A 144,179-nucleotide genomic window follows, 5' to 3' on the forward strand; every position below is an offset into this window, starting at 1 on the left:
TTTAGCCACTTAAACATTCTCTGGTCTTACTAGGACATGCATGCTCTTCGTAGCTTCCTTTATTTGTAGATGCTGTCCCTTCTGCTTGAACTGTCCTCCCTCCTCTCCTTGTCTGCCTGGGAAATATGAAATCATCTTTCAAGAACTGGCTCAAATGATATTTCCAACCTAATTCTCATTCCTCCCAAGCCTTGGTCTTCTGCAGTCCCCAACAGTTTTCACATTTCTCTAAATCTCACAATGCATTTTCATAATTTCTTCACGTCTTTGTTTCCCTCAGTCTACCGTGTGCTCTGGAAATGCAGGAGCCAACTCTGATTTAGCGTGTCTTCCCAGTGCATAGTAGAAAGTGGCCAGTTAAAAGTGTGTGCCGAGGGACTTCCCAGGTGGCGCAGTGGTTAAGAATCTGCCTGCCAATGCAGGGGACACGGCTTCAAGCCCTGGTGGGGGAAGATCCCACATGCTGCGGAGCAACTAAGCCCGCGTGCCACAACTACTGAGCCTGCGCTCTAGAACCCGTGAGGCACAACTACTGAAACCTGTGTGCCTAGAGCCCATTCTCCGCAACAAGAGAAACCACTGCACTGAGAAGCTCGTGCACCGCAACGAAGACCCAACGCAGCTGTAAATTAATTAATTAACTAATTAATTTAAAAAAGGGTGTGCTGAACTTAGCCGAATGGTAATAAGAATGTTGAGAGAGAATTAGACATTGAAGAGAAGCACAGGGGTAAGAGGATGATGGACTTAGGATATTATAAACAGGCAATTTGGAGGAAGCAGTGAAGAATGATGAATGAAAATGGAACTTGAATATACAAGGAAAGTCAGAAGAAGAAAAACATCTGCAGATAGAATGCAAAGAGAGGAGAGATACAGATGATACAGACAGCTGTTCAGGGCTGTTGCTGTAGTTAAAAAAAATATCCTACAGGTTATTAGCGCTAAACTTCCTAAGTACTATTATTGTTTATACAAACTGTGGTACTCTCAGGGTTAATTTAATTTCAGATTTCAATTTACTCTTTAAAAGTTTTCTCTGTGAAGACAACATGTACAAAATAATGTTAAATGATTTAAGTGATCATTTCTATTTTGAAAATATTTTACATTCTGGAATTTCCCTTTTGAGAATCTCAATGGTCCAGACTTCTATATCGGAATGTTGAGCATCACTCTGAGTATCTCATATTTTTCCTGATGTAAAAGCCAGAGGTGGAGCCCAATGGGTAGTGGTATCGGGCTGCCAAAAAGACTCTGAAATTTTCACAAATGAAAAACTCGACATGCTTTTATCATACAAGTAAGTTCAGCAGAACTTGATTTGATTTATAGTGTTAATTCCCCTTGCTAGACTATATCGAGCAAGTAGAAAATATTTGAAACTTTTTTGGATTTTAATATAGAAGATATGTTGGAGAGATACCAGACCTATTAGACTGTCCGAGATTTCTGAATTCATATGAAAAAGGATTTCTCATAGTTCTAATAAAAAGAACTTCCCCTATGAGTGCAGTGTTCTTTGTTGCTGTCTTGCAGTGACATGATATTCTTTGTGCCACGATACGACGTTCCGTGAATCCTTTTTTTTTTTTTTGATACACTGTCAATGGTCTCTGTTACTATTTTCTTAATACAGTATGATTGTATTTTTCTGTTCTCTTCCTATCCACGTCTTCTGTTTAGCTGGGCTATTTTGCCATGAGTTTTTCCTTTTAGAAGGAGACAACTAGGATTCTAATGCCTGTAATATAGTCAGATTTTGCTAGAAAAGAGTCAGCAACCCTTCTTCAAAACAGTTATTCTGGTTATTCTTCCAGGATATATAGGTGATTACATCAAACAAGGAGATACACACAGACACACACACACACACACAGACACACACACGCACATATTTTTATCAACACAACATAAAAAGCTTACTTCTGGGATTACTTTATACTTAAATCATATTTTTATACTTAGCTTATGTGACTGTGATAGAAATTTGTATTTGTAGCTGAATTGGAAGCAATCAGGAGATACAGAAGGCAAACTGAAAAATGATATAAACTGTTTCTAGACTAACTGAATACTATTGATATGTTGCACATATAAACTTAGATATTGTATGATTTTTATTTTTCCTTGATGAAGTTCAATATAGGTTATTAATATTTGCTCTGTCAGATTTTTTTTAATACATATATACCAGTTTCTCCCATTACCTTGTAGGAGTTTCTAGACCATAAACTATCTCTGCGAATTGATCCCACACTCCCTCAAATAAGACACTTCATAAGCCCGGTCCTTTAAAAATACAACATTTCATATATTTCTCAGACTACATGTCAAATCAGTATCATGCAAACATAATACTTTTACTACTTTCTTAGAGCATGGTGTTGAGAGAAAAAAATTTAATATATCTGTGCTCCATCTACATTAATGCAGTGGTGCAATATTGAAACTGCTCTTATCTGCCACATTTCTCAAATGAAAGCAGCAGCTAAATTTTATGGTAGTTAAACCGTGAACCTTGCACACAATCTTGCCTGTGTGGATGTGGCCCTTTGGTATTATTAAGGCGGTAGTCTTTATTTTGTATCTTAGATGTTAAAATTTGCTGTGGATATAAGAAACCTATCATGTGGTCATGTCTACACTGTAAAATCTTTCCAAAGTATGCAGCAAATTTTTGATAGAATTCATAGGCCTTTCAAGAAATTAGAGCAAAATTTTGCCTGGCCTTTCCGAAGCTGGCTATAGAGGAGACTGCGGTCTACCTAGGTTCCCAAAGACCATAGACATAGACTTATCAATAGTTCTTGAATGGATTGGGAATCATCTACCAATTGTTTGCATCTCCTGCTGTCTACCTTATAATCTTATATCTCACACACAAGGAAAGTGTAAATTCCACCATTTGAACCAACAATGCCTACCATTAAGTGTTTTGAGATAAATATGGTCTCTATTAGAGTTTAGTTAAATCTTCCGGAGAAATTTACCATTAAGCTGAAAAGGGGGCTGCAGATAAACCACTTCCCATGCAAATGTGTTTAAATGGCTTAGAAAGGGATTATGTTTTAAATATTCTTATACCTTTATGTAAATTGAGTATGCTAGCATCCTTGCTGTGACGCTGATAAACTCCTCTATCATCCACAGTCAACAATATCTTTTCTTTAGCTGTCCTGATTAAATGAGAGACATTCACTATTCGCAAATCCCCCCTGGAGTAATGTGAGCTCATGTGTGCCTAGCCACAATACCAGTAATGACATGATTCTGAGGGGATTTGAAACTCTACCTCAACAAATTTATTTCTGTTTTTCAACCTATATTCAAAGCAATACTTTGGCATTGTAATGCGATTCTTGACAGGGCTAAGGTAAATTCATCATGCTAAACTGAAATGTTTCTGGCAGATGTCTACTCTGTAACAATCAACTTGTGTGTGCTGTAATATATGACAACCACAGTGCTACTTCTAGTTGTAAAACTTACAAGTATAATTCTTTATTAATGCAAACGTGGCATGTAATTATGCAGTGTATTAGCCCACCATATTTTTCATTTAGAAAAACTTTTTGAAGACGATCTGCCATCTTCCAAATGACGGGAAATTTTGAGTGAATATAGAAAGAATACAACTTTTTTGTCACAAATATATGCAGGCATTTGATACTTTTCAAAATCAGATACTTGTTGAAAATTAAGAAAGCATAAAAGTAACATGTTTTCTCTCATTAAATATGAATTTTACTCCCCATGGAAATAGTCATAGGCAGATACTCTTCTTTAAAGAAGAAATGATTAAAATGCCAATAGTATGCACTGAAATATTTTAAAAATAGATACGTTTTGAGCTAGCCTCTGACTAATTACTAGTACCACCTATATACTTCAGTACAGTTTATCATATTTAAGGTCAAAGAACCTAAACAACAAAACATTTTGTTTAAAGGAAAATGTAATCTAAATAAATGGCAACCATTTGACTTCATAATATATGAAAAGCCTTAGCATACGACTCCTTTTATTCTATGATGTGATCTCTGAAAACAAAAACACCCAAGGAGTCAAAATAAACATTTTAAGAATCTAGCCAATTTAAGCTTTGGTTTGGATTTCCATTGCCTTGTCTTCCATACTTCCAATAATTAATAAATATTTTCATGAACAGATAAAAGCCCTCAGTTCATATTTTATGATCTAGTTGACAGATGCAAGTCAAACTTCCACCTGGGCAGCTGTATTGTGATTCCCTTCAAGTACCAGCCTCCACCACCAGGGACAAGTGACTTCCTTTTGCCCTGGTGACTCTCCTTCTCCCTTATGATCCTCAGGACACACCTATATTTTAAAGACCTCCTTGAAAATCCATTAGTATTTGCAACGTGAATTTAAGTATTTACATTTTAATGTAATTATTTTGTAAAAAAACAGAATTTAATTCTATGATCCTTTTGCAAATTTTTTGCGAAGAATAAAATAGTTAAAGCAGGTTTGGGTCACTTTATTAGGTAGAACTAAGGAAACAATGTATTAGGTAACGTATGACCTCAGACATGATGGGAACTGGACTTACTCACTAAGCCGATTAAAGAATGATTCATTTAACCAGTCAGTAATCAGTAACTGGTTAGGGATCTTTCGATTTAGTTAAAAATGACCCATCCATTGTGTGCGTAGCCCAGTGAAAATTTCCCCTCTCTTTCAGTTATTATGCTCGTAATTTTCATCCAGTGTGTTGTAGTAATACAAATCCAATTCTGCACATTGTTATTCATGATATACATATATGCTCATTTATTTACTCATTTGTTCACATATTAATTCAGTAAATATATAAATGAACACCTCTTATATGCCAGACACTCTGGAGATCCTTTGTCCATGTCCCTTTGCTTCTGTTTTTCTCTCACTTCTCCCTGTTAACCCCTGGCTTACATCCATTAGCATACATCCCTAGCATACTAGGGAAGTGGAAAATTTTACTCTAACATTTTTCTCACTGGTTCACCCACCTGAACACTATGTATACTACCATTCCCATCATATAAACCCTAAATGGAATTCTGACAAAGTTTCCTAATATTGGTGAAACCGTTTACAAGTACTTTCAGATCCATTAACTCACTAGTGAAGACATGACACTGGTGGCCTGAAACATGTATATACTTTAAAATTTCTATGAATTTGACTTTAACATTCATACAGTTTTGTATGCAAACACAGGGCACATTTAACTCGTTATTTCACCTGGAATAGTCTTTCAATTCTCTTTCAGAAATGTGTTTAATTCTGTCCCTCCCCATGGCGCCCCCACCCCCCAATCCGTTTCTACAGTCAATGCCTTAGGTCAGGCCCTCACCATCTTTTGTGCAAATGAACCCACAATCTTTTAGCTCCCGACCCACGTTCATCCTCAGTCCCCTCTAATCCATCATTCCTCTGCTGCCCCAATAAAATTATATCAAAATATAAATTTGATCTTGCCATTTCCTTGATTTAAATCCTCAGAAGGCTTCACTTTGCCTACACGTCAGAGTTCAGAAGACTTCAGCAAAGCAGTTAAAGTGCTGCCTTGTTGGACTCAGTTCTACCTCTTCCCATAATCACCAACTCTATCCTTTCCAACATTACTGCAACTTCAGAATGCACCAATAACTATTTACTTTCTCCAAATCCCAGTTCAAATATTACCTCTTCTAGGAAAACTTCCTGGCTCTCCTGGGGAGCATTAGTCAGCCTTCATTTCTCCCTTCTCTTAGCAATTATACTGTCTCTATTAAAACTCTTTAATTCTATCAAATGAATCTGCATTCTCTCTCTAAACTGAGAATTCGTAAACGGACATCTTGCTATCCCTATTCCCAGCACAGGGTCTGGAACAAACAGGTTATCAGTAAAGTCTCCTTGACTAACTGGGTGAATATTGAGGCATCAGTTAAAATGTTGTCAGTTTACCAACTTGAGGGTTGAACTGGAGGACCAAGGTTGATACTGGACCTACTTTAGCTTAGAACTGTTTGACTCTGAAGGCATACAGATGTCATATTCAATTGTTTTATTACCACTGGTTACATTCACGTAGAGTCCCCAGATAGGACATTTCTGGAGGGATTCATTTCCATGCTAAGGTTTCTATGGTGGGTCTGCTTATGTCAATAATGTTGAATCATTTTAGGTTGTAGGGAAACATTATCTCTAGGGATCCTAGAGCTTTATAAACTCAATAAACTTTGGACCATTCATGGTGATGATACCCTCTTTCTTTCCATCTCCCACCGTCAGCTTGTTATAGTCTCAAATATTAGCATGGAGAGGTGTGATCATTGAACCTGAAGTTGTCAAGTACATTTCTGGAGTGTCTAGTGTAGTTCTTGCGATATTAAATTAGACTGTCCATGTTAGAGACAGACATCTAAGAGACCACCAGGATTTACGTTACTTTGATAAATCTTAGAAACACATGATAACAGTATTGGATTCAGACAACATGTGCATTTGCACACACACAAACTCACTTTTACTCAGTCAGAGTACTGGCAGGAAACAGATGGCTCACTCAGAGGGCTTAATTGAAGAGCATTTAATAAAAGGGACTGTTTACAGGGGAACAATCAGTTGAAAGGTAACAAAACAGGGATTTTTGAAGTTCCAGGGACCAGCAGAGGTGGGAAATATTACTTCCCCATGCCGGAGGGGGCAAGATCACGGAGTTGAAGCTATGGGACAGGGGTCACTGCACAAGATCACCTTATATGGAGGAATGGAGTTGTTAAAAATCACTGCCTGGCAGGAAGGGGGCCTAGGAGCACAGTGGGAATTAGTACCTTGACCTCTATCTCCTCCCACCTTCTGATTTCCCATTAGTGCTTGCCATCAGCCAGAGCCAATTAGAAATCAGAAAGCAAGGGATCCTGGCACAATGCAGGCAGAGACAGAGAACAGAGAACAGATCTGCAGGGACCTATGGAGAATGACCAGCAAATAGTCTTATGAAGAACATCTATCTCTTGGGGCTTCCCTGGTGGCGCAGTGGTTGAGAGTCCGCCTGCCGATGCAGGGGACACGGGTTCGTGCCCCGGTCCGGGAAGATCCCACATGCCGCGGAGCGGCTGGGCCCGTGAGCCATGGCCGCTGAGCGTGCGCGTCCGGAGCCTGTGCTCCGCAATGGGAGAGGCCACAACAGTGAGAGGCCCGCGTACCGCCAAAAAAAAAAAAAAAAAAGAACATCTAACTCCTGACTCCTCATCCATCTAGGAAAAAACAAAAAGACTCATTGATAAGTAGGAACAAGACAGTGAAATACTGTGAGTTGATTGACTTTGGGGTCAATGTGTATAATAAGAAATAAGTAGCACATATAAGTATCTTCAGATAAGTAGCTATGATTTTCAGTCTCCCTTGGAGCCCATGCCAGGACATCCACTGAAGGTAGGAAAGATGGGAAACAAGGAACAAGGCAGATAAGAATTCAGATCCCAACTTCCTCACTCCAGTTTCAATCAGAGGCGTTGCTGCTGAATCTCTTTATTATATTAAGTTGTATATAAGATTGCTTAAAAAAAAAATACCTCTCTAATGGAAAGACCTGGGAATAGAAATCAGGTTTCCTACATTCTATCAGGAACTGTGTGGCTTTAGGAAGTGAACTTAAGCAGTCTGTCACAGTGTTTTCATCTGTAAAATGGAGGTAAAAATGTATATCTTGGATAAATCATGGCATTGTGAAGATCAAATGAGAAAATGTCTATGGTTTCCTTTTGAAAAGTTAAACAAGCTCTACTAACGTCAGGCCCTATCACTTTTGGATACTATCTTATAAAGCTGGTCCCTGAGTATAAGCTTGCCAATCATCACATCCTCTCTTTTGGGCTATCTTTCCTCTACACATGGAGCACTTCACTCAACTCCAACTGAAACATCACATACAAAGAAAAGATAAGCAGTAAGAAAATCCAAATGTATTGGCAATACCACTGCATGTTAAAAAGAAAGAACTAGACTCAGGTTGAACTCCGCTTTCGTGGTGCATAACTCCCCTTTCCATAGGTCCTATTAACTTCAAAGGGAGCTCTGTGCATGTAAATGATTATATTTATTGGATGCGCCAACTCATTCCTATCCTCCGGGCACAATTAGAAATATCATAGAAAAATGAATGTAGAGACTTGGATCCATGTTTGATATTTTATGGGAAATTTCCCATAGCTACAGATGTTAAAAATCCTGCCCAATGGTCCAGTTACAAATTTGTAGTATTTCTTCTTCTGTCATCCCTAGAATTATTTTTTTCTCTGATTTTAGAATATTCTTTTTTACATTAAAGGAAAAATATTCTCTTTAGGTCCAGATAAGCTAGTGATAAAATCTGGGCTTGTTGTACAACTTGGTATTGTAATACAAATTTAGACTGCAAACCCCTCTCTCTTCCAAGGAACTATTAGCACTTCCCTGAGAGTATATCATTAATACTTACAGCAAACCTGTTCCCACTTCAAGTTCACTCTGGGAACTGCTGGTTGAGATAGTGTCTAGGAACTAAATTCCTGGGTGTCCAGTTTAATATTACATTTCACTAAACCATACTGTAATTTCAGTGTTTGTTGTAAGTTCAGGCCATTATCAATATTCTTGTTATCTAGTTGTAAACTCGGGTTTTTTTCCAGTTGAAATTGCCACAGTTAGTGGAAACAGATGGTAGGTATGTGGAGAACTGTACTTTTCATAATGATTTATTGTTTGTTCTTTTTAAATTTTTAAATGTCTCGTGGTTCTTGGTAGAACTGTCTCTAGAACTAATTCTTACAAACAACTTTATATCTTCACCTGGTCTTATCAGTGAATATAAGGGCCTTGCAAGTGTTACAGGCATGGCTTCTCAGCCATGCTATGTATATTATACACCCAAGAGGGCAGGTCAACTCTTTAACTGTACATTTTTTTGGTAAGTGACAAAAAAGGAGAAAAATGGAAGAAGCCCCTCAAAGTGAATATTTAGAACTATGATGAAAGAGAAAACAGATACTATTCAACGATGAAAACCTTCACTGGAAATGTACCCACATGTGATGGGTAGTGTGAAAAATACAAAGATTTTTTTAAACACTATTTTGTTAGCAATATGATTTACAAAAGATCATTCTAACTAGCCTTATAGAGAAACAAATAAAACCACATGCGCAAAGTAATTCGGATCCACTTTGAATTATTTGTAAGAAATAAGTAAGCAAAGGCAGTTTAATTTTAGTAAATATTTATAGGGCAAAACAATCCCAAGTATATATAACAATCAAATTTCTAGTGAAAATGTGTGTAAGTAGGTTTATTTTGAAAGGAGAAGTCCTACTCCCAGTGTCATAACCAATTAAATTCTCCAGGTAATGACCCCATTTGCATAGTGAGCGGAACCCACAAGTGGGAATTTTAATGGGCACACCACCTGAGTACAGTAATTGAGAGTGACACAACTTGAACTAGTTTTGTGCTTACCCCACTGAAAATTCTACTCATATTATTTTTAATGTCAAGCTACAAGTCAAATTTCAAGATGATGGATTTGTTCTTTTTTAAGCACTGAGTTTGAATAAAAGAAATGCTTTAATTCTGTTATGCATTGCATATCTTTGCTTTAACTAATCTGTAGTTCTGATTCTCACCATTGCTTCATTTTCTTCAGTGATTTGAATTTAATTTTATTCATTAATTTGTGAATAATTAGATAAAAAAATACCATGTCCTCAGCAGCCGAATTGCTTTAGGATTGCCATTTAATGTACTTTTACCAGAATATGTATTATCGTTAAGCTGGCATAATAGTTTACTAAAACGTAATTGTGTAAATATGCCCAATTATTCTTTCTGATGATCTAACAAAATCTAATATAATATGTATTCATGGGCATTTCCCTCCTCCTTCACCTCAACACCAATAAAACGCAGTTCCTGCAGAGCTGATCACAGGTGCCTTGTCATCTGAAGGTGTTACTTTTAAAAGATATTCTCCTTATCTCTCAGGCACTATTCATGTCCTTGAAAGAATTGTGCATTCTGATTGAGGGATCATATGACGTCCACAGTAAATTATATAATAAAGGTGATCTCGAGACTCTGAGAGTCAGACACATATGATGAACTGTGCTATCTAGGTTTTGAAATGACATTTTAAAACTTCTTTTGTTTCACTCTAAGATTGCTTGAGATCCTAACTATTTGTAGGTGTTTGACACCACTCCGCCACATCTGTAATTGGCATAGCATCCAGCAGACAGGCTCTGTACATCTTTACACTGCAACCTACCAAGTTAAGAAATGTATTGGTTCAATATAAAACAGCAGGCTGTTTTTAGACATAGTTACTAGTGCACAAGCTTTAATATGGCTTGGCTTCATCCTATAATGAGATCTTTTGGTTCCCTGCTCAACGGGCTTTTATTCCTTTGCAAAAGGCTATGAACTATGTCAAGTGGATCAGCTGCTTTTGTACACCCTCTTTCTTGGCTTTGGAATGTAATTCCTTTGCTTCTACCCCTTTATGCATCAGACAGAACTTAAGAACCTTTTCAGTTTTTCAAGCTAAACTTAGAATTTGTTTGAATTTGCTTTTCACTATTTTCCTGATAATTACATTCTCCACTGAACCTCAAAGACCTGCCTGAAAATGAACACTTAATTGCAGAGCTATACTTTGTCTTTAACACATATAGCTATACTCGATGTTGGTAATATGTCCAGGCATGGGTATCTAAAGTGATTTCTTCATGGTCCCCTCACAGATAAATTCAAGAGTCTCTTTTAGCAAGGGCTGAGGCGAGGCATCAAGGGCATACATAATGGACAAACAACAGAACTGGAACTAGTGGCCGCGGTTCAGTCGGAAGGGAGGGAACTACTCAGGTTGACATTTGGCAGCTTGGGGCTATAGTTGTTACCCTAGTGGGAGACGTCACACTGTTGTCCCAGTCTGATAAAGAATGAGGTGCTGCAGATTTCTGCTTGCCTAGATAGAGATCCTGCTTTCCAGGTGAGGCTCAGATGTGGCTTTGCTTAGAATCCTTTCCACGTACAGATTGCCGGTTGACTTTATTAAAATTTGATCATTCGGATGATACTGATTCATAGTCCTTTAAAGTACAGGGAGCAGCCATTGTTCACTGGGAATTTTGCAGTGTGAAAACACATGGTGGATTTGGTCACCAATGACAGTTTTTGCAAAAACCACCCTCTACGTTAGGGCTGCATCATAACGGTATTCCCTCTCCACAACCCCTTCCATTTTAACCAGAATCTCTAAAAGTAATCTGAAATGAGCAAGTATATATCAGTAGCCTCACTGTTGGAACTAACAGTTTTCTCACGGGAAGCGCCAAACTTCTTCCCTAGGATGAAACATCCTGAGGGTTTTTTGACTCCCTTGAGGGGCTTAGAGAAAATAGTCACTATAAATTTATTGGTTATAGGGGACATGGAGATGAAGGGTTAAAAAGACTGCCTTGTAGTACCTAATCCTCGATTATAAAATATAGTGTAGAATAAACCCTATCCCTGTATTAACTGCTGTTTAAAACAAAAATGGTATGATTTCCTATATTAGTATTAAAATAAGAGAAAAAATGGATATTATAGTATCTGATTAAATTTTATCTTGCTTGTCAGATTAGATGTAATAAACCTACAGGCCTACAAATCACAAGTAATTGGAAAGGGCATAAAGGTCTTGAATAATTTGAAAAATAATCTTATTAATAAATAAACTTATTCATTAGGTGGTTGGGTAAATCTAGGCATTTAAACTGGAATTCAAGAAGGCAAGCCACAGAGACTCTGGACTCAAGTCTTATTTATGTTAGGCAGTGAGTTTGACGTTTATAACATTAGAATCTAGGGCACTGATAGAGTTTGTATGGATAAAGAATGAAAAGTTATTACATAAGGTTGCCTTGGTTACTCCTTGAACTGTTCAGAGAAGCACTGACTGCTTCAGGTGAGGAAAATGGATATAGTCGATATACTATACAAACACAAAAATAAAATTATTATATTCCTAAGTAAAAAGGCTTCTCCTAAATAAAGTGATTTTGGCGGGTTAAATACTAACAGTAAAACATTTCCTGTTACTTAAAAATTGTGACACTAAAGATCCTAGTTGAAAGTACTTTTGATGATTTACTCTTGGGTGAAATTCATTAAATTTAATACCCAATTGCACAGCTATTTTGTGTTTAATTTCAGTACACATATTTAAAATAACCTACCACAGTTTTTATAAGTTGGGAGATAATTCCAAAGCAAATGAGTAAAAGCAATTTACTAAAAAAATGTACAAAACATGCATTTTGCTCTATTGTGAATTTTTAAAAGAAAACTATGTTTTGAAATCATTTGTCAACTATGATTTGCAGTATAAACCGATCTGAATCTTTCATAGTTCATTTATGGACATGAGTCATGTGATTTACATAATAAGACTAGGAAATCTTTAGAGAGGGATGTAAGGAGAAAAGAAAAGCTTAAGGTTTTAAATTATAGTTGAATTCGTTTAAATATCAATATATCAATTAGATTGAAAATAGGCTAAAGAACAAGAGAGAAGTCATTTTTTTAAATTTCATAATAATATATTTGGGATAATACAGATCCAGTTGAAAAATATTTAAGATTAAATTTCCACATTTAAAAAGAGACCAAATCTATAACTGTAAACTAGAGCACTTAGTCATGATGACCATATAATTCAACAAAACATTTTACATACAGAAATTCTAAAATACACATTGAAACTATTTTCACATTTGCCTACTTTTGTTTTTTTCATTTATTTTTTAAAAATCATACATGGTACTTTATGGAGTGACTGCAGGATAGACAATAGAGCAAAAGTACTGTGAATATAAATATGAGAATAAAATTCTGCTATCAACTAATGCTCTCTGTTACAGAGAAACATTATTTTAAAAGTGCTAATATCATCATCGCAAATAGTAGCAGAATACACTTAAACATTAGTCAAACCATTTGGCTGAAAATTTCTGCAGGACAAAAAGTATAATATTTTAATGATTTCAGGTCATTAGGAGGTTTTATATGTCAGTATAAAGTTGATACTCTCACATCCTAATATATATGCATAAGTTAACTCTGGGTATATGTAAATACTCAGACTCTGGTTACTATGAAATAGTAGAAAGATGTTCTTATATTTCATTTGTTACATCAAAGATGCTCTTTAGACAAGGAACAGAAAGACAGCTGTTTACTAGAACTCTATTTAAAACGGACAATTTAACTGTGTGTGTGTATGTGTGTGTGCGTGTGTAAACAGTACTGAAAGGGGGATTCAAGAGTCTGCTAACTTTTTTTTCTTTTTTAAGCCTTTTAAGTAATGATACAAGTAGAAACTAAGTTTCATCTCAAAGGAAAAACCGTGGGTCTCGTACCCATGCTTTATGTTTAAAATCTTTCTTAAAAGACTAAATTTACTAAACGGCTTCCTAAAAGTATGCATTTGTTTTTACTATCAATTTGATATTCAACTGGAAGAATCAAAAATAACTATTCATCCAAAGGTATACTTTCAAAATTTCTACAAGGAATTACATTAAATCAAACCAAACTACAATTTGGGGACATCAAACTTAGTAGGAGAGCAGGTAGTATGAAAATTTATCCTCCCTTTCATCTGCATCACACAAAGTCTCTATGTATTAGTAACTTTGTAACTTACTAAGTCGCTAACACTTAGTAAGTCTTGTAACTGACTAATTTCTTTATACTTAAGGATATTTATAACCTGCCATAATGGTTTCATTTAATATAAAGTTGCAGTACTGAAATTCGGTCATAGTAGTGGATGTCAAGATTCCTACTGAATTGGAAGGAATGGTTTGCATTTAAGATTAACTGTGTTTATAAATATTGGGGGGTTGTTGCTTTGTTTCTTAACAACCCCCCCAGCAAAAGACTTAAAGCTCTCAAAAAGAAAAGCTTTTGAATAAATCAAAATGAGAATGCTGAGATTTTAATATTAAAAATCTCCTAATTTAAGTGTAACTTTTCAGAAGTATTCCACATTCTTTAAAAAACATAGCTTTTTAAATAAAGCATTGTTTTTATCAAAACTTTATCATAACATCTAAATTATGTAAAAAATGCATATTATTAGTTAATTTTATAGTTTAAAAAAAGAAAATACATACTTAAGGCGTTTTTCTTCTAACTGCTCAAGGGCACACACAGCTCAGGCTAGTCAACTAAAACTTGGTCCTAAATATAATTCATTCAAGCAGCAGATGAATCACTCATCCTAAGAGGCCTCCTTCAAATGCCACATTCTCCTTGAAGCCTTCTGAATATTCCAGTAGACATTAGCTTTCCTTTCTGTGTATTCCTATAGCCTTTTGAGTTTCTCTCTCTCATAATCCTCACTTCAATATGCCCTGTGGGCTGGTTTATTCTTTACTGGTCTCTTTCCTCTTCTAAACTTTCCTATGCTCCTCTGGATTGGAGCTGAACGACATCCATCTCTGTGTTGCAGCAGGAGATTACACACAGTAGGCACTCAGCGTTTGCTGAGCGAGTGGCGAACACAGCATGGAGATGAACACTGGGTCCCCGACAACTGTGTGGGTTTGTTTCCCAAAGTTTAAAGAATACTTACTTTTAACCATTAATAAACATCACAAGTAAATTGTCTGATTTAAATAACCACTGAGAAATAATACATTTGGAGCAAGGGGCTCCTAAGAATGGTTAAAAGAAATAGAAATAAGTAAATAAAGGAGGAGACATTTTGTCTTTTTCTTTCTCCCTCCCTCTCTCCCTTCCTTCCTCCCTCCCTCTCTCCCTTCCTTCCTCCCTCCCTCTCTCCCTTCCTTCCTCCCTCCCTCCCTCCCTTCCTTTCTTTCTGTTTTGTCAAAATGTCCCTCAGTCGTTGTAACCTATTAAGAAGTCTAAAAGTAGTTAAAATTTCACATATTAAACCATGTAGATTTGGTTAGAGGAAAAAAAAAGGCTTCAGAGATTTCCTAAAATAATGAGTTAACAGTGCAAATACTGGATTGTTTGATGAGAATCTTACCACGTGCTTTTCTTTCCCCCTTAAAAGAAAAATTTTAAAACACTCTCCAGTTTTAATGCAAACAGAAGATAAATATTTACGAAGGAAAACAAATTCCACAGCATTCCATACAGATTTCCAAACAGTCTGATGATTCACAACAGGCATCCATGATGCCACAATCCATGTCACAGGGGCAGTTACAGTCATCTCCCATTTCATCTCCGCAGCAACAGCAGCAGGCTTCAGAGGTGCAGATGCCACACGAAGCTTGTCCCAGGACAATATTGCAGAGGGTCAGGAATTCACAGAACAGGCAGGCCAGGATACAGTGGACACAGCAATCTTCATTTTCAGTTGGGAGGAGGCCACATAGTCAGAAAAAGGAGGAACACAAAATATATAAATCATCAATATACTGAATAATAAGAATGGATGAAAATAATTAAGTAATCCAGAACCTAATGACATGCAGTCCTAGTAGTCTTTTGTGGGCTGGAAGCATAAAAAGAAACAAGTTAAATTCTAGATGAGCAATCTTTAGAAGTAGATACTGGATCTGGGGAAAAAAAAAAAAAAAGATTGTACTTGTGTATATGTGTGTGTGCATGTGGGTTAGAGTATTACTCACACACTGTGCACTGGTCCTGCACTTTTCTATGCCTCTCATCCGTCTTCGCTATCTACTGCTCTCTGCTAAATGACTCCATGACATTATAGTCCTTCAGAAAATAGAAATTGCTTTTCCACTTCCTGTGTGGCAAAGTACTTTACATTTCTATTATTTCCCGAGACATCTCTAGTGATGCCTCTCTAAACAATAAATTTCATGAACTGATATAAAAAAGTGAGAAATCAAATGGATTACAATCTAATAAATTTAGTACACCATGTTCTAAACTTTCCTGTAGAATTTTGGGGCAAGTAAGTAAAAGGAACAACTGAAGAAAATTTCTATTTCTGGAGGACTTTAACACATGCAATAAAAATAATTTAAGACCAATGTTATAAGACATTTGTCTATTTTCAGAAATATTTGTGAATTTTTAGCAGGATTATTTCTGGGTTTGTATTTGTGTTCCTTTCCTTCTTTTTCTTTTCTTTTTTAAATTTCATACAATGCAAGCTTTAATGAGGGGATTCTGCTTCCAACAACAACAACGGTACAGAACAATCCCCACCCGCATCCCACTGTCACATGACTTGTGTATTTCTGTATTTGGCTTTACGACTGAGTGCCTTTGATGGAGTTTCATCAAATTGTGTATTCCATCATAAACTCCCCAACTCCTTGAACATTGCCATTTCTCTGTAGTCTCTAACTTTGTAGAGCGTCTGTAACTTTGTAAAAGGGGGAAATGTGGGAAATGCATACTCTACATGCCAGATGGCAAAAAGGGGAGAGAGTCAGAAAAAACTCAAAAAGGAAAACTCCAGAGTTGGCTGCAGAAATAAAGTCTAGGAGTTCTCTGGCAGCCTAGTGGTTAGGATTCCCGGCTTTCACTGCCGTGGTCCGGGTTCAATCCCTGGTCAGGGAACTGAGATCCCGTAAGACATGCAGTGTGGAAAAAAAAAAAAAAGCTAAAAAACACACCAGTGTTCCCTCCCAATCTTCTCAGTGCCAAGCCCACTCTCATGTAAAATTGTCTATGGAGCAACTGGAAAAAGATCACAGAACTGTAAGACTGTGAGCTTCTCTCCATCTTCCCCTAATGTGTTTAGTAGTACAGTAGTCCTCCTTTATTACTGGGGGATACATTCCAAGACCCCCAGTGGATGCATGAAATCACGGATAATACTGAGCTCTATATATACTATTTATTTCCCATGTATACACACCAATGATGAAGTTTAACTTATAAATTAGGCAAAGAGATTAACAATAATAACTGCTAGTAAAAGAGAACAATTATAACAATATTCTGTAATAAAATTTATGTGAATGTAGTCTCTCTTGAAATATCTTGTACAAATTTAATGCTTTTTCTATCTTAACTACAAACTTATTAGGTACTGTGGCCATAAGTTTTTACAGTTTGAGGTACGACAGCAAAATTATCACAAATTTCTTTCTCCTTCTTCACAATTTCATCGATAGAAGAGTCATTCTTACCATAGACTTTAGCAACCTCAGCATTAATTTTTTTTCTTTCCTTACTGAGAACTTTCACCTTTTCACTTAAAGAATTACTTTACAGCATCTCTTTGGCATATCTGAGTTGCCAGCATCACTACTCTTGTGCTTTGGAGCCATTATTATGTAAAATAAAAATTACTTGAACACAAGCACTGTAATATTGCCACAGTCGGTCTGATGACCAAGAGGGCTGCTAAGTGATGGTCAGGTGAAACATGCTGGACAAAGGGATAATTCATGTTTCGCGTGGGATGGAGTGGGAAGGCATGAGATTTCATCATGCTACTCAGGGCAACATGCAATTTAAAACTTATGAATTGTTTATTTCTAAAGTATTCCATTTAATACTTTGGTGTTGCAATTGACTGTGGGAAAATGAAACCATGGAAAGCAAAACCACAGATAAGTGGGGATTACTATATCCAATCATATTAGGAGAACAGTAAAATCAACTTCATGGATCCAAGTCCACAGGCTTGGAAAGTTCTTTGTTTCTAGAGAGTCTATAGTTTCCCTCTTTCTGCATTCTTTCTATAAATTTTTATCCTAATATCTTATATGTATCTGTTCAGTAGAGTTTTTCCAGGATTATGTTATCGTGATTTGTAAAATATCTGAAATGTTATGAAGAGCTAGCTTTATTATTATTACTCCTATTAAGAAACTAGTGTTTAACTGGAAAGCAACCCAGTTCTATTCAATATGCCTTCAAACAAATATCCATATTAACTAATTCTAAGGACACTTCTAACCTTAACTTTGTATTCTACTGTGGAATGCTTATATTTCAAGACTAAGAGGAGGAATCCACAAAAACTCACTTGATACTGAAAAACATTAAGTATAGTTATTGAGCATTAGATTCTTTATGTATTAATCATAAAATATACATTGAACTGTATGTAGTGAATCTATCAGTCTTAAAGGGGAAAGAATGGCCTTCCCACCCAGCCTTAGAAATAGAGGGTAATGATACCTTTGAAGCCTCCTTTGGTCCCTTCCTAAATCATCTTCCTCTTCCCTTGCTTTTCATTGTACTTTATACAACAGTGAATGTGTAAATATCCCTACATAATCTATCAGAAAGGAAACGATCCCATATAAATTCCCATAAGTAGCATTTTTCCTCAATATTATGTGTTTCAGACTTACCCTTCTTGATTCATGTAGCTAAAGTTCACTTGTTTTCTAGATGTACAGTATTCCATTGATTTAACACACTGTAATTTATTTATTCATCCTACTTAGGAGTATTTTGGTCATTTCCAGTGTTTTGCTATTCCAAACATTAATGTTTGAAACAGTTTTGTGCGGGTCTCCTAGAGTACACATGCCAAATAACTAGCAGTAGAATTGTTGGGCCACAGGATACGCATACGTTTAATCAAGTTAGGTAATACCACATTTGCTTTCAAAGTGATTGCTCCAAAATGTATTCCCACCAACCAAGTATGAGAATGCTCATTGTTCCACATCTTCACCAATCTATGAAACTGGCATATTTTCATATATGCCAATTCACTGAGTGTGAAATGGCATCTCATGGTGGTTTTATTTTGCATTTACTTGTTTACTAATAAGTTTGAACATCTTATCATGTTTTTGGCCATTCATGTTTCACCTTTGAAACAGATGTTCATGTATTCCCCTCACTTTTCTATTGAACTGCCTTTTTCTCTTATTGATTTGTAGAAGTTCTTGATATAGTCAAGACATCAGTCTTTTGTCAAGTATGATTGTCCTCTCTCAGTATGTGGCTTTTTGTAGTTAAAAGAGATAAGATACAGATGAGTTATCGTTTAGACCTTGAGAGTTTGAACTGATGAAGAGAAATTCAAATCTTGTTTTTAGCTGAAGATATGGGATAATAAGGCTGAGGAAGTAAAGTGGCAGATAGCCAAGTTTGGCAAATGAGTCAGTGAAAAGGAGAGGAGGCATTAACAAGATTCAGTAGCAGAATGAAATAAAAAGTTTTAGCGTTTGATTCAAAACAAGGGAGTCCAGCCATTCCGATATACAGAAAGGGAGGGGAAAACAATAAGTAATCAGGAGGGAGGGACTGAATGTAACATGTGAAATCAGCTGCCCTCAGGATGACAAGGAATGGGAGTGACATTCCCAACTAAACAACTCATTGGTGCTCATAGAACATATTAATTTGAGAATCAAAGTCCCTTCCAGATCTTAGACAATAATGATGGTTGTTATACAAAAATCAGAAGCCCTAAGCCAAGAATAGAATCTCTCCAAACTCCTACTTTTAGCCAACAAGATCTACAAAGTAACTGAAGTCTGTTAAACTTTGCATTTTTAGTAAACAAGGAACATGAAAAAATAAATTCTTAGCGCAAATAGATCGAACACTCGTTTTCTAGACTGTCTTCAACAACATAGTGTAATTTCTCTTTTTTTGAATTTTATTTTATTTATTTTTTATACAGCAAGTTCTTATTATCTATTTTATACATATTAGTGTATATATGTCAATCCCAATCTCCCAATTCATCCCACTCTCCACCCCACCCCCATCCCCCAGCTTTCCCCCCTTGGTGTCGATAGGTTTGTTCTCTACACCTGTGTCTCTATCTCTGCCTTGCAAACCAGTTCATCTGTACCATTTTTCTAGATTCCACATGTATGCGTTAATATACGATATCGTTTTTCTCTTTCTCACTTACTTCACTCCGTATGACAGTCTCTAGGTCCATCCACGTCTCTACAAATGACCCAACTTCATTCCTTTTTATGGCTGAGTGATATTCCATTGAATATATGTACCACATCTTCTTTATCCACTCGCCTGTCAATGGGCATTTAGGTTGCTTCCATGACCTGGCTATTGTAAATAGTGCTGCAGTGAACATTGGGGTACATGTGTCTTTTGGAATTATGGTTTTCTCTGGGTATATGCCCTGTAGTGGGATTGCTGGGTCATATAGTGTAATTTGTACAATAGATACAAGCAGTGGTTTTACATAGAATCAGAAGCCTGGCATTAATGAAGAAAAAAGCATTTATTAATTAAGAATGTGTAATCTTAGGAGAAGAGATATTTTCATCACTCTTTCAATTTTTTTAACTATTTAAGAAACTCGGCAATTCTGTTAAATTCTGGTTTAAGCTCTTTACAAATACTAATTCATTTGATTCAAATAACATCCCTAAGAAGCAGTAATGGTATTATCCCCATTTTACCACAGACAGATTACAGAAAACTTAGGAAATCTTCTCAAAGTCACAGAGTCAGGAAGTAGTAGGCAGGGTCAGAACCCACACAACCTGCCTGTGTAATCCATGGTCTAATCCAGCATGCTATGCTGCCAATACAGGGATGGGTCACTTCTAACAGTTCATCTTCCTGGCGGGAAAAAGATCAGTTATAAATCCAACTGATTTCTGCTGATATGTCTTGCTGATCTGTTTTCAGCCTCGATTCACATTTCCTTTCTAAAGATGATTCTGAATTTTAGTTTTAATGAAGACTTGATAGTAAGTATTATCCTTCAACATGTTAAGAGCAAAGCTGATGAGTTGGAGAACTCATAAACTTCCAGTTACATTGTTGAAACAGACATAAGACGTAGGCAGCCAAGAGAGAGACGATGTGTCAATCAAAAGAAATCTAAATTTAAAACTTAAAAATTAAGGTTCATATTTATATGAACAGAAGCATTGTAGAGATTATATAGGGACTCTACTGGTAAAATATACGGTTATGACAGAGTTCTCAAAAGAATAAGCCCTTTATGTAAATACTAAAACTTACAAAAATAGTCATCCTCTTAAAACATAGGTCCTACATAATTTACTAGACAAGCACTTTGGGCTGCCCTGAAAAATCAAATCTATGAATAGGGCACGTAAAGAAGCCACAAACCAAAATTCATTTTAGATATTAAAGTGATATTAAGCAAGGTGCATTTACAGAAACATCTACCAGAAACACATTCATTTTCTGTAGGTTATAAGTAGAGAAATACTTAAGACATGACAACAAAAAAAGAAACCAAAAAATGAATCCCTAAATCCTATCAAATCAATTTAATAATCTGGTTTGTATTCCTTTCCAAAAGCATTTTTCTTTTCAGTTGTGTTCTAGAAAGTAGTTTGATTGTGATTGGGGTAACGAAAAGGTTAAAATAAACCAAGAAGAAACAGCTGTTACAGTTTCTGTCACTGCCACCCCTCCCACTCCCAGGGGGATGGAGAATCATAAAAGGCATTATGTTGTTGGTTTTATTTGAAGCAAAGAGAGGATCGTAAGAATTAACAAACTAAGAAGACCTAAATGGAGAAACAAACTTTAAAAGAGACGAGTCCTCTGCATCCATGTAGTTCACTGTCAGAAATAATTGTTTTTCCTGCTGTTCTTGTGGTTTTTCGTTTTCATGGTTTTATTCAGTCATATTTGCAGTTGTTTGCCAAAAGTGTTTAACCTTTGAGAAGCCAACTAGGTTCTGGGAAGAATGCCTGTTCCAAACTAGGCCCAAAAGAATTGCACAATTCAGTGTATTACTGAGAGGAGAACTCAGCACAAGACTGACAGCTACTGTAAATTTAGGAAAACAGAGAAACACACCAGCAGCCAAGGAACTAAAAAGAAAGCATAAAAGGAAATCTTTAGCACAACATTTGACTCTTAAAAAAACTGTTATGAATTACTTGCAGACACAAACCCAAACAAAATCTCTGAGTCCTCTGAAAGGTCATCAATGTTAAATCCATGCAGCTGGCATATCTGGCAAGTGTCTAGCTTCCCAACACCCTGAAGGTAACAACTGAAACTTACTTAAACAGCATCTTTGATGACTGGTGAAACTATCTGTGACTGATCTGAGGGCCTTTGTTCTCTTGAAATGAGATGGAAGACTTCTTTTTATAAGAATACACGAATTTAATAATAAAATCCCAAATTGTTTTACCCAATCAGAGGTGGCTCAAAATACTAGGCAAATGTGAGGAGAGCAGTTATAGTGAAAGGAACCCTAAGAACCATCAGAAAACTCTTTGCACAGGAAACTCAGCTGTATTCTAAATAAGTCTATTTTTTTTAGTTTCCTTCTTTTAAGATGTGGTATGACAGGTGCTTTGAGTCTCTTGAAACAAAGACACTGTACAGCAGAGTACAGGGAAGGGCAAAGAACAGTGAATTCTGAGAATAACCCACAACCCATTTTTAAGCGAAGGTAGATTTGTATGTGTCTTATCTTGACTGATCTCTAATAACATTTCCTATGACTGAAAATGCTTGAAAATACTTTCTTAATCAGGTCCCCATCATGTAGACTATATACTAAGAAACAGGGGTTCATTATTTTTTTCAACAGGTCAACAGTATGCCAAAGAGCAAATGCAGGTTAAAGCATGAACAGTCAGTTATGTGTAATTAGTAATTTGGGAGATTGTATTGCGATCAAACCTGACTCTAGCTTTATAATCAAAGCCACAGAGAACCCACAGGTGTCCCCATGTCTTTAGCTGCTAAGGCTCACATCCGCCCTGGGAGGGCACAGGGGGACTCACCACGCAGAGCAAGAGGCATTCCACTTCCCAGATACTGCTTTGCTGCAACTGTTTCTCAATACAAAATCAAAAAGCAGGCTGAAAGTGGGTTTTGGTCATCCTGAATTGCAGCCAGGATGGCTAAGTCAGTATCTGGCCTCTGTGAAAAGCCAGCTGTGAGGGACGAGACACAGACATCTCCAGGGGGTTCTGCTCCTCAAGTCACGGGGGCAGGAAATATTTACTAAGACGGCACGATAGCTTAGCTCCAAGTAGCTGCATGTCTCCAAGCCAGAGGACGCACAGCATTCTGGCCTACAGCCCTAGAATGACCTGCTGCTTGCATAAATTGGCCTGAAGTATGCCTCCCACACAGAGCCCTCTGGCACACTGCTGTCCCCTCGAGGCCATGCATCTTAGCCAAAACACAGTCAACATTTTCCTAGTAGGGAAGAAAGTGAGATAGGTCAGGAGGTAAAAGAAAGAGAGGAGCTACGTTTTCCACTGCAGCACAAAGAGGACCCCACACTTACAGAAACTGAACAATGACCTTTACTATTACCTTTCCTCTCAATAAACTCAAAAGAACTATAGAAAAAAACAGTACCATTCTCCCACACCCCACAAAAGGACTCCTCAATCATATACCTAACACGTGTCCAAATCCTAGAATCCATCCTCCTCCTGTGGGAAGTGCATTCGTATTTTAAATTACAGTAAGTGGATAGCACAGATTTTTTTTTTGATTCTCTTATTTGTTTGCCCTGCTGCCTCCTCTGTTGCTGATTCATTAAATATTCCAAACTTTCAAGAGAGATTTGATCCAGTAATTGTTGGTCATGACTTAACTATAGCACTGATTCAAGTATTCCTTTCTAAAGAGTCACACTTTATAAAGTCTAGGAAGATAACATATATATCAGGTCACCTTTTGTTTCCCAGGAGCTTAACACAGAAATCTGCCAGGGAGTAAACACTCAGTTAGTAGAGGTGTTTATTTAAAACACTTAAAATGCAAAGTTAGTATGTGGACAGAGAGGCAGGGAAAGAAGAGTGAAAAAAGAGCAATGGTGCAAGTATTATGCATATGAGTTTACTGAATCTCTACAGCACTTTAAGATCACACATTTGATAGCTGGTAATAACAGTACTGTCCTCATAGGGTTATGGTAAGTATTAAAAGAGACAATGTATATAAAGTACTCAGTAAAGAATTCATGTACATACTTATTAATATTACTGTGATAGCAACAAAGATAATGGCAAAATATTTATTCTAGAGAGGGTACAACTCTCTACCTTTCGATGTTTCATTCGCTCTGATTACCACAACAGAATAGGGCCGTTCAATTTTAACCTAAGGAGGTTTATAAAAGGCTGTTCATAGTTCAAATACTTAAAAAGAGAGAATCAAGAAGGTAGTTCTAAGAGACAGAATCTGCAGAAGAGTGGAGCAGAAATCTGCCCAGAAAGATTTAGTCAATCTTATGTTTGGCTATGACAGGAGATTTAAAAATAATAATCATTTTCCATATTTAAACTATTATCCATTTATTTTCTCAGGAAGCTAGAAAGCAAAAACAGAGGAAAACCATACTTGAACCTACTCAATGGTAATTTTATTAAGTTGGCCAGTTGAAATATCTCTAATCCAAAAAGTTTAATTAATAGGAAGGTTGAATATAACTTTTGGATAACAAAATCTACTTTAGATCTTAAAAGCATTTTCCTAGAAAGAGTCACTGTATAAACAGTCTGCTAAAGTTGGTCACAATATCATCTATGGTTAGGACAAAAAATAAGTAAATCCTCTAGGTTTAAGGAAAATATATATTTGTATAAAATGATGTAAGAAATCTCTCCCAAAAGCCTAACTTAATATTTTCCTGTTTTCACTTTTGTAACTGTGTTTATTTAACAATTCACCTTTCAATTTCATTTCTGATTCGTGCTTGTTTAAATATTGTGCGAGGTATATTATGAGAAAAATCAGCCTTTTTTTTTTTTTTTAAAGCCATGTAGTACTGCAGTTGGGTGATCATGTAAAAGGTGATGATAGTAAAATAATACCTTTGCCATACGGGATGCTATTTATTCATTTTTATTGAGGTATAGTTGACATACAACATTGGTTTCAGGTGTACAATGTAATGATTCCATATATGTATATAATGCAAAATGATCAAAATATGTCTCAGTAACATCCGTCACTGCACATAGTTACAACTTTTTTTTCTTGTGATGAAAACTTTAAAGATCTAATGTCTATCAGAAAAATTTCAAATATGTAATGCAGTATTACTAACTATAGTCAATCCATATGACTTATTTATTTTATAACTGGAAATTTGTAGCTTTTGACCCCCTGCAACCCATTTTGCCCACCCCCACCCCTAGCCTCCAGCCACCAGCAACCTGGTCCTTGTGTCTATAGCTCCTAGCTGCTGTTGTTTGTAAGAGGCCACATATAAGATCATAATGATATTTGTCTTTGATTTATTTCACTTAGCATAATGCTCTGAAGGTCCATCCATGTTGTCGCAAATCGCAAGGTTTCCTTCTTTTTAATGGCTGAATAATATTCCATGGCATAAATTTCCACATTTTCTTTAATCATTCATTGATTCATGGACACTTAGATTGTTTCCACATCTTGGCTATTGTAAATAATGCTGCAATGAACACTGGGTTGCATATGCCTTTTCGACTTAGTGTTTTTATTTCCTTCAGATAATACCCAGAAGTGGAATTGCTGGATCACATGGTAGTTCTTTTTTTTTTTTTAAATATTACTTATCTTTTTTTTTTTTTTTAATTTATTTTTGGCTGCCTTGGGTCTTCATTGCTGTGCACGGGCTTTCTCTAGTTGCGATGAGCGGGTGCTACTCTTTGTTGCCGTGCGTGGGCTTCTCAGGGCTTCCCATTGCGGTGGCTTCTCTTGTTGTGGAGCATGGGCTCTAGGTGCATGGGCTTCAATAGTTGTGGCACGTGGGCTCAGTAGCTGTGGCACACAGGCTTAGATGCTCCACGGCATGTGGGATCTTCCCAGACCAGGGCTCGAACCCGTGTCCCCTGCATTGGCAGGTGGATTCTTAACCACTGTGCCACCAGGGAAGCCCACACATGGAAGCCCACACATGGTGGTTCTATTTTAATTTTTTAAGAAACCTCCATAGTGTTTTCCATAGTGACTACCAATTTACATTCCCATCAACAGTGCACAAGTTTTCCCTTTTCTCCACGATCTCACCAACACTTCTTATTTCTTTTTTTCTTTTTTTTGGCTGTGTTGGGTCTTCATTGCTGCACGTGGGCTTTTCTCTAGTTGCAGAGAGCGGGGGCTACTCTTCACTGCGGTGCACGGGCTTCTCATTGCGGTGGCTTCTCTTGCTGCGGAGCGCAGGCTCTACGCGCATGGGCTTCAGTAGTTGTGGCTTGCAGGCTTAGTTGCTCTGTGGCATGTGGGATCCTCCTGGACCAGGGATCAAACCCATGTCCCCTGCATTGGCAGGTGGACTTCCAACCACTGAGCCACCAGGGAAGTCCCAACACTTCTTATTTCTTGTCTTTTTGACAACAGCCATTCTAACAGGTGCGAGGTGATATCTCATTGTGGTTTTTTTAATCATATTGTTTGTTTCTTTGCTATTGAGCTATATGACTTCTTTATATATTTTGGATATTAATCCCAATTTGCATATACTTTCTCCCATTTAGTAGGCTGCCTTTTCATTTTGTCAATGGTTTCCTTTGCTTCGAATAAGCTTTTTAGTCTGAAGTAGTCTCACTTGTTTATTTTTGCTTTAAAGGCAATGCCTTCGATTTTTGGATCAAATCTAAAAAATCATCACCAAGACCTATATCAAGGATCTTACTACCTATGTTTTCTGCTAGGAGTTTTATAGTTTCAGGTCTTACATTCAAGTCTTCAATCTATATTAATTTTTGTGTATGGTGTAAGATAGTGGTCCAGTCTCATTCTTTTGAATGAGAAAACTATCCAGTTTTCCCAGCATCATTTATAAAGTGTCTGTCCTTTCCCCATTGTATATTCTTGGCTCCTTTGCATAAATTAATCGACCAATATCCGTGGGCTCATTTCTGAGCCCTCTATTCTGTTCCATTGGTCAATGTGTCTGTTTGTTATGCCAATACCATACTGCTTTGATTACTACAGTTTTGATATAGTCAAAATCAGAGCACATAATTTCTGAAGTTTTGTTCCTTTCTCAAGATTGCTTCGACTATTCTAGGTCTTTTGTAGTTCCATACAAATTTTAGGATTGTTTGTTCTATTTCTGTGAAAAATGCCATTGGAATTTTGATAGGGATTGCATTGAATCTGTATATTGCTTTCGAGGGTATGGACGTTTTAATAATATTAATTCTTCCAATCCATGAGCACAAGTATCTTCCCATTTATTTATTTTCTTCAATTTCTTTCAACAATGTCTTATAGTGTTCAGTGTAGAGGTCTTTCATCTCCTTGGTTAAATTTATTCCTGGGTATTTTATTCATTTTCATGCAGTTATAAATGGGATTATTTTCTTAAGTTTGATAGTTTATTATTAGTGTATAGAAATGGAACAGATTTTTTTATACTAATATTGGATACGGCAACTTTACTGACTTCATTGATTAGATCTAACAGTTATTGGAAGTGTCTTTACACGGTTTTCTACAAGATCATGTCATCTGCAAACAGAGACAGTTTTACTTCTTCTTTTTAAATTGGATGTCTACTTCTTTTTCTTGCCTAAATGCTCTGTCTAGGGCTTCCAGTACTATGCTGAATAAAAGTGGTGAGAATAGGCATCCTTGTTTTGTTCCTGATCCTAGAAGAAAATCTTTCAGCTTTTACTGTTGAGTATGTTAGCTGTGCGCATGTCATATATGGCCTTTATTGTGTTGAGGTATGCTCCCTCTCTGCCCACTTTGAGGGTTTTTATCACAAATGGATGTTGCATTTTGTAAAATGCTTTTTCTACATCTGTTGAGATGATCATGATTTTTATCCTCCATTTTGTTAATGTGGTGTATCACACTGACTGATTTGTGGGTGTGGAACCATACTTGCATCCCTGGAATAAACCCCAGTTGATCATGGTGTAAGATACTTTTAATGTATTGTTGAATTCAGTTAGCTGATATTTTGTTAAGGATTTTTGCATCTCTGTTCATCAAGGATATTGTCCAGTAATTTCTTTTCTTGTGGTGTCTTTGTTTATTTTTGGTATCAGAGTAATGCTGGCCTCACAAAAATTTGGAAGTTTTCCGTCCTCTTCTAGTTTTCGGAAGAGTTTGAGAAGGACTGGTATTAATTCTTCTTTAAAGGTTTGGCAGAATTCACCAATAAAGCTATCTGGTCCTGACTTTTGTTTATTAGAAGGTTTTGGGTTTTTCCGGGGTTTTTTTTGTTTTGTTTTTTATTACTGATTCAATCTCCTTCTTAAAAATGGGTCTTTTTGGATTTTTATTTCTTCCTGATTCAATCTTAGTAGGTTGCATATTTCTAGAAATGTATCCATTTCTTTTAAGTTGTCCAATTTGTTGGTGTATAATTGCTCATAGTAGTAGTCCCTTATGTTCCCTTGTATTTCTATGGTATCAGTTATAATGTCCCCTCTTTCATTTCTGATTTTATGTGAGTCACCTCTCTTTTTCTTGGTGAGTCTAGCTAAAGGTTTAGCTAAAGGTCTATCAATTTTGTTTATCTATTTCACTTATTTCCACTCTGATTTTTGTTATTTCCTTCCTTCTACTAACTTAGGGCTTTGCTTGTTTTTCTTTTTCTAGTTCCTTGAGGTATAAGTTAGGCTGTTAGAGATTTTTCTTGTTTCTTGAGGTGGGCATTTATTACTGTAAATCTTCCACATAGAACTGCTTTTGCTTTGTCCCATAAGTTTTGATATGTTGTATTTCCATTTCATTTGTCTCAAGGTATTTTATTTCTCTTTTGACTTCTTCTTTGACCCACTGGTATTTGATAGCATGTTGTCTAATCACTACACATTTGTGAATATTCCAGTTTTATATATACATATAGTTGATTTACAATGTTGTGTTAATTTCTTGTGTACAGCAAAGTGACTCAGTTATGCAAATGACATTTTTTCATGCTTTTCATTATGGTTTGTCACAGGATATTGAATATAGTTCCCTGTGCTCTACAGCAGGACCTTGTTGTGTATCTAACCTATAGGTAATAGTTTGCCTCTGCTAACCCCAAACTCCCATTCCTTCCCTCTCCTAACCCCCCCACCCCCACCCCTTGGCAACCATCAGTCTGTTCTCTATGTCTGTGAGTCTGTTTTTGTTTCATAGGTATATGTGGAATCAAAAGTATGACACAAATCAACATAAGTTATATCATATAGTATCTGTCTTCCTCTTTCTGACTTACTTCACTTAGTATGATAATCTCTAGGTCCATCCATGTTGCTGCAAATGGCATTATTTCATTCCTTTTTTATGGCTGAGTAGTATTCCATTGTATATATGTACCACATCTTCTTTATTCATTCATCTGTTGATAGACATTTAGGTTGTTTCCATGTCTTGGCTATTGTAAATAGTGCTGCTGTGAACATAGGGGTGCATGTATCTTTTCAAACTATAGTTTTGTCTGGGTATATGCCCAGGAGTGAGATTGCTGGATCATATGGCAACTCTATTTTTAGTTTTTTGAGGAACCTCTATACTGTTTTCCATAGTGGCTGCACCAATTTACATTCCCACCAACAGTATAGGAGGGTTCCCTTTTCTCCACACCCTCTCCAGCATTTGTTATTTGTAGACATTTTAATGATGGCCATTCTGACTGGTGTGAGGTGGTACCTCATTGTAGTTTTGATTTGCATTTCTCTAATAATTAGTGATGCTGAGCATCTTTTCATGCATCTATTGGCCGTCTGTATGTCTTCTTTGGAGAAATGTCTATTTAGGTCTTCTGCCCATTTTTTGGTTTAGGTTTTTTTTTTTGGTTACTGTTGAGTTGCATGAGCTGTTTGTATATTTTCGAAATTAAGCCCTTGTTGCTTGCATTGTTTGCAAATATTTTCTCCCATTCTGTAGGCTGTCTTTCTGTTTTGTTTATGGTATCCTTTGATGTGCAAAAGCTTGTAAGTTTGTTTAGGTCTCATTTGTTTATTTCTGTTTTTATTTCTATTGCCTTGAGAGACTGACCTAAGAAAACACTGGTATGATTTACATCAAAGAATGTTTTGCCTATGATCTCTTCCAGGAGTTTTATGGTGTCATGTTTTATGTTTAAGTCTTTAAGCCATTTTGAGTTTATTTATGTGCATGATGTGAGGGTGTGTTCTAACTTCATTGATTTACATGCAGCTGTCCAACTTTCCCAGCACCACTTGCTGAAGAGTCTGTCTTTTTCCCATTTTATATTCTTGCCTCCTCTGTCGAAGATTAATTGACCATAGGTGTATGGGTTTATTTCTGGGCTCTCTATTCCATTCAATTGATCTGTATGTCTGTTTTTGTGCCAATGTCACACTGTTTTGATTATTGTAGCTTTGTAGTATTGTCTGAAGTCTGGGTGGGTTATGCCTCCTCCTTTGTTCTTTTTCCTCAGGGTTGCTTTGGCAATTCTGGGTCTTTTATGGTTCCATATACATTTTAGGATTATTTGTTCTAGTTCTGTGAAAAATGTCATGAGTAATTTGATAGAGATCCCATTAAGTCTGTAGATTACTCTGGGTAGTAGGGCCAATTTAACAATATTAATTCTGTGAGTCTGTTTCTGTTTTATAAAGAAGTACATTTGTATCCATTTTTTTAGATTCCATATCTAAGTGATATCATATGATATTTGTCTTTCTCTGTCTGATTTACTTCACTTAGTATGATAATCTCTAGGTCTAATCCATGTTGCTGCAAATGTCATTAAGTCATTCTTTTTTATGGCTGATTGCAGGATCATACGGTAGATCTATTTTTAGTTTTTTAAGGAGCCTCCATACTGTTCTTGGATGGATGTTTTGAATATATCTGTTAAGTTCATCATGTTGTTTAAGCTATCCATTGATGAAAGTGGAATATCAAAGTCCCCTACCATTATTGTACAGCTATTTCTCCCTTTAGATCTGCTAATATTTGCTTTATATATTTAGGTGCTCCAATGTTGGGTGCATAAATATATATAAATGTCATATCCTCTTGTTGGGTTGACTACTTATTGTAGTTAAAGTTATTTTTACTACTTTTGTCTTTTAACCTCGTAATTGCTTTATAAGTGATTAATCTACCACATTTACAATGTTAGATTATTCTGAATTTTACTATATATTGACCGTTACCACTGTGATTTATACTTTCATGTTTTCCTGTTACTAATCAGTGCCCTTTCTCTTCAGCTTAAAGAAGTCCCTTTAATGTTTCTTGTAAGGCCAGTCTAATGATGATGAACTTGTTTTGCTTTAGCTTTTTTGGAAAACTCTTTATCTCACCTTCAATTCTGAAGGACAACTTTGCTGGGTAAAGTAGTCCTGGTTGGAAGTTTTCTTTCTGCATTTTGAATACATTGTGCCACTCCCTTCTGGCCTGCAAAGTTTCTGCTGAAAAATCTGCTTATTGTCTTATGGGTGTTCCCTTATGAGTAACAGTTGTTCTTCTCTTGCTACTTTTAAGATTCTCTCTCTGTCTTTAAATTTTGACATTTTCATGATAATGTGTCTTGTGGGTCTCTTTGGGTTCTCTTATTTGGAAATTTTGGGGCTTCCTGAATCTGGATATCTGTTTTGTTCTCCAGGTAAGGGGAGTTTTCAGCCATTATTTCTCAAAATAATTTTCCACGCTTTTCCCTCTTTCTTCTCCTCCTGGGACCCCTATAATATCTTCACCCTTTTTTTTTTTTTTTCATTCTGCTGCTCTGATTAAAGAGTTCCACTGCCTGTTTTTGAGTTCACTGACCCTTCTACTTCATCTAGTCTGCTGTTGAATCCCTCTAGTGTATTTTTCAGTTCAGTTTTGTGTTCTTCAGCTCTGTGAGTTCTATTTGGTACTGTCTCATATTTCCATCTCTTTGTTGAAGTTCTCACTATGTTCATCCATTCTTCTCCTGAGTTTGGTGAGCATCTTTATGACCACTATTTTGAACTGTTATCAGGTAATCATTCATCTCTTCTTCATTAAGAGCATTTTTTGAGAGTTTTTTCGAGAGTTTTTTCTTTCTCGTTTTGCCATTTGAAACATATTTCCGTTTCTTCAATTTCTTTGACACCCTGTGTTGACTTCTATGTATTAGAGAAAACAGCCACCTCTCCCAGTCTTGAAGGAGTAGCCTCACATAGGAGATAAACCTTACTACTGTTCAATCCTGCCCTAGCCTTTGGTTGTCTCTCAAACCTTTGTGATTGTTGAAGCAGCCTATTTTATTTTTAGCAGCTCCCAGTATTTGAGGGTGTGCCAAGACCTAACAGTGTCCCTAAGAGGAGAATTTCAGTCAGCACCTAGGTCCAGGATGATTAGAAGCTAGACCTTAGTTAGCAGCTTTTAAATATATTACACTTCTGTGGGACCACAAGCATAAGTTCACTGGCCACCAATCTAGAGGTATCCCCTGGGTAGCAGTCACAAAATCAGGGCAGACGAGTCTACAAGTTCCTTTCCAGGAGATACTGGTGATCTGCAGCAAGGAAGAGAGGCAGCGCAAAGATGGCATCCATTGACCTCCATCCCCAAGTGTAGCTCTGCAGCCCCCTAGATAAGTGCCAAATCAGAAGCCTGCCCCTCCGGCCAAAGCTCAGTTCAAGCAAACAGGCATCTTTCACAAAAACACTGGGGATGTGTTTTAGTCTTCTGTCTGTGAAGTGCCCTGGGAGTGATAGCTAGCCAAGAACTGTCTCTCCATTGGTTACGTACCGTGGGATCTAGGAACGCAAGACCTGCTGGCCTCCTGAGCTAGGCGATCAGGGAGCGTTCCCTGGCCCCTGGGTGGCAACCATAAAAACTGGCCACCAGATGTGTATAAAAGCTCCCCTGGTGGATACATGGGTGCTCCAGAGCAGAGCGGAGGAAGAGCACACAGACAGCGCCTGCCCTCAGGTTTACATTGCAGGCCCTTAGAGGTGTGTTTAATTGGAAGCCTGCCCCTCAGGCCATAGCTATGAAGATAAGCTAATAGGCTTCTTTCACAGAAAGAGTTTCTTAAGACTATTGCCTCTTGATGTGTGTGGGTAGGTGGGGGGGGGGTGTGTGTGTGGCCATTTAAGAACTCTTTGTCCTTTGGTGATGGTCTTCTGGGACCCTTGAGCATAAGCCCCAGTGGCCACCAGAGCTAGGTGATCTAGAGATATCCCTGGGCAGCAGCCATAAGAATCAGGGTGCTAGAGGAGGGTACAGGTTCCTTTCTGGGAGATACCCAGTGAACTGGAGGGAGGCGGGGTGGGGGCACAGAGATGCAGCCTGCCCACCTCTGTCCCCAGAAAGAACTTCAGTAGGCCCTTAGATGTGTGTTAAATTAGATGCCTGCGCCTCAGGTTGATACTTTAAGTTAAGCAAATAAGTCTCTTTCACATAATGTTTGGTACCTCTCGATTGGTTGTCTTTGCACTGGTCCCAGGTGACAGGTGAGTCACAGCAAACAAGCCCTTTAAGACTTGTTTCTCAGTCACTGTAGCCTTGTTGGTCTCACGGAAACGAGTCCCACTGGTAATTAAATCTAGATGTTTTGGGAGCTCATCTCTCCCTTGCAGGTCTTAAAAGTTGGTGTCTCTGATGTGAGGTTTAAACCCCTCACCCTCAGGGAGAAACTCCAGGTTTTGAGTTCTCTCCTGATTGTGCGTCACTGCACCAGGGGTGGGGTTTACGGTGAGATTGTGTCTCAGCCTCTCTTATCTTCTTTGATGTGGGTTTTTTTTCTCATTTGCCTGATGTGTAGGAGTTGCTCAGCTAGTTTTTAGGGTTCTTTTTAAAGAGGAACTTGTCCACTATGTAGATTTGGTGTGTCTTTGGGAGGAGGTGAGTTCAGGATCTTCCTATATCACCTTCTCCCTGTGTAGAATGTTCTTAGGCTAATATCAGTGACTATTACAGAGCACCCAGGGTTGGCCATGTGACACGAAGTTTTTGTGGCAGTGTGGGAGTAAACAAACACACTAAGAGGAAGCTGACAGTACACACAAGGCTGGGGTCAGGCACAACAACGCTCCAGGCACTTGAGCGTTCCTTAGCAAGAGTCCAAAGGGCTGAGCGGCCCCAGCAGTGACTGTTCCTGCAGGCCCCCATGGAGGCAGGGCAGCACCCCCAGCAGGACGCACAGGCCTCACGCAGGCAGGAGGAGCCTCACTTGAGAAGGCCCAGGATGTGCTCCCTGGCCCTGACAGAAAAGCCGGGCCCCAACCAAAGAGGCACAGCAGTCAACAGACACTGCAGGAAAGATGAAGGGAAACAAGCCGAGTAAAACGTTAGGGCGAAATGAGATACCAAAGCACATTTCAAAGCTGTGCACAGGAGGTAAATCCTGTTATTTATGGGATTAATTTGTGAATCAATGATGCCAGTGTTCCTCTTTCCACATCGCTCTCTCTCCACCCATGTTATCTGTTAATACCATCTGATTTTTTTTTTAAGGCACCATTACAAGTCTTAGATGAACAGGACATTGAAATTATAAGATATAAATACCTCCACCTTAATTTAGCGTACAAAAAACTCCAGAGCCAAGAAAAATGTATGATCTTGTTGTTTGCAATACTCTAGAATCGACAACAGCATATAAACCTGGTCTTCTCATACAAAAAAAAATTGTGTAGCCTTGTTAGTTATAATACTGTAAATTGTGTAAAAGAAGATAAAAACCCTCTTACTTAGCTGCTTCCCAATCCTCTGCACTTCATCAGGGCCACCGCCCCCCCCCCCACCCCCGGCTGAGGTTTCCCTGAGTCACAGCTCATTACCTACTATGACAATTCAGGCAGCAAATGGCAGAACTACCAAAAGAAATGCTGTAAGTGGTGGCGGTTGCTGTTTGTACGTCTGGTTTTGTGCCCCCAAGAACGTTATTTCCCTGTTGCTGGAAGCCTCATCGAAACCAAAGATGTTTCCATTTATGATCACCCTGCCATCTTCATGAGTGGCACAGACAGCCAAGTATTATCCTATGTATTAGGATCTGGAAAATTAAACCCTGTTTTCTAGTCTTGACTCTGTCACTAGTAGGCTCAGTGACCTTGAGCAAGTCATTTCACTCAGTGTCCATATGCATAGAATGTGGGGGAAAATGATCTCCAAGTTCTTTTCAAGCACTCCGTTTCTATGATGATACAACCTACTATTATCTATAAACAAACAGTAGATTTTAAAGCTCAGGGTCTTTTCTTGGCCTTGAAGAGAGCCATTGCTTGATTAACACAAAGGTCAAAGCACAGTGGAAAGTTAATTAATGCTGAACAGGAGTTGACTCCAAGCCAGCTAAGTCCCAGGAGCAGATGGTCAGATAGCATGTGTTTGTTTGTTAGGTGAAGAGAAAGCAAAGATGGATACAGGTAGTGGAGAGGCTATGCAAAGGCACACAGACAAGAATATGATCGTTTTAGAGATAAGAGTGGCTCGGTATTGTTGGAGCAGGAAACCCAGGTAGAAAGCCTTAAATTTTCTATTTCAGAAATGAGGAGGTAGGGACAGCATCAGTGGTAATAATACGGTATCAGTGTGGGTCAGGCAGGATGACTCTGAGGAATATTAAAGAAGGTGGGATTAGTAAGAGTTGATAAGACCCTGGAGAAGCAGTGATGGGAAGAGAAGAGTCAAGTGTGACTTCCTGGAGCTATTGACCAGTTAAGCCTGAGAACACTCAAATAGAGATGTCCAAGAGGTGGCTGGAGACACTAGTTTGGAGATTGCGCCATAGAGCTGGGCTAGGGAGTAAGGCGTGCCTGAAACTCTTAAGAGTGAGTAAAATCAAGTAGCCCAGGAAGAATGTCCCGAATGAAAAGAGAAGAGCTGCAAGGGAACAACAGCATTTAAGGAAAGGACTGAGCACTTAACAAGGGAGCAGAAACTCCAGCAAAGGGATGTGCGTTGGAAGCAAGAGAGAAAAATATTTCCGGTGTCAGCTCTGTTTAGCCAGAGAACTTTCAAGGATGGAAATGAATAGCAGTGAGATAAGGAGTGACGACTGAATAGAGAAGTAGGGACTACAAATGCAGATAGCTTTTCAGGAAATCTGTGAAGGGAAAGAAAAACCTGAGGAAGCACTACAAAGGGACGCAGAATTGAGAAAGAGACATACACAAACACTTGGATAAGCTCACAACATATATGCTGTGAGACAGGGAAGACTTGCGTAATTGCAAGAGTTAAAACAATATGGGAAGGGGTACTCAGAGGACTAAGTGGATGGCAGGACCTGCAGTAACAGGATGTGCTGCAGCAGAAGGGAGCCATCTGTTCCTTTGAGATGGGAGGTAAAAACAGGTTCAGATTATTTAGGTAAGTTTAGGTAAGTTTGCGGGAGAGGCTCGAGGTGGAGAGATACTGAGGAAATGCTGGATGGCCTCCTCTCCCCAGGCAGAGTGAGGGCAAGTTTCAGAGAGCTTTGTTGAAAGAGTAGCAACAAAATGAAGCAGTCATTGTGGAAAACGGGAGAGGGCAGGTCTGCACAGTTTGCTGCTGTATCCTGGTACCTGAGGGTCTGTGAGAATCCAGTTGAGACCCAATACCACACATGGGTAGTGACAGTGCTTTTTATGGATATCAAGCCTTCTTCACTATTGTTCAGCTCCTTGGTATAGAGAGAAGGTGAAAAGACAGTGTAGATTTGGGGTTCTGAAAGACAAGTATGTCAGAATGACAGGGTCTCAAGCAAGTTACGAGACTCGTCAAGAGATCCAAATATATATATATATATATATATATATATTCCAAATACATATAAAAAGAATATATTAGAATATATTTAAATGTATATTGTTTGCATATATATTAAATGCCATCATATAGATACTATTATGTGTATATATATATATATATATATAATAAAATGGTCAACTGGGGTTCAAGAGCCAGTATGTTCATATTTATTTCTGACTAAAACTATAGTTTTTTTAAAAAGTAACAACAGTAATCAAAGGCACTAGGTTAAAGAATAAAATTGCACTGCTGTACAGAATTTAGTGCACAAGCCTGGGCACATGGCAGACCCTTAGTAAATACCTGTTGACTTGAAGAAATTCGTTTGTAGGGCCTGAGGCAAAGATTCCTTTTGGGTTTACTTTCACTTCTCCTACCACTCTACAGAACACATTTTCTAGGAGATAGCTACCACAGACGTTAAAAAGTTCTTTCTAAAGTAACTACTCTTCTGTCATTCCAAAATACAATTTCTGCATCCCTCACTGAGCATAATTATTAGGAAAAAAAATAAACTTCAACTTCTAGTGTCAACTTTAAATTATGTTATGTTATGGGATGTTATTCCCCAAGAGGGCCGGTTCCTCCAGTTTGATTTCCCAAGAGAAGTCAGAGTAGAAATTTAGGCAGGTTTAATACATGGTTGGAAAAGTAGGATATTAATCCATTTTGCTCTTTTCTTTCAATTATCTTCACATTTCCCCCAAACTCCTGGATTTCTCAGTCTTTAGGAGACAACTACTATTTATTTGTATGAATATTTTTCCCTTCAAAATAGGAAATGATTAATTTCCCTGAGCAAACTTTTATAATTTTTCGATTTTTTTTTCTTCTAATTGCTTCCTATATCCACTTGAGAGAGGTCTACCACCTTCCATTTTCCCTTCTGTCAAGTGTACAAGAAGTAGGGAAGCCCGTACAACTTACAAAGGCCCTGTGCTGGGAAGGGGCCTGAGGCCACACTCTGCTGTATATCAATTAAAATCCCTTCGGAAGATTGATTAGTCTGAAACATTTTTCACCAGGTTGTTGACTTTGATTCTTTCCTCTGTTTTCTCCCATACTTATTTATGGAGAGTTACATTAAGATTATTCAAATGGTGGCAGGCAAAACCATGAAGTTAATTTTCTCCATGCCTCTGTGTCCTGGTATTGCTGATAATGCCTTGGTAAAAGAATATCATTAAAATGTAAAAATAAGTACAACAGTAACTTAGGGATTTACTATTTAATATAATTTTTAAGGTAGAAATTTGAATACGTCCTCAATTTAATATGAGCAAAAATTAAAAAGCTATTTACGAAAATGTGTCCTCTGCATTATGAAAACTGCACACAGACATGTAAGTAAGTTTACAAGACAAGTATGTTACAAAAGAAATTTATACTACGAAGAATGTTATACTACAAAGAATGCTTAGGATGCAAAGGGAGCTAGAGCAGGGATCCTTGTTTATTTCCAAGTGCCATGACACGAACTAATATTTTTAAATGTGTAAAATGAAATATAAAAGATTTCAATGGAAACCAATTATGCTGGAATAGTTATCATAGTATTAAAAGTTGAGATAAATATGTGCTTTTTTTAACACAGTAAAAACAAGATCTAGAGATGATCTCATAACTACTATAATTTTAAAGTAGTGACTAACATAAATAATATTTCATGATTTCTGAAATAACTGTAATGTAATGTAAAAATATCAGTCCCAGGTACTACTAACGCTACTTAAGTTTATTGCTTTCATTTATAATTAAGGAAAATTTAGCATTTCCTTCAAAGTTTAGAGGTTACTGACATTAAGTGGACTTTTTTTTTCCCCCATCAAAGTCATGGGCTCCCCTCAAAGCTAAGAACTCCTGAACTGGAGGATTGTAAGTGGATCTTTCAAATAGCTTCCTTGTGTATTCAACTGAACCCTTCTATATAAAACATTTTTCATCTTACAGGAGTTTTTCAGAAATATGGCAACTTTATACCACGAGCTCCCCTCTATCCTATTTCATACTATACTAGTTGAGAGTTATATAAATTAACTATAAAAGGTCCTCAAAACTGTCATAGTTTAACACTGTATGTAAGTATTAAAATTAATGAGAAAACTTCTAAGAGAAGCTAGTGTTTTTGTGTTACCTCAATTAGTTTTAGGACTCAGGCAGGGTCATTTAAGAATGCGGTTTTTTAAAAAAAAACAAAGTAACTATGTATTCTGAAAGAAAAGAAATCAACTCAAATATCATGAGAATCTAATTCAACCTAGAAAAGAATCACCGTTAAAGTCTTGGGTCTTAGAGAATTTGGGAGTTGCTTCTTTTAAGCTATATACCGATACAAACATACAAACTAAGAATAGTTTCAGATAGTTTTGTCTGAAAAGAGTATTAAAACATTTTTATTGAAAATGTCATGAATCACTGCCATTTGAGTTCCTCTAAATTGCGTAAATTGTTGAGTGAAATCAGGCAAAAGTTCTAACTGAAATGAGTCAGGAGGGAGGAAAGACAGAAAGTAAGAAAAAGAAATGAGGAGGCAGGGTGTTGAAAGACTGACAGACAGGTGGACAAAGATACAGAAGGTATGCTTTAGAATAACAACCAAAATAAGATAACCAAAATTCTGGGCTCGCAGGCCAGATCTTTAAAGATGGAAGCTTCTCTGATGAGTGTACAAAGCAGACGTATTTCTAGACGTGTTCCTGTTCCTTAAGAATCTTCTTTTTCAAAAATTCTTTGTTCAAAGTTTATTTCCCTCCAATATTACAGTTCTCTATTCATAAACATTTTAGTGTCTATTTAGCCAATAAAACACTAGATCCTTTAAGTGTATAGAGAGAGCGGTGGCAGGCACACCAAGGAAGGAATTGGGGAAAAAAAAATCTAATAATAAAACACTAGGGAAAAAGAAGGAAATTTACAACAGCACCAAAGATAACAATAAAAAAATATAGTATTACTGAAACAGTTTTAGTTAAAGACAAAGGTATGTGAATAATCTATTTAGGTTTAAAATTCTGAATTTTCTCTTTCCTCCAGATTGTCAACGGGCAGACCACATGGCATTTAGACGTGAACTGAGGTACAAATGATACATCAGTATTTTCTTCAGTTCATCAGCTGAGGTAAATATTTTTATTCTTCTATCCTTAAAAATGAAACTAATTTTTAAAAAGTGAAAAACACTTTAGCTAAAGTAAAAATTTAGGCTAAGGTGAAACACAAAATGTAACGAAAATGTTTTGATTTGTCATGAGCATCTAAGATAAAGTTTTGCCCTAGGTGGTCACCTCTAATATTTGACGACAAATTATATTAAGTGAACAATGCTCTCTGATACTATTTTTCTTCATAAACTACAAGAGACTAATGAGTCACCAGTCAGTTTTCGTCAGAAGATTCAAAACATCCTGCATCTCTTCCCAAAAACTTCTTCCTTTGGGAATTGTAGTATTATGCAGTGTCTAGTGCTATTATTATAACTAGGAAATAATATTTTGAAATCCTTCTAAAATGAATGGAAACTTCTAGCATACTTTACATCATTACAAATGATAATTATAATTACAAATGATAAAATAGTTTCTTAGATAGATAGAAGGTTTGCAAAACTGTAAATCCACAATGTCAACTCCTACTGGTCATTTGAAAGATCACCGGTTAAATAAATACAAAGTGCCTCATATGTGTAAGCCTCCTACAGAAGGCACTGGAAAAGATAACGGCAAAATGCAGGGGACACGGGTTCGAGCCCCGGTCCGGGGGGGGGGGTCCCGCGGGCCGTGGCCGCTGGGCCTGTGCTCCACGGCGGGAGAGGCCACAGCGGTGAGAGGCCCGCGTACCGCACGTACACACAAAAAAATGTGGCCACTTTTTGCTAATGATCTAAAATCTGAGAGGGGTGATAAGAAATAGATACAGAAATCAATAACTACAAAATAGGCACCTTCTAATGGACCTCTTCTGCTTCACCTACTCAAGGACATCCTTGTCCTGCAGAATCTACCAACTTCTTCTCCTCTACTAGCTCATTACCAATAACACTCGACCAACACATCCCATTTCTAAAAATATTCCCCTTTAGCTCACAGCCCTTTTACTATTCTCCTCTAGGAAAACTCCTTGAACAGAGTAGCCTAGACTTGCAATCTTTAATTTTTCTCTTTTCATTCTCTCTAGAACCCACTTCGATCAGACTTTTGTCCCCCTCACAACACCAAAAGTATGATGGTTCCCAATGACCTTCACAGGACAATGTCAGTGGTCACTTCTTATTCATCTTACTGGTCTTCTCAGTTGCCATTTGACACATGATCACTCCCTCCATCTTGAAATACATTCTTCATTTGGTTTCCAAGTGGCCCCCTCTTTATTGGTTTCTTCTCCATTGCTGACTATTTATCCCATTTTTTTCAGTTCCTCTTCATTTTCTGATGCCTACACATTGGACTGGTCCATAGCTCAGTTCTTGGAATACTAATCAACTTCCTGGGCAGTAGTTCGCAACCCTACATGTATATTAGAATCACGTGGGGAGCTTCTAAAGGATGCTGATGCCTTGGCCCCACTCCACTCCAAATGAATTAGATCCTCTGGGGTCTATACCCAGAGTCATATTGCACATCCTACTCCCTTTGCCCAGAAATTCTTACTCCAGGTACCCAGGTGCTGGAATTGAGAACCAAAATCCTAGGGGATCCCATCCACTGAACATTCTGTACCCTGATGACTCACACAACACCTCAGGATGCAGAGCTTTCCTCTCACCTCCAAACTCCTCTATCCAACCACTTAGTTCACATCACCACTTAGAACGACCATGGGCATCTCAAGTCCAACATGTTCAGACCAAACCCTGTTCTTCCCATCTCTGTCAATGGTAAATCCATACTTTCAACCGCTCAGGCCAAATAACCTGGAGTCATCCTTAATCCCTGTCTTATTTTCTCTCACAGTGAAATATCATCCTTCAAGAAATCTTACTCTGCCTTCAAAATACATCCGTATACAACAGTATCTCACCACTTCCACCACTGCCACCCTGATCCAACCCCATCATCTCCCATCTGAATTACTGCAAGAGTCACATGGCAGGCCCCCCTTCGTTGGCCACTGGGTACCTGGAGTCTACTCTCAGCACAGAAGGCAGGTGATACTTAAAAATGGTAAGTCAGGTCATGTCAGTCATCTGCTCAAACCTGTCACTGGCTTCCCACCTCGCTCAAATCAAAATCCTTTCAGTGGCTCATTAGGTCCCCCACACTCTGCTCCTCACTTTACTGTTTAGTTCTTAGAGATATTTGATTTTAGAATACGACAGCTGAAGGTATCCAGGGTCTTTCGTTACCTTCAGGAATAACACAAGCTCTAACAGGATTTTGATAGTACCTTAAGGATTTTGTTACTACCTTAGAAACCTGAGGGAAAGAATCATAACTGTTGCTGGATTTTCAAAGAAGCCCATGAACCAAATATAATCAGAATCTCTAAGAGACTATCACAATTAAATTAATTGGAATTTTGATTGTCTTAACCTTTTAAAGCCTTTGCTGGTGATAGTAATTCAGCGAAGAGTAGACCACATTAAAACACAAATATACTTTCAAAACATTTTAAAATTAAGCTACTGGATTCTGCAGTAGTTTCCTTACTCATGTTTCCTACACTTTTCTTCTAACTCTTTAACTGCGTGTTTACGTTCTATTTCCTGTCTTATACTATACTGTGTGTCAAAGCTATGGTTAAATTCAATCGAGGGCCTTAGCAATCTAAAGTATAAGAAGCTATCAACTTCCATCAACTTATGGTCCCAAACACAAGTCAGGAATTTGGAACTCAGAATCATAAATGTCTGCCCTGTCAGTGTCTTCCATTCAAATGCAATTAAGGCTCCTGGAATGAGGTACGAGTGGGGACTTGATAGGCTTTTTAATCATTTCTTCATACCAACGTATTCCATAGAAGTTACTCAAAAAGCTTCTAAGATTAATCAACCGTACAACCCATAAAGAGTGGAGTTACCTAGGTTAACAATTCAGTAAATGCTTCTCTGATTACTCAGTTCTCATGCTTTGATAATGGATGTGCACTTACATAATTCAGTATACTGAACTCTAGATCTAAACGCTAAAGAAATGACATGCTGGCTTGTCAATAAGGGTATCATTATTGCCTTCTTAAATCTTCAACCTTTCCCCCTCTCCAGGATCTTTTCCATCCAAATGTAAACACACACAAACCTTTCCCATCTTAGAACAAAACAACCCTCCGTGGACTCTGGCCTTTCTAGAGCTATTGTCGTCAGTGTGTTTCAACCACAACCCCCATCATTCTGGCTTCTCCATAAAAATGGCTCTTAATTAGGTCACCAAATGACATCCACATTGTTAAATCCAACAGAATTATTTCAGTTCTCATCCCACTGAGGCTGTCAGCAATAACTGGGGCAATTTTGGGTGCAGGCCTCTTCCTCGAGTTAAAACATTTCTTCTCTGGCCTCCATGACACCACCCTCTCCAGTTTGTTTCTTCTCTCACCTTTCTTACTGATTCCTCTGGGCCAGATCATCTTCCTCGTCTCTTCTTTCTGACCTCTCCCCTAGGCTATCTTATCAGTGCCACGGCCTCACTCTGACGTCACCGCTGGAGAAAAGTTTGAACTTTCCATGGGACTGTCTCCCAAGTGCTCAAGCTGGATCCACGCTCCCATCCCACCAAGCTGGCTACCTGCCAGTGATCCCTGAGTCACTCAGTTCTCAGCCATGCAACCTTTGCTCTTAAATCTCTATTTGAGAACTCTCATCCAGATGCATCGTTTCAAATATCCCCTCTATGAGAACAAATATAAACTTAGTATGCTTGCCCCTAACTCCTTCGCTGAAGCTCCAGTGGTATACTTCCAAATGTTCTTGGATTGCACAGCATTATTTGAAATTGAACAGGTCTAAAACTCAACTCATGGTCAGCCTCAAACTATATTCAGCTATTCTTCATGATTTCCTAATTTCTATTCGTTTTCCCAACTAGTTGAACGAGACGATGAATGGCAGTCCTGCTTAGAACGCATATCTATCTGACTGCTGCTTCAGTTCTATTCAGCTTTAGTCCTGGGCCAGAACCCTTAAACTCAATCCTGAAACCCTAAAGAAAACCTTCACTGCCCACACCTGGTACACCTCTTGGGGTTGAAAACAAACTGTAATCTGAGTAATCTGGGACAAGCCTGGCTGCTGCACCTACCTGTTACTGTTTCACCTAATAAAACATCACCTAAACTTACCATCACCAGATAAAGAAAAAATTAAAACCTGGATATATTAATAGGGTCATTAGATTTATGCAATTCTTCTTTCCACTTAGCCTATTATTCTGAAGCTGGGTTTCTAAACAGTCTCTTCACTCAGCTACCCCACACCCCAGTGCTTCCTGGCCAATCTATCTGTATCTCCATTGTTTTGTTTCCTCCCCACCCATCTCCTGAGTGAATGCTAAGCTAATTTAAATTGTTAGAGCAGTGGGCTAAGCGTGCCTACAAAACCAAAACACCATAGGTGGAGTCCACATCCAGTGGCTAGCTGTGTCTATCTCTTCTTTAACATGGCCCACAAAGCTGTCAGTTATTAGAAAAGAAGCACTCCAAGATTTGAGGCATATTTTGAGGCGTTTCTATGTTTCAAATGTCAAATATATATATATATATATATATATATATATATATATCAGAACCTTGTAAAATCTTTGCTTTTCATCAAATGCATGGATATGAGAATAATTTACTGTAGATCATAAATTACAAAGTTAACCTATTTTCCTAAACTCAAAAGGAAGTGTACTTAAATACTTACTTTTGGTCCTAAAGTAACACTTAGCACTTATAAATACTTTGATAGATAATTGTTTTAAGGACAGCTGAGTCAATCCTTCAAGTAAATAAGAAGCAATGATTATATGTGCAGAGTAACATAGTCAAGTTTGGTCATGCCTGCTCTCCACACACACATTCAAACACCCTTCTCTTTGTGTTACTGTTGTTCCAGTTAGCTTGCTGGCTGAGCAATGAAATTTATTAAAATCCTGTTTTCCACTGGACTGGTAAATATTGCATCAGCAAGCAGAATTCTAAACCTTTCTCCCACACAATTATTCTGACATGGAATGGAAGGCACTGTGCCTGAGAAAACAGAACAAAACAAAACACAACATCATCCAAGCAAGTTAAGTATTTTGAGGGATGCAGCAATATATCGTGCTAAAGTTGCAGGAAACTTGTTTCTGAAATCTCAGATTATAATACTATGGTCACATCATGAAGTCCTATTATTATCATTCCACTAAAATACTAGTACTTCTACAAGAGAATTTTTTATGGGGGAAAAAGTGAATAAGATTTTATAATACTATTAAAACTAAGAATGAACCATTCAATTCCAAGTTTACCTTTCTAATTTTTTTTTTATGGTTTTAGGATTTGGGCACGTATAGTTGACTGAAAAACCATACGGAATAATGAGAAAACCTGATGGGGCTGGAAGACAGGAGTTCTGAGTTCCAAGTCTGCCCTGCCTCAGCTGAGTTTCTTTTTTACCTTTCTTTTAGCTCAAATATCTGCTCTCCCTTTTATCTCCCCTAAGGCTTTCAGCAGTTCCTGAGGTTTCAACCATAATGTCTGTGAAATGTTAAAGAATAAGTATCTGTGTTCTCCAATTTATGTTCCTTACCTGGAAAATGTTATGTTTCAACATTTATGATAAGTCAGGCACTAGGCTGTGTGCTCGAAGCTAAAAGATGACTAGAACAGAATCTTTGCCTTCAGTGAGATTACATTTTAGTGCCGAAGACAGAGAGTAAAAGAAACAAACTCCAGTATCATTTTGTATTTGGAGGATACTATGGGGACCCAAAAGAAGAGCAATTAGCCCAAAACTGGGGCATCAGGAGATGATGCTCGAGTTCTGAAAAAAATGTGTAGAGGTCAAGAAGGCAAAGTAAGTTATAAGAACATTCCAGGATGAGGGAAGATGAGCAGCAAAGGCATTCAGCTGTGTCATTAACCATGTGTGCAGGGAACTTCAAGCATGCAGAGAAGGCACAATTTCAAGTGCAAGGAGTTAAGTCAGGGTTTGCAGATGATGAGGAGAGAAGGGGAAATGGTGAGGTCAAGGAAGGAGGGCGAGGGATCTATCTGAATCACCTAGTGGGCTTTTCAAACTGTCCTGCTCAGTTGTGCTATATCTCCTTTGAAGGCTGTGTGCCCCACCCAGACTGCCTCCCGGTCATGGCTGTACTCCTTCTACTGGTGACATGATGCCTGTCCCTATGGTAGTTGCGAAATACGGCTACACTATGAATGCAAGGGGAAATGCACTGAAAAGAAGAGGAACAGAGGAACAGGAGTCTAAAAACAAGACCGAGGAAAGGTAAGAAGCCAAGAGACTAGTTTAAAGAAAGGGAAGCAGAGAGAACGAGTAAAATGGGAGGACTGGGCTTAAGTCCCTCTCTATAGGTCCAAAGCTTTCCTAAAGAACTTGTTAGCATCCCCAGCTCAACAAGTCTAAAACCAATTCATCGTTTTATCTATGGTAATAGTTCATTACTAAAATACAAAAAGATTATAAAGGCAATCAGAGTACAGATGCTTAACACATCGCAGTATTCTGGGTTTACATAATTGCAACCATAGAATTTCTGCATCATGGAGAAAAAAGAAATACGTTTCGTGATATAAAATGATGTCCTTCAGAGAAGTTGTAAGTATCTGGCTACATAGTTTTGGAAGAACAGGGCATCCCAGGCTGCCTGTGGACTGGTCCTTTCCAGTCTCATCTTTGCTACTTTGACTCATCAGCAAAATACTATTTGTGGTTCTCTGAACAAAATACATTATTTCACAAGCCCCCTTCAGCCTTGAATGCCTCTTTCAACTCCCTAACCTTGTCTTATCCTTCAGGTCTCCATCCAGGCATTGCCCTGTCCAGAGAGCTGACATTCCTGACCCTTCCTTCCCTGTGTGCTCCTTCATGATGATGATGATAACAGCAGAGCCTGGCCCGGATGAAGTATATGCTAACTCAACGGAATGCAACATCAACTCAACTCCTCTTCACAACCGTCCTATGATACAGGTAACTATTTCTATCCCCATTTTACAGATAAGACACTGAGGCACAAAGAGATTAAGTAACCTACCCGAGGATACAACATGGGCCACTGGTAAAGCCAATATCTGAACCCAAGAAGACTGGTTCTAGAGTCTGTGCTCTAATCACCAGGCTATGCTGCCTCTAGGATTTAAAACGAGACTGTTCTTAGATATTGCCATGTATGCAATGCTCCTGACACTTTTCTGCAGCATTTATGTTCAATGAGCTGCTGGGATGGGATATGCAATTTCTCTATAAGTACTAAATCTATATTTTAATATGAAGTATGTTAACTATCAAATAATCCTAAAAAGTATAAAAATCTCTTTCCAAAAATATCTTCGTTGAAACTTAATTTTTACAAAAACATACAGCTATAACTGGCACACCTAAGATGTGTTAGGATTTACTATTCCCATAAGAAAAGTCATCTTAGCGTCTAATGAAAACCCTTGGTAATTTGAATATTATAAGATACTAAATTATACTATAATTATTTCAAAGGTCAAGAATCTTAAACATTTAGTCTTAAAACTTTCTACCTGGGTGATGCAATCAGGAAATTGAAGTATGTATGAAAATATTTAATTATATAAACAAGTAGAAATCTACTAATTTAATAATCTTTAAATAAAATGTACAATATTTTCCCACATGGGTTTTTTCCCCTCTATTTCATAAAAGGAACTTTTTTAAAGAACATTTTTTTTAATGAATATGAGTACATATTTTAACTTTCCAGTGCTAGTTTCAAGGAAGTAGTTTGGAATAAAACATAGTACTGAACACCACTGTAAATTTTTAAAAACTGGACTCAGACCCAATCCAGTCTCTTCAGAAATTTATGATCTAGTAGGGAAGGAAAATGGACACAGAACACAGGTATGAGAACTGTTTTTAAAATTTTAGAAGAATTTAAAGAAGGCAAATGTTTACTAATCAGAAGATCCCTGCCTGACCCACAGCTGCAATGATATCAATGTCCCATGTGATGTTAGAATGGCCACTAAATTACCTTTTCCTCAGAGAACTTTAAGGCAAAATGCCATAGTGGTTTCGAGCATAGACTATAGAGCCAGAATGATCTGGGGTTGAGTCTCATTTCTATCAATTTCTATCATGTACTAATTTGACTTTGGCGGGTTCACTTAACCTTTCTGTGCCTCAGTTCTCTCATTTATAATTAAACAATTATATACAGTTCATAGAGTTATAGTGCTATTAGGAGGATTAAATGAGTTCATGTGAGTGAAGTAGGTGGAACAGTACCTGGTATACAGAATGAACCTACATAACTAACTATGAATCAACATAGCTTAAAAAGAGAACCTGATGAAACACATGTCTATTTGTACTGAGGCCTTAAATAACCCACATTTCAAGACATATGAAAAGATGCCACCAGCCCACTGACCCAGTTATGTGGCTGGGTCCATCCTTACCTCTGTATAAGCAATGGACCCACATCATAGCAGTGTTTTCCAAACTTGGTCAGCAAAGCAGCCCTTAGTGCCCTTAATGAAAGACTGTGAAAGAGTTATACATTTAATTCCACCATCTGAACCAGAACAATGTCCCTCTGGTTGTCAATATTGTAAATCATAACCGCAAGCACCATTTATCCAGAAAAAAACACACATTGCCAATCTGGGCAAGGTTAACTGTTTTCAGCGAATATTGTTTTGCTAGCATTTGCTCACTTTGCTATAAGAACAGGCATAGACGACGAAGATTTAAGAAAAATGTGAAACAAAAGGAAAAACATAAAATGAGAAAAGTCTAGTAATTAAATCCCCCGTTGATTTTTAAAAAATAATTTCTATCCATTTTTAATAGTATCACAAATCAAGCCTGTTCAAGACCTACTGTTCTGACATACAGGCCTCCTGAAATCCAGATATTATCTCTGTTTATCGAAACTATTTACAATAGCCAAGACATGGAAGCAACCTAAGTGTCCATCGACAGATGTATGCATAAAGAAGATGTAGAATATATACACAATGGAATATTACTCAGCCATAAAAAGGAATGAAATAATGCCACTTGCAGCAACATAGTATGATAATCTCTAGGTTCACCTAAGTGAAATAAGCCAAAGACAAATATCGTATGTATAGATGACAAATATATGATATTGCTTATATGTGGAATCTAAAAAAATGATACAAATGAACACACTTATGGTTACCACGGGGAAAGTGGGGGGGGAATAAATTAGGAGTTTGCAATTAAAATATAAACAAACACTACTACATATTAGATAAACACAAAGGACCTACTGTATAGCGCAGAGAACTGTACTCAAGATCTTGTAATAACCTATAATGGAAGAAAATGTAAAAATATATATATATGTGTGTATATATACATATATGTGTGTGTATATATATATATATATATACACACACATATATATATATATAAAAATCTCTTTGCTGTGCACCTGAAACTAACATAACATTGTAAATCAACTATATTTCAATAAAAAGAAATAATTAAAAAAGAATTTCTCCCGTTGCCCTGTTCTATCAGCAGTTATTAGATTTCTACTTGCCCAGAATTCACATATTCTATACAGCAAGAGACCTGTTCTGAGAGTCAAGCAGCTTTGCTATAAAGAAAGCACCACAGAACCCTGGAATCGAACCTAACCTTTTAGATATCTAATCCAAGGCATTTTCTAGAAAAAAGCAGCCCCAGACCCAAGTGCCCCAGCTAGTTGGTGGCAGAGCTGAGGTCCTTTTCCTTTTAATTTGCCATCTACCAGTTCTGTGCTTTTTGTTTGTTTAAACTTTCCTTCAAAACTGAAAGTCAGAAGAAACAATAAAATTTGAAGGCACAACCTTAAATAGCAGCAAAAAGCAGGAAGATGTCTATGTAGTAGGACAATGGAATTTTCATCTAAGTTCAAGTAATCAATCACAATAAAAGGAACCTACCATCAGGCTAAATTGAATAGCGTAAGAGTGAAGTAAATGGGTAGGACATTGTACAGTATGTTTAGACAACTCCACTGGCATTTCCTACTCCTCATACCCCCGATCCAATCTGGAACAGATTTTGTAATAAGAGAAGGATTACAAGGGACTTCCCTTATCCACACCTTTGTAGTGTGGGGAAGAGGAGGATAGTAGAGAAAAAGCAAGGAAGAGGAGAGAGGAAGGGAGAGTAGAATTATATTTCATTTATATTACTTCATTTATATAACTACTGGTTTTCCTCTTCCTTCATATGTTACTTACAAAGCTGCATTCTTCCATTAGAAATCAATTCAGACGTGGTATTAAAAATAAGTGAATAATAACAAATTTTATAAAAATTCCATAAGCTATTTCAAGTTGGATATGCAAATGTTACCATTATTTAAAATCAGTAAATATCAAATGGCAAATTAGAGGTTAGGGGCACAATAAGAAAAGTCAAATGTATAAAACAAGAAGATTTCAATTGCATTCAATTATTTCACCCAATCACCTAGAAGCAAAGATTCTCTCTCAAAAATTGCATTGCCTTCCCAACTCCTTGGAGAGCCAGTTTAGTTAACAGCCTACCTATGCTTCAGAGATGACCATGCAGCTTACATGTCAAACTCATTTTAAAGTGTCAATCATGTCCCTTTCAATCTAATTAGTTTGGAAAGTAGTGTCACTGACCTGGAACTATGCAGACCATTTATTATCATATCATTTGATCAACCTAACACTTTACCTCAGTTGAGTTTGAGACACCTGTAGCCAAAAATGTAATATCCTTTCTCCCACTCATTACTGGTAACTCTCAATACAATTTCCTATTTACAACTCAATTTCTCTCTCTATGAATAAGCATGGCCAACTTCACAGAAGCATCCCCAGAATTTCCCTTCTTTAAGATTTCATGATAATTAAAATAGAAAGGTAAGGGGAATAAGAAAAATAGTTTCTATTTTATCTATATGAATGTATATATATACACACACAAACACAATACCTGAACCAGAAAAAATACATATATATATTTAAAAAAAAAAAGATTCGAGTTTTTGATATCCACGAACTGCTGAAAGGAGGGAAGAGGTAGAGCAGAGGAACATGCATATATGCTGGGAGAAATCTGGGACCTTAAACTTGAGGGAAAGCTATTCTTTTTTTTGACACAACACCACCGCCATTTTTATAAAAGGAATCTGTAGGTTATAAACCCAACATCACCAGATGGGTTTGTGTTATAATAAACAAAAGCTTTTCCAGCTTCATAGTATTTAATTAACAAGGTAATCACTAATTCCTGAGAGGTCAGAGAACGTAGCCTAGTGCCTCTAGGGAAGGAGCTAAAGGCCAGACCACAGTGAGCTTGGAACGAGGCAGGGCTGGGGGAGGGGAGCTGTCCAGGGCAGCACTGGTAGCTGGAAGATACCGGTCCATCAAGCAACAGAGATTACCTAGCCCACTCCCTGGCAAAAGCATGAAAATGACCAAATCTTTGCTTTAGTTTTGCATATTTAAAAACTGATTTGCAAGACAAAAATACAAGCGGGTATCTCTGAACCACAGCATAACATATTGAATCAGGGATGAAAAAAATACATACATTCATATGCCACCAAAACGTTGTATTTGTATTTTTAAAGGTGGTATTAAAAAAAGAAGTATAGCAGTCATATTTAAAGTAATGACTGTTCACTCCAGAAGACAATCTAAAGGCAGGATGTCAGCGGCCAACGCTTCCGTTCCCGGCCTGTGCTTTCCTTTGGGGAAGCTGCATTTTACCAAAATTCCTGTTTGGAGGATAAGCAAGATTCTGCATTTACGTTTGCTTGATCAAATAATTATTCGTGAATATGATTTTACATCTGGTCAAATAAAATATGCATATATTTCACACTTACCTTCAGGTGAAGAGCCTGTCTTTTGAGAAAAGACAGCATTTACTTTACTCTTCTTACTGATGTCACTGCTTACAGACAAGCTGGATTGAATTTTTCTATGCACTTTTTGAGAAACGGGTGCTGAAAGTCTTCGATTCTCTGCAGATACATGTTTGGCCCCGTGGTGGATTCCATTTCCATTGCTCAGACTTGGGTGGCCGTCCTTTATCTTGCTTATTTCCTCCTCACTTTCCTGTGCTGCAGTTTGAAGCTGAGGCAAGCGCTGAGGTTGGGCTAAGTGAAAAAAACAGGCAAAGTTTATCCAGTTAAAAAAATGACTATTTGAAAATAATCAAAATAGACTCAGTAACAGACTTTCTTGGATTTTACCCATGATCCTAAAAGTGAAGAGGAAAAAAAATAAAATAAAAGGAAAACATGAATAAACATGAACATAGAGAAAGCATAATTACTAAAAGGGAAAATGGGAAGGGGGTCATCAAGGGTGACTTTCCACAAAGGACATAAAAAGAGGAGAAAAAAAGGTATTTTTTTTCTTTAAAAAATTTAAGTTGCAAATCTGAAAAACGTTAATTCAAAACTCATTCAACAGCTAATGTGGATTGTTTTCTAAGTCCCAGGTCCTTTTTTAGGTGCCATAGACTAACAGTATTATAGCAATATCCCTGAAAATGATAAACTGCTCAATTACCTTTTGAGATAAGAGGCAAGGAACAATGAGGTCAGGTATCAAAGCTGGATAAGAGAGAACTAGATAGTTGTTTTTCTTTTTAATTCCACTTTAAATTCTGAAGAAGAAAACCTTTTCCATATTCTTTGATTTTAAAATAAACCATTTATGGAAAGATAGGAATAGAAAAGAACTTCCTTAATCTGGCAAAAACGCATCTAGCAAAATTAAAAGTCAACACTGGAGAAGTGCTCCTGTTTCGTCAGGACCAAGAAAACAATGCCCACCTTCACCCTCTTATGCAACATTACACTGGCAAAAACAATAAACACCGAAAAGAAAAAAAACAGGGGTGAGTCCTGGAAAGGAAGAAACAAAATTTCTGAGATGGGTACATAATTGAATATTCCAGGGGAAATCTAAGAGACTGTACATTCTGAAAAACTAAGAATTTAGCAAGACTTACACACGATGAACCATATTCAAACCAACCAAATTCTACAAGCCAACAGTAAGCAACTAGTAAATATGCAAGAAAAATTGAACTCTTCATAGCAACAAAAGAAGAAAAACAAGCCAACAAACAAAAAACCCTATAAGTATCTAGGAATTAAGCTAGAAAAAAGGCTGCAGAGATTTCGTGGCAAAAATTACAAAATATTACTGAAAGACATAAAAGAAAACCCTAATAAATGGAGAGAGTATAAATGTTAATTCTGATAATATGTTAATTCTCCCCAATTTATTTAATGTAATTCCCATAAAATTTCCAAAAGGCTTATTTGTGGAACTTGAGCTGATCCCAAAGTTTATAAGTAAGAGTACAAGAATCACTAAGGAAATTTTAAGGAAGAAAAGGACAAAAGACAAATGTGGGACTTGACTTACCAGATATAAAGTCTTATTTTAAAACTACAGTAACTGAGACAGTATGGTGGTGGTCCAGGCATAGACATAAACCAATGGAACAGCAGAGAAAGTCCCCAAAATGTGTATGTGTGCCCATGCAAATGCACGTGTATCTCATACAAAGAAATTTCAGATGGATTAAATGTCTATATATGAAGAGCTTAAAAGAAAATTATAAAAGAACATTTTATTAGCACGACACTAAAAAGGGCGAACTACTTTGATTCTTTGGACAACAAATCACAAAACAAGCGGGTGACTAGTGATCATCTGTCTGCCCAGCATTTCTGAATACGCCCATAGCTTTTGATAACGTGCTCTCTCTCTTCCCTACATTCCTCTTGAGCTAGAGGGCACATACGTGACTTACATTCTACCAAGGAGAAGTATGCAGAAGTGCAGAAGGTGCAGAAGTACCAATGCAAGATGGCAGCCACAGCTGGGTCGTGGAGCCTCTCGCACAGACAGCGAAGAAGGCATTTGTTGGTCTTGGCAGTGGGTGCGGTGGCTGGTGTCCACTTCCTAGCAGACCAGTGGGCCTAGGGTGCAGCATTAGTGGGGTTTTCATTAGGGAAGCCCCGTTGAATGGATGGGCATGATCCTTGGCTGTGTAACTCTTGGGAGAATCTATTGCTACTAATACATTTATTTTCTATAAATTAGCTAAAATGGATTCTGGGTTTTGCAGCTAAGAGCCCTGATCTCAACCCAAAGTGTTATCTGTTTACATTGGTTAGGTAATGAGGTTCTTAAAATCAACATTTACCTTGCTTGTGTAGCTCCTAAGCAGAGTGACCAATCATAGCATTTCATCAAAACAACAGCAACAACAAAAAACGTTCGGTGTCAAATTTTACTATTATATAATTTCCTGGAATTTTAAAATCTGAAGCTGCTGTTTTAGTCTTTTCTGTTTATGATTATGAATAGTTAGGAAATGTAAATTAAATCTGAATACTAAGAGGTCTTTGACTTAGAAAAAGTATTGCATGCAAAACTGTAACAGTTATACATGGCACTGATAAGTCTAAAATGGACTAATTATCTGTCATCTGGGGACTACCTAAGACTTGGTATATATTTTTGACAAACAAGACAGCTTGCATTTGAGTGACTCTTTAGCACAAATTGTGTACTTCCATTCTTGTTCACATATCCTATGTCTCTTAAGGAAAAACATCTTAACATACCAGAATATTTTACTCATGAATGTGCATATTGTAAGAAAAAAAGTTTGGTGTTTTTCTGCTTAATGAAAGCATCCTTTCATACCAAGGCTATTAACAATGATACCCAATTTATAAAACTAATATATGAACTCCTCTTAGAGTTATTCAGTTTTTTAGTGATAAAGGAGAATAGTTTTCTAAACATTTTATTATTTGGGAATAACACAAAGTAACAGCTATAAAATTTATCAAAATGTTCTGTTTTTCTCCTAACTTCTGCTGAAAAGAAAAAAGAAGGTTACTTCTCTGTTTACTAGCTATATATGCCCCTCTCAAAACTGAAATCAACAATCAAGGCTTGTGCAGAAGATCTATTTCTTATGGGTGTGCAATCACTTAATCCAGAGATTAATTTGCTGCTCCTGTAGCTTCTTGTATCAACTAGAATGACATCCTAATGACTGCTATTGAACATAAAGCTAGTTATGCATATGTATTTAACGGGATGCCAAAGAAGACAGTTAAACCTAATTTGGTGTTCTTTTCAGAGCTCCTTCCAATAATCGCACCAAATAAATGGAATGTTTTGGGCCACTTCTTCTCTGCAAAGAATAATTCAAGCAATCTGAGAGCTGGGTTAAGTTGAAATGTTACTGACCGATGCTGGGGAGACTTATCAATCAAAAAGGTGCTGTCATATTCCATAATCCAAGATCAATTTAAAATTATTATGTAATAAACATTCTCCATAAGTAAAAATAAAGGTGGCAAAAGACATCAGATCTTGCCACCAAATTCTAAAACCGACAGGTCTGACCTTTTCCTACTATCAAAATTGACTTTTTGCAAATTACTGGGTATGGCCAGAGTGATATTCAAACATATCCTTAATGATTTATCTACATTTCAATCTTCAAAATGATATCTATTTCTGTTGGCAGATAAATGATAGTACATTCACTTTTGTTTCACTGCCACCTAATTATTTTTAGTGTAGTTTGTATTATGGGTCAAGTAACCAAGTATTATCTCTTCGTTCCAGTTTCTTAACATTATGATTTTGTCAGATACATGCAATATATAAGTCAAATCAAAACTGGATAAACCCTAGATATATGAATTATCTTAAGACATTTAACTTCATTGATCATTTTTCATAGATGTGAATTAAATCTTACAGTAAAAGTACAACTAAAACCAAATCAGGAATGTGATTTTATTCTTGAATAAAGAACAGAAACATCTGACTGATTAAACCATAACTACTTGGTTTTAAACAGATTTCTTTTCCTTATTGTGTAAAAGTTGTGTATGGCTTAAAAAAAAAAGCACACTAATATGGAAACGACACAATGCTTCTTAAAACACAAGTGATGCCTAGGGACCCTCACTCTCCCTTTAATGATCCACTGCTCTCATTCAGCTGTCTTTCTTTTTTCAAATCTTTACATATGTGACAGCTCTCAAAAGTAGACCATAGACCATCTGGCATTTTCAGAGGTGTAACTTGTGCAAATTCAGCTCTATTGGGAGTGCACTGCTATCTTCTGCCTGCGTTATAAAGGGACAATAGAATGTAGAACTTATGAGTTGTTTTGAATTATTCATTTTTTTGCCTGTATGTTCAAGAAATTTTACAAACTCTGCATTTTGTACTACATAATCACATGCGTTAAAGGTACAAAGAAACTTTTTGACACCTCTTTTCTACAGAAGCCTGGCATTTTGTTTGATATGTGAACATTCAGCATCTGTTATATCATTCTAAACAGGATGGGTGCTTCTACAAAAGACCCCATTTTAAACTTACTCTATATGAGCAAAAAAATGTATTCTTGATATTCAGTAACAAATGCAATACACATCAAAATTTCAAATACCAGTTATATGAACATTCAGCATCTCCAAACCTGGATAGCATTGGTCACCCGCTTACCATATGTGTAAAGAATTTTTTTTTTTAATCATTGTTCACACAATGCACCATGATTGTAATTTTAATATCCATGATGAATAGTTACAAATGTCTTAAGAAATACTGTGCTTTCTAGGTTCAAATGTTTTCAATCAGGAAGGAAACCAATAGAATTAGATCTAGTGATTTTCAATAATAATAAATATGGGAGTAATGAGTCAATAGCATGAACTTCTTTTGATAATTTTTTTTTTTTAAAAAACTGGGTGATATTGGAGCTAGTAATAACTATACTTGAAACTGCAGCTGCTGGAGTAGCAATATAAAGCAACATTCTGCTATAGCGTATAATCTATTAGCATGTGCAAATCGTCTTCAGTCGCTGGTCTCTTTACACAAGTCAGATTTAATAAAATTACAAAAGAATTCTCATGCCGTTTAGTCAGTTTAAATGGTTGTTGTACACATACAAAAAAAATCTAAATTAAATGCTTAGGATTTAAAACCGAATTTACTCTTCCTAGGGTTAGTCACAAAGCTTTTATTCGGTACCAAGTACTATGCTACTCCACGGTCACTATGAGACAGACAGACAGACAGACAGACACACACACACACGCAGACTTTATTTATACATATCTATAACAAAATAGTGTTTTATTATATATACATAAAATATGCATCTACACACAATAATAGCTTTAAAAGTTTCTTACTTCAATATGCACTAATATGACAAAACTATACTACTTTATTGTTATAATCTAAATTTAGGCTAAAATCAACTAAAACAAATGTGCTATTAGACAACCAGGTATCAGCTTGATGCAAGCCTTTCCCAGTGTGCAGACCCTGGGTGGACCCAGCATCCTAACACACACTCTGGAAGCTCCTGGCATTTTCTATTTCTGTGTCCTTAGTTCCCCTCCAAGGGCCTTCTGATTTTCCATCTTCATTTTACTTAATGTGTATACTAACATACTGAGATATATTTTGGAACTGTAATTTTTTTGGAACCTTGATCATTTGAGAATCCCAATTAAATTCTGATTACATGACTGAGGCCTCACAGGATGGAGGGGATTGTCTTATGATGCTATCACAATGGTTAGCATTTTTAACAGTAATTCCTTTTTAAGTATTGCAAAATAAATCACCAGATGTCAGGGCTTAGATGTACTTCTTCCCAAAACAACACAATACAACTTTTAGAAGTTTGGAGAATTGAGCACTTTCCTCCATTTCATAAAGAACATTTAGGAAGTACTTAAACATCTTTAAGTAGAGCCTGGAAGAGGGTGATTGCTAGCTGTTCACCAGATCCATCCTCCCCATTGTCCCGGGCGTGGGGATAACCCATTTCCCAGCCTCCCTTGCAGTTCAGTTCAGCCACGTGTCCATGTTCGCTCTGAAGGACTGGGAGAAGAAATTATTCTTGCCACTTCTAGGCCAGGGCCTTAAGACTTGGGTGTGTCCTCCCTATACTATTTTTCTTGCACTTGGGCAACGCAGCTTTGACCACAGCTGAGGGAAATATCTTAAGGGATATTGGAGAAACCGAACAGAAGGAATCTGCATGGCAGCAGGGAACAGAGCCTCTCAGCGACCTGGAATACTCATCTCATACTGTTACATAAGAAATAAACCTTGAGGCGAGCGCTGTGCTCCGGGCGCCACAATCCTGAAGACACGGCCTCTCCGACACCTCCGGCCCAGGGGAATCGGCAGCATCCGCAGCGGGAGCGGCCATAGCCACCTCACTCGGGTCCTTCCCATCACCTATACTGAGAGCCTGTCCCGGCCACAGGGACACCTCTTTTGTCCTCCCTCCGAGGCTCACGGGACCGACAGACGGCCGTGGCAACCAAGGGCCGGACTGCGGGCAGCAGCAAGCTGGCTTGCTCTATGCCAACCTGCTTCTCCACCTGTCTCAACAAAACCTGTTCCTACACCTGTAATTTGAAAACGAGACCTTCAAGATGGCAGAGGAGTAAGATGTGGAGATCACTTTCCTCCCCACAAATACATCAGAAATACATCTACATGTGGAACAACTCCTACAGAACACCTACTGAACGCTGGCAGAAGACCTCAGACTTCCCAAAATATATAGATTCTTTTCCTTTTTCTCTTTTCGTAGTGTGTATGTATATGTATGCTTCTTTGTGTGATTTTGTCTAGCTTTGCTTTTACCATTTGTCTTGTCTTGGGTTCTGTCTGTCCATTTGTCTGTTTGTTTCTTTGTTCTCTTTTTTGTATAGTTTTTAGCGCTTGTTATCATTGGTGGATTTGTTTTTTGGTTTGGTTGCTGTCTTCTTTCCTTGTTCCCTTTTAATATTTTTATTACTTTTTAATTTTTAATAATTTTTTAATTTTAATAACTTTATTTTATTTTTATTTCTTCCTTTTTTTTCTCTCTTTTCTTCTGGGGTGTGTGGCTGGCAGGGTCTTGGTGCTCCGGCCAGGTGTCAGGCCTGTGCCTCTGAGGTGGGAGAGCCGAGTTCAGAACATTGGCCCACTAGAGACCTCCCGGCTCCAGGTAATATCAAATGGTGAAAGCTCTCCCAGAGATCTCCACCTCAATGCTAAGACCCAGCTACACTCAACGATGAGCAAGCTACAGTGCTGGACATCCTATGCCAAACAACTAGCAAGACAGGAACACAACCCCAACCATTAGCAGAGAGGCTGCCTAAAATCATAATAAGTCAACAGACACACCAAAACATACCTCCGGACGTGGTCCTGCCCACGAGAAAGACATGATCCAGCCTCATCCACCAGAACACAGGCACCAGACCCCTCCACCAGGAAGCCAACACAACCCACTGAACCAACCTTAGCCACTGCGGGCAGACACCAAAAACAACAGGAACTACGAACCTGCAGCCTGCGAAAAGGAGACCCCAAACAAAGTAAGTTAAGCAAAATGAGAAGACAGAGAAACACACAGCAGATGAAGGAGCAAGGTAAAAACCCACCAGACCTAAGAAATGAAGAGGAAATAGGCAGTCTACCTGAAAAAGAATTCAGAGTAATGACAGTAAAGATGATCCAAAATCTTGGAAAAAGAATGGAGAAAATACAAGAAATGTTTAACAAGGATCTAGAAGAACTAAAGAGCAAACAAACAATGATGAAAAACATAATAAGTGAAATTAAAAATTCTCTACAAGGAATCAATAGCAGAATAACTGAGGCAGAAAAATGGATAAGTGGCCCAGAAGATAAAAGAGTGGAAGTAACTACAGCAGAGCAGAATAAAGAAAAGAGAATGAAAAGAATTGAGGACAGTCTCAGAGACCTCTGGGACAACACTGAACACACCAACATTCCAATTATAGGGGAACCAGAAGAAGAAGAGAAAAAGAAAGGGACTGAGAAAATATTTGAAGAGATTATAGTTGAAAACTTCCCTAATATGGGAAAGGAAATAGTTAATCAAGTCCAGGAAGCACAGAGAGTCCCATACAGGATAAATCCAAGGAGAAACATGCCAAGAAACATATTAATCAAACTATCAAAAATTAAATACAAAGAAAACATATTAAAAGCAGCAAGGGAAACACAACAAATAACACACAAGGGAATCCCCATAAGGTTAACAGCTGATCTTTCAGCAGAAACTCTGCAAGCCAGAAGGGACTGGCAGGACATATTTAAAGTGATGAAAGGGAAAAACCTACAACCAAGATTACTCTACCCAACAAGGATCTCACTCAGATTCGATGGAGAAATTAAAACCTTTACAGACAAGCAAAAGCTAAGAGAATTCAGTACCACCAAACCAGCTTTACAACAAATGTTAAAGGAACTTCTCTAGGCAGGAAACACAGGAGAAGGAAAAGACCTACAATAACAAACCCAAAACAATTAAGAAAATGGTAATAGGAACATGCATATCGATAACTACCTTAAATGTAACTGGATTAAATGCTCCAACCAAAAGACACAGACTGGCTGAATGGATACAAAAACAAGACCCATATATATGCTGTCTACAAGAGACCCACTTCAGACCTAGGGACACATACAGACTGAAAGTGAGGGGATAGAAAAAGATATTCCATGCAAATGGAAATCAAAAAAAAGCTGGAGTAGGAATTCTCATATCAGACCAAACAGACTTTAAAATAAAGACTATTACAAGAGATAAAGAAGGACACTACATAATGATCAACGGATCAATCCAAGAAGAAGATATAACAATTGTAAATATTTATGCACCCAACACAAACATAGGTGCACCTCAATACATAAGGCAAATGCTAACAGCCAAAAAAGGGGAAACTGACAGTAAGAAAATCATAGTAGGGAACTTTAACACCCCACTTTCACCAATGGAGAGATCATCCAAAATGAAAATAAGTAAGGAAACACAAGCTTTAAATGATACATTAAACCACATGGACTTGATACTTATAGGACATTCCATCCAAAACCAACAGAATACACTTTCTTATCAAGTGCTCATGGAACATTTTCCAGGATAGATCATATCTTGGATCACAAATCAAGCCTTGGTAAATTTAAGAAAATTGAAATCATAGAAAATATCTTTTCCAACCACAATGCTATGAGACTAGATATCAATTACAGGAAAAAAATCTGTAAAACACTACAAACACATGGAGGCGAAACAATACACTACTAAATAACCAAGAGATCACTAAAGAAGTCAAAGAGGAAATCAAAAAACGCCTAGAAACAAATGACAATGAAAACACAATGACCCAAAAACTACGGGATGCAGCAAAAGCAGTTCAAAGAGGGAAGTTTATAGCAATACAAGCCTACCTCAAGAAACAAAAAACATCTCAAATAAACAACCTAACCTTACACCTAAAGCAATTAGAGAAAGAAGAACAAAAAAATCCAAAGTTAGCAAAAGGAATGAAATCATAAAGATCAGATCAGAAACAAACAAAAAGGAAATGAAGGAAAAGATAGCAATGATCAATAAAAGTAAAAGCTGGTTCTTTGAGAAGGTAAACAAAATTGATAAACCATTAGCCACACTAATCAAGAAAAAAAGGGAAAAGACTCAAATCAACAGAATTAGAAATGAAAAAGGAGAAGTAACAACTGACACTGCAGAAATACAAAGGATCATGAGAGATGACTACAAGCAACTATATGCCAATACAGTGGACAACCTGGAAGAAATGAGCAAATTCTTAGGAAAGCACAACCTTCCAAGACTGAACCAGGAAGAAATAGAAAATATGAACAGATCAATCACAAGCACTGAAATTGAAACTGTGATTAAAAATCTTCCAACAAACAAAAGCCTAGGATCAGACAGATTCACAGTCAAATTCTATCAAACATTTAGAGAAGAGCTAACACCTATCCTTCTCAGTCTCTTCCAAAATACAGTAGTGGGAGGACCACTCCCATTCCAAGAGGCCACCATCACCCTGATACCAAAACCAGACAAAGATGTCACAAAGAAAGAAAACTATAGGCCAATATCACTGATGAACATAGATGCAGAAATCCTCAACAAAATACTAGCAAACAGATTCCAACAGCACATTAAAAGAATCATACACCATGATCAAATGAGGTTTATCCCAGGAATGCAAGGATTCTTCAATATACGCAAATCAATCAATGTGATACAGCATATTACAAACTGAAGGAGAAAAACCATATGATCATCTCAATAGATGCAGAAAAAGCTTTTGATGAAAGTCAACACCTATATATGAAAAAAACCCTCCAGAAAGTAGGCATGGAGGGAACTTACCTCAACATAATAAAGGCCATATATGACAAACCCACAGCCAACATCGTTCTCAATGGGGAAAAACTGAAACCATTTCTTCTAAGATCAGGAACAAGACAAGGTTGCCCACTCTCACCACTATTATTCAACACAGTTTTGGAAGTTTTAGCCACAGCAATCAGAGAAGAAAAAGAAATAAAAGGAATCCAAATCGGAAAAGAAGAAGTAAAGCTGTCACTGTTTGCAGATGACATGATACTATACATAGAGAATCCTAAAGATGCTACCAGAAAACTACTAGAGCTAATCAATGAATTTGGTAAAGTAGCAGGATACAAAATTAATGCACAGAAATCTCTTGCATTCCTATACACTAATGATGAAAAATCTGAAAGAGAAATTAAGGAAACACTCCCATTTACCATTGCAACAAAAAGAGTAAAATACCTAGGAATAAACCTACCTAAAGGAGACAAAAGACCTGTATACAGATAACTATAAGACACTGATGAAAGAAATTAAAGAGGATACAAACAGATGGAGAGATATACCATGTTCTTGGATTGGAAGAATCAGCATTGTGAAAATGACTATACTACCCAAAGCAATCTACAGATTCAATGCAATCCCTATCAAACTACCACTGGCATTTTTCACAGAACTAGAACAAAAAATTGCACAATTTGTAAGGAAAACACAAAAGACCCCAAACAGCCAAAGCAATCTTGAGAAAGAAAAACAGAGCTGGAAGAAACAGGCTCTTGGACTTCACACTATACTACAAAGCTACAGTAATCAATACAGTATGGTACAGGCACAAAAACAGATATATGACCCAGCAATCCCACTACTGGGCATATACCCTGAGAAAACCATAATTCAAAACGAGTCATGTACCAAAGTGTTCATTGCAGCTCTATTTACAATAGCCAGGACATGGAAACAACCTAAGTGTTCATCATTGGATGAATGGATAAAGAAGATGTGGCACATACATACAATGGAATATTACTCTGCCATAAAAAGAAACGAAATCAAGTTATTTGTAGTGAGGTGGATGGACCTAGAGTCTGTCATACAGAGTGAAGTAAGTCAGAAAGAGAAAAACAAATACCGTATGCTAACACATATATATGGAATCTAAGAAAAAAAAATGTCATGAAGAACCTAGGGGTAAGACAGAAATAAAGACACAGACCTACTAGAGAATGGACTTGAGGATATGGGGAAGGGGAAGGGTAAGCTGTGACAAAGTGAGAGAGTGGCATGGACATATATACACTACCAAACATAAAATAGATAGCTAGTGGGAAGCAGCCACATAGCACAAGGAGAACAGCTTGGTGCTTTTTGACCACCTAGAGGGGTCGGATAGGGAGGGAGACGCAAGAGGGAAATGATATCGGAACATATGTATATGTATAACTGATTCACTTTGTTATAAAGCAGAAACTAACACACCATTGTAAAGCAATTATACTCCAATAAAGATGTTAAAAAAAAGGAAAAAAAAAGAAATATAGATCAATGGAACAGAATAGAAAGCCCAGAGATAAACCCACACACATATGGTCACCTTATTTTTGATAAAGTAGGCAAGAATATACAGTGGAGAAAAGACAACCTCTTCAGTAAGTGGTGTTGGGAAAACTGGACAGCTACTTGTAAAAGAATGAAATTAGAACACTCCCTAACCATACACACAAAAAAACTCAAAACGGATTAAAGACCTAAATGTAAGGCCAGACACTATAAAACTCTTAGAGGAAAACATAGGTAGAACACTCTATGACATAAATCACAGCAAGATCCTTTTGGGCCCACCTCCTAGAGAAATGGAAATCACAGCAAGATCCTTTTGACCCACCTCCTAGAGAAATGGAAATAAAAACAAAAATAAACAAATGGGACCTAATGAAACTTAAAAGCTTTTGCACAGCAAAGGAAAACATAAACAAGACGAAAAGACGGCCCTCAGAATGGGAGAAAATATTTGCAAACGAAGCAACTGACAAAGAATTAATCTCCAAAATTTACAAGCAGCTCATGCAGGTCAATATAAAAAAAAACAAACAGCCCCATCCAAAAATGGGCAGAAGGCCTAAATAGACATTTCTCCAAAGAAGATATACAGACTGCCAACAAACACATGAAAGAATGCTCAACATCACTAATCACTAAACTACAGTGAGGTTATCACCTGACACCAGTCAAATGGCCATCATCAAAAAAATCCAAAAACAATAAATGCTGGAGAGGGGTGGAGAAAAGGGAACCCTCTTGCACTGTTGGTGGGAATGTAAATTGATACAGCCACTATGGAGAACAGTATGGAGGTTCCTTAAAAAACTAAAAATAGAACTACCATATGACCCCGAAATCCCACTACTGGGCATATACCCTGAGAAAACCATAATTCAAAAAGAGTCATGTACCACAATGTTCATTGCAGCTCTATTTACAATAGCCAGGACATATAAGCAACCTAAGTGTCCATCGACTACTAGAGAATGGACTTGAGGACACGGGGGAGGGGAAGGGTAAGCTGGGACAAAGTGAAAGAGTGGCATGGGCATATGTACACTACCAAATGTAAAATAGATAGCTAGTGGGAAGCAGCTGCATAGCACAGGGAGATCAGCTGGTGCTTTGTGACCACCTAGAGGGGTGGGATAGGGAGGGCGGGAGGGAGATGCAAGAGGGAGGGCATATGAAGATATATGTATATGTATAGCTGATTCCCTTTGTTATAAAGCAGAAACTGACACACCACTGTAAAGCAATTATACTCCAATAAAGATGTTAAAAAAATAAACTTTGAGTTAGCCATGGAATTAATGCTGGGACTCATTTTAAAACATTCATAGCTTGTATCAAAGCCTATGAACAACTATGTATAGTATATCAACATATAATATATGTAAATTGTCCCTAGCCCAAATGAGCCAAAAGACACCAGTCTTCCCTAGCAAGAAAGAAACAAAACAATATATTAGTAGCAGTGGAAAGACCACTGCCAAATCCACAGCCTCTGGTGGACCTTAGAAAGCAGCAGCTCAGCTTTATAACACAGGATCCGAATCTCACTGAGGGATAGTCATGCATCACGCAGTTCTGTAGGAAAAGTGCCCCAGCCTTCAGCTGCCATTCGAGGACAGTGATACCACTCTGTCAAATTTCTTCCTTTACGGTGGCTGGAAGGAGAGCCAGCAGGGTGACCATCCACCACAGTTTACTCAGGACTGAGGGAGGTGCTGAGAGGTAGAACAGTGGTTTTAAAACCAGGACAGTCCCAGGCAAGCTAGGACCAGTCGGTCTCCTTTATATCAGGAGCAATCGGTACACAAGTGTCTTCTTCAACAAGATACTGCCAACAACAGATGGTGGGACGCGCGCAGGCTTTGACAAACAAGACCCACTAGGGTTTGAATTCTGGAGTCAGTATTTCCTGGTTCTGTGAGCTTGAGAAAGGTATTACATCTCCCTGGGCAGTAGGACCTTCACTGGCAAAATGATAGATCTTCATGGGCCTGGGGAGGTTTATCTTCCCAGTTCCACCCCATTGATTTCTCCCTCTTCACTTTCCCCTACTTAATCCCCTCCCCCGCCATTTCTTTCTGATTTATTACTTGCCTTTTATTTTTTATTCTGTTACCAGGTGCTCTATTTCCCCCCTATAAATCAACCCCAAACCTTCTCGTAAATAAACAGGCTTCAAATAAATATACAAACAGAAGAATAAATTCAACAATAAAGATCATTAAAGAAAGCGAGCTACACTTTCTTTTAATATTTGCATGTATTACTGAAAAGTCCCCAGACAGTACATCGATGAATAACACAAATTTTATTATATCCCATCCAAGTGGAGCTTTTCTCTCATGCTTGTTTTTATCCTCGAATGGATGACAAATTTGGCCTTACTTTACACCAGCTATTGAATATCAGTTTCTAGTTAACGTATCTGGATAAGAGAAGCTCACCACCCATATATTCGAAAATAGAATATTTTCAGTTTAAGTTAGCAGCTTTCATTATGGATTGCTGTCTACAAGCTTCATTTATATATTAAAAGAGCATATCATCCTCCCATCTAATCCCATAGTGAAGATGAGACCTCTGGTTGCTGTGGTCTCCTTCGTTCACTGACTCAATAGGTATTTCCCTCATTTGATTCAACTGATAAAGTGACCTCTGCACAATTATTTATCATTGTATAATAAATATCTAAATAAATGTATATGTGCTTATATTTTGCAGAAAATCAATAGCTTAAATGGTGTTTTTTGTATGACTGAAAATACATTAATAACAAATAGCACAAAGACACAATCTTCCAAAAACCTATTTTACATACTGCAATATTTTTTAATATGGTAACTTTAAAAGGGATGTAATGCCTTCATGTTCTTTTGAAGAATGACTCCTGAGTTTTCTAATAGGTAATAATGGGCATATATATAGGTAATAATGGGCATATTCATATTCAGGACAAATATATATATATATATATATCACATATACTATTTTTAGGTATAAAAAGGCATTTCCTTTGTTGTCATTGTTGTTTTTAAGATCGATAGTGGGCAAGCAGAAGTTTGCAAAGTCCTACTGTTCCTGTGTTATGTTTCAACAAATAGAAGTTTTCCTCCGAATTCTCAAAACAATAGCAAGTCAGGAAGTATTAAGTAGCTACACCTCACTTCAATTTTCAGACCATTAGTTAAACATTTCTTTGACCTTGCTAGTGTTTCACCATGAGGTTTATAGAAAAAGATTTTTTAAACTATTATTATTTGTTTTTAGAAGTAATCACTTTAAAAGCACCTGATCTATCACAGTGGGATAGAACATATTCAAGTATTACCTTTTTAAATAACGCATCAGAAATGCTTAACCAAGTCACCATTTACAAACATTAAGCGACGTATACTATAGTAAAATGAGGGTAGTTGGCAACTAAAAAAGCAAATACTGAAAATCCCAAACACTTGAAACTTCAGAATTCACCCAGACTCTTTACACACTGATTACAGCTTTCAAGGACCACAAAGCATGTAAGAAGACATCCCGTTAAGAAGCATGCAGCACTCTTAGGTTTTAACTTAATATACACATTGACACGCTTGGATAGGTGCAGACTGCTCTCTGACGTAGGTCCTCGACCCAGCCTGCCTCTGGGTGCCTTCAGCCCTTCTCTATATGATAAGGCTCTCTGGTAAGGCAAGGTACAAGTCAAAAACCTTGAAACGAAGGTCTGTGATATAATATAAAAACCTGCATCAGGAGTAGGTTATTAAAATGGGAAACTAAGTAAAGCCAAAACTAAGTTTGGGAAAAATGAGGATCACTCCATCCTAGCTGGAAAATAAGCTGTCAGTATGAAACAGTAGCAAAGTAGCTAGTTAAAATAAGCAGTCATCAGTCCTTGGGACACAGATTGCATGCACAGGAAGGCTGGAGCTTTACGGGACTTTGCAGAAATCTGCCCGTATATTGGTATACTGGATTTCTCATGGCTTTCAGTAGCTGCTACAATAAAACAACAAACTCGATTCTAACTGGCCAACATAAAAGCTGACTAGAAAATGCGGACAGTTTTATTAAAGAAAGCTTTTTTTTACCTGCAAGCAACACGGGCAAAGACAGCATCACACAAATTTGCTACTCTGTAAACCGAAAAAGGTACTGCCCTCTGTAGAGATAAATTTCAAAAAGGCTTCCTTGCCTGAGCGCAAACCTTAGTGAGTAGAGCAAGGGCTAGATTTTGGCCCCCACTTGCCTTTGTGCAACTCACAGATATAAACCCGTAAGAAATAGCCCTGGTAGCCAGTAATGTCGGACCACTAAAGTTCATATATGTTACCTGAATTTCAGCAGCCAAATTATTTGTTACAGTCTGAATGCAGTGTGCTGACTGGGTAAACGTGAAGTGCTGGAAAATGGAATAAGGGGATATTAAGGAGGCGCAAGAGCTGCGGAAGCCTGAAACTCCAGGCTCTCTCAAGTGCCTTTCCTACTAAGTAGTTCATGCAACTCATTCACAAGGGATACAGCCTGGGGAAGGAGCCTGGGGAAGCATACAGCCTGGGTCAAGCTTCACCACCCACGTAAGTAGAGCTAGTGACAGGAAGCCATTAGATCAAGACTAAAGGAGACAGAGGGATCCCTGAACTCTGAAACTAAGGTGGCAAGGCAAGGGACCAGAGTCAGAGATCATTATTTGACACACAACTTTTGTGCCAGAAAATGAAGTATGCCACCCCTACCTCCAAAAAAAGGATATTGATAAGCACCTAACAAATATGTTAAAGAATTTATATTGCTAGAAAAAAAAAAAATCCCTAGCCTAGCAAATAAAGACCTGTAACTTGTTCTACCCTAAGGCAATCCCTGAATCTAAGTCCTTGTTACCAACAAGAAAAAAACTGCTAAGGCCCCTGCTAGGGAATTCTCCCCAAAGCCCTTCTCAGAGATGGCCATGAAGGTGACCCAACAAGGGAAAACTTCTTAGCAGATAATCCTCGGGTAATCCTCGGGAATCCATCCACTGGCCACAAAACCCAAGGTTAGGGAAGAAACTGAATAGAGATGCTTAGATGACAGTCCCCGACCACAGCATCTTCTGGACTATCCTGAATCAGGAAAATACGGATATTCCTTAGACCAGGGCTGTAACTGAGTTTACATGGCAGCTATCCTATACTTCCTTCACCCTTATACAATCAGATACGTTTTAAGCCATAATTTCCAAGATCATGAGTCACTACGTCCAAATTTGATTGAGACCAGATTTCTGGGTCATTCCAGAGGAATAAAGGTCACCCAGAGATCTGTGGAACAGCCATATGACAATAGCTCTAGATATATCATCGGGATGTAACTTTGATTTGTCTCTCATTAGGCAGAGGCAGAGTACATAATGTTTGTTCAAAAGATAACTGGATTTCATTAGGTAGGAGTATTTTGAAATGATATGTAGGGAAAAAAACTATATCTGTGTAGACACACACAGAAATGTGTGCCAGTCAAACGGGGACTGGACCATAGTAGACACCTATTCTTGGTCCACCCAATGCCCCCTTTCTTCTGGTGGCTGTACAGATATTAATGAGAGTGGGACCTCCATTTGCTGACAAGAACCCTAATATTTTCTGTTACATAGGTTCTGTACACAGAGCTTGACAACTCTAGGCATTTGCTGACTTGCCCTTGATTATACAGCAAGTGCCTTAAGGGCAAGATTCCGTCTTCTCAGAGTTCCATCAACCTTATCAGGCACATACCTGCTGACAAAACGCCTTGTACGATGTTCAGCACCCAGTGGACACCCAGTGAAAATTAACTGATGATGATAAATTATACTAGCTTTTAAGCTGTCACTTGATCCCAGTATATAACAACCTTCCTGAATAAATCAAGCAACAGTTTGGTATTCAATATCATTATAAACTTCATCCTTCCCCTTCACGAGTCTAGGGAATTGCTGTAAAAGCATAATATAAGGATGGTGAAGCTACAGCAAGGATTCAAGAAACTCTGTTATAACAAGGGAATTAAAGATTCAGTTAGAGATATCAAACTATGTGTAGGGAAATGCATCAAAAATACTAGTTAAGTGACCTTTTTGAAAACAGCCTAGGAAAAGTCAGTACCAAATTATAGAGCGAAAAGTTTTTCCCCCTCCCTATAATAAAAGTAAATCCAACTTAATGTACAAGTAAAACTGGTATCTCCTTCAGATTACAGGAGTGGCAATGCAAATGAAGTTCCAGTTAGGAGATATGAAATTAGGGAGAGGAAACTATGAATTGCTAACTGAACGTTTAAAAAGTCCATTTATTTCCAATAGCTTATACAAGTGAATCAGAAAAAAAAGTAAATTCTGTTACTATGAATTCCTCAGAGCTTTAATAGAGCACATAACCGTTAAAGTTCATTGGTATTTGTTATTAGTATGGCTTTTCACTCTTCAACAAATTCTTTTAAGATATGGCCCAAGACAAGGAAACCTTTGTACTTAACTTTTTTTTTTTTTTTTTTTTTTTGTGGTACGCGGGCCTCTCACTGTTGTGGCCTCTCCCGTTGCGGAGCACAGGCTCCGGACGCGCAGGCTCAGCGGCCATGGCTCACGGGCCCAGCCGCTCCGTGGCATGTGGGATCTTCCCGGAACCGGGGCACGAACCCGTGTTCCCTGCGTCGGCAGGCAGACTCTCAACCACTGCACCACCAGGGAAGCCCTGTACTTAACTTTTAATAGCAGTTCTCATTATAGATGATGCTGTCTCTGACATAATTTGAAAATAGGTCTCCAAGCAAAGTTTTCAGAATTGACAGGAAGACTGGGATGGTCCTAACTGTCATGTCCAACCCTAATAGGAGATCCTGTGAGTTTCCTCCATAAGGAAGTAATAAATAAGCTGCTTATCCCAGAAACTAACTAACAACAATATTCAGAGTAATGGTGCAATACAGTTTTCTAAACCTGTAGAGGTAGATTCACATATATGAATTTAAAATTCTTTCTTATATGTGAACAATATATTATAAACTTAAACATATTGGAAAGGTTTCAATATGCAAGTGAATAAGTGAAAATAACACTATTTTCTCATTATCTTGTCTCCTCCTGAGATAAAAGCTCTCCCCGCACCTCCTTACAGGGCTGCTTTAAATTTTTGGAGACTGATTGGAGGAATGTGAATTTTAGATTCTTGTCCTCGCCAATGTATCAAGACAATTTTAGCCTCTGTGAGAATAAAATGTTTCCCAAACATAAGCACCAGGAAATGACTAAACACAGAGGAAGAAACTCATTAACCACATTTAAAGATGAATATGATTGAGACCATTTATACAAACATTTCTTCCTCTGATTTTGCCATTACAACATACAAAATCCATCAAGGTACCTTTGGCTGCATACTATTGATAAATTAAATAGGTTATTATAAAATATTTGTTGAGTATATACTCTAGTCCCAGCCTTTGTTCTAGGCATAAGGGATTTACAATGAACAAAATGTACAAAGACCTTGCCCTCACAGAGCTTTTGGATACCCATTATCTTGCATAAAAAGAAATCCAAACACGGTAGCTCTAGTATTATTAATTTCACAGGTTCTTTCGATATATTTTCACCACCATCCTTGGCATGTCAACTTTCCCATCTGACTGTTCCCTTCATAGTTACAAGACTCCCTGACAGCGGTCCAGGCACCATATCCAGAGATGATGACAGTCCTTGAAAAAAAGAGGGAGCTCCTTCCAGCTGTCCCTTTTAAGAATATAAAAATACCATTCCCAGAAACCCTCCAGGAGACATCCCTCAAGGTTCATTTGTTAGCACTGCATAACATGCTGACCCCAAATCTCCTTCCTCTCTACCCCTAGAGCAAAATTTGTTTAAAGGTCTGCCCTCTCGACCAGACTGCAGGCTCCTCTGTAGCAAGAAACATGTCATTCATGCACTTGTATAGTCACTCAATGAGCATTTATTAAGTGCTGAAGTGCCCATCACTTCAGAATATCTGCTCCAGCACTTTGAACAGTGGTCACTTAGAAAAAATGAAGGAATGACACAAGAAAAAAATAATGCTCATTTTACAGCTCCCAATTTCAGCCATTTAAATAAAATCTTAATAAGTACATACTGTATACCTAGAAAAGTAAACAAGGGAAACATAAGCACAATTGCCTTCTCCCATACCTCCCTGATATAATGACTTCTTCTACTTAGTGATTTTTAGAACCTGTAGCAACTACCTTCATCCTCCAAAGCTCCACAACTATTCCACACATTTAAACGGCCAATTATTATTTGTAATTCAAAAGGATTGGAAAAATGAGAATGTCAAGTTTATTCATCACCACTGACCTCATATTATTTACTCAAAAGAACAATGCTCTGTTTTCCAATAGTAGACAAAAACACACAAATAATAACTGGAGCCAGTAGAAAAAAACTAAGATTGTTATCTTAGCGCTTGAAGATAAAAGAGTGGGTGGAAGTGCTCATTATCTATGAAATTATGTCTTCTTTATGTGTTATGCCTGCTTTTGCCAAGTATTTATTGAACATCTACTATGTATCAGACAGAGTACCGAGACTAAATAGAGGTGAAAAAAGGACTTTAAACATTAAAAAAAATAAATAGAATATGCAATTTAAAATGACGGTAAGTACTATAAAGGAAAAGTACTGCTACCAGAGAGAATAACAAGGGAAACTATTTTGGTCTGGATAGCTAGGAATGGCATTTCTACAGAGATCTGAAGGGGAAGGGGCCTTGCAAAGAGGAGTAACAGGGTTTCAGGCCAGGTTAACAACTCATGACAAGCCCTGAAGCAGAAGAGGGCTCAGCACATTTGCTAAACTGATGGGAAGCCAGTTTGGCTGGAGAATATTCCACAGTCCTTTGGACCACATATTTATTGCCTAATTCAACTTATAAACAAATATAGTAGAAAAATGATAGACTGTGCTTCCATAAACAATTCCTGACAATATTTTTCAGATATTATGCTTCTTTACTATATAAGCCGTTATTATAATAAATTATTCACTTATAAGACCTCTCTCGGTATAACTGACCAGAAATTGGCTTAAATACTTACTGTGAATAAAGACAGTCTCAATAAAAGGGTTCTTAGGAAGTTACATAAAGGGGCCATCAACTGTATATAAATGTAAAATACAATCACAATTTGGAATATTAGGAAACATTTATAGAAATCTTATCCTTTAATTACCTTCCAAGAAAGAAACACATACATCCATTTCCCTGAAATGCACAAATCTGTTTATATTGAAATTGGGTGAAAATTGTTCTGAGGCTAAAGAGAATTGCATGAATTATTTGATGTTCTTTAATAGTAAAATGAATGGTTGTGAGGGAATCTTGCTACTATTCTTATGAATCTGCACAGATTTTAGAAATAACACTATCACTCTGATTTGTCCTAATCTTCATATTTTATTCCAATTTCCTAAATCAGATTCCATTACTCAGTTAAAACACAATTCTCTAGCAGTAAGTCTCAACCTTTTTCCAACTCCACAGGGTTTATTTGAGCAACACACATGCTTTAGTAACATCTTGGTGAGGTTCCAAAAAACATACTCTCCCTCCAGGGATTCTCCTTGTCTCTTGCCTCGTGCACTCCACTGGAGAAAGAATCAGAATTCTAATACCAGAACCACAGGTGGGTAGAATGCTGACCAAAGCAATTTTTATCATGAAGATAAACTCTTAAGGGAGAACAAAATGGGCAACTGGACAGTGAATTGAATAAATGTATCTACCTGGGGACTTTAAAATTCCTATTAATTTCTAGTAATTATTTTCTATTAATATGGCCTTTCAAATCCCACACTGTGGTTTACAAATTGCAAGGGGTAACTAGATATTCTCATTGATAATCAAAGACCATTTTCAAAAATTATAGCCTTGCTCCTGCCACTAACTACCTGATTATCTTTGGACAAACTGTTTATTTCTTTCTGCTTACTGAAAAAATAGAGGTTGAATGCACTGATCTCTAAGGCACCTTCCTTAATTTTAATATTACAAGAGTATAGCTCCATGATTCACTGTCAACATGTAGAAAAACAATGTATATATGACATGATATCTAGAAAACAATCCAAAAAGAATCAGTTTAAGTACCCACCTCATTAGGACCTTGTCATTTAAAATCTAAGCCACCTGGATAATATCTATTAACACAGTTGTTAAAATTTTCTTCTTTCTCTAGAGAAAGAAGTATGAGGCGGGGAGAAGGTGGGACACCTTAAATAGAGGGACCTTCTTTGGGAGCCAGACTAACCTGAAGGAGTCGTAGTAGCGATTGAGCACTTTTCTGTCCACCTACAGCCAACAATGACTAATTGAACTAGCTTCATTAGCCCCTCTGCTCTCAGCCAGTTGTTGGGAGCTCAGGAATGCTACTAGGGACTATGGTAGCCGACAGGAGGTAAGATGAAATCTCTTCCATTTGTTTTTTTCCAAAACTGGAAAACTAATGAGCAAGAAAAATATAAAAGTAAGTACTTTTCTCTGGTTTGTGATATTTGGTTCATGACCATCAATGATTAAGGGGAAAGGAGGTTGGGACTGCGTCTGTGTCTTGTCATGCAGGGAGTTAACTGTCACCAAGCACCCTGTGGTCAGTATGTCACTTGCTCCCATGCTCTGCCATTCCAGGTGTCCGAGGTCTGGAGCCTCCCTGGTTTAAATTCTCTAGAGCATCACTCTTTTGTGTCTTGTGAGGGTTGGAGTGGGAGTAGCACAGCTGCTCAGATTCAGTGGGTGGAAGGGACCTGATGGTCTAAGCCTTGTGTATGCAAACTTTCCACCTTCCCTCTTCTTCTCAGTCCAAATTTCACCCCAGATTCCAAGATCCCAGGTGTCTCCAAATCTTGAACTTTTAGGGGGTATTAAGTACCGTATTGCATTATACTGACACTTCAGTTCTGGCTTTCAGTGCTACAAACTCAGTTATTATTTTTCCATCTACTTTCCATCATTCAGAAAGCTCTTAACATTTCTGATCCACTGTTGTGTCCTTGTCTGTTCTCTATTTAAATGTGTCTTTTTTAATATTATTAATTTACTATCATTTAAGGGAGATTTCTAAAGAGAAAGGAATATGTATGTTCAATCTGCCATGTTGAACAAAACATGTTTTATTTTTTTTTTAAACAAACTGAGAAAACAAGAAAATTTGGTAAAATGTTGACACTTGTTAAGTCTGAGCATGGTTGGTATATTGGTATTTGCATATTCCTTTTTTTTCCCATTTTTAAAGTAGTTAATTTGGTGTTAAGAAAAGTCAGAATTCCATTTATTAAGCACATAAATCCACACAGAAGTAAATTCCTATTGATTAGTAACTTAGGTAGAAGCATCATTTTATACTGAGAACACTAATACAGTGGGATATTACCAGAAATCAAGGACAAAAAGAGTATTCTTTTTGTAGAAGAATATTCTGTTGTATATTTTTATCTGACTGAGAGACTTCATTTATTTTAAAATTAATTTTCAGCTTTAAATATAAGAGGGGCCTATTCAGTGCACATTTTCTGATGATCTGTTTTGGGTGGTTGTTTTTAAGATCATATGAAAGAGGCCATGCTATGTGTACTTGACTCTTCCCCCAACGCTGGATAACCAGTGAGAGCATTCAGAGAATCACACCCCATTTTCTTCCCTGGTTCTCTGCTTAGTATCTCTGGATCAGCCTAAAAATGCAATTATGGAAGAGATTCCATTCTTTTCAAGGCATAACTCAAAGTGGTCCTGCACTTCGACCTTTAAACCAGGTACTAGTTATTCTCATCATTATATATAACTAATATCCATCTATAAACTTAGATTTAAAATATTTCCATTTAGATTTCCATGTTTGACCCTTCACCAACCTCAGGAGGTAGTGAGGGAAGGTACTCCTCCCATCTATATTCTAAAGATGCAGAAGTTGAAGCTGGATGACAAGTGACTTACCCAATGCCCCACAGCTAATGGGTTTTAGGCAGGATTAGAATCCAAATCATAGGACTCCACCCCTTACCTTCTCTACATACACACAGCCTTTCTCTAAGCACCAGTGTTACATGCTGCTGCTTTACTATGTCTGACCAGAAGGCTCACTCCTGTCAAAATGGAGCTGGGAGACAAGTCAGTCAAGCTTTTGGCCATTACTCCATTTTCCTCCAAATGCTTTGTCTATTTAGAATTTGGGAGTCAAGTTAATTGGCTTGCCACATGTATACCTTCCCCTACTTTAAAAAAGCACTATGCTATGTCTGTATCCATCGCCAGTGACACCTCCAGTTCTTCCAGAGTCTTCATACATAATCATGAACAGTATGTGAGATTTCAGCAGTTAGTTTGCAAGGCATACTAGAGTGGACTGCATCAGGCCCAACTGACTGGAAACTCTCTAAGTTGAGGCAGCCCTTATGAAGACTTATAAAAATTAAGTTCTCTGAATTATGACATTTTCCAAAGGACTAAGTTTTAATACTGTATGCCAAAAAAAAAAATCATAAGGATACAATGAGGGTGAAGATGTACATAGTAATAAGCCTCTTTTCCAAATAGACCATCAACAAATATTTTCATATTTGTATTAATATGCAAAGAAGTGAAAACAACACTGTACCTGCAATTAAAAGGGAAAAAAAGAAAACCACCCTGAAATGATGTAATGTCATCCACAGCCTCCAAGAAATGCTATTCTAGGACTATAAACTACCTGTTTTTCAACTCATAATTTAGTGGTTCATACACTAAAATGGACACTAAAATCTGTCATTATTACTGACCAAGCTATAATCGCAGCGATTCAGCCTCCTAGAATGGTAGATCCTGACTCTGTAAGCTGAGTTATCCTATTTTGTTTTTTAGATCCAAGAAGTAGTGGTTGGGCTTTTGTTTGTTTGTTTTTAGTTAAAAAAAAAAAAAAAAAGAAAAAAAAGAAAGAAAATGAATACTCCCACACATTTGTGCTTCTAACACATTTAAGTATGCACTCTGTGAACGGTTTCGTTTAAATATTTTTGCTTTAACACTGTAGATGTCATCAGAAAAACAAGCCAAATGGAAGAGTTCTTCCCAGTGAGTGTTGTAACAAACCCCTGATTTTCTGTAGGCTTAATGGAGACGAGGAGCTGATCATGAATCCAGTGTTTATCAAACTAAGCAAACCTGAAAAAGGCAATGAGGAGCGAGCGATGAATCCTTGGCTAAGTAATGGGCTCCATTTCTCAGGAAGACTCTTCAACATGTTTCAAATAAGGATGATAACCTGTGCTAATTTCCCAGAGTGCAAATTTCACAGAGTTGTGCAAAAAATGAGACGGTATAGTCTTTTGTTTATGTCTCAAAAAATTAAGAGTCGATGGAAAATTGCTTGCATAGGGTCTTATACTACACATACTATATATATATCATAGCCTGATTAATTTCCATGATAAAACGGAAACCTTTGAAAGAAGTCCCTCAAGGTTAGAATGATTAGATTTTCTACTGTGCAAGTTTGGAATATTTATTCCTGGTAGCAAAAGAGTTCCTTCCATAGAGGTAGTTTCTTCATTTTTACTTAATAAAGTCAATTTATTCCAAACTCTATTCCTCCTTTCCTCCCTCAGAATATACTTATTGCACAAATCTAAGTCTTCTTACTCTGTTAAGTGCTGATTTTTCTGGAGTAGGTCCATTATTCAGTGTTTTGTAAAGGAGTAACTCATAATAACTATATAATCAAGCCCTTTTGAATATTTACATATTGTGATACTGATTATTCTTATACAAGCAAGTGATTAGTATTTGGTTTATTGGCTACAAACAATGGTGCCAGAAGTTGTATAGAATTAATGCTTTCCAAGCAGGCCTATACATTTTTGCTATTATTCTTCTTTTCGGTATCCAGTTCTAAGTAACAAACTATGAACTTCTACATAGTAAGAATGGTTTAAAACCGCCCCTAATAAATCTTCTCAGTCTTAGGCTATACTTCCATACCACTGAAAGAAATAGCTGATATTGCACAAAGTTTTGAAATACACTGTTCTCCAAAGTATATGCTTCATCAGCAATTTATTTTAACATCCACATCTTCCTCTCAAAGGGAATTGAAACTAATTATGTTTTGTCCCAAGTGCCTAGATACCACTGATACCATATGAATTCATATATTATTCAAAAAGCTGATTTTTTTTTTTTTTTTTACTTATTAATATGACGCTTAGGTAAACTGTATCTCTATTATAAGAGACTTTGCTTTACTCTAAGAACAAACTCTAGCTTTAATAGTTAGGGAGATATTCTTTCCAATATATCTATAAGACACTTAGATACAGTGTTTGGAAGGCTGCTTATTCCAGAAATTTTTAACTGAAAGAGACAGCTTACTCTGGTTTGGAACATAGTGTCTAAAGCAGATGAAAGAAGCAAGCATTTGTAATTCTTCAGAAAAAGAACAGGCAAAAGCGTTTTCATACTTGAAACATTTGACTTACGTAACAAACTTCGATTTTGACTTCATAAATGTCAAGATCCTAAGATACACCGTAATTCCTTATAGTCACATCAAATTTTAGATTTTCAAGTCTTTTCATTGAACAAGGCTAGGGGTACAAATTATAATCGTTCTTTACCAGTGTAATAAAACTTAAAGTGCTACATAGCAAAATTAAAAGAAACGCACATTCTGAACAATGTAAACATCTCTTGAGAAAACAACTTCCCCAAAGGGCTAAGACAGGTAGCCAGCACCTGGGCTCTCCCCAGTAGGCAGCCCTATCCATCAGTTCCTCTGGGTCTTATGGTCACAGCTATTGAGGAACCACTTTAAAAAAAAAAAAAGTCTTTAAATGTTCAAATAAAAAACTAGTTTTCAGCTTATCATACAAGCTTATTTGTTGTAGGGCAACATATTTGATTAAAAACTTTATGAGTTCTAAGTCTGAGCTGTACCTCAGAACTAACTGGGGAGCTTTTAATAATTAAGATTGCCTAGACTTTTTTTCTGACCTAAGACAAAGGCAGGATGCAGTCATATCACTCATAGTGGTAGAACGGCAATAAATCCCAACTAGGAAATGGATTAGAACTTTCAGCTTGGAATATGCTTATAATTTGGGAAAACTGTCATCTCCGCCTGTGATTTTAATGCATTCTCTAGGGGACCACAAACAGCACAAAGTCCTTACCCTTTCCTCTGCTCCACCCCCCACGTGAGAATCACCGCTAGGTAATCGGGATATTAGCTGTGCAGCCCTAGGCACACTGCTTGACTTTTCTGAGCTCAGTCGCATCTATGGATAATAATATTTATCCCACCTGCCTGATAAAGTTGCTGGTAGGCCAAGTTAGATCATCAATATGAAAAATTTCATTAGCTATAAAAAGCTCTAAGTAATAACATTGTTAATATAACTAATAAAAAGCATTCTTTGATATGCATGAACTGTAGACGGGAAATTAGCTCCTTAAGAGAAGCAAAGAAAGTCAGTCCACATTTTAAGACGAATTACTACAGCTTAACCAATTCAAAGCCGTCAGACTCCTACAGAGAAGCTAAGTGCAGTCAAAAGGTACTGATTTTCATTTATTCAACAATTAACATGTACGTATTGGGAACAAACTCTCATGCATGGCCCTGGGCTAGACACTGTGAGGGATGCAAAACTGAATGAGATGCCGATACTGCCTTTAAGGAGCCTTCAGCTCGTGACAGGGAAGAGGGCCATCCACACGTGCACTACAACTTTGAAATTAATGAGTCCTTTAGGAGAGATGAAGATAAATACTCTGCAAGTCCAAATGAGGGAGAAATCACAGATGTCTGGCTGGAGATGTGGAAAGACAGGTAACACAAGTGAAGCTTGGGAGAAGGAAAATACAGGTAGAGGGAAGAGCAAGGAACATATTTTAACTAAGGGAAAAGTTCATGAAAGGAAGTAGTGGAGGACAAAGTAAAATTTATTTTATTCCCACAGTCATTCATCCAATATAGTTTACTGAAAGTTTCTTGTGGTCCTAGAGTAATGCTGATTGCTAGGACTGCAAAGGAAAGCCAGCAGATATCAGACATGTAATAGCAAAAATCAATTACAAACTGTGACAAGGGCTAGGAAGGAAAAGGTGCTATGAGAAATAGGGAAACCCATTTTAGATTGAGAGGTCTGGGAAAGCCTCCCTTTGGAAGCGACAATTAAGCCTGGGGTGAGATCTGGAATGCAAAAGCCCAGAGACAGAAAGGGACTCAGGGCATCCGAGGGACTGAAAGGGAGCCAGTTATAGCTACAGAGGCAGAAAGAGGGGCAAGAGTAGCAGGAGGAGAAAGAATTTCAAGAAGGAAACGTCCTATCAAATTTTACAGAAAAAGTGAGGACTGAGAAGAGGCCACTGGACTGAGAAAAGTGACCTATAAGAAGCCTATTTTAGTTGTATTTAACCCTTCCATAACATAGATCAAGAAAGGATAAGGTATCAGCTATACAGACCAGAACAGGCTTTGAATACCAGGAGGTGGTGTTTAAATAGGACATAACATGTCTCCGTGATGAAGGAATTAGAACATAATCTGAGTCCCTATTAAAAAATGTCATAAAATAAAAAGGCAAGAATGGACCACAAGTGGAAATCAACCAGAAACTGTACCTCTAGTACTAGCAGAGATGCCTTGATTGAGATTAGAGACCACGTATTTATACCAGAGCTGCTCCGTCTGCTACACAACATTTTTGGTCTATGATCCACAGCCCTTGGGATGTGAAGTGAAAAGCCTGATGGTATGGTCGGCTACCTTAGTTTCAGTGTAAGCTTGGCAGATACAGCATAAGGTTGTAAAATTTAGGGGATAATGAAGGATCATTTGCAGGTCCCAGATGGCCATGAAAAAATGGTAGGTGAAGTGAAGGAGGAGATGAGATACTATGGGGGAAAAGAACATAGTTAGCAGATTAGGCATAATTATTATTAAGGTAAAGTGCAGGAAGATATGAGAAAGTTAATTTCTGATTTCAAAATCTTAGAATAGAGCAGATCTCATTGATAGCAAGGTCCAAGGTGTGTCCATATTTGTAAGGTGGCTAAAGTGAAAGAGACATAAATTCTTTAGAGTTAAAGGAGGCAAGAATTGATGTGATTTCAAAGAAATTAAAAGAAGCTCTATGTCAGTCAAACACTGGGAAGCCTTGACTTAGAGGACACACAAGATACTAGTTAAGCATAAAATTGATTATGCTGGAAGGTGGAGCTGACGGCATGAATAAGGAGTCACAGCTATATTTCACCCAACACCGGTTCACACAACGACTGACTATGGTTCTGCCATTTCATTGGCAATGTTAACAGGAAATTAATGTACTACCCACACCCCTTCACATCAACTTTCCAGGTACCAGATTGGCAACTGGGATCAAATTTAAAGTAGAAATGATGAGAAGATTTTGTAGCCTGAAATTAATTGTTCGCCCTGCCTTGAATTAGTCCAAACAGATTTGGACTTCATGGCAAAAGTATTATTCAACCCTCTATAAAAACAGACTTATATGTATATTTATATATACATTATATGTATAATCTTTGAAATTTAATTAATTAAAAAGGAATATTTTGTTTAAAAAATTAAAAGGCAAGTCATGCGTATCTAAATAAAAAATACCGAATGGCTTTTGTTCTGTTTCCTGCAAAAAAAAGCCAGACCTAAAGTCGACCCTCTTAAATTGGCTAAAGTGAAAAATATTGAAGTCCTAAATACGTAAGAATATGGGTTTAATTTTACATTCCCAGCAGTAAATTTTCATATTCTTAGCTATTTGGTAAGACTTTAAAAAGTGTACTGGATATGGGAGAAGTGCAATGAGAAAAGCCTAACTCAGAGGACTAGTAAGACAATGTTAATTACACACGATCACACTGTTTACTAGGCGTGTTGTTGTCACCGCTGAAACCTACGTTATCACTCACCTTTGTGATTAGGACAGCACCTTGGTAATGTTGAAGGAATATGGAGAAGATAACCAGCAAAGACAGGTCTCTACATAGAAGACAGGTGAATATCTTTTTCATAAAGACAAGTAATGTATGGGCAGCATCCAAAGATGAGACGTACGGTCTTATTACGATCACACCAGCATGAATCAATATTTGTGACAATTCGAGACTGTGGGAATCTTAAATCTCCCAATCCAAGTTCTCAAGAACCATGGAAAATGTATTTAATTAAATATAATATGCCAAAGCAGAACAAATTTCTCCACCCACTCTCTTCTCTGGTTCACTTAATGCAATTTCACCCTCTAAACCAGCATCTGAGGGTTTTAAAAGAGATTTCCCTGACTTTTGTGTCTCTTGCTACAGAACCCAGGGACTTGGGAAGAATCCAGCTTCCGGTGGAGAACGATGGAGCTCGGATTTACCACCAAGTCCTGAAGGACTCCTTGAAAGCAGCACGGGACAAGTCACAGTATTGACTCCCAGCTGTGCTAAGCTGAAGGGCAATGGGACTCCTGAAAGGAGTGGAGAGGGAATTCCACCAATGCGCCTCAATCCGATGCAGCCCCTCCCTCTCAGTACTGAGCCTAGGTAAAGCTGGAAGCAGATCTCACCCCTTCTGTGGCTGGATAAGAGCTGGGAGCCACTGTCTCCCTTTGAGAGCTTGCCGCCTGGCAGCTGTTTCACGTAGCTAACGTCACAAGTCACTCATGCTTGTGACTAACAGCATAGCAACTGATTTGACAAGCCCAGAAAAACTCCTTCATTCTTGAATTTCAGGAACATACTAAAAAAAAATTATAAAATGTGTACAAGGTATACCTTTTTTGCTTACCAGAACTAAATCCCTGCTCTCTCAAGGCTCCAGCCAGGCCCAGCTTCATAGGCATGTGACCCGTGCAAGACCACTTGAGCCCCAAGTTTAAAAGGAGCAGTGAACTTGGTTTAACGCTCTGCTGTTGCCACGGTGAAATTCATAAGTTTTCAACAAGGGGCCCCGCATTCTCATCTTACACTGCTCTCCACCTCCAAAATGATATAGCTGGTCCTGTCTTCTGCAGAACCTGAAGGAAGCGGAATCTCCTGGCTTACCTGTGACCTGAGCATTTCCTACAGGTAACTGGGCTCTAATGCAGCTTTGGGAAGCTAGGCCCTCACCCTGATCAATTTTCACTATATGGGAGAATTTTCTTTTTCAAATATTATTGCTTTTAATACAACAAAACAATTCACCTCATGGGGGAAAAATACAATGCAGAAGATAGCATACAGAATATTAAATGGAAGTCTTCTTCACCAGTATGTCCTCACTCAATTTCACATTACTCCCTAGAGCTAACTATTGTGAGGAGATATCTTCCATTAAGAAAAAAATAAATACACACATATACTTTGATACGCACACACTGATCGATATTAATCTGTTTTTTAAGTCCCAATTTTGTATGTCTACTGGACTAGTTGGAGAAGATCCTTTAGAATCTTCCAGTAAAGAAAACCAGCAGCTTCAAATCATGTGTATTATTCTTTGCTCATTTCAGGGTCCTCAGCTTAGAGGATATCAAACTACTATCTCTCTGATCTACAGCAGGTGACTGACCTTAGCACAAAGCAGCAAAGACCCAGAGACAAGTTCTCAAGAACCATGGAAACTGGCTGCCTTCTTCTTAGCCACCAAGGTTTGGTGAGGAATTCAAGAGATTGAGATGCAAGAAAAACGTAGATGAAGCCCCAGCTTTGCCATGTTGCTTGGAGGAAACATCCGCATTTCTGTTTCCCCACCTGCCAAATACGGCCATTTTTTGTTTTTGTTTTTGTTTTTTTGCGGTACGCGGGCCTCTCACTGTTGCGGCCTCTCCCGTTGCTGAGCACAGGCTCCGGACGCGCAGGCTCAGCGGCCATGGCTCACGGGCCCAGCCGCTCCGCGGCATGTGGGATCTTCCCGGACCGGGGCACGAACCCGTGTCCCCTGCATCGGCAGGCGGACTCTCAACCACTGCACCACCAGGGAAGCCCCCAAATACGGCAATTTTTATGAAGCTTCCAAAACCTCTTCCCAATCAAGTACTCTGGGTTTAGGGAAAGCTATTTCCATCGCATCCTCAGGGCCACACTTCGGTCCTCGTCCTCACCTGGGATTGTTGCACCTCAGAAGTCTTAAATTCCTATTTCCCATTCTCATAATCCATCTTCTCTTTCCACTTATCCCATTCACCTACTGCATCTATACCTCTTTGTTTAGTTTCTTAAAAAAAAAGAGAACTCTTTAGGGATTCATTAGTATCACTGGTTTTTCTTTCTTATCTGTAAGATCCTTCCTGTCTTCACTTCTTTCCCAACCCATCTGCCATTCACAGCCCATCACTTCAAGCTCTAGTTGGACAATGTCCTTAACTCCTTCGCCCCACTGTCCTTTCATCACAACTATCATTTGTCCAAACTAAAAACCTTGGCCTCCTTCCCAGCACCTGACATTCCCTTTCCCCAGAGGTCTTACTGATTGATTGTACCCTATAAAAAGCTGAATCCATCTACTTCTTGCAAACCCACCTGCCACTACCCCAGTCCAAGCCACCTTCTTCTCTCAGTTGGATTAACACAACAGGCTCAGTTGATCTCCTAATGCCTTCAGTCCTTCCCATTCTTATTTATTTTCTAACTATTGCAAAAGCAATCATCCTAAAATATAGCCAAACTAAAATATAAATTGAAGTCACTTCTCCCTTCAATACCTTCCATCTTCCCTCAACGCTTATTAACAGATTCTTTCCCTCCATCTTTCCACCCCTCATCTCACATCTTACATCCCAGCTTACACAAAACTTCTCCAGCTCTCCTCAAGCTGGCCACGTTCTCTCTTGCCTCTAGACCTGTGGGTGTACTGTTCTTTGGGCCTGGAACACTCTGGCTCCACTCCCTCCCCTGCTCTGCTTGAGTTGGCCAACTCCTTCAGGTGTCAAAACAGACACCACTTCCTCTGGAAAGCCCTCTTGGACTCTCCCCTACCTGAGTATTTGTGTTTCTGAAATGTGAACACACAGCTGCCTGCACTTCCCCATCACAGCATTCAAAACACACACTATCATTTCAAGATGAACTGTATGTCTCTTCCACCAGACTGTAAATTCTGAATGTGGAGACCGCACCTGTATTATTCATCACTGTATCCAACACAACACAGTGTCGGCACACTATTAGCACTCCATCGTAATGTAACTGATTTTTTATTCAGCTTTCAAAGTTATATTTTGATTCCTAATCCTGAAAGTTCATTATAGTAACATGTTCTACAAATAATAATCTATGAGTAAATTCACAGTGTTCAGATCCAGGAAGTTTGAGGTTTGAGAACTAAAATTATCTAGACCGCAGTATTTATGGTCTTGATCATTAAAGGTTATTTATTTCTTCAGTGGTTAGCATTTTCAGGGTGGTCTCTAAGCTAGTTCCCAGGCCTCAGCTCCTCCCTGAGGCTCAAAGAACTCCCAAATGGGAAAGGAATAAATCTGGCTCCCTCACTGAGCCCTCATCCACCACTTGTACTTCAATACCATCTCATCTCCCCCAGTAAAGAGCAAAAGATTTTAGGAATATCTGAAAATCTTTAACGAAAGTGTAGTAGGATATAGATTGGAAATTGAATGAGTCATGGTATTTGATAAAGATGAAAGGTAAAGTAATAGATTAAATGATAATATTAATAGGAATAATAAGAACAATAATAAAAATATTGTATTTTATAGAATACAAAACATAAAAACTAACTTAGAAAGGCAGCGAAAGATATAAGAAGAAAGGAGGGAGAGAAGGGAGGAGAGTGGGGAGGTAGGGAGAAGCAGGGGAAGGAAGGATAAAGAAGGAAGGAAGGGAACTGAAGTAGTCTCAAAAGTTTTTCTTGTTGGTAGGCAAGAAAAATAAGGAATAGGAGACCACAAAAGGCCCTACATAAAGCGTCATCCCTACCCACCTCGGCAGACAGTAAACGTTATCCAGAGCACTGCCACAGTTCACTGAAAACACTTCAGAAGAGCCTTATCAGTGAACAGCAGTCAAACTTAGGACTTGATAGCTTCACATCATTAGAGTATCTATGGAACTTGGAAGTTCCATATGGAACCTGACATGAATGAACCAGGAATCTCTGCCCTCCTCTCATTAATTCAATACACTTAAGTAATCAAGCATTTATTAATCATAAACCACGTAGCAGCCACTATGCTGGCTACTGTTATGGACGTAAATATCAATGGTCTCAGAAAGACCTGAAATATACCCAGGATGTACCCAGGATGTCTGGGCGTATAACCCATTGGAACCACAGAGAGAGAGAAAAAAAAAAAAAAAGCCTTATAACTGATACTTGGGCCCAAGAATAATCATAATAAAAATTGGTAAATTCACTTGAGTGTTTACCCACTTAGCTCTGTGCTAATTAGGCATACAGTGCGTTTTCCTGTATGACCTTTAAAATAACACAATGAGGTATACAGAATTAGTACCTCCATTCTAAAAATGAGCAATTTGATCTCATAGAGTTTAGGGAACTTGCTCAACACCAGTACTAATAATGCATCCAAGGTCTGAACCCTGGCAGTCAGCTTTCATTGGTCTCCAGGTCCCTGAATCTAAGATGCTGAAAACAAAACATGGACAATTGTTCTCCCCAGCTTTTTGGGCAGAACCCAGATGAGCAGGGGGTAACGCACGCACCACGAGGAAAAAGTGTCAGGGAACTTGAGCTCCATTCTAGAACACAGCCTAATGGCTATCATCGACCAATGTGTTAAATATGGGTGACCATCAGAAATGGCTACTGATTTTCCACCCAACCCTAAAATCAAACCATGAGTTGGGTTTTGCATTGATTGATGGTTCATTCCTGTCTACAGCAACAAGTAAAGCACCCGAACTGTAGCTACATCACCACTTGGTCAGCATATTAAAAAAGAGAATTTTTCTGAGAGACAAATAGAGGACTAGACACTAAGCAAGATAGACGTCACCATGACTTACTCCCAAATGAATGAGCATGAAGTACTGATATCAGGGAAAGACTACCAGATTACCTAAGAAACACAGCAGGAAAGCCACATCTCCCAGTCCTACTGGGTGGTACTTACCTGGGGGGAGGGGGGGTGGGGTGCTTGTTTATGGCCTCTTTTATATAAAGTGAATTCTAAAGAAAACCAAATGATACTTACTGAGATGAGCATTAAAACATGAGAGCCGCTGAAAACATTTAAATCCTGACCTCTCAGTGTTCTCTCCCTATAGTCAAAGTGAGAAATGCTCTAAGTATGTAAATAGTGCACCTGAGTAGTCTCTGCCTCTCTTTCAGTATTTTAGACAGAGGAAGCATTCCCTAATGTGATGAAATGGTATTCATTGAGGGGTGATCAGCAATAAGTTGGCAAAGGCGAGTAAAAGAAATGATAGAGCTCCTAACAACAGAGCCTGTTGAGAGGAAACTCAGAGGACGCCAAGAGGGTTTCAAGTAGAAGCATGAGTGAAAAAGCATGAGGCACCAGCTCCATCAAGAAGAGGTGAGTGTGAATTAGAGAACAAGGGCTTGCGTTCTACTACCAATTAAGTGCTTACTATTATGAGAGCTAAAACCTCTTCAAAATGAATAAATGGGTTAAATAGAATGGGGATTACCATTTAAGTAGAGCATTCTAACTTTGCTTCAGATCATGGGAATTCTACAAAATCACAAAGGAGAGAACTGGCTGAGCAAAATAGTTTCATTTAATGGGAAATTTATTTCAGAAGAGAAGCTAAGGAAAATTTCTAGGGTGAAGTAATGACATTTAGAATTAGGAGGCGTTTATGTAAAAAACAATGTCCAAGGATAAAGTTAAGTAGTAAGAATTTTCAGAAAGACCTAGAAAAAACTGAGAGAGAGACCTGAGGCATTTTAGAAAGAAGAACAAAGAAAAATGTAAGCTCTCTCTCCATAGGAAATAATTAGAATAGTAGAATTTGACCTAAATTAAAGGAAAATTTACTCATGCCTATGAGTATGAGCACAGTAACACACACACACACACACACACACACAGACACACTCCTTCCTACCTTAGAAATCCCCCCAAAGACTGAGATGAAATGTTACTTCTGTTCCTTTTCTAGCCTAATTAAAACATGAAATGTTGCCTATTGCCTGTTATCAGTTTATGCACATTATGGGTTAAATAGAAAAATTAATATTAATTGAGGAAGTCACTTCACTGCAACATTTATTCCACTAAGTCAGAGGACTAATGATTAGTAAAGCAAGGCATAGCTCCAAATTCTATACTGTCCCATATATGCTAATCTGAGGGGAAAAGCCAGTCTTAACCATAGAAAGATACCCTTACAAATTCTAAAATGTAAGCCCCATTCCAGAAATTAAATTAGACACCAAAATATTTTCTCCAAATACGAATGACTTTTAAACTGTATAAAGGATAAAAATTTATACAGTAAAAAAAACCCTTTCCAATTATAAAATTTCCTCACAAAACCTCCTTATGTTTTTAATTCTTTACTGATTTGATTTAGATTTTTTTAAAAACAAATTTAAGTGGTTGGAATCATCTTTTTCATTTAAATTTCCTAAGAAAGAGAAGCACAGTGCACATTCCCTGACCAGATTGTGTATGGCCTATTTATTTGAAATGTTCGATTCCATATGGATTTCTTCTCCTTTATTTATAACTTCCAGAAAGGATTCTAATAAGTCAGCAACTCAAGGGCAACCAATTTGAAATCTAGGCCCTGAGAGCATAATACCTCAGGTCTGCCACCTGTGATGTTTTCTAGAAGGACCAGAGAAGGCACACGAAGCTGGAAGGCCTGTGTAGAGCCTGCACCAACTTTGAGCCACAAGTGGGTGGTCCACTGAGGTCAGGGTTAAAGTTCACAGAATAATTTGGAAATTATTCTCAGCTTGGATCTCGTTTATGAGGTCTGAGAATACACCCTTTAATTAGAATACAATTTCCAAAGCAGCCACTCCCTTGACTTTCCAGAGCCCGGTTATTCTCAGAAAAGTAAAAACAGCCTCATCACACTGACAGCTAACAGTCCCCTATAAATTATGCCTTAAACATCTAACAAAGAAGGCAGCAGGCATCTGGGACAACAGAGACATTAGCGGCCAGCCCTCACTCACCACTCTCAAGAATAGATAAGAAAAAAGGCTCATTAAACAGTCACTCCCCTTCACTTCTTGCTTATGCAGCTGAACTGTCCCATGGAAGCTTGGAAAAAGAGTGGGTTGCACATTTGAAAATGTTCCCACACCCTAGCCGGCCTCATTTTTCTCATGATGCCTCCATCCAGCCAACCTCGCACTACAGTGGGAAACTAAAATCAATTCCATGAGAGCAAGCTGTCCGCCTCTTCCACGGTGCTCAGGGAGCCACACAGGACTCTGGCACAGGAGCCAGCCCAGTCCTGACTCACCACAGATGTTCCCCTCCTCCCCCATGCAGCTCTGAGCCACCGCCTTCTTTCCAGGGCCTATTGTTATTACAAAAGACTCACTGGGCCCCCAAAATGGGCTAGATGCTGAAGCATCTCCCTAACTGCAGGGTTAAGAGAGACAGATGTTAAATGACACAGAGATGGCCAGCGACTCAACGGGGAAAGCCAAAGATGGAAAGTCAGGCTAGGTTTGTAGAGTTCAGTATCTGGGAGTTGGAACAGCAGAAGCTATTAGATTATCAAACTTGCAAATGCTATCCAGGCTTAAATCGGTTTTAAAGATGACATAAAATGCTCCATCCCAGCGAATCGAGATATCAAACTTTTCTGTAGACCCAACAGAGTAGCCTTTGTCTAGAAAAGTATGACCAGGAAAATAACAAAAATGTAGTTTTTGAACTCTGTCATCAGAATTCACAGTCCAAAGTCACCCACAAATATCTGGAAATTCTTGGCAACATGTTTTGGGCCAGAGAACAATACTGTCTTTGGCCATTATCTTTCAATATCCATTCATCTGTCAGTTTTCCCAGCAGCCCTCTCAGAGGGGGCCATAAAGCTCTCTCTCTGCATTCCTTCAGTGCATTCCTTCTAGTAGGCAACTAGACAGTTGTTCCCAAATACTCCACTGCCCCGTGATACAGGCTGCATCGTCATCTCAATAAAGAATTTCATGCAGTTTACAATATTTTCTTTTTATCATTGTCCATGTAACCAGTATAGACAATAGAGAGAGGAGTTCATTTTAAATCCATTCCCTTTAACGGTATGAATTCTGCAACTAAAATGAGCTTCATCAAATAGCACAAAAAAAATTTTAACATGTTAATATGACTTGCCACATCCTTAAACAACAGTACTTATGTTTTGGGTTTTGTCCTAAGAGTTCTTACTCACGTTTTCCTAGTGTGGGCCCTGGGAAGGGAGATTAGGGAAATAAATCAATTAAATGAAACACACACACTTAAAATTCTGTGACTGTGGGAAAAAAAAATGAGCAAACAATTTTGTCTCCCAAAAGGTGAAGTTAAAATTGTCTGTAAGACCCCTTCTCGCTCTAACTCTCTGGTTGTTTGGAAAATCATAGATAAAATATGCCAGTATCTCACAAAACCTTAAGTTTCACAACAGTAGAGTCAATATTTAGATAGAAGACAACCAATATATGTTTCAGCGATAAATGTTTACTTGAAATAATGTTTATTTGATTCTTTGGAGAAAGCTATATAAATCTCGCTCCTCACAAATTTCTGAGTTTCATTTCCTTTCTATTCCCTTCCCAAATAGAAAGGTGTAAAAAACCAAAATGGTTCTAAAATTAAACTAAAACACACTCACTTTTAGAACTTTTGTTTGAAAACTTGAAGTCTCCTTCAGTACTGTTTCTATTGTTATTTTTTGTTTTCTACAAAGTTGGCTTTTTCCTTCTATCTGCTTTTTTTCTGTTTGGTTTCAGTTAAGGACAGATACTGGGCATTCTAGAGAGGAAAGGCAATATTCCAAGATTCAAAGTAAATGTAATATGTAACACGAAAAAGGGTCTGTATTATGAAGTTGTCTGAAGTGAAGAATTAAATTTAAAAAAATAAAGTAAAACAACGCTTGATTCCCAGAATAAAACTTCTCCTCTGTCTACTCTGGAAAACTGAGAAGTGACACGATAATTCTGTTACCATGAATGAGAATTTCAAAAGATGTAGTACTCCTATGCCCTTCCAGGTGTGGCATAGTAGTGTTCTTTCTACTTACACATTCACTACAGAAAATTGTTCATTATATGGCAAATTCATCTTGAATCCACCTGGGGGAATTTAGCGACCAGAACAAGTAAAACCTGACATTGACAGGCATTCTGAATAGCACTCAAAAGATACTGACATTTCAGTGTATTCCCAGAGTAAAACAAAACTAAACCAAAGCTTCTTATATATTCTACAGAGCAATTTTAAGAAGAGAAAGAGAATAAAAAGAAGCCAAGTAGTGATAAAAGTGTTAACTGTAAAAAACAGGTTGGAATCATTTGGCCAGAAGAACAAGGACCGCACGGCATTACCAAAGCACTACTCGTCGTCCTTTACCTCCGTCTTTATCTTTTTAGTTTCACAGTCTGTTTATACCTCGAACTGTCTGACTTCTACTTAGTCACTGCTCAAGAAGGTATTAAGTTTTGTTTAAGTCTCTCTGAGGATGGAGTCCAGAATGTATAGGTCAATTCTTCCTTTTTAAAGATGGGATGAAAGCTGACAGATAGTATTATTTATACCCTACTTTTAGCGCTGCATTTTAAAAGACTCATGAAAAACACTTTCAGATGAACTCTGGTGATTTACAGATTTCTAGCAGAATTATATCAGACGATTAACTGAGAGCATATTATCATAGTCAAGTCCCCAAAGCACTCCAGTTTTCTCCAAAAATACTTACTTCTGATGAGTTTGTCATCCGAACAATTTCCCCAAATGGACTGGTCTTGCATCTCTCCATGTGTGAAGCAGCTATCAGTGGCTTGAGTTATATCTCTCTCAGTATTTTCTTTATCACATTTTTCTAAATAAAAAAAAATATATAAATTATCATTAAATGTTACATATTTTTCTCTATTTTTTCATTTTATAGATTTTTTAAAAATGCTTCTAAATCTGCCATAATTTAAAGAAATGGGAGCAGTATCTCTAGTAACTGTTGCATATGTTATTGACTCAATAGCAGAGCTTTATTGAGCACCTACTATATGACTAGCAGTGAAGATTTTACTGTAAAAATTACGTTAAGATTGTTGTAAAGAAGTCGTTGAAACAGCACATGACCTGCCATAATAGAAAAATGTGGTACGGTTACATCAAGGATGGAAGTGAGTCCATACATGCAGAGGGAAGGGGTGGCAGGGAAAGCATCAAAGAAGATGAGAGATTTATATGTGGGTTTATGGGTTCTCAAGGGGGAAGCCAAGAAGTAAGGAAAAGTAATGTCTTATTAGGAACATAACTCAGGCAAAAAGCAGGCTGTAACATAAGGTACAATTAACATTATAAGAGGTCTAGAGCACTAAAAAAAAGGTTCAAAGGAAGAAAAAGAAACTCATCAGTATTGAGAGCTCAAGAAAGGTGCTATAGAATATGGTGCATGTTGGATGGTCTTTAAGATCAGCAGGAATTCTCAAAGTAGAGATGGGAGAAAGGCCATTCCAGGTGGAAAAACAGCACGGGTGAACTCAAAAAGCAGACACCTGGGCAAAAGTTCCAACTTTCTGCACTGTGAAGTACTTAAAGAGGGATATTAGGAAATAAGATGGTAAAAGTTTGAAGAGGGACATGCTATGGATAACTGAATACCAAGGTGAAAAATCTGGACCTTATTTCAAAGTGAAATAAATAAGTGATAGTAGCCACTGAATCTTTATGAATTGTCTAATCAAAGCCACACATAAGAAAGATTAATGAACTTGTACACACCAGTGGTTCTCTATCCTGACTGTACTTTAACTCACTCAGGGGACTTTTTAAAAAAGATTCCTGGGCCCCATGACCTAAAATTCTAATTTAATTTGGGGGAAGGGGGCTTAGGTGATTCTACTATACTTACATCCTTGAGATCCTTGAGATTCTACTATACTTGATTCTACTCTACTTGATCCTTGAGATTCTACTATACTACTATAGAGATCCTTGAGATTCTACTGTACTTACATCCTTACATCCATCCTTAGATGGATGCATCTAAGAGGGAGGGCAGAGTAAGGGAAACTAAAAGGGAAACTTAGCACAGTCCAGGTAGAAGTTGATGAGGGTTTCGACAACTGGATAAAAAATGGGAAAGGAGGTAATTGGGAGAAAATAACTAGAGGATTCACAGATTATCAGAGAAGATGGGATTGGAGCTGACTGAGTTCTCTTAGTCTGGAGTTGACTGGAAAAACCTAGAGACCGGGAGAACAATTTTTAAAATATATATTTGTACATGGTAGATGTCTGGGCATCGTACTATGCAGTGGGGATACAATCAGTTACGTGACACAGCCCAGGCCTTCATGGAGTTTACAGTCTAGTGGATGAGTTTAGTGTTGAACATTTGAATCTGCAAGACACAAATAACATATAGCGAGAAACAGTCATCTTCCTAAATCTGATTGCTGAAGCCATTCAAATGAATACACTCACCAAAGGAGTGAGTATATTAAAAGAAGACTATCAAGGGGGGTCTGTACAATTAGAAAGGAGTCAGAGAAGGAAGAAAAACTAGATAATGTCAAGCCATGGAAGCAAGGAAAGGAAAGAGATTCAAACAGAAGTTGTTAGTCAACTGTAGTAACGTTTCCAGTGGAAGGAAAAATTTCTGCATATGCAGAAATTTCTCATGTACCATGGGGATTTCACAATTGAAAAGTTCTGCAATAAAACACATTTCAACACATGAAAATGCACGGACACTCAGGAATAAGTCCAGAGGCTAAGATTTCTGAAAAAAAGAGGGTCTTCAATGCTAAGTATTTTTAGAAAGCAAAACCATATTCAGATAGCAGTAAAATATAAATTAGAAGCATGCTAAACCAATATGTTCTAGATTTATGTAACATTTACTCAGCATTATCCTAGAGAAAATGTAATCTTCCTGAGATGTGTTACTTTCAATTAAAATCTTGACTTTTTTAAACAACTCTAGAAATCTTTCCACTGCTACAGTCAACCCAAGGCCTTTCTGAGATGATCAACAGAAAAGATTTTTCTACCAACTCACTAGTACACAGGAACTCTCTCACCGCAGTCCTACATACTTGCTGCTACTGTCATGTAGCTGACTGCCGCCAGGTGTCATGCTAGTAGGCTTGATTCAATTAGTCACTCTAATTGTAGCTGAATGAAATTAATTATATAATTTTGAGCTGTTCAAGTTTAATTCCATTAAAATTAATTCATGAAACCAGGGCATTATGAAGCATTGCTGACTAAAAGAAAATAGGTATGAAGAAAGCCTCTAGACACACTTGACTCACATTTGAATCGTGTCCAATATTCAAGTGCTAAAACACAGACCCTCTCAACTCTCCATTGACTAAATGAAAATGCCATGTGATCTGTACACACATAACTTAGTAGTGACCCAGTACTAAGAGGAAAATAAAGTTCTTCCTGTTCTGAATACTTATTAAGAGACAGTTATCACATTTTTTTGAAGTTTCCTTATCTGTGAAATTCTAGAATTAGATGATCCCAGGAGTCCTCAAGTTGAAAAAGAAAAGAAAACTTATCATCCTCTGTCTCATTATATTCAAGAAATTATAAATATGTAACAACTACAAAATCACAATCATCAGTCTATCCAACTTTGCCTCCTTTGAAAACTAAATGTCTTGGCTCAAAAGTTAGTCTCACCAATCACAAGAAATTGAAACTGTGATTAAAAATCTTCCAACAAACAAAAGTCCAAGACCAGATGGCTTCACAGGTGAATTCTATCAAACATTTAGAGAAGAGCTAACACCCATCCTTCTCAACCTCTTCCAAAAAACTGCAGAGGAAGGAACACTCCCAAACTCATTCTACGAGGCCACCATCACCCTGATACCAAAACCAGACAAAGATACTACAAAAAAAGTAAAGTACAGACCAATATCACTGATGAATATAGATGCAAAAATCCTCAACAAAATAATAGCAAACAGAATCCAACAACACATTAAAAGGATCATACACCATGATCAAGTGGAATTTATCCCAGGGATGCAAGGATTCTTCAATATATGCAAATCAATCAATGTGATACACCATATTAACAAATTGAAGACGAAAAACCATATGACCATCTCAATAGATGCAGAAAAAGCTTTTGACAATATTCAACACCCATTGATGATAAAAACTCTCCAGAAAGTGGGCATAGAGGGAAACTACCTCAACATAATAATGGCCAAATATGACAAACCCACAGGCAACATCATTCTCAATGGTGAAAAACTGAAACCATTTCCTTTAAGATCAGGAAAAAGACAAGGATGTCCACTCTCACCACTATTATTCAACATAGTTTTGGAAGTCCTAGCCATGGCAGTCAGAGAAGAAAAAGAAATAAAAGGAATCCAAATCAGAAAAGAAGTAGTAAAATTGTCACTGCTTGCAGATGACATGATACTATACATAGAGAATCCTAAAGATGCCACCAGAAAACTACTAGAGCTAATCAATGAATTTGCTAAAGTTGCAGGATACAAAATTAATGCACAGAAATCTCTTGCATTCCTATACACTAATGATGAAAAATCTGAAAGAGAAACTAAGGAAACACTCCCATTTACCACTGCAACAAAAAGAATAAAACACCTAGGAATAAACCTACCTACGGAGACAAAGACCTGTATGCAGAAAACTATAAGACACTGATGAAAGAAATTAAAGATGATACCAACAGATGGAGAGATATACCATGTTCTTGGATTGGAAGAGTCAATATTGTGAAAATGCCTATACTACCCAAAGGAATCTACAGGTTCAATGCAATCCCTATCAAGTTACCAATGGCATTTTTCACAGAACTAGAAAAAAAAATCTTAAAATTTGTAAGGAGACACAAAAGACCCTGAATAACCAAAGCAGTCTTGAGGGGAAAAAACGGAGCTGGAAGAATCAGACTCCCTGACTTCAGACTATACTACAAAGCTAATCAAGACAATATGGTACCGGCACAAAAACAGAAATATAGATCAATGGAACAGGATAGAAAGCCCAGAGATAAACCCACGCACCTATGGTCAACTAATCTATGACAACAGAGGCAAGGATACACAAAGGAGAAAAGACAGTCTCTTTAATAAGTGGTGCTGGGAAACCTGGACAGCTATATGTAAAAGAATGAAATTAGGGCTTCCCTGGTGGCGCAGTGGTTGAGAATCCGCCTGCCAATGCAGGGGACACGGGTTCGAGCCCTTGTCCGGGAAGATCCCACATGCCACGGAGCAACTAAGCCCGTGCACCACAACTTCTGAGCCTGCGCTCTAGAGCCCGTGAGCCACAACTACTGAAGCCCACGCGCCTAGAGCCCATGCTCCGCAGCAAGAGAAGCCACCGCAATGAGAAGCCCTGGCTCAGCAACGAAGAGTAGCCCCCCGCTCGCTGCAACTAGAGAAAGCCCGCATGCAGCAACAAAGACCCAACTCAGCCAAAAATAAATAAAATAAATCTTTAAAAAAAAAAAAAAAGAATGAAATTAGAACACTCTCTGACACCATAAATAAAAATAAACTCAAAATGGATTAAAGACCTAAATGTAAGACTGGACACAATAAAACTCTTAGAGGAAAACATAGGAAGGACACTCTTTGACATAAATCACAGCAAGATCTTTTTTGATCCACCTATTAGAGTAATGGAAATAAAAACAAAAATAAACAAATGGGCCCTAATAAAGCTTAAAAGCTTTTGCAAAGCAAAGGAAACTACAAACAAGACAAAAAGACAACCCTCAGAATGGGAGAAAATATTTGCAAACGAATCAACGGACAAAGGATTAATCTCCAAAATATATAAACAGCTCATGCAGCTCAATATTAAAGAAAGAAACAACCCAATCCAAAAATGGGCAGAAGACCTAAATAGGCATTTCTCCAAAGAAGACATACAGATGGTGAAGAGTCACATGAAAAGCTACTCAACATCCCTAACTATTAGAGAAATGCAAATCAAAACTACAATGAGGTATCACCTCACACCAGTTAGAATGGGCATCATCAGAAAATCTACAAACAACAAATGCTGGAGAGGGTGTGGAGAAAAGGGAACCCTCTTGCACTGTTGGTGGGAATGTAAATTGATACAGCCACTATGGAGAACAATATGGAGGTTCCTTAAAAAAACTAAAAAATAGAATTACCATATGATCCAGCAATCCCACTACTGGGCATATACCCAGAGAAAACCATAATTCAAAAAGACACATGCACCCCAATGTTCATTGCAGCACTATTTACAATAGTCAGGTCATGGAAGCAACCTAAATGCCCATCGACAGATGAATGCATAAAGAAGATGTGGTACATATATACAATGGAATATTACTCAGCCATAAAAAGGAATGAAATTGGGTCATCTGTAGAGACGTGGATGGATCTAGAGACTGTCATACAGAGTGAAGTAAGTCAGAAAGAGAAAAACACATGTCGTATATTAACACATATATGTGGAACCTAGAAAAATGGTACAGATGAACCAGTTTACAGGGCAGAAATAGCAACACAGATGCAGAGAACAAACGTATGGACATCACGGGGGGAAAGTGGTGGTGGGATGAATTGGGAGACTGGGATTGACATATATACACTAAATGTATAAAATGGATAACTAATAAGAACCTGCTGTACAAAAAAATAAATAAAATTAAAAAAAAAAAAAAAGTTGGTCTCAGGCTTTTGCTATAATCCACAGAACCCAGCCCAAAGCAAGGCTCAGAAAAAACTCCAAGTTTAAATTGGCTTGCTAATTCGCCACTTTTATAAGTGGTCACTTCTGTGACCACTTGACTGTTCTGTGATTTCCCAACATATCTATTTTTATTTTATTAACATCTCTTTAATATTTAATGGGATACCAATATGGAAGCCTTATAAATGGTGTGCAGTTATATCTAATATTGAATAAATGCAATGAGAGTGAGATTTAATTGATAGATAACTGTAAAATGGGCCCCATGATGTCCAGCCACAGAACCAATCTAACTACAACCTTCAATAGGTTTGGGTTAGCCACTACTCATTAAGATGACAAAATAGCAGTTTCTAATAACAGATTTCTGTTATCAGTGTAGACTGTCTATCACTTCTGAATTGCAGCAGCAGAAGTCATAGTCCTTATTTAGTTAATTCCTTTCTGGCTTTATGAAGGTTTGTAGTTGCAATTCAGCTGCTATGTGGGCCCAAAAGACATATCCCAAAAGCAATCAAGTAATTTCAATGATGCAAAAAATCAACCTGTATCTTTCTACTAGGTTTCTATATACACATCCATTCTTCCCCAACTATATATATACAAGCACTCCTTCCCAACTTAGCAACTTTCTCTTAACAGGGGACCTTATCTCAATGATGCTGTTCTTCCACGCCAATGGTTCTCTACCACAGAGCACTTTAAACATAAAGATACACAAGTCCCAACCTCAGGGGTCCCAATTCAGGTGGTATGCAGGGAGGGGGGTGTCATCATCATATATGGCCAGGTTTGAGGGGCACTGTGCTAGGTAAGCTCTTCTGTACTATACAACTTACAGAAAACTTAGAAGAACCCATCGAACACTGAGACACAGACCTTGCTTCTCATCCCCTTTGTCACAGTATTCCAAGTTATCAGAAAGTACGATTTTATCTAATCAGTAATTAATACAGAGGTATTTAGTTCTGTCTCTGTGTCAGGACAACTCTGAGAATACAAAACCTGAATTACATATAACATTAAACAGTCCCACTAATAGATAAACATATAAGAAATATGTTTTCAATATTAATACAAAAATTGCAGACAGCTTAAAAATAGCACTAGAGCAAAGGATAGTCATATACCACTGGCATCTGCTACCAAAAGGCTAGCTTCCCAGCATTCTCTTGTGCCTCCACTGAATAGGGACAATGCAGAAGAATCTTTGGATGAGGGGAAAAAAGCTTGGTCCCTGACAACGAATCCTCTAGCTGGGGAGACCAAACATACACACAAAACAATCAAGCAACTACAAAACAGAAGGGAATGAAAACTGCCCTGGGTCATAATTCTGGCTCAAAAACTGACCAGCTTTGTAACTGGGGCTGGGTCTCATTCTCTTTATCCAGAAATGAAGGCACTGAGCTGGATGGTTGCAGAGAACTGTTTTGGCTCTAAAAATCTGTAAATCTGAGTCTGCGCAAGTCTAAACAACAGAGCCAAAACTTCATATACACACTGTAGGGTGTTTAGAATGAAGTGGAGAAAAACCTAGAAAACCCTCTGTAACGCACTGGATTTGAGTTAATTTTCAAAGAAAATGATGAGCATGAATTATGCCAAAGAGTCAAAGGAAAAAAGTAATAGTTCTAAAGGATCAATTTAACTATAATATGTCCTACTCAGAAATGACTGTCTATCTTACAGGATCAATACTCTTTATTTTTTTCTATTTTTCTAAAGAAGGGCATGGTGGTGAGAAGCAATCTGTCTCCAATCTTGATTTTTCTTGCTAAAGGATAATGAGACAGATTCAGGTAAACAGAATTTCCATTTGATTTAAAATTGTATAATATTTTACCTAGTTGGCGTTATCTAAATTTAAAACTTTGAGAGTTTTACTTATCTCAGGCAGTTGGGGAATAAAATAAGTGAATGGTGATTAAAAAGAGAGAAAAATCTAAATGTATTAAAAATAAGTCAATTGGATAATAATACATGTAAAATATATGTGCCATATATAACAGCCACTCAGCTGGTATGTAGTTATTAAATAAGAAAAAAAGAAAAGAAAAAATGCTTCCTTTTGTTGAAAGAATTAATGAATTGTTATAATTACAGTATTAGCAATTTTCAAAGGACTTTAATATATAATATTTATTTGATCTTCAGAACCCATCAACCATACAATAAAGAAAACGTTAGCTCAATTTTACTGATGAGACTACAGAGTAAGTCTCAGAAACAGATATTCAATTGGAAATAGAATGATGAAATGCCGAGTTGGAAAGGATCTTGCAGCTCAGCTAATTTCATATCCCTCCCAGGATAGAAAGCCCCCTGCAATACTCAGCCTTTCTCCAAAATTCCAAGGAATGATATCCCATAAAGGAATATATTCTATTCTTCATCAGTTTGATTCACTAGTAAGTTGTTCTTCATTTTGAGCATAAATACACCGACAGGTGATCTTTAACTAGTTCTAGTTCTGCTCACTGTAGGTAGAAATAATAAACTTAAACTTACTTCTATAAGACAATCATTCAAACTATTGACGAGGGATTTTTTCCAACAGTAGTCAAGCACATTTATTATCTCAATAGTTAAATGGTTTTAACAAATAAGAGTAACAGAAGAATTTAGTAATGTCGTATGAGGATGAAATGAGCTTGTCAAAGTTACAAATGAACTTTTAAAACATGTACAGTACTGTTCATGCCATGGTTTTCCAAGAAATAGAGAAAATATTGTCACCTATAAGTCCAGATATTTGAATCTTTCCTGATAAATAAAGACTCTCGTTAGGTTCTCTGGGACAGAAATACTATCCTTAAACTGTACTTCTTACTGGAGAAATGGTTAAGAGCACAGGATCTGAAATCAGAGTGCCTGGGTCCACCACTAACTATGTGAATCCTGAGCAAATTATGTAACCTTTGTCAGATTCTTAATCTTTAAAATGGGAATAACACCAGTACCTACATCAGAAGGTGGATGCGGAAATAAACGGAACCATGCCTGGAAAGCAGAGTGTCTGGTATACAACAAGGGCTCATTCACACTTGCTATTAGTATTACATTAAGCACCCTTACAATAAGCACCTTTTTAAAACCTTAGGGATACTGCTGAGGACAGTATCTATCTATTCAGTAATCCCTATGTAAGAAACTGTGCTAGAAATCTGTGTCCAGACTGAATATAAGGAAAACTATTCCTTCCTCTGAGAAGCTATATGTTATTTTTTTTTCCTTATGGACAATGAAAATCATATGAGGGACAAATGTTCTCTTTTTGCCTCAAATTTGCAGACAAAATTGAGTAACCGGGTTGGACCCTACAGTTATACCTGTACATTTCTATTTTCCCTCAGGTTTGGATCTCCTGGGCTACCGTACTTCCTATTATTCCGTTTGAATCTCTTTTTTAAAAATGTACTCTTATGGGCTTCCCTGGTGGCGCAGTGGTTGAGAGTCCGCCTACAGATGCAGGGGACGCAGGTTCGTGCCCCGGTCCGGGAGGATCCCGCATGCCGCGGAGCGGCTGGGCCCGTGGGCCATGGCCGCTGAGCCTGCGCGTCCGGAGCCTGTGCTCCGCAGCGGGAGAGGCCACAGCAGTGAGAGGCCCGCGTACCGCAAAAAAAAAAAAAAAAAAGGTACTCTTATAAGTTACCTCAAATGTTCTTTTGAACTAGGCAGAGGTAGGTGTAAATGCACGAGCCAATCATCAAGTACTTCGGTCTACTTGTTATCCGTACTTTATATGCTTACTTTGCGAAGAACTAATATAAATGCTGGTCCTTGGCAGATATCCTTATAAAACCTCATAAAACTTAATCAGTACATAATTCACTTAGTTCTTATAGAAAGGAGCATTAGCAGCTTTCTTCATGCTTAAAATTTGGGACTGTTGCATGTTAGATCTACTTCAATTAAATATTTGATTTTAATCTATGATAAATCATTTATAATCTACATAATATGTATATTCTTACTGCTATGCAATCTATAGTCATACCTCCTTTATCTGTAAACGTTAAACCATTTCATTTTTACTCTTCCATTCAAATACCAGCATTATTTCAGATCATCTATGTGTATTCCAGATTATGAAATCTCAAGGAATCTGAGACTAAAATGTCTGGGAAAAGTAAAAAAAAAAAAAAAATCTCGGTCTCTATTTCCCAGAGGCTAAGAACAATGTGGAAATCTACAAATGTTTCCCAAATGTAACCTTTAAAAACCAAAGATAAGGCAGCTTTCAGGAAGACCTGAGGCTCTGGAATTCTACTTCTTCAAAAAAAAAAAAAAAAGCTTAATGACCTTTAAGAAACACTGCAAAGCCTACCTGCTTAGCCTAATGTTCTAACACAGATTAAAATCTCATTGTCCAAATCAACATTTTAAGATAACCAAAGCATTTTTAACAGATGAATGAGCATATGCAGAAAATTTTGTAATTTTATAAGTTATTGTATAATCAGATATACTATGTTGAATGAATTAAATGCTTAAATCAATTTAATCAACTAATCGTTATTACCATTACTTTGAAAAATAATAAGATTCTGAGCAAAATCTAAATTCACTCCTTCAAAGGGCTTCTTATGCATTTAGCAGCTTATGGTGTGTTTCGATTCAAAAGAATGAGAAAAATGACATTGACTCAACTAGTTTACAGGTTGGGGGTGGGTAGAGAACAGCAGGTTTTATACACAGCAAAGGGGAAAACAATTACCAAAAAATTACATGAATATGCAATTGAATACAGACACACAAATGAATAGGTGCAAAATGCAGCAGTATTGCAAATAATCTCAATAATCTGGGCTCTAAATAAATGGGGGGAGAAAGAAGTAGACACTTTCCATTATAAAAAAAAGTAGTGGGGAGGTTAGATAAAGGCAGGGTGGTGCAGGGGACCAGGACACATTATCTCAGTCATCTTAATCTCCTGCAACTCTTACATCTAAATCTAAAGTTCCTCATCCTAAAAATGTATTTTCAGGATAAGTGAACCCTGACTCCTGCCTCCTCAGATACAAGTTCAATTGTGCTCTTTCTACCAGCAAATATACTCATATTAAAGCCAAACTCTCATAGGCTCATGGAATTTGGAGTGACATGGGCTCATGAAGCTCTCTTAGCCCAACCTGAAAACATGAACTCAGTTAAAAACAATCAACATTCAGCATTGCCAGGAATAAGCCGAGGAGAGTAGGCATGAATACTTCCAGGGATAGGCAAACAGCCTCAGGAGACAGCCTACTTCAACTTAGGATGCCTTAATTATTCAAAGACTTGTCCACAATTGTCTAAAATCTACTTACAGTTTTCACTGATTCATCATATTTTGCTCTTTGCAATCAAAACCTAATCTTCCCTCTTCCATATTCTATCCAATTTTATAAGCACGATAGTCTTCTTACTCTTATCTAAAAAGCTATCATGAAAGAATTTGCCTTACTGACTGTTGAAATCCAGAGATACCATATCTATAGCAGTTCCCCTACTCAGCAGTCAATTAACCCTGCTACAATATAAAAAGGAATTGAGGATATTACCTTCTTCCCCTTTTTTAAAACAAGGGTACACACCCATCTTTAGTTTTTTTTAGCATCATCATTATTCTAAGTGCCACAATTTTCAAAACTTTTCTGTTACCTCTCAGTTAAACTGAGTGATTTTATCAAGAACACTTTCTGCCCCAATCTCTCTGGTTAAGGAATAAACCCTTATTTGGCACTGTTACAAGAAGGAAGGCCAATGGAAGTCAAAAGTGAACCAAAGGAAGTTGTTTAATTTGTCAAGGCGTTTGAAAGCTATGATTTGAGCCTGATCTTGAAATAAATGAGAGAGGATGGAGAAGAGCATTTCAAATAGTGGTGAAGCCACAAATAATAAGAGAATTTGCAGTATATTGAAATTGATTTCTTGGACTTCAGAATGACGGATATGAAGTAGAAGTCAGGGGATGCTTCCTCTCTGGTGATTCTCCTACAGGACAAAACCTGGAGCCTCTCATTTAATCCACCAACACAGCCTCTGACCTTCTGGACCATCTCTTTGGGACACTGCCTACTTTAAATTCTCCTTTAAGACCACCAACCCATTTTGGCTTTACAACCTCTGCAATCTCATTAACTATCGCAGTTCCAGTCACCTCCAGGAGGATAACTTGTAGATCCATTACCTTCACCCTGATTCCTGCCCTGACCTGTAGATTTGGAGTTTCAACTCTACACGACTATATCTTTAGCAATTAACTTAATATTTCCCAAAATTCATCACCACTTCTCTTCAGTCCCCGCCTATTTCTCCAACTGTAGTCTGTATATTGGTCGATGGTATCCACGGAATCACTTTTAGCTCTCTATTTTCCCCTTATTTCCCCGGCCCCAACAATCAGTTACCAGACCCTGCTACTTACAGCACCCCAATTTCTCTTAAATCTATACTTTCTCGCCCATACCCACTACCAGGGCCTCCCACCTTTTTCTGCTCCAACTGGAAATATTTTTCTAACACAAAGATTGAACGTGCTACTCCTTGGCTCAGTAAGAATTAAATTCATTTTGCATATGGAGGAAAAATTGTTATTTTAACATTGTACATATTTTAAGTTTGTAAACTCCTACACCTTTCCCATGCTCCATAATTTCACCTTGTATCTCAGTAAGAAATAAAGAGTAAAACCCCTCAGAAGATTTTCCTAAAATCCTGCATGTTGCTTGGATGATGTGATGGAAAAAATAAGAACAGGACAGGTCTATATTCATAGAGACCCAGAAGATTAAAGACTGATCCCCTATGAAAAAGAGTAGGAGAACCATTTCTTGGAGTACAGAAAGTGAGGAGAGGAAGCTTGTTCCCCTGCACTCTGCCACCTGCCTTCAGAGGGCCTGTCACCTGCTCAACCACAAGGTGCCTTATTTTTGGTGCTCAACACTGCATAATCCAAACCAAGAAGACCTACAAACTGTGCCTTCTTCAGCTGGGGTCACTCACAGCCCAACCCAGACAGAACTGACTCGTTATTCTGAGATTCGCTCTCAACCTCCAGAAGCCAGAACTGTGCCAGTAAGCTGGCAACTGCCCATAAACTCAACTGTCACATGGTACTTGTCGTAATCTTGAATTGATATTTAGACAAGGGATTACAATTTAATTTGACACACATGTAAACATCATCCTCTCACCTAGTTTACAAATTCCTTCTGGGCAGAACTATGTGTTATACATTTTCAACCATCACGGGATTTTCTACATAGTAGGAGCACAAGAAATATTTGTTGACAGGGTTTCCTGTTCAAATATGTCGATATATTTGATAAAATATATGTGCTAGCATGAAAATGTATTTCAGACTTTATTCCTGAAACTACTTAAAAATCGGGCATAGGGCTTCCCTGGTGGCGCAGTGGTTGAGAGCCTGCCTGCCGATGCAGGGGACACGGGTTCATGCTCCGGTCCGGGAAGATCCCACATGCCGCGGAGCGGCTGGGCCCGTGAGCCATGGCCGCTGAGCCTGCGCGTCCGGAGCCTGTGCTCCGCAACGGGAGAGGCCACAACAGTGAGAGGCCCGCGTACTCCCCCCCGCCCCGCAAAAAAAAATCGGGCATAAAAGCACATGCATATGAATCATCTTACTTCAGATCATGTGGGTGTGAATCTGAAAAGAGAAGTGGACTGCAAGTCGAAACCACAAACGAAATTAATGTTAAAATAACTCTCCATAGTTCCTACTTAGTGAACTCGAAGCGACCAGAACCTGTAAAATACAACTCAGTTTCAAAACCTTACAGTAAAAGAGCTCACCTCCTTCAGGATGTGTATGCTAATGTCAAAAGAAAATATGAAAAGTTTAAGTAACTTCAGTAAAGTGTTAATGGCAAGAGGGAGAGGAGGGGGAAAAAGAGAGAGACGCAGAGCATAAAAGGTAAAGACAGAGAGAGAAAATCATCTAAAACCCAGGACTGATTAAGATAGCAGGGAGGGCTGCAGCATCTTTTATCTGCTCCAGTGAATCACCAAAGTTCAACTATCCAAACATCCAGACTCTAGCCAGTGCAGAATCAATCCCCCCTTAATAAAAACTGAGTAAAGATTTTTTGGAATAGAAACATAAAAATCACATCCCATGCCTTTATACAGTAGAATAATTACATTGACTCAGAAAAACAATTTGGTTGAATTGTTTCCCTCCTCTGTTTGTTGTTGTTCTAACTAATTTTCCATTTGCAAATGGCCTAACTTTAGACTGTGACAATTTATGTGTTTCCTTTTCCCCCAAATCTTTTATTATAAAAATATAATGCTAGTAAAATAATTGCACACTTTTATTAGAACTTTCCATGAAATCACCTCACCAAGATCCAGGAAATGAGGTTCAAAGAAACAGGAAAGGCTCTTACACACCCAAAAATTCCACAGCTCCCCCAGTAGCCCTGTAAAGATCACTCAGTTATGTATATTAAATCCTTGTATGTGAACTGACCAAACAAGGCCAACAGGCATGATTCTTGCTGGCCAGAAATCATAGCCTTCTAACTGCACTGCTGGTCTCTCCAGCTCCCCATACAGCCTGGAACACGAGATCAGTTGGTACAAAGACACTCTTCCCACACATGCTTAATCCTCCTCCCTTGCCCCAGCCCCTCCACTGCTTCCATTCTGCCAACTTCCAACCCTGTGCTAATACAAAAACTCCATTCTATCTGCTTCTATTCCCAAGGTCCCGAACGCTTCTTGCTGAGAAAGGCAATCAACCATGCTGACCGTGTCCACTAAAAATTCATGCTGTTCATTCTTTGTTAAGCCCTCAGTGTTACTGAGCAGTGCTTTTGTTTGCCCCGGATTGACTCCCTCTTGAATTCTTCATTCTTCCCAATCTTTTCTACACATCTCAAATTTCTTGACTCATCCTAACACGCCCCCTTGCTCTCAGCAAATGTTACATCTATTTTGCTGAGAACATCTAGGCCTTCAATAATCTCTTTCTCACATGAAATTTTCTCTAGATGATCACTCAGCCTTTTCTCCCACCCCCATCTCAAAGGGGAACATTCCCCACTTTCCTAAGACTGATCGCATCATCCCCTTCCTTCCTACAATTTTACTCTTTCAATTACAAACACCCACTGCAGCACGGTCCACCCCCATGCTCTTTCATCTTTTCTCTCTCTATCCCCTGGCTTTCTTTCCATTAGTGTGTGGTGGACATGCTCAAAATCCTCCCATCCAAAAGGAGCCTTCTATACCCCCTGCTTCTCCCTTAACAAACCAGAACTCTCTCATCTTCCATGACCTCTAACACCTAACACTTCTGTGACCAATCCTTACGGACTCTGTATTCTTTTCCTTCTCCTCCCAAAAGGGCAGCCATTCTCCCAAGTCTGTCTTCAGTCCTCTCTCTCTCACTCTTGTGCCCATCCATCAGCTACTTGGTGGTGAACTCGTAGTCTGTGCGCCTGACCCTCACCACTCTCCTAGTAACAAATTCTCTTTTTCAGTGGCCTACTGGCTATCCTGGCTTAAGGATAAGTTCCATGGAACCAACATGATCAAAAGAAGACTCAACGGCTCCTCCCATGTTTCCACTCAGGCTAAAAAGCAAACCTGTGGATTACCTTACATTTCTACCTTTCCACCTTCTCCCATATTAAATATTTTGCCCAACCACATCAATTTCATTGAACAAAATTTAGACACTGTGCCTGGCTTTAGGAGATTCAAAAATGAATAAGTAAAAATCAATGCCCTGAACAATTTCTCACAGCAAGATAGAGCTCTATCCTACTTTTGCTATCATTCTTAAATCCATATTCTCAATTCTACTCCCACTGGTACTGCCCTAGGTCCTTTTATCTTTTGCCAGGCTATTATAATAGCCTCCTGGAAAATCACTGCCTTCACTCTTGCCTCTCCCTCCAAAATCATCCTTTGAACTGTCACCAGATTTATTTTCCTAAAAACACCAATTTGGTCCTATCCTTACCCTATCAAGAACTTTCAATGGCTCTATTGCCTACAGAAAGGACATACAAATTCCTCAGCAGGAAAATCAGGGCCCTCCTCACAATTACTTTAGCTTATCTTTACAACTTTACCTTTTTCTCAGCTCCTTTAACGCAGCTCACACAACGGTCTTAGTGAAGTCCTCCACACTCTGTAACAGTCCCTTCCGAGTCTTGCTTTCCACATCCATGTCCACAGAGGAGAGTTTGACTATGCTTCTTAGTCCAACTCAAATCAAAAGTTTTCTCTGAGGTCTTTCCAAATGCCCCAGCTAGAGATGCTTTCTCCCTCCCATGTTCTGCCATCATTTTCTTTGTGCCTCTGTTATAACCTTTCCATCTACCTTATATTATAGGTATGTGTAAACTTATTTATTTCTCCCATCACTCTGCAAGTCCCAGATTTCATTCATCAATCTATTTCTCTCTATATCTGTCATACAGCATCATATCTATCTATCTATAGATAGATATGATGGAACATTCACAGAGCACCTGAGTAAGGCAGAAATAAACGATGTGAAGACAAACAAAAAGGCTATAGTAGAGATGAAAATCGGTATTAAAAATTTATCCTCTGTACAAGTATCCTGAATTATAAACACAAACATATAAATGCTTTCCCTAGTCCCATCCTCCACCCTGACCCCCAAACCGATGCTGTTCATCGCCTTTTGCTGCCATGACTCACACTTGCTCTGGACAGCAATCAAGCCCTCCGTTTACCCAATCATTTATTCCACAAATATATACTAGGGCCTACTTCAAGGTAAGCTGTGCTCCTCCCTCTCTCAAGATTTTGTGTCATCATCTTGTTTCTTAACATGGTCCCCTCCAGCTCAGTTCATACCATGCTATCCCTTAGAACTTTATTCGCAGTTCTCAACTCAAACACTTCAACCTCTCCAAACACTTTTTAGTCGTACCTTTTTTAACCACTTCCTTCCCCCCTCCCCTCTTAGTTTTTTCCCAGTTACATCCTCCTCTTACGCATTTGATTCTTTTACTTAGCAGAAGGAAAATGACTATGCCTAGCTGATAAGGCTTGCACTTCTCTAACTAAACGTGTAAAATGAACATTAGTTCCTTTAGGCATACAGAGAATTGGGAATATAAAGTCCAAGGTGCTTGAAAATGCCCCCAAATCCTCTTCCAAATCTAGACAAGTTTCCTTATCGTTTTCCAGTTAAGCCTGTTCTTTCTCAAGCATCTGTATTCAAAATGTTTCACTCAATTTTGTTCGTGGTTATTTGTATGTGGTTGCCAGAAACATAAGAGTATGTTCTCTATAATTTATCATTGTAAATATACAAAATTTTCAACAATCTTTTGAGATTATGGAGGTAAACATAAGTTATCATTCTGTTTCTATGAGAAAAGATAATCCAGATTCCAAAAGTCCAATTTACAGGTGAATACAGCTCACATGCAAATTAGGGACTTCTTTCCTTATTATTGCATAATGCTGGGATCCTCAGAGAGAAGTGTAGGGTGGTGGGACAAAAATATCTACTGAGGTAGGCAGAAGAAAGTATTAAAAGATCTATTTATTTACTTATTTTTATCTCATCCTTTTAAATTTTTATTCATATATTTCTTTTCTAATATTCACAATATATTTGTACTATAGTACATATGATCTTGACAGGAACTTTTTTGAGGATGAATACTCAGGCCTAGTTTTATTAATTGGGATATGGGATAAAAATGCTGGCGAGCTCTAAGAGACGGTACACGTGGAGTGATATGATTTAAAGTCTGGAATTTGAAAAAGGGACTTTTCTCAAGATTTTATTAAGGCTTTCTACCATATATATATATATATGGCATGTCTTTCTACAGATAAAAGCCTCTAAAAACAATGATTCTCAACTAGAGATAAAGAGCACCTGGAGCTTGTTAAAAATGCAGATTCTTGAGTCTTACTCTCAAGATGCTGATTCTGTAACTCTGGAGTGGAGCCAAAGATGTCAGTAGCCTTGAAAGACTAGGATAGCAAGTCAACACCATCGACGTTCTGGGCCAGATAATTCTTTGTTGCGAGGCGCTGCCCTGTCCTGTGCATTGTCAGTTGTTTAGCGTTATCCCTGGCCTCCACCCACTACATCCCCGGAGCAGTCACCCCCACGCCTGTTACGACCACCAAACATGTCTTGAGAGGTTGCCAAATGTCTCCTGAAAGGCACTATCGTCCCCGATTGAGGACCAGAGATAGAAGCTGCCCAAAGATGACATACTTTGAGAAATGCCACTCTTAATCAAAAGGATAAAACGATATGATAAAAGTTGAAGAATATGGATATTACGAGCATACGTGGTATAATAGAAATAAACAGGCTTCCCATACAGGAAACCTGATTAGCCACTATAAATTCCTGACAAATCAGCTAAGCTTCTAAGTCAAAGCTCTTCTTGTGTAATTTCAACTTGAACATCTTCTCCCTAGCTTCTATTTTAAATTATTTTTAATTAACTTTACTGGCATTTTGCATCCTGCTATGAAAAGTCCGCCTAATAGTCTCAGAGGACTCTCCCAAGAGAGAAGAGTGCATTAAATCACACATTATCACATTAAAGAATATTCCAGCACACAGTCCAACAGTCTAAATCTTGGCAAATGCAATGGGGGAGGGAGGGCGGCTGCAGGGGCCGGAACAGGCTCAAGCGATTCTCAGTATCCAAAGCTGATTATCTTCAGTTCATCCATCCACAGGAAAAAAAGCTGTATTCATTCTCTACTTCAACCGCATTTACCACAAAACACCCTGATTTCTACTGTGTATGAGACCTTGGGCAAGTCACTTAAAGTCTCTGGACATCTCTTCTAGAAAGTGAGCCAGTTAGACTAAGTTATTTCTAAAGATCCTTCTAGTTACAAGTCACAAATATGGAAGCACTTAATCGAAAGGCTCTTTCAACCACATGGATTCTAAGAACTTTTGCACAAAAAAGCAAATACCTATCAGGATTGATAACACAATGAATTTTAAGATGCTTGATCCAAAAAAGAAAAAAAATGAGAATTAGGTGAACCCCCTATACAAGAGCCATTCTCTCTTAAAACAAAAATAAGTTTGGCCCAAACTGTCCTTCACTTATCGAGACACTTATACACGTACTTTGCTTGAGAAGGCAAATCAAGTCAATCTTTCAGAAGTTCGTCATAAACAGGGAAATGGTTTTAAATCACAGGTTTACTTCCTATTTTCTATAATAGAGATCACAAATCAGCTGTATACAGGCCATTTCCAGCCTGCAGGTGTGGTTGTTTTGTTTGGCCTGGATAAAAATTGAATTTCATTAGTTGCCAACTTTTAAAAAGGGCGCAATGATACATAAAACTCCCTATTTCCAGTATCTCTTGAAATACCGGAAGATATTAACCCAAATGGCAACAATGAGCTGGACCTGAGAAGTACCGTCTCCTGGGCCTGCGCTCTACAGTAGTCCCCAGTCCCCACTGCTCCCTACCTTCCCACACCCATTCTGGTTCCCTCTGACAGCCTGGGGCATATGAGCTTAAGTCCTTGATCTGTAACAATTTTCAGAATGCACAAATAAGATTTTTCATGCTTTCAGAGCAATAGAATTGTGCTTGCAGAATCACAGCCAAAGGGGAGGAGCTCTAAAGAGAGAGAGCTACGCTCTCAATACGAAAAACTTCCACAACTATGAATGCTGTTAAGGAGAACGCACTACACTGTAGGTGTCTAACTAACCATCTGAAAGAATGTAGAAAGAAATTCTAGATTTGATGGGGAGTTCAGACTAGAGACCCCTAAAATTACTTTCATCTTTAATTGTCTATGCCTTTGGTTAGTAGTACAGATAGTGCATCACAACACAGTAATAGCTGTATAGATTATATCGTGTGTCTTTATGTGATATAATATGCATATGTATGCACATACGTATTAATACACATATATATTGTACTTTGTTCGCAGGGGAAGACTTGATCTTATCCTCCCCCTTCATGAAAAGACATTTTCTGTTAACTTTCATAGAACATTCCATTTTTCTCACTGATTTTAATATATAAAATTGTAAAATTAGGTTTCTATTAACTAAGCAGCCTTATCTTACCAGAGTACTATTCAACTATTATTCTGAAAAGATGATCAATAACCCAAGGACAGAAGGATGAAGATGAAAGAACTCGAGCAAGAGCTTAAGAGAAGAGTGGCTCCCGGGCAAAGGTTCTTCACTAACGTCTTTACCAATAAAACCACCCTAACCATGGCGGCTACGTCTTGAAGCTTTCTCCCTACCCACTTGCTCCAAAACTTTTTTTTCTTTCAGCTTATGAAATCTGCTTGTTTGAGACACAATCTTTTAACAAGATTCTGAGGATTTTCTTTTTTAAAAACTCAACTTTATATTACATTTACAATTAAATTGATGCCTACTTAGAGGATGTGGTGAGTCAAAGTTAAACTACTAAAAAAAAAAAATGTTGCTGAGGTTAAGTCAATTTTCAGGTAAAACATAACCCGAGAGTTTCCACAGTGATAATGTGTTGTATGCAGTCCACATTCTCCTTCAGACCATTCTAGATGCTGGCTTCTTAAAGTCAGATCATGTGATACCTTACAGCATTACATCTGTACACTGCATTATCGCTGCAACTTCTACTGACTTAAAAAATGTGTATTATTAAAGTTGGACATTGTAGATATCACTAGTTCTAAATCAATTGTTTTTCTAGTGTGTTTGAGGTTGATTTTGACATAAGCATTTGTTAACAATAGTGATGAACACCTCAAGTGTGAACCTAAACATCCCATCAAGGAGTTGATATGACTACTGAGGGCATGCCTAATGACAAGAAAATGATTGCCCTTGGCAATACAGTGTGAGGAACATGGGCTGCTTCTGGGAAAACGTGTTTATCGTTCTAGTTCTGATTTTCTCTGTTTAGAAAAAATGACTCACTGTTTAGGAGCAAAAAAAAAAACAATGATAAACATAATTCAATTTCACAGCCCTTGAATTCCACATTTTAATTTAGTCATGCATGTTTTCTGCTCTTACCTATTGTGGGTTCGACACTCACTTCTCCTTTTCCACTTTTTACTGCCTTAACAAAAAGAATCCCAAAAAAGCTCATTACGTTATTGCTAAAGGGGGTGGGGGCGGGGGGCATGGATCAGATAGGCTTAAAATCAAGAGAAAAAGTAAAATAGGTTTTGGAGCCCTGGAAAATTATTTCGTTTGTATCAGTGTCAGAACTCTTTAAATCAGAACCACCCTAAGAGGAAAATACATCAGGAGATTAAGATCCTTGTTCTCTGTCACCAATGAAAACCTGAAGTATGTTACCTTCAAGAGAAAAAAGATACTGTTTGACTTGTTAATAAGCTTATTGTGGAATTTTTCCAGAAACAGAAGTATTTTCTTTACAGGCTGAATGTGTTTACGCTTTGGAGGAACACAAAGAGCTAATTCATTCTTGAAAAGCATTTCTTTTGAAGCCTGTGTATTTCAAAACAAAAATAGTTATTGAAAACGTATGCATGAGCCATCCCAAAGCAATTGGTCACAGAAACCTGGATTATCAGAGTTGCAGACGAGTCCACAAGAAACAGGAAGATGAAGGGAGAGTGCAGGCTTGTTCAGAACGCAGTGGCAGTCCTTGATCTGATGAACGCACAGAACTGAAGAGAAGTAGTGGGGAAGCGCTTCAGAGCCCACACTGACGGGTCTTAGGCCCTGAAATGCATATGCTTAAGAAAGAAGCGATCCTGTTTCTCCGCAGCCTAAAGGAAGGGGGGAGCGGAGGGACCAACGGATCCCGCCCTCTTATCCGGTTGTTGATCTAGCGCTGCAGTGCTGGAGAACTTGCTTGAGTAATGCTAACTATGCAAAAGTTCACAAGGACGAGGTTGGCTCGGTCCTCGCACCAATTCCCCCCACACAGACCCCAAGCAGTAAATGTGCGAACACATTTTAAAATGCAACAATGACAAAGGAGCTTGCAACTTGCAAGCGACACTCACCCTGGGCCGCGTCGCCCAGCCGGCCACCACCCGCCTCGGCCCCGAGCTGGGGCCCGGGAGCGGGGTCTTCACCCGCCCCGGACATGGGCCGCTTCACGGAACCCTCGCCGCGCCTCCGCCTAGCTCGCCGCCCTGCGGGGCGGACACACTAAGGGCTCGGAGATGTTGGGTGCAGGCAACTGACCGCTTCTGGCGGGGATTAAAAAAAAAAGTGTTTTGAGAGAAGAGCACACCACCCCTGCAGGACATTCCCTCCCCCTCTGCTTCCCTTCCCCAAACCCCACCCCGGGGAAGTTTTGACTTGAAACCCGGGAGGAAAACTGTTACCCAGCAAGTTGACAGCAGTGAGTCCTAGGGGGTCGAAGGGGGGCGGGGGTACCCAAGGGGGAGAGGCTGGGAGATCGGATTTGGGATCAGAACCCATCCTCCTCCCGCCCGGGGGACCGCCACCTACCTCAGCATCCCCCCCAACTCACTCAAAGCCCCTTCCTCCTCCTCCTCTTCCGCCTCGGAAAGTTAGCGAGGCTCCGGCAGGGGCCGTGGGTCGCGCTGGCCCGACGGCGGCCACCCCTGGGTGTCCCTCCCCTCCTCCCTCCCGCTCAGCGCACACCGCAGTGGCGGCAACGGCGGCAACAGCCGCTCCTCTGCTCGGCGCTCTCCGCCTCTTCTTTCCAGCTAGCTCAGCCCCGCTGGCTCCCCTCCGAGCGGGGCTCTCTCCCCTCTACCTCTCTTTCCCCCTTACAGCGCGCCTGTACTCCAGAAACACTTCTCCCTCTGTGGCTCCTTTTCAGCATATCCGGGTCGGGGAGGCCTCGAACTCTTGGCTCTCGGTCCCGAGGCTGGGGGCGGCGCGACCCGGGCTCGGCCGCAGGCTCCCTAGCGCCCAGCTCTGTCTGGGTCAGGAGGCCAAAGCCCTACAGGGCTGGCGCTGGGGAAGATGGGGGGCAGGGGGGACGCCGGTGGGGGTGGGGGGGAAAGGAGGGAGCAGGCTCTTCCCTGGCTGCCCCAGAGTGCCCCCCACCCAGAGAGTCACCGCATTCCCTCTCCCTACTCCTCTTCCCAGCCCTGCCTCAGACCCACTGACATTCAGGGGATGCCCTGAGGAAAGTAAAAGCCTTTAGGGTGAACAATGCAAAACGAAAAAAGTATCAGACTTTCCCGGTGGAATACAGTAAGGGTGGTTTTGAAACCTTGACCCCTAGCTGAGTGTTTAATCTCTGACCCTAAAGTAACCTTTATTCTGTTTTTCAGTTCTTTCTTTCTTTGTATTGGTCAAACACGATCCTGGATAAGGAAAAACCTTTTGCAGTTGCATGAAGACCCTGGAGGCGTCCGGGCAGGCAAGGGTGACACCCTTGAGGATGCACTGGCCCAGGGCCTCAGGCCCAGTCTATTACAGGAGGAATGCCTCCCCCACAGATGACTTCTGTGGTGAGATAAACTTGTGGTTGGAAGTAAAAAGCTGATCAACTCTCCATTTATAAAGGAGATGTTCCAGTTGCAATTTAATCTGATGAGCCAAGAATAACAAGTATAAAATAATTTGCAGATGTAAAGTATTTCTGATAACTTTTGCTCTTTATTTCATTGTGAATGAAATGCAAAATTTGTAGAAAGCTAGAACAAACTCATTCTCTGACTTTCTAGGACAAGAGTAATGACAATAATGTTCTCAAAATTGGAGAAAATGTACATTGGATACATCTTCCTTCTAGGGGTATCAATAATATCCCAGGAATTTCATATCTTCAAAAAAACCAACTGGAATTGATTCCGATTGACTGAGAAGTCCTATTTCTTACCCTTAAAGAATTGGTGCAACCAAATTTACTTTCAATTAAACCTGAAAAACACAGCCTTTGAAGTTTCTGCTGACAGTCATTCAGACCATATTCTGCCCCAAAAGACGAATGACATTTTGCCCAATGACCTGTGACTAACAAATGCCTTTTTTTTTTTTTTTTAATTTAGAGATTTCAGGAATGGTATGTATAAAAGTGCCTTAACTCTCTGAAAACTTGTCTGGGGGCCTGGACTATTTGGAATCTGCTTGATGAAAACAGATCAATTCTGATCTGCATTACATTAGAGAGCAAACATTTGAGGAAGCTTCACGCCTAGATACTATTTTATCCCTATTTTATATATTGCCTTGCCTTTTTAAAAAATGTACCCTCACTAAGATGTTAAACTCCACGAATAGTTAAGAAATTACAGTACTCTTCTAGAAAGTCATAGTCAGCGGTAAATATTTGTTAATTAAATTTCACACAGTACTTAATGTTGCACACATGGTAGGTGATTCAATAAATACTCCTTGAATTAAATTTAAATATCTTACTCTTTAACAGTGAAGAAATAAGATTCAAATAAAAATATTAGGAACAGGGGTGGGATAGGGAGGGTGGGAGGGAGGGAGACGCAAGAGGGAAGAGATATGGGAACATATGTATATGTATAACTGATTCACTTTGTTATAAAGCAGAAACTAATACCCATTGTAAAGCAATTATACCCCAATAAAGATGTTAAAAATATATATATTAGGAACAAATGAGAGGCTGTGTGGTAGAATCACCAAGACACTCAAATGCTATATCTTGCTCAGCAAAACTCTGAGCAAGTTAGTCAATCTCTCTATGCCTTGGTTGCTTCATAAGTGAGAATGATAAAAGAAACTCTTCACAGGGTCCCATAAGGACTAAATAAGATAATTTTCAGAAGGACATCAGCTATGAGGAAAGGTACTCAAAACTGTTAACTATTATTATTATTCAGCAGAAGCATTTTGATGGGTAGTGTTGAACATGGCATAATGACTATATCACAAGGGCCACATCAAAATACCAGGTAACCATGCCTGGTATACGTGTGCAGTCTATGCTTTACACAAATTATCTCACAGACTTCTGACATCAGCCCTACCAGTACCTTGCCAGGATTACACTGCTAGGATTTATAGCTCAAGTCTGTCTGACTGAAAGCCTATCTTGTGTCTTTAGGTAAACTCAGGTCTTCCTTCTAGGAGCACCTAGAAGTCCATAAGCTTAGTATTTGATAAACCAGCAATTAAGTGTGGGCTCCTAAGTGTTCCCCAGGCTGTCCATTTACCCCATCCTTTGCTGTATTTCTGTCTTTCTGACTCATCGCTTAGCCTGGTTCCTGAAGTGCACTCCAGTGACCTCATCCTCTCATTCTTTTTATTCAACAAATATGTATGGAATTGGGAGGCACTGTCATGGGGGCTGGGGATGCAGCAGTGAAGATGATCAACATGGCCACTGCCTTCATGGAACTCAGTCTAGAAGGAGATATGGACACACAACCACTTAACAACAGTCGCTGAACGGGATGGCAGGGAAAGTTCTGGAATGCCATGGTAATTCTTTTTTGCAGGGAGATACAGTCTGGTCTAGGAATCAGGGAAAAGTTTCTGGAAAAAGTTATGTCTCTCCTGGAAGCAGAAGAAGAAACTGATAAGAGAAAAGACCGGTCTAGGCAGTGTGGGTGGAAGTGCAGAGGTTTGAGGGCAGCCTAGCATCAATGAAGAACTGAAAGAAGTCCAGTATCAGAGGAGAACCCAATGTGAGGGGGAGAGAGATGGAAGCCGGAGAGAAGAGTAGAGGTCTTAGCAACTTTGAACAAGGAGGATATATTTTCCAAATTTCTATTTATAAAAGGAACTCTGGTATAATATGTAAAATGATTTGGAGGCACTGAGATTGGAGCTCGGAAGTCCAATTAGGAGGCAAGGGATGATGATAGAAGTGGGAATGGAGCCAAATAGGCTGAGATAAAGGATAAGGAAGCTAGAGGAATCAAGGATGACTTCCAGTTTTCTGCATCTTGATGAATGGGGGTAATACTACCTACAGAGATGGAAACATTCAGGAGAAGCAGGTTTGGGGAAAAGCTGCTGAGTTAGTCCTGTGGATGGTGTAGTGTCTGAGAAACCTGTGAAATGGCTCATTGGAACCATGCAGTAGGCTGCTGGAGAGGTGTCTGGAATACAAGCACATAGATGGTATTTACTGGCAAGGAGGCCATGAGTACCCAAGGTGGGCATGCTGTGTGAGAACAGAAGGCCTGAAACACAGCTGTGCCCTGACACTCAATCCAAATGTGTGCTTACTGGCCCCTCTCCGTTTCTCCACACCGTTCTCAATGCGATAATACTTTTACCTGACTCGTTTCGAGAGTCACCGTTATTTAGTACTACTACTGCCTGTGCCCCTCCACCAGCCCAGATGCCCCAGGTGTATCACCTGATGGTCCTGATTAAACCGGATGTGATCACGTCTCAAACTCGAGTCATCTTGATAGATGGAAACCTTCCCTGGGGACCAGCCCTCCTTTAGAATTAAATACCCTAGCCCTGGCTCAAAGCCCTCTACCACTGAAATCCCAATGTGCCTCACAACCATTCCTGCCTAGTGACGTGCACACTGATGATGATGTAATAATACGTAAACACGTTGTGAAAGAGATCTGACATGAGCTGAGCAAATGAAATGAACTAATTAAAAGGATTTATAAAGCATCTTTGCGGACTACCACATCTTCATCACTCAGTCAACATTCAGACATTTATTGTGCACCTATTATATTCTAGGCCACATGTTAGCTTCTGAGATTTTTTTTTTTTTAGTTTGATTTAATGTCTTGAAAAGCAGCTAAATTACTTTTCAGTCGGGTAGAGGCCTATCTGCCTAGCAAATGTCGAAGTTACTATCTTTGCATAGTTATCTAAGCCAGAGGTCTACAACTGGGGTGTGCTATTGTGCATACTTCCCAGGGGGTAGACAAGACAATTCTCTGGAATGTGAGGAGGAAACAGTAGAATGAGTATTTATATTTGTTTTGTTGTCATCATTTGTCATTTCAATTCTCAAGTATGTTTTAAAACTTATACAAAGTATTAGTACAAAAGTATGTATAATTTATAAATAAATATAAATTAGGGGTTCACGCTTAAAAGTATTTTACTGCTTACTTGGTTAAAAAATGATTTAAATGCTTTATATCATTTAAGGTACATTCAGTCAATACATTCACCCCGATTGTACCAAGGTTAGTTTTTCTACAAAACATATATACCTACCTCATTTAGGTAGAAGCATGACTTTAGCAATCCCCAAACCCAAGGACATATAAACATACAAACTGAGTCTCTTAGTACCCTCAGGTAACCTCCATAACCTTCACATAATGCCAACACAACTGCCATCGACTTTCTCAAATTCTACTCATTTTTTTTGGTGGACATATACTTTTCAACAAACTTTATTTTCTATTGTTCTACCTCACAGAAGATTTAGGGCACAGGGGCTTTGAGGAAAAGAGATTAGCTCAGGGAGCTATTAGGTCAGAAAAAAGTGACAGCAGAAGAAATGACAGCTGACAGACAGGGAAGATACAGGGAAATAAACACGTCATAACAATGCCTTTGTGAATTCAACTCAGTGAAACGGACTGTTCCTAATGAGGGCCTGAGTCATTAAGGAAGGACTCAGTTATGTTAGTGCTGCATTCTGTTTTTTAAGGAGGCAGGTGAGTATTTTTACATTTAAGGAAAAATGCCACCAAAAAAAAAAAGTTCACAGAAGAAAATGTTGCTACTTGAAAGAATAACTTTCACAGGATTACATTTTTATAGCTGCCAGGGAAATGAGCAATCATGATTCTAGGCCAACTTGCTGTGACTGTATTTCTCCACCTCCTGGTGCCCTGTGTGAAGAGGAGAGGTCAAGTGGACAGATTTCTGGAATTCCATCCTTACTTCAAATAGAGCACTTTGTTCTTTTTCTCCATAATGCATAGGTCCTTCCCTTAAATTTAACTGAGAAAACTGGTTCTTCCACTTTTTGAACATTTGAAAACTGCCGAAAGGCCCAACTCCTTCATTCAACATATAAAGAAATATAAAGACATAAAGTTCATTCATTAGGTTCAACAAACATACACTTAGAATCTACTGTATGCCAAACCATATGCTGGGCATCAGAAGTTCAAAGATAGAGGAAAACTGGCAGCTCAGAGTGTGTGAGGGAAGAGATGGGCAGAGAGCAGAGTGCGAGAGGGCCATTCACGTCAATAACGAGTGTACAGCAGGAACTTGAAGGCAGCAGCACCTAACTGCTCGAGCGTGGGCGGGGAGAGCCAGGGGATGTTTCAGAAAGAAGAAGATACCAAGCTGAGTACTGCTGATGAGTAAAAGTTTGCCTGTCAAAATGCTTAGGGAATTCCAGACTGAAGAGATACTGCCTACAAAGCACAGAAGTGTGAAAGCCCCAGAGAAGTTAAATGACTCGGCAAAGGTCCTTTTGTAGGTTTGCTATAGAGCTAAGTTTCTAAACATCCAGGCTTCTTGCTCTGATGGATTATCTGGATAAGCCACGTAAATGAGTCCATCACTTCTAAGTGATGGTGAAGCTAGGGCATATCTGATCTTCCATTCAGGAGTTCCAACGATCTTCTGTTGTAAATGCGTGACCAAAGAATGCAGCATAGAATCTGCTGTTGCTGAATTAGCTTGACTTGTCCTTCCTACCAAGCTCTCAGTTAGTGTCCCTTTCGGTTGTCTGACTCCTCTGGCCTGGGGCACTGGCCTTCAGGTATTTCCTTGCTGTCACGGTACTTTCCTGCTTGTGTTTTGAAGGAATGGAGGGAGAGGTTAAGGCAGACAGTGGCACATGTCAGAGAACAAGTGGAGTGAAGGTAGAAATGGAAATGTGCTTCTATCATATGCAGCCAACAAGAAGGTACGTAGGCAGTGAACCTGGATATATAAGGTATTGTGGAAAAGGAGTAAGTACAAGAGGTCTTTGAAAATGATGACTGATGTGCTAAACTCACAATTGGAAATACTTTTAGCATGATGATCCAGACAAAGATATTTGAAATAATGTAGAAGATGAGGATTCTTTTGTCACCATGGTCCCTAAACTCGTTTATAGTCTCAGGTAAAGAGAGGAACTTTCAACTCTGGGATTTAAACCAATGCCTCTATTTCTCCAAATTTTCTGTTAAGAGATAGGTGCTAAATAAAAAATGCAGGATTACAGACTGATTATATTGTTCATTCAATCCTGAGACCTATAATCTACTCTGGGAAAAAGGCAAAGCTTTCTCGAATATTCTCCCACCTCCCATTATTCTCCTCTCTCCTACTTTGAACAGTCTCTCCTCCCCAGGCACCTGGATCCCCATTCTATTCTCTTGCTGACCCAGGTTTCCGACCTTAAACACAAAGATATTCTAGGAGCAACAAACCTGTTCCCATGTTCATAGTCCCCCTAAAATGTATCCAGGCCCAGAAAGGGACCTAGGTTATTTGCTGCCACGTTGTTTTGGTGGCAGGGAGCTGGAGTCAACCTGGGCCGCCATCCCTGGGGGAGCAAGCAGTTGATGGCGTGGTTGCAGAGCATGTGCATTGTGTAGCTACTAGAAGAAACAGATTATACGCCCATGTCAGCCACAGAATGGATCTTTAAACATTGTACTTAGTGAAAGGAGTAAGGAACAATGTGATTTTAGCGCAGCACCAATTAATAATTAAAATTATATACACACAAAACAACAGAGCACAGTTTATAAGAACACACACAAGGAAAAGGACTTACATACACATCTTAGAATGGTAATGGGAGGAAGGAAAAGAGCGAAGAATAGGAATCAGGGGATATGGGGATATAAGTATACGTATAGCTGATTCACTTTGTTGTACAGCAGGAAATAACACCATGTAAAGCAATTATACTCCAATAAATGTTTAAAAAAAAAGAATAGGAATCAGAGAGAACATATAGAGGCAGATAAGCATACATACAAGAAAAGGGACTTGGACAGACCATGATAATGTGCCTGTACCAAGGGGCTGATAAACTCAATTCTTTGCTCTAGAGGTCCAAAACCATGACACCCATTACTGCCAATAATAAATAAATAATAAAGTAATAATAATCTACCAAACAAAAATTCAAGCAAGTCTTATTACCAGGCAATGCAATAAAATGACAAGAAATGAAGATGTTATAGGATATGTATTGAAAGAGGCGTATCTTACATATATCTCTAAAATCACTACAGAGATGATTACCTAATTTATCTGTGTTAAAGATAACACAGCAACACCAGAACACTTTGGTTACTACAGCCCATCTATACAAAGCCGTATTTTCTTACTCACTCTCATATAGACTGTTGTAGTCTGCTGGTATTGGCCCCTAAAAAGATATGCCCACATCCTAATCCCCAGAACCTGTGAATGTTACATTACTTGGTTAACTTGGTTAAAGGGCCTTTGCAGACATAATTATTTTGAAATGAAGAGATCATTCTGGATCATCCAGGTAGGCCCTCATGTCAACAGCAGGTGTGATGGTTAATTTTAGGTGTCAACTTGACTAAGTCAGGGAATTTAACCACATAGATGGTTAAATATTACTTCTGGGTGTGTCTATGAGGGTGTTTCTGGAAGAGATAAGCATTTGAATTAGTGGACTGATTCAAGCAGATGAGCCTCCCCAATGTGGATGGACATGATCCAAAACTTTCAAGGCCTGAAAAGGACAAAAAGGTAGAGGAAGATGGGATTCACGCTCTGCCTGACTGTTTGAGCTCGAATATCAATCTTCTGTCACCTTTGGCACTCTTAGTTCTCAAGATTTCAGTCTCAAACTAGAATCTGTGCTCGTGGCTCTCTGGCTCTCAACCTTCAAACCACTCCACATGCTTTCCTGGGTCTCCAGCATGCAGATGGCAGATCCCGGGACTTCTCAGCCTCTATTTGATACTTTACTATAAGTCATATATATCTCCTATTGGTTCTGTTTTTTCTGGAGAATCCTAATACAGCAAGTGCCCTTATAACAGACACACAGACAAGAGAAGGCACTATGAAGATGGATGCAGGGATTGGAGTTAGGTGGCCACAAGCTAAGGAAGGTGGTAATTATCAGATACTAAAAGAGTCATGGCTCAGATCCTCGCCCTGAGCCTCCAGAAGAAATACAGCCCCGTAAACACCTTGATTTCAGACTTCTGAAACTGTGCGAATACATTTTTGTTGTTTTAAGTCACCAAGTTTGGGGTAATTTGTTACAGTAGCCACAGAAAACTAATACAACTGTCTTTAGAAAAAGTGAAATTGAAGCTCTTTAGGCCCAGTGAACTATTAATTATTTGATGTTTGCTATTCGCTCACTATCAAAGGGAAAAGCAATCTACTCTGAATCCCTGAAGGGACTCAACTCTTTTATCAAAAGCCCTTTCCAGGTTGACATAGGTCCAATACCTCCAGAGGTATAGCCCATCTCTTATAATTAATTATAACGACTACCATATACCAAGTCCTTTAAAATTTACACATTCTTTACCACGCATCCTCAATTTTATCTTAGGGATAACCCTTTCTGATATGTATTAAATGTACAATATTATAATCCCCATTCTATAAAAATAAGGAAACAACGTTTGAGAGAGTTTCAACGGAGAACAATTAAGTAGTAAGTTGAAAAGCTCAGACTGTAACTGAAATCTTCATGTAATTATTCATCAGATATTTATTGAATATAAGCTCTACCCCAGGTCTCCAGTTAGGTCCTGGCAGCATTTTTTTTTTTTTTAAATCAACTACAAGATGTCAAATACTCTGCTGAACACTGGAATAAAATGAAAAGTGAAACACGTGTCCTGGTCTTCACAAAGTTTTAGTCTTAGGACAAGTAGACTTTAGTCAAATAATCACACATATAAGTATATAAGTACAAATAGTGGTTAGTAAAGTACAATGGCATGCTGTGAGTGTGTGTAAGAGGGGCATAGAATTAGAGACAAAGTCTCTGCTCTAAAAGAACTTAAAAGTAGAGTAAGGGAAAGGACCAAGTAAAGAGAAGAATAAAATATAATGAGATTCATACTTTGAAGTAGGAATTGGGCCCTATGATGGGACACAAGAGGCAGCAACAAACCCAATCCTAAGAGAGAGGAGTCTGAAGAATGAAATGGGTTTGGAGAAGAGCCTGGATGAGAAGGACTTAACCATAGATAGGAAGGTGAGGACGAAAGAGAAAGGAAGTAGCAAGTGCAAAGTTACAGGAGAAGGTGAAGTGGGCATTCAGAGAACTCCAAACTTTATACCTGTTCTACCGCATTTCTTACAACATGTATGCCTATATCAAATTAGGATCTCATTTATATATTCCAGAAGTTTTTAATTCTTCTCAGAATTCTATTAGAGGGATTTCTAGACTAAGTTTTCTCCTCTCTAACAATGAGACTGTTTATTAAATTTCCCCCAGGTGATCAAACAAAAACCCATTTGAAGTATGCTGAAGATGCTATTGGCTATGTGGTGCTGGCAAAAATTCACATGCCATGTACAGCACCGGGAACTCTACTCAATGCTCTGTAATGGCTTACATGGGAAAAGAATCTAAAAAAGAGTGGATGTATGTATATATATAACAGGTTCACTTTGCTGTACACCTGAAACTTATACAACACTGTAAATCAACTATACCTCAATAAAAATTTTAAAAGAAATCCACCTGACAGCCACAAAAAAAAAAAGAAGAGTATGCTTAGAAGGCTCACTTGTATTTACACCATAAACTGCACCACCAATACTACCAATAGTAGAATAATCTTGCCCTACAGTGTTGCTGGAATATGACATTGGCTGGAGTCCTTCAGAGTCTTCGGCAAGACAGAGGGTGCTAGCAAGATAGAAGACATGGTCTTTTGTCACCTAGTTCTATTGATTAAAAGCAAGTTACTAGGTCCAGACCACACTAAATGGAAGTTGATTACATGAGGGAGTGAATACCAAGAGATAGAGCTCATTGTGAACCATGTCAAAAGCTTCCTACCACAGTGTGTTTAGGCATAATAACATTTCTCTAGTGTTTTCCCTATGCACATATTCAAAGACTCTAAAGCACTATAGTTAGAAAATACAATGCCAAGTATCTATTTCCCAAACCTGTATTTTATTTAACAACCTTCCTGAAGTATAATTGTGTGTGTGTGTATGTGTGTGTTCTAAGAAATCTTTGCCTGTACTGAGGTTACAGATTTTCTGTTTTACCTTATGTCAATTTTGGTAATTTGTATTTATGGTAGTTAATTTTGTTGGCAAAAAGTCATACTTAACATTCTTCTGTTATCCTTTTAATATCTGTAGGAGATGCCATGACCATCCATTACTCAGTCTTGATCTGTGTCTCCATCCCTCCCCACCTCCCCTTTATTTCCTTGATATACTATCTAGTAGATGACCAATTTTGTTGATTGTGTCAAAGAACCAGCTTTTGGCTTTTAGATTTTCCCTATTGCTTGTTTGTTTCATTGAATTCTACTCTTATCTTTTTCTTTTTCCTATACGCGTTATATGCTGGATATTGTGAGTGTTATGTTGTGGAGACTAGATACCTTTATATTCCTTTAAAGAGTGTTGTTATTTTTGTCTTGGCAGGTAATTAACTTGATTTGATTTTCAAACTGAAAACTCTGCTTCATCTATGGCATCTCAAATTTCAGTTTAATTTTTGGTCCTTATGTATTCTTCAGGGACTGGGGCAGAATTTATACATAGAACCTGAGATTACCCTTCTCTGGCTATTTTCAGGGCTACTTGTGATTTTCATATGGCAGTGGCCACCTTGAGCTGTCTCCTGATTCCTTAGACCAAAAATACCATGGGTTTTCTATTGGAGATTCAACGTTTTGCCCATAATCCAAAGCTTGCAAAACCCAGAAACTCAAACCATGCCATTTCTTTCATTCAAGTTTTGACTCCCCCCTAAAATTTCTTAGCTTTTGTCCTTTGCCTTTATCCATAGTCTTCAAGTAGTTGGTTGTTTTTTTTTTTTTTTTTTTTGTATTTTCTCCAAAACTGATGGCTCTACTCTGTGGGAGGATCAGCTTCCCAGGAGTTTATTCCCCCATAAGGGTAGCAAAACCACCAAACCTATACTTTGATCAATGGAACACAGGTGCAAATATCTTCTAAGCATTTAATCTTATTAAAATGTGAGTTGTATTGTCCAATCTAAATCATTTTCTTTGTTTATGGATGAGCTAATGTTTTGTAAAAAAAAAAAAATATCAACATCACATTGTGTAGAATCAATGGACTCATAAAGGCTTGCTAAGTTTGTGGTACACATTTAATATGTATTCAGACTTTACTGTAATGTGTCTTTTTTTGTTTCTTCAGTATTTTCAGTGAATGAGTATTAATACAACCATATATTCCACCTTTTGGACCCTTACTATAGGACCCTTTTGAACTTATACATGTGTCTATTTTTCTTCATATATATTCAGAGCATATCTTATAACATTTCCTTGGGAACCATTATCCATGTACACTGTGAATGCATATTAACAGTAGAATATATTTGCACAATATGAATTTATCATATTGAATGCATAGCAAATTTTTAAAAATAGTTATAATATTCAAAGCTATTGATTTACTTAAACACAATACTTGCTATTCTACCATTCCTTAAATGTTATTTCTAAGTTTTGTAGCAGAAAATAATAGAAAACCTAGGTTTTCAAAGGACTACATAACCAAATCAAAAAGTTTTAAACAAAATTCTTTCTGATATCGTCAACAGAACACAGTCTATATAGGTCAAAGAATTAGCAATTATAGTTATAATGAACATATTTTCATTGTGCCCATTGCTTAGCTCTTTTCCTTTTCTTTTCTTTTTTTTTTTTTTTTTTTTGCAGCACACGGGCCTCTCACTGCTGTGGCCTCTCCCATTGCGGAGCACAGGCTCCGGACGTGCAGGCTCAGCGGCCATGGCTCACGGGCCTAGCTGCTCTGCGGCATGTGGGATCTTCCCGGACCGGGGCACGAACCCGTGTCCCCTGCATCAGCAGGCGGACTCTCAACCACTGCGCCACCAGGGAAGCCCACTTAGCTCTTATTTTTAAAGGCCTGTAATAGATGCAAAATTTGAATAAACTACTGAAATTCCCCCAACTCTGCAAGATGTAAATAAAATTAAACTTACAGCCTTTTAACAAATCATATGGTATGATAATTTCTGGATTCTTTTAGTTGATGAAAAACTACCTAGCCTCATAATATAAACCCAATATGTCATTTACTTTCCTGATGAATCTTTGAAGGTCAGTTAGTCACCAAGTAAATAAAAGCAATATGATCTGTGAGTTTTTGTGTGATTTTAAATACCTTGGATAGTGTTGCAGGGCCATAAGCTAAATGACTTTATGTAGCTGAGAAATTCAAGAGCTCTCTAGAAAAGAATATTTTAGGTCCCATTAGAAAAATGGAATCAATTTTCACAATAGCACAAAATGAAGGAGAGAGACCTCTCCACTCAGGAAGTGTGTTAATAAGAGCATGAATTCTAAGACATCTTGTCAGGAGACTCCAATTATGTACAGTGTGCCAAAGTAACTTCATAATCTAAATAATGTTGCTTCAGCCAGTAATCAACATGTTCAGTAATATGCACTCATGTAATTAACATCAAAGGCCTAAATAGCAAATGCCTAATTCTTTAACACTTTATCAACTGCAAAATAAAAGTGTCATGTCATTCAAAAAGAAGGCATTCTCTTAAATGCAAAACTTTACATTTATAGAGAATTAGCTTTTTCTTCAACATGGTGATCAGATGAGTATAAAAATTATTAAAATTATAAAAGTATCTGTGGGGCTTCCCTGGTGGCGCAGTGGTTGAGAGTCCGCCTGCCGATGCAGGGGACACGGGTTCGTGCCCCGGTCCAGGAAGATCCCACACGCTGCAGAGCGGCTAGGCCCGTGAGCCATGGCCACTGAGCCTGCGCGTCCGGAGCCTGCGCTCCGCAATGGGAGAAGCCACAACAGTGAAAGGCCTGCGTACTGCAAAAAAAAAAAAAGAAAAAAAAAAAGCATCTGTGGAAATAAATAGTGAAAATATTTAGAAAGTGGTGCCCACTCTCACCATGTTTATTCAACATTAATATTAGAACTCCTAGCCAGAGCAATTAGGCAAGAAAGAAATAAAAGGCACTCAAGTTAGAAAGGAAGAAGTCAAAATGTCACTACTTGCAGATGACGTGATAGTATATATAGAAAACGCTAAAGACTATCAAAAAATGTTAGAATAAATCAATGAATTTGGTAAAATTCAACTTTGGTAAAGTTGCAGGATACAAATTCCACATACAAATATCCATTGTGTGTCTATTCACTAATAATGACCAGAAAGAGATATTAAGAAAAAAATCCCATTTATAATTACATCAAAAATAATAAAATACCTAGGAATAAGTTTAAGAGGTGAAACACCTATACACTGAAAACTATAAGACACTGATAAGGCATTGAAACACAAAAATTTATTCCATGCTCATGGATTGAAAGAATTGATATTGTAAAACATCCATACTACCCAAAGTAATCTACAGATTCAAGGCGATCCCTATCAAAATGCCAATAGTATTTTTCACAGAAATAGAACAATCGTAAAATTTGTATGGAACCACAAAAGACCCAAAATAGCCAATACAATCTTGAGAAAGAACAAAGGTGGAGGCATCAAGCTTTCTGATTTCAAATGATATTACAAAGCTATAGTAATCAAAACAGGATGACATTGGTATAAAAATACTCATATATCAAAGGAACAGAAGACAGAGCCCAGAAATAACCCATGCATATGTAGTCAATCAATTAACAATAACAGAACCAAGAATATACAATGGAGAAAGGACAGTCTCTTCATAAATACTGCTGGGAAAACTGGACAGCCAAATGCAAAAGAATGAAAATGGACCACTATCTTACACCATACACAAAAATCAACTCAACATGGATAAAGAATATGTGGTATGCACACAATGGAATACTACTCATCCATAAAAAAGAATGAAATAATGCCATTTGCAGCAACATGGATGGACCTAGAGATTATCATACTAAGTGAAGCAAGTCAGACAGAGAAAGACAAATATCATATCATGTCACTTATATGTGAAATCTAAAATATGAAATGAACAAATGAGCAAATGAACTTATTTACAAAACAGAAACAGACTCGCAGACATCAAAAACAAGTTTATGGTTACCAAAGGGGAAAGGAGGTGGTGGAGGGATAAATTAGGAGGTTGGGATTAACAGATACACACTACTATGTATAAGATAGATAACCAACAATGTCCTACCATATAGTACAGGGAACTATATTCAATATCCTGTAATAAACTATAATCGAAAAAATATGAAAAATTCAAAGAAAATATTTGCAAATCATATATCTGACAAGGAGTTAATATCCAAAATATATATAGAAAACATGTAACTCAATAGCAAAAAAAAAAAAAATCTGATCTTAAAATTAGGCAGAGGACCTAAATAGACATTTTTCAAAAGAAGACATACAGAAGGCCACCCCGTCCATGAAAAGATGCTCAACATCACTAATCATCAGGGAAATGCAAATCAAAACCTCAATGAGATACCATTTCACACCTGTCAGAATGGAATGGCTATTATCTAAAGGATAAGAAATAGCAAATGGTGATGAGGATGCGGAGAAAAGGGAACACTTGTGCACTGTTGGTGGGAATGTGAATTGGGGCAGCCACTATGGAGAACAATCTGGAGCTTCCTCAAAAAGTTAAAAATAGAACTACCAGGGCTTCCCTGGTGGCGCAGTGGTTGAGAGTCCGCCTGCCGATGCAGGGGACTCGGGTTCGTGCCCCGGTCCGGGAGGATCCCACGTGCCGCGGAGCGGCTGGGCCCGTGAGCCATGGCCGCTGAGCCTGCACGTCCGGAGCCTGTGCTCCGCAACGGGAGAGGCCACCACAGTGAGAGGCCCGCGTACTGCAAAAAAAAAAAAAATAGAACTACCATATGATCTTGCAGTTCCACTTCTGGATATGTATCCAAAGAAAATGAAAACACAAACTGGAAAATACATGTGCACCCCCATGTTCATTGCAGCATTAGTTACAATAGCCAAGATAGGCAACAGTTTAAGTGTCCATCAATGAATGAATTTATAAAAGAGTTGTCACTCACACACACATAGGAATATTATTTGGCCACAAAAGAGGAAATCCTGCCATTAGTGACACCATGAATGGACCCTGAGGGCATTATGCTAAGTGAAATAAGTCAGACAGTGAAAAACAAACACCATATAATCTCAACTGTATATAGAAATGTAAGAAAACAAACCAACAAAAAAACTGAACTCATAGATACAGGGAACAGATTGGTGGTTGCTAGATCCAGGAAGTAAGGAGCGGGCAAAATGTGTGGTGGTCAAAAGGTACAAACTTCCAATTATAAAATAATCATGGGATGTAATATCAGCATGGTGACTATAGTTAACAATACTGTATTGCATATTTGAAATTTGCTTAGAGAATAGCTCTTAAAGTTCTAATTACAAGAAAAAATATTTGTAACTATGTACGGTGACAGATGTGAACTACACTTATTATGGTGACTATTTCACAATATGTATAAATATAGAATTATTATGTTGTACACCTGAAACTAATGTTATATGTTAATTATACTTCAATTTACAAAAACAGAAAATAGGGACATATATAGAGTGAAATCAGAAATCTGTTTATAATACATTGCCTATTATTATGGAAGCATGGTGACATACTCTTCTTTTATCCAAAATAGAGCTTCTTCTGTCTTCTATAAGCTACTTGATTCTGCCGGTTTAGATTTAGAATTCTTTGTTCAAATAAAATCCTCCCATACACCATGTGCAAAATAGATAAGTATCAACGAATAGTTCACTTTAAAAATTTTTATTGACTGGTGGAAACCTCTGTTTTTACCTAATCCTTGATGTACTTTCATGGAGCTACAGGTTTTTAAGAATCAGTTTGAGAAACAGTACAAGAACCCCTCAGAGGTCAGTGGCTATGTCTACCTTAGAGCTCCAGGTTCCTATAACTTGAAGGTGCCTGGCCCATAGTAGGCACTCTGAATATTTCTGAATGAATGAATGAATGAATGAAATAGATACTTTAAAATGTTGTTCCTTTCCGTAAGCTCATCTAGTGTCATGTGGACAAAGCCTTATGTATCCAATTGTGTTAGAATCGCTATGACAGTAAGGTATGTGGCATAAATGGTAAAATATATCACATGGTATTTTTCAGAAACATAGTTTAAAACAAAGATCCCCAGATTGAATGAGTCATGGATTTGGGGTTCTGTGCAAATTCTGCCTTTACCTTGCAAGTTTGTCACTGGGACTTGTGCAGATATTACCTCATCTGTAAAAGTATCTAACCACAATTGGTTAGCTCATAAGTTCTTTTCAGCAGTAAAATTCAAATAGTAGTACAAACTCAAATGTTAGGAATTCTTTCTTAATTGATGACAAAGATACCCTAAATTATTCTTTAAAGCCATTATACAATTCTGAGGTATAGAAGCAATGCAGATCCATAAAATAAATATTCTCAGACACTGACACCTTAGCTTTGGTACTATGGACTGTCACATACACTACTGCTTCTTCTGAATTTTCATTTCACTTGTCATCTTAGTATTTAAAGATACCATTCAATTGCATCTTTCTTTTAAATAGAAAAGATGAAATAAAGGATGAAAGTAGAAATGACAGATGGAGGGAAATATTTCAATTCCTACAAAAATAGTTAGGTTTCCACTCTTTGTAGAGAACAATAAAAGTCTGAAAGACTAGATGTAGACAAATGGTCTTTGAAAGTAGAAACCCACTAGGCAAATAAAAATTGAGATGAGATAGCATTGACATTATATGACATGAGAGTTAGTTCCTTGAGAGTAGGGACCATGTTTCCTTGTATTTCTTTCAATCATTTAAAAAAACTTTTCTAGAACTTATCTCGGTATTGGACAAATGTGCTCTGTTAATACATGTTGATCAAAACATGTATATGTTGATCAAAAATGATGAAAACAACCCAGAAAACAACAGATTTTTGGTAGTACATACAATGAATATTTATTAATTATATAAAAATGCATGCTGTTAGGGATTGAACTAAGCACTATGAGGAATTTCAAAACAATAAAATATAATTCTGCTTGAATTATTTAACAGTAAGCATAAGAGTTCATAAGGGGTCATAAGAGAGAAGCCATGTAATGTAAAATGGCATCTATATACACAGAAAATATTGGGGTGTCTCAGAAATACCAATAAACAGAAAACACTGAATGGCTGTAATGTTTTAAAAAGAGTTATATTTTGTTCACCCAGTAACTCATTTCTAGCCTTACAGTCACCGTCTCTTGGCTCAGTCATTAATCCTACAGGAAGTGATCACTTCATGATCAGCTTTATTCCTGACAAAAAAAAAATATCATATTGCTCAAGGAGGAATCTGCTTATGTCTAAAACTAGCAAAAGAAAAAAAAAAAGCAACAAAAAGTTATTGCTCAAACTTTGTCAACACCCTAGATGTATTGACACATTTTTTAAAATAAAACATGCCTAATAATTTCTTAAGCTTTTAATAGACAGGTTCTCTCTGTGTGTGTGTGCATAGTGTATAAATTGACTATGTGCGATTCCTACTAATTACTACAAAATTCTCCTCTTCTTTGTGCACATTTATACTTATATAAACACTTGTATCTTCTTACATCCAGGCCCTTTTTCTCTTTCTCCTCTTTTCTTTTCTCCATGTCCTTCTTAAAATAAGTTTGAGAAACTAACCATGAAAGTCTGGCTTCCAGGTGAAAATACTGTCCCTGAGGACTCAAAACTTAATGGTAGTGACTGCAATTGTGTACCTCATTAAGAAGAAATGTGGTAAAAGTCATAATAAGGAAATAATAGAAAGAAATAATTAAGGAGACTCAATTACTTCTGCCTGGGGAGGCATAGGATTAAGTCAAAATAGACCCATGCTTTTCCAAGTTAGAGAGGCATCCTGAACACAGAGCTTACACCTTACTGGGCTAAACATTGAAAAATAAACGATATCACATAATTCATGAAACGCCCTAATTCTCCTTCCCCTGTTTTCTTTTCCCTCACTGAACACCCAGGGAAGACTAGTTAGGGCTAGAATTCTAAATAAAGTAATACTATGATCCTCTAATATTAAGACAGCTGGCAAAAAGTATGCTGGACAAGGATGGGTAAGATTTCAAAAACTGACAAAATCACAATTCTTATTACTAGAATAAATCCACACCTCAGAGTAAGAAGCAGAGTCAAGAGGGACATAATGATACAAAATTCCTCAGTTGCTGATTCCTCATTGAAAGGAAAATAATTCAAAGAGGCAAATTTGACCAGCCTAAGTTGATGTGAATTAGTCTATTTCCCAATCATCTTGACTTTAAGCCGTGACTCATCAAGCTCCTTAGTGTCTTCCTGCAAATGCTTTGTGAATCCACACATTTTCTTTCCATTCTCCCCACTACCACCACATTCCAAGCACTCACACTCCACACTTGGACTGTTGCAATAGCTTCTCTACCAATTTTCCTAGCTTTGTATTCTTTTACAATCCATTATCAAAACCAAGCATGGATTTGGTCTTTCTGAAACCCTGAATTATTAGTAGTTGCTTTTCTAAAATTTTCTGTTTAACCACTTCATTTAAGATAAAAGTGAAAATCCTCCACCTGTCATTCACAACTCTGATCTCACTCTCCTTATTTACCTTTATTTTGCTTTCCTCTACTTCAGGAGGATCCTCACCATTCCTATGGGCCTTCCATGCTCACTCCTGAGTGGTACCCAGGCTTGTGCCATACTTCCGCCTAATAGATTCTTTTCCTTCTCTCCACCTTTGCAAACTCTGACTATCCTACTATTTTCACCAATCACTGTATCTCATATAGAACTTTCAACTTTCTGAACCATATTCCTGGGGAAGATGTTGTGTGTGAACCCTGAGGTATAGAGAAGACCATCAATGGCCACTGTGTTCAGGAAATGCTTTCCTGAGACTGTAAATAAGTATCAGATAATGGGCAGAATTTGAACAGAGATGACTGAGTGCAGCTACTTCTCTTATAAAGAGTGGCAGCTTAAGGAAGTGGTAAAGTCTGAGGGACCCTAATTCAGACCATCTTGGTTCAGAGTCTGTCTCTGTCACTTACCCTCTGCATCATGGGTCAGTTACTTAATATGAGTTTGGCTCAATTTTCTCCTAATAGAGTAGTTACAAGGATTACTTAGTCAGCACTTAGTAAATGTAAGCTATGCTTGATATTATTAGTAATACAACAAAATCATATCCATGATATGATAGCTTAACAGTATTGGTGAATAGAGAGATTCAAGATACAAAAATGAAAGAATGTAGGCAAATTCTTGGAGGCTTGCTGGCAAGATGGTGGAGTAGAAGGATGTGACCTCACCCTTTCTTACAAAAACACCAAAATCACAAGTAACTGCTTGTCAGTGAACAACCATTGACAAAAATCTCACTGGAACCTACCAAAAAGATACCCTACATCCAAAGACAAAGAAGAAGCCACAATGAGATGGTAGGAGGAGCTCAATGGCGATAAAATCAAATCTCATAGTTACTGGATGGGAGACCCACAAACTGGAAAATAATTATACCACAGAATTTCTCCCATGGGAGTGAAAGTCCTGAGCCCCACATCAAGCTTTCCAACCTGGGGGGTCTGGCAATGGGAGAAGACCTCAGTGAACCTGGCTTATAAGGCCAGCAGGTTTTGATCACAGGGCTTCCACAGGACTGGGGGAAACAGAAACTCCACTCTTGGAGGGCACACCCAAGGTCTCATGTGCACCAGGACCCAGGGAAAAAAGCCATAGCCACGGAAATCAGAGAAGAAAAAGAAATAAAAGGAATCCAAATTGGAAAAGAAGAAGTAAAACTGTCACTGTTTGCAGATGACATGATACTATACATAGAGAATCCTAAAGATGCCAGCAGAAAACTACTAGAGCTAATCAATGAATTTGGTAAAGTTGTAGGATACAAAATTAACACAGAAACCTGTTGCACTTCTATACACTAACAACAAAAGACCAAAAACAGAAATTCAAGAAACAATCCCATTCACCATCACATCAAAAAGAATCAAGTACCTAGGAATAAACCTACCTAAGGAGACAAATGATCTGTACTCTGAAAACTGTAAGATGCTGATGAAAGAAACTGAAGATAACACAAACAGATGGAAAGATATACCCTGTTCTTGAATTAGAAGAATCAATATTTTCAAAATGACTGTACTACCCAAGGCAATCTACAGATTCAGTGCAATCCCTATCAGAATTACCAATGGTATTTTTCACAGAACTAGAACAAAAAATCTTAAAACTTGTATGGAGATACAAAAGATCCCAAATAGCCAAAGCAATCTTGAGAAAGAAAAACAGAGCTGGAGGAATCGGGCTCTCTGACTTCAGATACTAAAGTTTGTATACTACAAAGCTACAGTCATCAAAACAGTTTGTTACTGGCACAAAAATAGAAATATAGATCAATGGAAAAGGTTTAGAAAGCCCAGAAATAAACCCAGGCCCCTACAGTCAATTAATCTATGACAAAGGAGGCAAGACTATACAATGGGGGAAAGACAGTCTCTTCAATCAATGGTGCTGGGAAAACTTGAGAGCTACATGTAATAAAAAAGAAATTAGAACATTCTTTAGCAACATACACAAAAATCAACTCAATTGGATTCAAGACCTAAACATAAGACTGGATACTATTAAACTGTTAGAGGAAAACATAGGTAGAACACTCTTTGCCATAAATCACAGCAAGATCTTTTTTGAGCCATCTCCCAGAGAAATAGAAGTAAAAACAAAAATAAACAAATGAGACCTAATTAAACTCAAAAGCTTTTGTACAACAAAGGAAACCATAAACAAAATGAAAAGACAACCCTCAGAATGGGAGAAAATATTTGCAAATTATGTAACTGACAAGAGATTAGTCTTCAAAATTTACAAACAGCTCATGTGACTCAATATCAAAAAAGCAAACAACCCAATCAAAAAATGGCAGAAGACCTAAATAAACATTTCTCCAAAGAAGACATACAGATAGCCAAGAGGAAGATGAAAAGATGCTCAACACTGCTAATTATTAGTGAAATGCAAATCAAAACTACAGTGAGGTATCATCTCACACTGGTCAGAATGGCCATCATCAAAAATCTACAAACAATAAATGCTGGAGAGGGTGTGGAGAAAAGGGAACCCTCTTGCACTGTTGGTGGGAATGTAAATTGGTACAGCCACTATGGAGAACAGTATGGAGGTCCCTTAAGAAAGTAAAAATACAGCTACTGTTTGATCCAGCTATCCCACTCCTGGACATATATCAGGAGAAAAACATGGTTCGAAAGGATACATGTACCACAATGTTCATTGCAGCACTGTTTACAATAGCCAAGACATGGAAGCAACTTAAATATTCAACAACAGATGAATGGATAAAGAAGATGTGGTACATATACACAGTGGAATATTACTAACCCGTAATAAAGAATGAAATAATGCCATTTGCAGCAACATGGATGGACCTAAAGATTATCATACTAAGTGAAGTAAATCAGAGAAAGACAAATTTCATATGATATCGCTTATATGTGGAATCTAAAAAAAATGATACAAATGAGCTTATTTACAAAACAGAATGAGAGTCACGGAGTTAGAAAATGAGCTTATGGTTACCAAGGTAGATGGGTGGGGGGCAGGGATAGATTGGGAGTTTGGTATTGACATGTACACACTGCTATATTTAAAATAGATAACCAACAAGGACCTACTGCGTAGCACAGGGAACTCTGCTCAGTATTCTCTAATAACCTAAATGGGAAAATAATTTTAAAAAAATACCCATATATATATAACTGAATCACTTTGCTGTACACCTGAAACTAATACAACATTGTAAATCAACTATCCTCCAATATAAAATATAAATTAAAAAATAAAACAAACAAAATCAATGAATAAAACTATAAAAAATAAATAATCAAAAAAAAATGAAGGAATGAATCACAAAGAATAAAGGTCCTGGGAGATGAACAAAAGAGGGTCAGGACCAAGTGAAACACAGCCAGCGAATGCAATCATCGGAAGAGTCAAATATGGTGGTCCTTTCTATTAGACTCACTTTCTTGACAACTTTATTCACTCCCATCAGCATGACAGAGACAAGCACACTGTTAATGGCAAGTGGGATACTGATAACAGTGGCTTACTAGTTAATAAGAACAGGACAAAAACATTTTCCTACATAAATTCCTAATCCCCACAGAAATCCTAATAATTATACATTGTTTTCCCCACTGTGAAGATAGGGAAACTGGGAAGCTGAGAAGTTACTTGCTCACTCACACGGATAAACATTTGTAGCAGTTGATTAATTAAATGCTTCCCATATTTCAAACTCCAGCAGAAATCTTTCCTGAAACCTAAATTCCAATTTTCAATTTCTGGATGGATGTTTCTCAAAGTTGAAAATGTTCAACAAACATATTCTTCCCTAATTTGCTTTCCGTCTATTCTGCCCCTTCAAAGAATAATCTCTCCTCCCTCTCTACTCCCCTAACACTTGCTTCCTTTCTTTTGGCATTTGCCACATTTTGCCTCTAGCTGCCCTATAAAGGTTGATACACAGTGATGTCAAGTTGACCACCTTGAATCAAATGAATGCAGGCTTCATTCCCCCATGGTGGTCCGTTCTTGTACAGACACTGAGATGAGCAGTACCTGTAGCAGAACAGTTAGGCTGGTTTCTCAAAGTTATACTTTGCTGTGAAATATTAAAAGGGATTTTCTGTCTGCTTCTATTGTATGAAGAAATGAACTGAGGATGTGACTAATGTAGATAGTGAAAAGGACTCAGGTCACTACACTCAGTAGAGTGCTGGAATGAGGAAACTTGGTAAGTGTAGAATATATTGCAAAGGTTTCTCCTTCAGAGATTAGTTTTCCCAGATGTTTTTTGGGAAGGTATATGCATTTAATGTTTCTGATATGTGAAAAACAGTTCTATTAATTACAGTTCTTACCTGTTAGTAAGAATGCCAATTCCATAGTTAAGTCTCAGCAGTGCTGGGAAAGAGTAAACTGTGGTTTGTAAAATTTTCTGTTAAGAATTAAGAAATCAGTTAAAAATTAACCTTATCGTGGATGTTGTCTATTTGCATTTCTTCTATAGCATATAAGCTTCTAGAGGATGGGTAAACTTGTAATGCACACCTATGCTCTTGTGTGACAAGTAGAAGGTGACTGTACTGGTGTGTAAAAATATAAACTTAACGGTGCTTCTCAGTAGATGCTAGTTGAAACTGTATGTTAAGATGAGCTATTTGTGGGAGAGAACATAGATTTTTAAAAGAGTACAATGTTAAGTCTAAATGAGAGGCAGGAGGTAAGAAGAAGATGAGAATACAATGCAGTCGCTGGGAAACAGAAATCAGAGCTGTCAAAGGGGAATTAGGAACAAAGAAATGTTTTCCGATACCCTTCACCTTCTCTCTCCGAATCCTTTGGGGACTGATAACCTGCTTCCCAACTCTACATGGTTCTGTTGGAGCTTCCAATCACTGCACACTGCCACATGGTCATAGGGATGGATGGACGTGAGCTTTGATGGGTCAAAGTTAGGCCCAAGGAGAGCCCTTCCTAGAGATTTACAGAGTTACTAGAAAAGAGAAATTCTCTTTCCCTATGATTCACCAACTGTAAGAATATGACTCAAGCTGTGAGTAGTCATATTCTCTACCAAATGGACAGTACCCCTTCTAATTAGGAAAGAGTGACACACAGAAGGAAGTCGACTTCAGAAAAGAATGACAAGAACTCTATTAGTTAATACAATCAGTTTGACTAAGAATACACACACCCCTGTTCTTCCTAGTTCCATGAGCCAATACACTCTTTTTGCGAAAGCAATTTTTAGTTGTTTTTTTTTTTTTGGTCACTTGTGATCAGATATCGTAGTTAATATAGGAAACAGTTGCCAGAGGTATGACATATGTTACTGTAAAGTCAAGAGACTGAAGACAGAGAAACAGTCTCTGCTTTTGACTTTAAATCCTTACCAGAAATCTCTGAGAGTGTAATTTCATTATACTACTTGGGATAAAAGCTAGTTTTCAAGTAATCTATTAAATACCACTTAAAACTAGGGTTATATTTTGAAACTTTTTCTTGACCCTTAATACCACCACCACCACCACCACCACCACACACACACACACACACACTGAACAGACTCTCTGGATAGTTTTGTTCACAAATACTGAAGTCTCAGTATTATAATCCATCTAATTTAAAGAAATAAAACCATGAGCCACATAAGAAATTTAACTTTTGTTCAATCTAAGTATTGTGACTAGGAAAATATTTCTGACTTTAAAACATTATTTCAGAAGTAAGGTGCTTAACATAAAGCTTACATATGGGAAATGTACATTCTTAGAACCCAAAACCTCACTAAAAATTACCCTTTCTAACAGACAATATAATTGTGAATTAAATACATAGAGAGTTGAAAGGCTCCAGTTGATATGTTAAGATTTGAAAAGTACCCCAAATATTGTACGAAAGATAATTCATCTAGCATGTAAGCTTCAACAATATGGACACTAGAAATCTTATCTACTGTGAGAAACAAAAATATATTAGAGAACATCTGAAAAAATTATTTTTCTCAGTTGGGATTGTCATATGGAAGGCACATCTTCTGCTCTGAGTTCTTTTGCTCCAGGTGGTGGAATTAATCACAACATTGCTTTCTGGGGCATAGCAGGAATCCTTTTCTCACTCTTAGGACATTTTTGCTTTTGTTTCTGTGACTTGAGTCAGCCTCTTGGAGTATTATAGTTTGGTATGGTATATTTTTATTCTGACAATTAGCACCCATATTATGCACTTTCAGTAGTAAAAACTCCATCTCAGAGCCAGAGAGCATGATTCCCATTCTTTGTTAGGTTTGTTACATGCTTTAAGAAATTGTAAATTTCGATTGAGTTTTCTGATTTGAACATTACATCACAGCAATATACTTGTGTAAGGAGAAGGTTTCTGGGCACTAAGGGCATATATTTAAAGACATACACTGTCTGAAGCCTAAATGCTTAACTTTCTATCAAAACATGATCTAGTTAGATTGGACATGGCTCATCCATGTCCGATCTAAAATGAGAGGAAAAAACTGGAGACAAACAACAACCCCCCAGATTCTCTTTTCTAACAATTATTATTGGGAATCTTTCCTGCCTTCAGTAAATATGTCAGTGATCATTGGAGGACTACTTCCTTTTTTAACCCCTGCCTAGAAATATTCAATTTGCAAATGGCATAAGACACAGAGTGGTAGAGTTATACCAGAAGAAGAAAGAAAAATGCCTGTGTGTGAAAGGCTGACTCTGCTATGTAATCAGAAAAACAGGATCCATTATTCACTTTAAATTTTTTAAAAATGACAATAAAGTGTCACTTGCTATTTTATTAAAAATATATAATATCTTATATATATATAAGTATATATAAAGATAAAGCAAATTTTATACCAGCCTTATCTCAAGAGCTAAATATTCTCAAAATAAGGTCATCTTAGCACCTTGACAATAAGGTGAAATATGATTAAATAGTGGAAAATAAATTAGCTTAGAAAATAATAAAACATCGCTCACAATGAGTATTCAAAATGTGAAACTAGCTTAAATTAAACAAATGGCTAGTGCCAAATAATTTAGCCTTATTAGAATTGGATAAATCTATTCAGTACTAACATAAGTGCATAGAAAGTATGATGGATGAAATACTCCCAAACGATTAACTGTTTCTTTAGTTATTTCTTTGGAAGTGATTATAAATAGGGAGTTAGGGATAGAAGAGAAACTTTCCTGGTTTACCCTGTGTTTTGGGTTTTTTTTGTTATTTTACATTGTATTAAATCTTTTACATTGAAAGTTTATTACCTTATGATTTGAGTAATTATAATTTTTAACTAACATCAAACTTGAGTTACATAATTATTTCCTAATCTATTTACCAATAAATGTATACTTGTATGGAAATTCCATTTATAAATATTCTAACACTTTATTAAGTATAGTTCATTCAAAAATATGCAGGTGAAGAAATGGTTTTTAACATCTCATTATAGGTTATGTGTTCTGTATATTTTGTATTTCCCCAAGTGCCCAGTATACTGTTTTGTACATAGTGAAGATGGTAGATTAATGAACAAAAATTAAAAGTAAAAAATAACTAAGATATGTATCATGGTACACCTTAATTTTTAGAAAAAAAGAAAAGAAATAGGTTGAGGAGGCTTTTTCAAAGGAACAACAAAAAGACCTGTTATAAAATTTTAAAGTTAATTTTTAAGGTTAAGAGAAGCTCCTGCATTCATTCATTTATTTAACAAATAATTATTGAACACACTCTGGACCAAGCATGATTAAAGATGCTAGAGATTCAATGAAGAACACGACTAAGTTACTGCCATCATGGAATATGCACACTGAGATCGAACGTGAAAACAGTACCAAAGATCCAAGCAGCCAAGGAAAAGGGCAACATGATGGCATGATGAGTTACTGCCTTGGGGTAGGCTTGATCAGACACATTCTGGGCCTGACCATGAAGTATGTGATTATAGCATAGTGACGACTCAAGGAGGACCCTGTATGCCAGTTCCATTGAACTCAGTATAGAAAAAGCAGAGCAGAGGGATTTCCCTGGCAGTCCAGTGTTTAAGACTCTGGGCTTCCACTGCAGGCGGCAAGAGTTCGATCCCTGGTCAGGGAACGATGATCTCGCATGCCGTGCAGGGTGGAGCCAAAAAAAAGAAAAAAAATAGGAAAAGCAGAAATACCTGGCCCTGGACTCCTCTCACTGAACTGATCCCTAAGTCTGCAAAGGTGACCGCTGAAATTCAGGGTCTCTGTGAGAGCAAGGGAGGCAACAAGGAGATGTATATCCACCTTCATGGTTCTCTGAGCTCACAGAATATCTGTTCTGCTGGTTTGCTGGGTCAGGGGTATAAAGCAAGGAAAAAGAAACCTAAAGCTGAGTATCTACTTTTATTCTTGTCAGTCTTTGAACTTGGATCAGCATTTATGTTCACTCCCAGTCTCACAATTCTTCAAGATAGACAACTTTTTAATTATCTGATTTTCAACTGAAATTCTTATCATGAGACATTAACTAAAGGATACTTGTTAGCTAGGGTCATTCAAAGCTGAGGGAGGTCCAGGCCACATCAGTTTTCTTAGTCCCTAATATATTAAAAAATGAAGGGAAAAGCAGAATTATAAAAATGTTGATATATTAAAAATATTTATGTGTAACAAATTAACCCTTTTAGCACATGCATAAACCTCATGGACATTTTGTAATTAAAATGTCAAAACTCTAAGTTTGATGGCCTTCATTCATGTTGACCTTCACCTTTTAAGTTAGCCTCAGAACAAATGCCTGGAGCACAAGAACTCTCACTCCACTTACCAGACTTAATGCATATCCACCGATCCTCTCCTTAGTGCTAATTTTGCAAAGTATTCAGAAATGCTCTATAAGTCGTCATTTCTTATAGCCATTCTCAATAAAAGTGAAGGTCATGTTAAGTTTTGGCTCTAATAAGGAAATTCTACAAATCAAAATATTTGAGAGAAATGAATACATACTGTACTCTTTAGACTGGTAGGTCCCAAACACAAAACCATGGACTAAAACGTCCCTTGGAAACTTTTCTAAAAATACAGATTACCAGGCACTACCCACAGGGATTCTAATTCAATAGATACAAGATGGAGTCCAGGCAATTCTGTCTTTTAAAAACTCTTTAGTAATTCTAATCAAAGAACAGATTTTGTAACCACTGTCTAAAACTCTTCAGTATATACTATTTTAACTGATTTTTATTCTATTAATATTTTGGTATATCCTTCTGGTCTTTTTTCCCCCCAAGCATAGATCTTTTGTTACATAGTCACACTAACACTGTGATTCCATTTTCTTTTCATTTTTTTTTTCTTTTTTAAAGTTGAAATGCATCAATTTTTACTATTTTAAAAATTCTAACTCATTTGATTATTCAAAATGGTGATGTATGTAAACAATCTACTTAACATACATTACATTTATAACTCAAGACAGAACAGTTAACCAATGTGCAATAAATAATATTAACAAAGACAGAGGTTGGGATATTTTAGATTAATAAAAACTGAAAACTATTCTCATTTGAAGATTCCATCATGATGTTGGTCAAATCTAGATCTCTAAAAATCTTAACAAATGAAATGGAAGGGATAGAATTCCAACTGCTTTTCTATATTGTAGGTGAAAGAAGTTTTAGAAGGACCATAAGAACTTTTAGAATGTAATTCATGAACCTGAGAAAGTGAATGATTATCTTTTATAGAAATTTGGAGTAGGATGTTTAAGGAAGTCTATGTTGAGAATAAATTTAAATACTGAAGAGGCCATGGAAGAAATGACTATTTTTTTTCTTTCTTAATATTATGTAAGAATTATCTATTCCATAGTTTTATAAACTATTTTTTCATTTTATTACAATCTATATAAATACAACTTGTTAAGTTGAATTTCATTCCCAAACAACTAGAAAAACAACATTGTTTGTTCCATTTCATGTACTATAGTGACCAGCACTAGGATGAATAATATCTAAAAATGAATTTGTAAACAAAATGTAAAGGCAACCTATCAAATGGGAGAAAGTATTTGTAAATCATATATCAAATAATGGATTAATACCCAAAATATATAAAGAACTCATACAACTCAATAACAGAAAAACAAACAACCTGATGAAAAAGTGGGCAGAGGATCTGAAAAGATTTTCCAAAGGAGACATACCGATGGCCAACATGTACATGAAAATGTATTCAGCATCACTAATCATGAAGGAAACGCAAAGCAAAACCATGAGATGTCACCTCACACCTGTTAGAATGGCTATTACCAAAAAGACAAGAAATAACAAGTGTTGGTGAGGGTTGGAGAAAAGGGAATTCTTGTGCACTGCTGGTGGAAAAGCAAATTGGTGCAGCCACTATGGAAAATAGTATGGAGGGTCCTCACAAAATAAAAAATAGAACTACCGTATGATCCAGCAGTTCCACTTTTGGGTATTTATTTGAAGGAAACAAAAACAATAACTCAAAAAGATATCTGCACACCCATGTTGACTGCAGCACTATTGACAATAGCCAAAAACATGGAAACAAACTAAGAGTCCATCGATGGATGAATGGATAAAGAAAACATGATTTTATATATATTATATATATCTCATATACGTAAGATATATATCAGATGTATACAGTTACGCCTTGAACAGCACAACTTTGAACTGCATGGATCCACTTATACATGGATTTTTTCAATAAATATATTTAAATGTTTTTTGGAAATTTGAAGCAATCTGAAAAAAACTTGCAGATGAATTGTGTAGCCTGGAAATATTCAAAAACTAAGAAAAAGTTAGGTATGTCATGAATACCCAAGTTATATGTAGATACTACTTTATTTTATCATTTACTGCCATAAAACACATAAATCTATTACAAAAAATTAAAATTTATCAGAACTTACACACACCACACTTACAGACCATATACGGCACCATTCGCAGTTCAGAGAAATGGAAACAAACATAAAGGTGCAGAATTATGTCATAACTGCATAAAGTTAACTCTAGTGCATACTGTACTACTGTAATAATTTCATAGCCGCCTTCTGTTGCTGTTGCAGTGAGCTCCTATTGCAAGTGTCTGCTTAAAACGCCATGTGATGCTTCTCATCTCCATGTGAGAAGTTCTCTCTTCAGTAAAT

General features: G+C 37.9%; 1 protein-coding gene across 3 annotated transcripts; it reads right to left on the minus strand.

Moving 5' to 3' along the window:
• Positions 1-14,897: 14,897 nt before the first annotated feature.
• MDFIC (MyoD family inhibitor domain containing) lies at positions 14,898-114,222 on the minus strand. 3 transcript variants are annotated; one of them, XM_030857603.2, is made up of 5 exons: positions 114,089-114,222; positions 113,347-113,535; positions 91,366-91,488; positions 51,564-51,836; positions 14,898-15,397 (listed from the first exon to the last, which is right to left on the minus strand). In XM_030857603.2, the coding sequence occupies exons 2-5, from the start codon at positions 113,429-113,431 to the stop codon at positions 15,150-15,152; spliced, it is 729 nt and encodes a 242-aa protein (XP_030713463.1). In that variant the 5' UTR covers positions 113,432-113,535; positions 114,089-114,222; the 3' UTR covers positions 14,898-15,149. The 3 variants fall into 3 exon arrangements, with proteins under 3 accessions (XP_030713463.1, XP_030713462.1, XP_060160982.1); XM_030857602.2 differs by having other exon boundaries at positions 113,801-114,121; XM_060304999.2 differs by having other exon boundaries at positions 114,072-114,100.
• Between the last annotated feature and the right edge of the window lie 29,957 nt (positions 114,223-144,179).

The sequence above is a fragment of the Globicephala melas genome, chromosome 9, assembly GCF_963455315.2.
Source record: "Globicephala melas chromosome 9, mGloMel1.2, whole genome shotgun sequence".
NCBI classification, from domain to species: domain Eukaryota; kingdom Metazoa; phylum Chordata; class Mammalia; order Artiodactyla; family Delphinidae; genus Globicephala; species Globicephala melas.

Coding starts and splice junctions, on each gene's coding strand:
- MDFIC (XM_030857603.2), bottom strand. CDS start 113,431: ATGTCCGGGGCGGGTGAAGACCCCGCTCCCGGGCCCCAGCTCGGGGCC. Junction 51,837..91,365: donor GGATGACAAACTCATCAGAA/GTAAGTATTTTT, acceptor TTTTTCACTTAG/CCCAACCTCAGCGCTTGCCT. Junction 15,398..51,563: donor GACAGGCTCTTCACCTGAAG/GTAAGTGTGAAA, acceptor CTGAAAATGAAG/ATTGCTGTGTCCACTGTATC.